The sequence below is a fragment of the Carcharhinus amblyrhynchos genome, unplaced genomic scaffold (assembly GCF_965287045.1).
Source record: "Carcharhinus amblyrhynchos unplaced genomic scaffold, sCarAmb.v2.hapA scaffold_45, whole genome shotgun sequence".
NCBI classification, from domain to species: domain Eukaryota; kingdom Metazoa; phylum Chordata; class Chondrichthyes; order Carcharhiniformes; family Carcharhinidae; genus Carcharhinus; species Carcharhinus amblyrhynchos.
The window spans coordinates 1,043,721-1,185,177 of record NW_027649786.1 but is presented as its reverse complement, the minus strand read 5'-3'; the positions used below and the strand labels follow the sequence as shown (position 1 = coordinate 1,185,177).

At 44.5% G+C, this 141,457-nt stretch overlaps 2 protein-coding genes across 2 annotated transcripts; both read left to right on the top strand.

Annotated features, from left to right (window-relative positions):
• The first annotated feature begins 20,323 nt into the window (after positions 1-20,323).
• LOC145337210 (zinc-binding protein A33-like) lies at positions 20,324-41,111 on the top strand. Its single transcript, XM_080182003.1, has 6 exons — positions 20,324-20,736; positions 23,156-23,251; positions 33,200-33,433; positions 37,872-37,894; positions 37,988-38,103; positions 40,534-41,111. The coding sequence occupies exons 1-6, from the start codon at positions 20,362-20,364 to the stop codon at positions 41,109-41,111; spliced, it is 1,422 nt and encodes a 473-aa protein (XP_080038129.1). The 5' UTR covers positions 20,324-20,361.
• Positions 41,112-59,744: 18,633 nt separating this feature from the next.
• LOC145337234 (butyrophilin subfamily 1 member A1-like) lies at positions 59,745-128,007 on the top strand. Its single transcript, XM_080182026.1, has 9 exons — positions 59,745-59,832; positions 68,527-68,708; positions 74,190-74,275; positions 80,425-80,772; positions 84,976-85,257; positions 93,729-93,851; positions 95,265-95,297; positions 108,620-108,646; positions 127,419-128,007. The coding sequence occupies exons 3-9, from the start codon at positions 74,218-74,220 to the stop codon at positions 127,994-127,996; spliced, it is 1,449 nt and encodes a 482-aa protein (XP_080038152.1). The 5' UTR covers positions 59,745-59,832; positions 68,527-68,708; positions 74,190-74,217; the 3' UTR covers positions 127,997-128,007.
• Positions 128,008-141,457: the final 13,450 nt, after the last annotated feature.

Genomic DNA, 141,457 nt, shown 5'->3' with positions numbered 1-141,457 from the left:
GAGTGTGGAGAGAAATGCTCGATACCTTCGACCCTGGTAAAGCTCATATATGTTCATTTGTCTGCTTTATAACTCATATCTTTATGTTGTGAATCAGATATCAACCAGACTAGGTTTTAGTACCAAACTGTTGTTTAACATCCTCGTTAAATACAACCTTCAATGGAATTAAAGTGTTATTCATTCACCAGATTCAACTTCTAAAAGGCCTTCAACAAGTCACCTGAATATTTCAGCTTCTCCAACAGAAGTAACTCAGGGATCCTGGGCTGAAGCACTGCCTCCAAAAACCTGCAATACTTTCCTGAATTCAGTAAGAGACAGTTCATCCATTTTACCTCCCTCATCCCAACCATGGCCTTTCCTTCCTCACAGAATCTTGCCTTTTCCACAATATAGCTTTCTCCCGATGTACTTCCACCTTGTGTATCCAACTCACGATCATGAATAAGATTGGGCAGAAAGCCTGGGAATGAAGCCTTGTCTATCCATGCTGAGAGGAGAGAAGTTACAGGGTGATATGGAGTTAGCTGTGTTCACTGTGGGCATGGAGAACAAGCACTGGCTTGTAACCCACTCCCTGAAAGTGTCACCAAGGTTTATTTCCTCAGTTATCCTGAGAAAATATTCCACTCTCCCTAAACGAATGTCTTTTCTCCATTATCCAGGAAAGGAATCAGGGTTTGACAGTGTGGCCACTAAATAGTGGGAGCAACTGCAGAGTAGAGACAAGGCAGAAGAGAAAGGTATTGTTATTGGAAATAAAAACCATGAAGCAATATATAGATCAAATCCAATAGTAAATCAACCGATGAGAATAAAGATTATAAAAAAGAATGAAAGCATAAAACTAAAAGTTCTGTATCTGAATGCATGTAGCATTCCAAACAGGACAAAAGAACTGAGAGCGCACATAGAAATAAAGATGTTCTGTCAAAGGGTTATTTCGACTCAAAATGTTGGCTCTACTCTGTCTCCACAGATGCTGTCAGAGCTGCTGAGAATTTCCAGCATTTTTCTGTTTTTGTTCCAGATTCCAGCATCCACAGTATTTTGCGATTATTTTATTAGAGAAGTAAAGATGATTTGATAGCCATTATGGAGACATGGTTGCAGAAGAACATGAATTGAAACCTAAATATTGAAGGGGATGGAATATTCATGAAGGGCAGGAAGAGAAGAAAAGATAAAGGGGTGGCTGTGTGAGTTAATAATGATATTAGCACAATAGAGAAAGATGACCAACATTCAGGAAACCAGAATGTGATTTGTGCAGAGTTGAAAAATGGTAAAGGCAAGAAGTCACTATGGAGTCATGTACAGATTGTGTAACAGTAACCACTTCGTAGGATCGAGCATAAAAAAAATTAGAACTTGTCAGAAAGGCATGGCAACAATTCTGGGAGATTTTAATTTATATATAGATGGGAAAGGTCAGATGGGCAAAGGTAGTCTAGTGAATGTTTTCAGGATAGTTAGAATATATTCTGGAAACAACCAGAGAGCAGGCTATACTCGATCCGGCACTGTGCAGGGAGATGGAAGTAATTAACAATCTCACAGTGAAGGTATCTCTAGATAACAGTGGACGCAATTTTACATTCAGTTTGAAGGAGAGAGCAGTGGGCCTGAGACTATGTTTTTGAAACTGAAATAAGGGAAATTATGCGACATGAAAACTGAGCTGGCTCAAGTGAACTGGCAAATTAGCTTAAGCGACAGATCAATAAAGATGCAGTAGCAAACATTTATCGGGATATTTCAGAATACACATAATGGATACACTTCAACTAGTAAAAAAACTACAAAGGACAGGCCCAACGTACATGGTTAACTAGAAAGGTTAAAGGTGGAATGAGACTTAAGGAAAAAACAAATAATTGTGCAAAGACAGGGGAAACATCAGAAGATTGGACAGAATATAAGGGGCAGCAAAGGAAGATTAAAAGATTAATAAGGAAGGAAAAATTAGAGTACAAGAGAAAACTAGTCAGAAATAGCCAAAAATACAGCAAGAAATTTTATCAATATTTAAAAATGGAAGTAGTTAACAAGTGAGTGTTAATCCTATATAAAATGGAGAATTAATAATTGAAAACAAGGAGATGGCAAGTGAATGGAACAGATATTTTGCATTGGTCTTCATTATAGAAGATAGAAGTAACATTCCAGAATCCTGTAAACCTGGAAATGGAATGGAGAAAGGAAGTCAGGAAAACTGCAGTCATCAAAGAAGTGGTACTGAGTAAATCTTTGATCGATGTGCTGACCAGAGCTTGGGTTTTAATAGACTTCATCCTAGAATCTTAAAAGAAGTGGCTACTGAGATAGTTGTTGTATTGGTTTTAATTTTGCAAATATAACTCTGTTAATCAAACACGGGAGGAAGACAGAAAGGGGAAACTACAGACCAGCTAGCTTCGCAACTGTCATTGGGAAAATGATAGAAGGTATTGTTAAAAAAAGTTATAGCAGGACATTTGGATCAGTTCAACATAATCAGCCAGAGTCAACATGGCTGTGTGAAAGTGAAATGTTGTTTAACCGACTTACCAGAGTTTTTTGAGGAAGGAGCTGTGGATGTGGACTTAATATTGTGCAACACCAAAAATTATTACAAAAAATAGAAGCTCATGTTATAGGGGTAACGTTGGCCAGATAGAAGATTGTTTGTCTAACAGACATCATAGAGTTGGCATAAATAGGTCTTTTTTAGGTTTGCAACAAGTAATGTCACAGGGATCAATGCTGTGACCTCCATTGTTTACAGTTTGTATAAATTGTATGAAGAGGTAGATGGGATAGTTGCCAAATTTGCTGATGACACAAAGATAGGTAGGAAAGTAAGTTGTGAAGAGGACATAAAGAGGCTACAAAAAGATATTGATAGGTTCAATGAGTGGGCAAAGATCCAGCAAATGGTGTATAATGTTGGAAAATGTGAATTTGTTCATCTTAGCAGGAAGAATAAAATAAAATCATTTAAATGGTAAGAAACAGATGCGTTCCTAGGTGCAGAGGGATCTTGGTATATTTGTGCATGAATCACAATAGGCTAATACACAGGGACAGCAAGTAATTAGGAAAGCAAATAGAATGTTATTGTTTTCTGTGAGGGGAATTGAATCCAAAAGTAGAGAGGTTAGGCTTCAGTTGTATAGAACAATAATGAGACTATATCTGTAGTACTGTCTACAGTACTCGTCACCTTATTTAAGTATGTAAATGCATTGGAAGTAGTTCAGAGAGGTTTTATGAGACCAATTCCTGGAATGGGGAGGTTGCCTTATGGAGAAATGTTGGACAGACCAGGTTTGTATCTGCTGGAGTTTGGAAGAATAAGATATCATTTGATTGGCCATATAAGATCCTGAGGGGTTTTGACAGGGTGAATATGGAGAACATGTTTCTTCTTGTGGGAGAAACTAGAACTATGGGGGAGGGGCAGGGAGCAGAGATGGGAGGGAGGGGGGGTCACTATTTTAAAATAAGGATTGCCTATTTAAAATGGAGATAAGGCAAAATGTATTCACTCAGAGGGTTGTCTTTGGAACTCTCTTCCTGAAAAGGCGATGGAAGCAAAGTCTTGGATACTTTTAAGGCAGAGGTTGATAGATTCTTGGTGAGCAAGGGGGCATGTTGATATTGTGGGTAGGTGGGATGTGGATTGAGAACTATTAGAATTTGTTAAATGGTGGAGCGGCTTGAGGAACCTCATTTATTCGTTAGTGTCACAAGTCGGCTTACTTTAACACTGCAATGAAATTACTGTGAAAATCCCCTAATCACCACACTCCAGCGTCTGTTTGGGGACACAGAGAGAATTTAGCATGACCAATGCACCTAACCAGCACGTCTTTCGGACTGTGCGGGGAAACCAGAGCACCTGGAGGAAACCCACACACAGGGAGAATGTGCAAACTCCACGCAGACAGTGACTCAAGCCGGGAATTGAACCTGGGTCCCAGGCGGTGAGGCAGTAGTGCTAACCACTGTGCCAACCTGCCGCCCAAATGGCCTCTTGTTCATGTAACTGTATTTCGTATGTATGTATCAACATCTCCAGGATTAATATTGTAAACTGTAAAAATAAAACAGCATGTGGACCCAGTCCCTGCTCAACTCTCACCACATTGGACAGTCAGAGTGATCCCAGAAATGTAACCCTCAGGTTGGAGTAGATTTCAATAATACTGGAATTCCTGGCAATTCCCATGAGTTGGCCAGAAAGAGCAGCAAACCCAAGGACTGGGAAAATTTAAAATTCAGCAGAGGAGGACAAAGGGTTTAATTCGGAAAGGGAAATTAGAATACAAGAGTAAGCTTACAGCAAACATAAAAACTGACAGCAAAAGCGTCAATAGATATGTGAAGAGAATAAGACTGGTGAAAACAAATGTAAGTCCCTTACAGTTAGAATCAGGTTAATTCATAATGGGCAACGAGGCGATGGCAAACCAGCTGAACAAATACTTTGAGAATATTTTCACTAAACAGGACACAAATAACCTTCCAGAAATATGAGAAAACTGAGGGTCTAGCATTAAGGAAAAACTGAAGGAAATCCTTATTAGTCAGGAAATTGCATTGGGGAAATTGCTGGGATTAAAACCCAATAAGTGCCGAGGGCCTGATGCTGTGCATCCCAGAATACTAAAGGAATGGTCCAAGAAATAATGGATGCATTGGTGATCATTTTCCAGCATTCTATAGACACTGGAAGGGCTCCAACTGATTGGAGGATAGCTAATGTAACCCCACTTTTTAAAAAAGAAGGGAGAGAGAAAATGGGACTGGTAGTGTGGAAAATGCTGGAGTCAATTATTAAGGATGTAATAATAACTGAGCATTTGGAAAGCAGTGATAGCATCAGTGCAAGTCAGCATGGAGATATCAAAGGGAAATTGCGCTTGACAAATCTACTGGAATTTTTGAGGATGTGACTAGTAGAGTGGACAAAGGTGAACCAGTGGATGTTGTATGTCTGGACTTTCAAAAGGCTTTTGGCAAGGTCCCACACAAGAGATTATTAAGCAAAATTAAATCTTATGGCATTGGGGGGTCATGTATTGACATGAATAGAGAATTGGCTGGCAGACTGGAAGCAGAGAGTGGAAATAAATGGGTCCTTTTCAGAGTGGCAGGCAGTGACTAGTGGGATACCACAGGGTTCAGTGCTGGGACCCCAGCTGTTCACAATATACATTAATGATTTAGACAAAGGAATTGAATGCAGTATCTCCAAATTTGCAAATGAGCCTCAGCTGGCTGATAGTGTTTGCTGTGAAGAGGATGCTAAGAAGCTGCAGGGTGACTTGGACAGGCTGACTGAGTGAGCAAATACTTGGCAAATGTAATATATTATCGATAAATGTGATGTTATCCATTTTGGTGGTAAAAACAGGAAGGAAGATTGTTATCTGAATGGTGGCAGTTTAGGAAAAGGGTGAGTGTATCGTGACCTGGGTGTTATGGTGGAACAGTCGCTGAATGTTGGCATGCAGGTACAGCAGGCGGTGAGGAAAGCTAATGGCATGCTGGCCTTCATAACAAGAGGATTTGAGTATAGGAGTAAGGATGTCTTGCTGCAGTTATACAGGGCCTTGGTGAGGTCACACCTTAAGTATTGTGTGCAGTTTTGTTCTCCGAGTCTGAGGAAGGACATTCTTGCGAAGGAGTCAGCGAAGGTTCACCAGACTGATTCCCAGAATGGCAGGATTAACATCTGAAGAAAGATTGAATTGACTGGGCTTGTTCTCACTGGAATTTAAAAGAATGAGAGGGAAACTCATAAACATATACAATCCTGATGGGACTGACCAGGCTAGAAGCGGGAAGAATGTTGGGAAAGTCCAGTACTAGTGGGTCACAGTTTAAGAATAAGGGGGTAAGCCATTCAGGACTGACATGTGGAAGAACTTCTTCACTCAGAGAGTTGTGAACCTGTGGAATTCTCTACCACAGAAAGCTGTTGGGGTCAGTTCATGAGATATGTTTGACAGGGAACTGGACATGGCCCTTGCGGCTAAAGGGATCAAGGAGTACGGAGAGTACTGTGTGCAGTTTTGGTCGCCGCACTTGCGGAAGGACATATTGGCCTTGGAGGGAGTGCAGAGGACATTCACTAGACTGATACCGGAGATGAGGGGGTTGGCCTATGAGGAGAGATTGAATAGACTGGGTCTGTACTCATTGGAGTTTAGAAGGATGGGGGGGATCTTATAGAGATATATAAGATAATGAAGGGGATGGATAGGGTAGAGGTAGAGAGATTCTTCCTGCTTAGAAAGGATAGCAGGACTAGAGGACACAGCCTCAAGATAAGGTTGCGGGGGGGGGATGGGCAGTGGTGCGGTTTAGATCAGAGTTGAGGAGGAACTTCTTCACTCAAAGGGTGGTGAATCTCTGGAATTCTCTGCCTGTTGAAGTGGTGGAGGCTGCCTCGCTAAATATATTTAAGTCACGGGTAGATAGGTTTTTGATAGACAGGGGAATTAAGGGTTACGGGGAGAAAGCAGGAAAGTGGAACTGATCCACTTCAGATCAGCCATGATCTTATTGAATGGTGGGACAGGCTTGAAGGGCTAGATGGCCGACTCCTGCTCCTATTTCTTATGTTCTTAGGTTAAAGCGGGAATGGGATACTGAAAGTGCATGTTCAGCCATGATCATATTGAATGGTGGTGCAGGCTCCAGGGGCTGAATGACCTCCTCCTGCGCCTATTCTCTATGTTTCTATAATTGGGCTCTTAAAGAAAGATTCTGAATAAAACAGCAAGGAATTAAGTGACTGACTGTGTTATTTTAACTGTTCCTCAGCTCCAGCCTCTCTGACTCTCGATCTGAATACAGCAAATCCCTGCTGATCCTGTCAAAGGACCAGACCAGTGTGAGACTCGGAGACAAGCTGCAGCCACTCCCTGACACCCCGCAGAGGGTTGATTTCTGGCCCTTTGTCTTGGGGTCAGAAGGATTCACAACAGGGAGACATTACTGAGAGGTGGAGGTGGGGAATGAGAATTGGTGGGGGGTGGGAATAGCCCGAGAGTCTGCAGACAGGAAAGGGGAATTTGCACTGAGACCCGAGACTGGTTACTGGGCTGTGTGGCTGAGTCCCAGCAAAGTCTATGTTGCCTTCACCACTTCTAATACCATCCTCGCCCTGAGTGCGAATCCCCGGAGGATCGGAGTTTACCTGGACTATGAGGGTGGACATTTTACAATGGGGACAACATGTCCCCTCCCCACACTTTCACTGAGAGAATCTTTCCCTTCTTCTATCTGGGATCGAATGAAGAACTACTGACAATCTGCGGGATTAAAATTTTCTAACAGATCAATCCCATAATTTCACAGCATCATCCTGCCTCCTGCCAGCTGTAACTGCTGGGTGTCAGTCTCCGTAGTGGGCCAGACAATGACAGGAATGAGATAGAGAAACTGGTGAACGGATGCGGCAACAATAATCTCTTCCTTAATGTCAACAAAACGAAGGAGGCTACCATCGACTTGAAGAAGCGTGAGGAGAACATGCCCGTGTCTACATCGTAAAAAGTCTGACAACACCAGGTTTTAGTCCAACCTATTTATTTGATAATATTCTCACTAGCTTTCGAGGGGACAGCCTCTTCGTCAGGTGAATGGAGAGTCAACAGGGATGAAAGGATCAAGAGCTTCAAGTTTTTAGGTGGCCAGATCACCAACAAGCTGTCCTGGTCCCCCCATGCTGACACTATAGTTAAGAAAGCCCACCAACACCTCTACTTTCTTTGAAGACTAAAGAAATTTGGCATGTCAGCTATGACTCTCACGAACTTTTACAGATGCACCACAGATAACATTCCTTCTTATTGTATCACAGCTCGGTATGGGCTCCTGCTCTGCCCAAGACGCAAGAAACTACAAAAGGTCGTGAATGTAGCCCAATCCATCACGCAAGCCAGCCTCTCATCCACTGACTTTGTCTACACTTCCCCCTGGCTTGGAAAAGCAGCCAGTATAATGAAGGACCCCGTGCACATTCTTTCTTCCACCTTCTTCCATCGGGAAAAAGATACAAAAGTCTAAGGCCATGTACCAAACGACTCAAGAACAGTTTCTTCCCTGCTGCCATCAGACTTTTGAATGAACCTACCTTGTATTAAATTGATCTTTCTCTACATCCTAGCTATGGCTGTAACACTGCATTCTGCACTCTCTCGTTTCCTACTCTATGAATGGTATGCTTAGATCTTATTGAATGGTGGGGCAGGCTCGAGGGGCTAGATGGCCTACTCCTGCTCCTATTTCTTATGTTCTTACGTTCTTATGTATAGCGCGCAAGAAACAATGCCTTTCACTGTATGCGAATACATGTGACAATAATAAACCAGATTAAATCAGGTGATGCAGATGGCCCTATTGTTACCTGAGGTCAGACTGAGTACAACCCAATTACAATGTCTTGCTGGTGATATTTCTTTGATTAATCGGTACAATGGAATAAGTTCATGGCAGCTACTCCAGAGACTCCTGTAAAATTATATAACATCAATAACATTGTGAATCAATAGGCCACAGAGGGAGACTTAAAACACAATCACTGTTCTCTCAGCACTGAAGTGTCACCTCGGATTCTGTGCTTAAGCCTGTGTGAACGGCCCCAAGGATGCTGAACATCAGTTATATCGACAAACTGGAGAAATTACAACTGATTTCTCAGAGAATAGAAAGTTGGGAGGGGATTTGAGAAAAGTATTCAAAATCCTGAGGTGTCTGGATGGAGCCAATAGGAAGAAACTGTTCCCACGCTTGAAAGGACCAAGAACATGAGGACATAGATTTAAAATAATTGGCTAGAGAAGAAGTCACAATGAGAAAATGCTTTTTCATGCAGCAGGAGATTTCAGGTCAGGAATGTACTGCCTGAGAATGTGGTGGACGCAGATTCAATCAAAAGGGAATGAGGCTGTTATCTGGAAAGGATGAATGTGCAGGGCTATGGAAAGACGGCAGGAGAATGGCACTAAGTAAACTGCTCATTTGAAGAGTCAGCGTGGGCCAAATGGCCTTCTTCTGCACTGTAACAATTCTGTAATTCTGATGGGGACAGAGGTAAGGGAGCTGAGTGAAGACTGACCTGAGGCTCACTCCCATGACTGGTGTTGAAATAGCCAAGGATAAAACCAAAGAGAGTAAACATGATGCTCCCAATTGAAGAGGGAACTCAGCACAGCACACAGCTCCACCACAGTGTCTTAACTCAATCTTTGTAGAATTACACGGCTGTTCCTGGGACATGCTCTGTAAATACAAAGCTGAAAAAAGAAATCTTTTTACGAAGAGTTTCCATCTCACTGAGGAGGCTGCAGTCCAATCCATGTCCAACAATCTGCTCTGAAAACTCTGTTCAGTTTCTGAAAGCTGTGACATAATCAACCACAGCAGCGGAGACCATTCACCACATTCTAAAACAATCTGAATTAAACAACCCACGACATTCTCAAAGAGATATTTAATGTCCTGTCTCCCAATGTTAATGGATTCTTTTAAAAAATTGAAGGAGGCCTCGGGAGGTGAACAGAGAGGAATACAGAGGGTAGTGGTGGAGAGGCTAGGGGTAGGTGAGGAAGCAGGTCCTCCAGCTACTGGGCCTGAAGCAGGGGGAGGGGACACTGATGTTAAAAGGGGGCTTTTGTTGGAGGTGTCATCCACCTTCCCACCAAGATCTGAATCTGATTTGCTTTTGGGCTTCCCCTACGCCTGGAAACTTTGATCGGCAGCCTGGAAACTGAAGCTGGGTGGGGAGCACCCCGTAGCGGTCAATAACTGGCCTAAGACCTCAATTAGGACAAGACCAAGTGCACTGGCTGAGACCGTGCCCACTTTAGTGTAAAACTGCAGATAGGTTGGGGCAGACAGGAGTCCAGCTTGTCAGCCCATCAAGGAATTTTACAGTCTCCCTCACTGTCAAGGTTGAGAATGGGCGGGGGGACTGTAAAATTCTGTCATAACCTCCATCTTCAATGGTTGAGATAATTACAGCCAAATAAATGCAGAGCAGCAATCAGTAAGCTGCTGGATTGTTAAATAGCCTGGTGTCTCGATCAGACAACTATAGATACTGTAGCAAAGGCTGGATTTGAGAAGGCTGGAGGAGTGATCTGGCCCACCTCCCTCCCACAGGTATAAAGGGGAACTTTCCTGTAGGATTCTCTTTAGCTGGGTTGCCAGCTGACAGTGCACACTGTAGTTCAGTCAAATATGGTAATCGGAACTGTACATCTAGAGAAACTGGGATCATTCTCCTCAGATGTTCAATCGAAGGGTTCGATGAAGGGGTTTGATAAACAAAACTAAAGTTAAATTCTTTCAATTAGCTAAAAATGTCAGCAACTGGAGGGTGGAAGCAATGCAGGGCCACTTAGAGGCAGAATCGAGAGTACGTGAGGGAATTAAACAACCATATTTGATTCAGAAGTTAGAGACTGACAGGCAATGCAGGATTGGGAGAGAGATCATCAAGTTGAAAAATGAAGAATATCTCTCAAGGGTGATGGTAAAGGTGGGGCGTGAGGGCAGCGGTCTCCAACCGTGGTGGCATGGACTGGACAAACTAATTCTAACAGGTGATACATACAGATTTGTAGATACAAAGAGAGGAAGTCAGTGGAAGCATTATACTCTGTTAAAAATGTATGAGGACCCGAACAGACCTGATGACCACCCGTCTGGTGGGGACCAGCATTAATGTTTTCACAGGTTCCAGTTTACTCTGATGACTATCGTGGAATGGTGTACGTTCAGCTACTCACCGGAGGAACAGGAGAGTGGATAAAGAAACTCAATATCTGGATATTGCATCAAGCCACCCCCACCAATCATCGAACACAAGTAATCGAGCCATCATGGGGAGGAACTGACAGAGCATGAGGTTTTTGTACCCTGAGGAAAACCAGGCATGTCAATTCGAATTGCTGACCCAGGGGGTGGATGGGTTAAAAAAGGATGAGGCAGGAGTATAGTGTTCACCCTCTTAGGATGGAGTTTTGAAAAAGGTTTAAGGGGAGCATATTCATCAAACCCTGTGAGTTGGGATGATCAGTTGAGATAGACTCAGAGGGTAATTTAGTTATCAAAAGGATATAATATGATTCAAATACTGGATTTGTGGAGATATTTATTCAATGTCACAGAACCTGGCCAGTATTGTCAAGAATTATGTAAACAAGTAATAGATAAGACGTGATTGTATAGATATTAGGTATTACCAGCTTAATACTTGTGGATATCAAAAACCTACCCAATGTCCAAACATGGTCGAGCCTCCCCCTGATGGGTTAGTTAGGACTGGGAAAGCTAAAATTTTATTACATGATGTGACAATGGTGTCTCTAGGGGTAACCAACAATACTTACAGAATTGCTCCTGAATCACAGATATGAGATGTACTGGGCGATATTGGGGGATTGTTTGGGAGTGAAAACTTGGTATTTAATTCAGTACAACTGTCTGAACTGAATGGCTATTCCTCCTGGGTTGCCACTGAAAGGAATGACAGTTGGAGGCTATGGAACCAAGAATGCACTCACTGCCACAGACCTACAGGGTGATGGACTCATAAAAACATTGAATCAGGTAACTGAAGGGTTAACTAAGACCACTGGGGCCTCAGTCAAAGGGTGGATGAAGAGTGAGAATCTTGCCAGAGATCTGATAGATGAGGTTAGGGAAGGATGTCCCGAGGCTTGGTACATTGGGGAGACCATGCAGACATTACAACAACGGATGAATGAACACCGCTCGACAATCACCAGGCAAGACTGTTCTCTTCCTGTTGGGGAACACTTCAGCGGTCATGGGCATTCGGCCTCCGATCTTCGGGTAAGCATTCTCCAAGGTGGCCTCCACGACACACAACAGCGCAGAGTCGCTGAGCAGAAACTGATAGCCAAGTTCCACACACATGAGAACGGCCTCAACTGGGATCTTGGGTTCATGTCACACTATCTGTAACCCCCACAACTTGCCTTGACTTGCAAAATCTCACTCATGTTGCTGTCTGGAAACAATGCACATCTCTTTAACCTGTGCTTAAAGCTGTCTCCACTCACATTGTCTGTACCTTTAAGAATTGATTAGCTGTAAAGACTCACAGTCCAATCATTGTGCATGTAAATTGAGTTTGTGTCTTTGTGTCCTGTTTATGATCAGAACTCCCAGCCACCTGATGATGGGATAGGCTGTCCCGAAAGCTTGTGGCTTTTGCTACAAATAAACCTGTTTGGACTTTAAGCTGGTGTTGTGGGATTTCTTTCTGGGATACCTGGTACTGGCAGCAATCCCAAAAACACAAAATGCTGAAACACTCGGCTGATCAGACAGTTCAGCAGCACCTTTCTTCACAACTGAAAGAGAATTAGATCAGAAAGAAAGGCGGGAAAATAAACATGAGCCTGGCCTTCCCTATTCCATGTTCCTGTCACACACCGAGTCCCTATCGGGAAATTCCACACTGCCAGTCTGGACAATGTTCAAAAAAAGCCCAGGTTGGGAGAGTGAAATTCCCCAGTTTGGGATCTTGCTGTGTGTCAGGAGGTGAATTCAAACATCTGGGCCTGTTTTCCGAGTACAGAGAAGATAAGAAAGTCCTCCTGGATTAATAACTGGGGGATTGGTGGATAGTTAGAATGTGAGAATGAAAGTGAAATCAGACAGAGCAACACCACCTCCCCCTGGCTCAGAATGGTATTGCAGCAATCAAATTCGATTTTTAAAATCCATGCAGCAGCTCCACCTAATGGCTTGCGGTGAAACTGCAACAACATGTTTCCTTGGTCAATTCACCCGCAAATCAAATTAATACCAAAAGTGCTGGAAAAATGCTCAGCCGGTCCCGTCTGTGGAGGGAGAAAAACAGAGTTAACATCTCGAGTGGAATATGAATCTTTTTCAGACGATTTCCACCATTAGCAGAATTTTGGTTTCATTATAACAGATGAAATTGTTTGATTGTATAAATACAGTTTACCTGATGCAACAACATTACTTGTCAACAAAATAGCAAATCTAAAACCACAAACTGTCTATGGATTTATTTTTAACCCAGTAATTTCTCAGAATCTTTATGTTATTCAGGACCTCAAATTGATTTCAATATTCAATTCGTTCACACAACTTCATTTCCTGCCTGAAAGGCGATGTCAGGATTTTAGTCAGTCCTATCTGATTATATTTCTCCAAGGTTTTCTTTGTATTGATGTTTATTAGGGTAAATCAATAAAAACACTTTTAACATAAACATCCTATTTTACATGGAGCAACACTGCCTCCTGCTGCCTGAGATCGGGACTCCACAGATTTATTTTTCCTGCATTACTGACTTTGGCCACCTGGTGGTGCTGGAACACCGTTGTTTCTTTACGGGAAGCTGATTCTGTAACTGGTTTACTAACTGACAATAACTAGTGAAGGGTGCATTACAGTTTGTGTCAGTGAATGGCTCCATTAGTCTGTGTAGATATTAGGGATGGGCAACAAATGCTAGCTTTGCCATTGACACCCCCTGTTCTGAGCTGTCACCATGTTCTGAGGTTGGGTTCTTGGGTTTGGACTTTGGGTCTGGAATTTGGTTCTAAGGCAGACTGTCGACAGATTTTAGTATCTGCTTCAACACTTATTTATTAGAACTACTTCTAAGCAGATGGGAGGAAACAGGAGCACCCGGAGGAAACCTACGCTGACACAGAGAGAATATTCAAACTCCACACAGTCACCCAAGGCCAGAATTGAACCTGGGTCACTGACGCTGTGAGGCAGCAGTGCCACTGTGTTGACATCCATTTAACTAATTTGCTGGAGTTGTTTGAAGAGGTGCCAGAAAGGGTCGATGAGGACTTGGCAGAACCCTTAAGAGTATTGATAGGCAGAGGGATCTGGGTGTACAGATACACAGGTCACTGAAAGTGGCAATGCAGATGGAGAAGGTAGTCAAGAAGGCATACGGCATGCTTGCCTTCATCGGCCGGGGTATTAAGTTTCAAAATTGGCAAGCCACGTTGCAGCTTTATAGGACTATAGTTAGGCTACACTTGGAATATCGTGTTCAATTCTGGTCGCCACAGTATCAGAAGGATGTGGAGGCTTTCGAGAGAATACAGAAAAGATTTACCTGAATGTTGCCTGGTATGGAGGGCATTAGCTATGAGGAGAGGTTGAAGAAACTTAGTTTGTTTTCACTGGAACGACAGAGGTTGGGGGGTGACCGGATAGAAGTCTACAAGATTATGAGAGGCAGGGACAGAGTGGATAGTCAGAAACATTTTCCCAGGGTGAAGAATCAATTACTAGGGGGCACAGGCTTAAGGTGCAAGGGGCAAGTTTTAAAGGAGACATACGAGGCAGATTTTTTACACAGAGGGTAATGGGTGTCTGGAACTCAATGCTGGGGGAGGTAATGGAAACGGATACAGTTGTGACTTTTAAGGAGCGTGTTGACAACTACATGAATAGGATGGGAATAGGGGGATACGGTCCCTGGAAGGGTAGGGGTTTTTGTTCAGTCGGGCAGGATGGTCGGTGCAGACTTGGAGGGGGCGAAGGGCCTGTCCCTGTGCTGTAATTTTCTTTGTTCTTTGAAGCAAGGCTGCTGGGAGAGTCCAATCAACTCACTCACTCTATGTGGTGAGTCGGTGGGTCACAAGGGTTGATGACATGGAGTGCGGTGACTTGGTGGCTCTGGGGATGATTTTGAGACCATTGCCAGTGAGACAGTGGATTCCCTCATTCCCTCATCATCAAGGAATTCCCAAAGTTTCCTGGGAGCTGCCAATATCACTGATAACTGTTAATCGTTGTTCTACCCACACACCATCAAGACATTGAATGAAGGTAAGTATGTTGAGCAGGTTGGGATGTGTCGGCTGATGTAGTTTCTCACTGAACTGCAATGGGAATGGAAGTCAGGTTCCAGTCCCACCCCACTATCACATTAGGCAGAGGCTGCATTCGCTTCTACAACCACACTCAATATTAACAGGAGCAGAGAGATTGACAGCAGATTCAGACTTCAGACCTTTGGGAAGAGAAGTATGCAGTGTGTGTCCGTAAGGCAATGTATTATTTACCCTCTTGATGTCCAATCACTTTTTGACCATGTAATTGTTTCTGTATTTTCTGTACAGTGATTAATGTAGACCAGTTGGGGTGTAGTCCTACATAAGAACATAAGAAATATGAGCAGGAGTAGGCCATCTAGCCCTTCGAGCCTGCCCCGCCATTCAATAAGATCATGGCTGATCTGTCGTGGCTCAGTTCCACATTCCCGCCCTCTCCCCATAACCCTTAATCCCCTCTCTTATCAAAAACCCATCAACCCGCGTCTTAAAAATATTTAGCGAGGTAGCCTCCACCACTTCAACGGGCAGAGAATTCCAGAGATTCACCACCCTTTGAGTGAGTCCTGTGTGTGGAGTTTATCTCATGGTGGTAACATGGAACATTGAGGTAACATGGAAATATATCGCTGTTCCTTCACTGTCGCTGGGTCTGAATCCTGGAACTCCTGTGGTGTTTTTACAATCGTAACTTTTACAGGAAGCCAGTCGGATCCGGCTCATTGTGAAACTCACTTTCTCAACTTCAGTCAGAGGGAAGCAAACTCCAGGACGTGTAATTTGGGTCCACAGTGTCGAGCTATCTCTACACCCAAAGGAAGAAAGTCAGTCCAGAATGTTACCTTCCACCCAATAGCCTAAAATCCAACTGCATTCTTAGCTCGATTGTAATTTCCCGGATATTGTAAGGATCCGGAGGAGAACTCCTCGGAAATTATTTTCTCCCAAAGGGAATAGGAGGTGGGATCGAGGAGTGTTTGATACAAAAGATTAAATGAGACAGTTTAAATTTTAAGTAAACAGATAAATTTAATATTATGAAAAAGCCTGTAACAGAGTGATTATACAGAGAATGTAAATTGCAACACTTAAATAATATTCCGAATAGATAGTTAATTCTAATATCGATCAGAGAATCCCAAATGTAAACTCTTACTTAATACAAATATTAGATTCTAAAAGAGGAATTGAACATCCATGAAATATCAGAGTAATTTTTCCCTGATCCCCGAGAGTGTGAGACTTGTTAGGATGGATCTCAAAGGGAGCTGATCGCTATCACACTCTCCCCTAACAAATCTGATCATTCAAATTTTGTGGAGATATTTACAATGAGTTTTTGGTGTTGTATAATTAAAAGGTGATGTGGAAGATGATCATTCTCTAAATAATAGACCACCCAACTCATTACCCCATATCAGGTGAGAAAACCCTCCTATTATAATTAAGTTGACCATCCAATTTCTGTTTTTCTGAATTTATTTTTGAAAAACTCGGGCTGTGTTATGGTCATGTTGGTCAAACTGTTTGGTCAACATATCGCGTCCAATGAGATGATAAGACTTGGGGCCTTGTGTTCCTTTACCTGATTGTGGTTTTATTTCTCCCAGCTAACATTGTATTTTAGTGAGAGTTGACATTGTGACGACCCTAAGGACAGTGACTTGTAGATGCGTGTAATCTTTATTAGCAATGTCACATTGATGTGAAGGGAGTTCACCATGTATCTGCTCAGTCAGCTTTCACTCTTAGAAAATGCAGCTTGCTGTAGGTTTTACTGAAAAGTAATTTTTAAATGAATTTCTTATATCTGTTCCATATATTAGAGCCCCTATTCCTTTCCACCAGTGGAGAGAATGGAAGAAACCAGACCAATTCTAAATGGGTTTTTTATACTCCATCCCCTTGCATTAAAGACCAATAAAACCATGTTGACTCTGCCTGTATGTGTGACTTATGAAATGTTTTGCTGCAATAAAAGTAGAAAGTAGAGGCTAACTCAACTCGGCTTTACTAGAATTCTGACTAGAGAGAGGCAAACTGACAAATGGACAAGTGGAGCACAGCTCTGAGCTCAGTTAGAAAGAAGTTGTGTGTGTCGTTGGACAGTTGGAGCAGAATGAACCAGTGAATAAGGATTGGGAGACTAGAGACGGGAGAAAGATTCAATAAATTCATCAGACCACTTCAGGTCAGTACAGTTCGAAATTTGATAAAATAATCAAAGACTGGATAAAACTTGTGGTTGGGTTGGAATCACATAAAAATACAGAAAAGTGATTGTAAAAAAAAAATTAACACTCAAATTCTGCCAGAGATCCTGTGGCCAATGAATGTTATTCCTATATTTAAACCAGAAATAGATCAGGGTAAAAAAATCCATCCAGCAGGGAGCCGAGCATCAGTGTCAGGAAAGACACTGGGATCCTGACTCAGTAATGATTTTCTCCATTGCTCTTTCCTCTCAGTCTCTTATAGACTCGACTGTAAAATATATCTGACTGTCAGGAAATTGAGCAACAAAATTAAAGTGAAAGGGAGCGATGGGCTCAAAATCGTATCAAGCCAGTTAAATCTCACCCACACGGGCTCAGTAAAATCGATTGCTTTTACTTGGCAGAGAAATGGTACATTGTCGATTATCCCTCTGGTTTCAATAGCAAATTAGATGGGAATGTTTCTCAGACACAGCAGAATACTGGTTGTTGCTGGAACCACAGCTGCAGTTTCCTTAGTTCAATATTTTCATTTCTCCTTCTGACAACAAACAGCAACAAATCGATCAAAGGAGGAAGTGACGGTGAACCAAACAGAACAGTCTCTGGCTGCATAATTCAGGACAATGTCTCAGATGATTCTCAGATGATTCTTTCCTCTCTATTAACTGCATTTCCAATTCAAATTTCATCCTCAAATTCTGATTTTCAGCTTCCTAACTCCTCATCATTGATTCAAATTATTAACAACTGTCGTCCCAGCCTTCATCCATGTGGAACATCACTTCGCACCTTCCAACAGTCTAAGTAAAGATTTTTAATGTTTTGACAGCATGTCTCTTTATTCAGCAATGCTCATGTTTGTATTTATTAGAATCCTGGCCTGGTTAAATCAAATAAAAATTGACACTTTGAGATCATAACACAGTAAAATGTGACAGATTGAATTTATTAATTTCAGTTTAAGATTGTGCACCCAGATTTGGAAATGACTTTGAAGTACATTTAAAGATCCAGAGTCTTAGACCAGTCTTAACATTTCAAACCATTTTGTCCGAGTTTATTCTAAAATCAGCCCAGGCTCAGTGACAGTAGAAAGACAGAACAGTGATAAAAGATTGGGAATGGAATGGAAATGTAGGCGAGATAAATAATATCAGTGAAACATCCCCTTTGAACCAATCAGTGATTCCGGGTGAGACTCTGTCCAACCAAAGCTTCTTGTGTGGAGGATTCACTGTCGCTCTCCTCCAAAGAGGATAGAACTGGAGCCAATCTTTACACACTTTCATCTGCATTTATTCACAGAATTACACATTAAAAGCATGTGCCTCCGAAACCAACAGTGACAGTTTCAGTCTGTATCTATTTATTCCTCTTTTGAGAAATCTAAACAATGAAGTGTCCCATTTGAACGGGGCAGGAATAACCCACTGGAGCAAAGAGCCAAAACTTAACATTTGAACTTTAAGAAAGTTTAAAATTTTGAAACTTTAAAATTCAAATTACGGTTACTTTACGAGGCTGATGTTGCACTGAATCACCACTCCTCCACATTGCCCCCACCACCCTCACAACCCCTCCACACCACATCCCCCTCCATCTCCCCCCCATTCCCCCCCTCCCCTCCACACCCCCATCTCCACCCCCGCTCTGTGGTCATGGAAGGCCACAAAGGGGTTAAAAACCATGCACTAACAGGGTATGAAAATGCCCTTTGAATCTTTCATTTTCCCGTGGTTTATGGGCCGGGGTGACGGAGCCTGGGTGACCTGATTGGTGCCATTTTGGAGCAGCCTGTTCCGTTCCCTGAGATTCTGTCCCAGTCGCTGCTTCCCTGCCTGACTCTCCAGCTTGTTTTCCTTTCACCCATTTACTCCCTATTGCCCATCTTCCACTTAGCCCTCGCTCAGAGTGGAGGGGTTTGGAAAGGAAGCCATGATTGGGAGGGTCAGGATAGGGAAGCAGTGAGTGCAAGGATTGTGAGAGGGCGAGAGTCAGCAAATGAGAGAGTCAGTGAGTGAGAGAGAGTGAGTGAGGGAGTAAGGGAGAGTCAGCGAGTGAGAGAGAGCGAGTGAGGGAGAGAGAGCGAGTGAGGGAGTCAGCGAGTGAGGAAGAGTCAGTGAGTGAGAGAGAGTGAGAGGGAGTAATGGAGAGTCAGCGAGTGAGAGGGAGTCAGAGAGTGAGGGAGAGTGAGTGAGGGAGTAAGGGAGAGTCAGTGAGAGAGAGAGTCAGCGAGTGAGGGAGATTCAGAGAGTGAGGGAGATTCAGGGAGTGAGGGAGAGTCAGTGAGAGAGAGAGTCAGCGAGTGAGGGAGAGTCAGTGAGTGAGAGAGAGTCAGCGAGTGAGGGAGAGTCAGTGAGTGAGAGAGAGCAAGTGAGGGAGAGTCAGTGAGTGAGAGAGTCAGTGAGTGAGGGAGAGTGAGAGGGAGTAAGGGAGAGTCAGCGAGTGAGGGAGAGTCAGTGAGCGAGGGAGAGTCAGAGTGAGAGAGAGTCAGTGAGTGAGGGAGAGTCAGTGAGTGAGAGGGAGTCAGCGAGTGAGGAAGAGTCAGTGAGTGAGGGAGATTCAGAGAGTGAGGGAGAGTCAGCGAGTGAGAGGGAGTCAGCGAGTGAGGGAGAGTCAGTGAGTGAGAGAGAGCGAGTGAGGGAGTAAGAGAGAGTCAGTGAGAGAGAGAGTCAGCGAGTGAGGGAGATTCAGAGAGTGAGAGGGAGCGAGTGAGGGAGTAAGAGAGAGTCAGTGAGAGAGGGAGTCAGTGAGTGAGGGGGGTCAGCGGGTGAGGGGGGTCAGCGGGTGAGGGAGGTCAGTGAGTGAGGGGGGTCAGCGGGTGAGGGAGGTCAGTGAGTGAGAGTCAGTGAGTGAGGGAGAGTCAGTGAGTGAGGGAGATTCAGAGAGTGAGGGAGAGTCAGTGAGTGAGGGGGGTCAGCGAGTGAGGGGGGTCAGTGAGAGAGAGAGTCAGCCTGTGTCATCAAGTAGAAATAGAGTTTGAATTTTTTGGCTCGATGTTGTAGGCTGACTTTTACATGAGATCGACAATTATGGTAATAAAAATCTACATTTTTACAAGAGCCGGCCTGTCAGGGTGGCAGATTCCCGAACAAAATTTGTGACTAACTTGGGTTTATCTGATTTCTGTTACGTATTTTCCTCACCCTTTTCTGGGTGTGGTTTATAATAATATTACTGCTGAAATCAGGAAATGAAACTGAAAGTATTTCACTGAACATTGATCACCATTTTACTCAGAGCAGAGACAAGGTGATCAGTCTGTCGAGATGGAAGATGAACTTTCCTGTGCTGTTTGCCACGATCTGTATAAAGATCCTGTTTTAATGGACTGTGATCACAGCTTCTGTCGATCCTGTATAACCCAGTACTGGGAGAAAGCTGTCACTGCCTCCTGCCCCATCTGTAGAAAGGAAACTTCCTCCAGGGATCTGAGACCCAACCTTACTCTCTCCAACATGGTGGAACTGTTTGTAAAAAGTGACAAAGGTGATAAAATTCAGCAGGAATGCAGCCATCACCAGGAGAAGCTGAAATTATTTTGTAAAACTGACAATCAGCCCATCTGTGTCATTTGTCAGACTTCAAAAAATCATCAAAACCACGAGATGCTGCCAGTGGGAGAAGCTGCTGAAGAGTTTAAGGTGAGGAGATCCTGTGTAAAATAAAACACAGAAACAGATAACAGAATCCTCAACAGGGAACAGTCATAGATTTGGGTTTGAGTATCTCTCAATATTTATTATTAAATTCCTCAGGATGCAAGTTTACAAAAGAATTCAAAGTTACAGGCAAGAAATGAGAGAGAACCATGATGGTTGTTTTCAGCGAGCTGCCAGTTGCAATCTTATGGCACTTAGTGCAAAAAAAGAGCCAGAATGCAGTTCTTGCCAGTACCGGGGAGGAGATGGAGCCTGAGCTCGCAGATAAAGCCAGCTGTAGAGATCTTGGCGTGCCGTTATACAAGGTCCCCGATCTCCCAGTGCACTGGGAAATCTCCTGCCTCCCAAATTGGGGTGGCACGGCGGCACACAGTGGTTACACTGCTGCCTCGCACTGCCGGGAACCAGGGTCAGTTCTTGAGGGACTGTGTGGAGTTTGCGCATTCTCTCCATGTCTGTGTGGGTTTTCTCTGATGCTTCGGTTTCCTCCCACATTCCAAAGGTGTGCAGGTTAGGTTGGTTGGCCATGCTAAATTGCCACTTAGTGTCCCCAAGATCTATATGTTAGGGGGATTAGCGGGGTTAATACGTGAGGTTACGGGGATAGAGGCTGGGGAAGATGCTCTGTCAGAGTGTCAGTGCAGGCTGATGGGTCAAATGGCTTCCCTCTGCATCATAGGGATTTTATGATTCTATGAGATAAGGGGATCTTACGACAGATGGTCAAAACTTTGGTCACAGAGGTAGTTTCTCTGGAATGTCTCCGAAGAAGAAAGACAGAGTTTTAAGGAGGAAATTGCAGAGTTTGAGGCCTAGTCAAGTGAGGGCAGTACTGTCAATAATAGAGCAGATTCAGAGATATTCAAAAGGCAAGAAATATACAAGCTGCTAGAGAAAAATAATGATCACATGAAAATATCAGGTACATCCAGTAAATTGGAATATTTTTGACTGGTTATATGTTTTAAAAAACTATTGGACTGCTTAAAGTCAGGGGCGGTTTGGATAGGTTAATGCAGCTAGTGCTCGAACTTTTGATGAGATGAGCAACAGGTCAAACAGATGCTTTCCGAGGGCAAGCTGGTAACAATGTGAAATCGAACATAAAGGGTCTGAAGATGTATTAGCATTTCAAAGGAGGAGACTTTGCATTTACATTCTAAAATGGAAACTCACGAAATGAAGGTAATTAAGTTTCACTTCTGAAGAATGGTGGCACAGTGGTTAGCACTGATGCTTCACAGCACCAGGGACACTGGTTCGATTCCCGGCTTGGGTCATTGTCTGTGTGGAGTTTACATGTTCTCCCTGAGTGGGCTTCCTCCGGGGGATCTGGTTTCCTCCCACAGTCTGAAAGACTGGTTAGGAGCATTGGCCTGAACAGGCGCCAAAGTGTGGCGACTAGGGGAATTTTACAGTAACTTCATTGCAGTGTTAATGTAAACCAACTTGTGACTAACAAATAAACTTTACTTTAAGAGGCTAGTTCAGATCCGGGAAGATCAAAAATAAAAAAAAACTATATCAGAAGCATCCAACTTATCCAACTGTAGCTGTTTTGAGAACTCAGCCAACAGCAAGCTGCATCGACGAAGAAAGCCTGCCTTGTAAAACCAGTTGATTTGCTCTATTTCAGAAGCAACCCAAAATAGATCAAACTGCCTGGTATGGTAACTATTGCTGAATGTGTCACACTTTTTGAGATATGACCAACTCACGAAGTTAACATTTTATTACAAAAAACAGAACTTCTGTGGTAATCACTTATTGACTTTATGATGTCGACATCAGAGTTGTTTATTAGTAAGAGGCAGAAACAGAAAGGCAATGGGCTGACCAGTTGAATGAACACATTAACAGTCGAGATAATTTCTGAATACTACATAAGAACATAAGAAATAGGAGCAGGAGTAGGCCATCTAGCCCTTTGAGCCTGCCCCGCCACTCAATAAGGTCATGGCTGATCTGAAGTGGATCAGTTCCACTTACCTGCCTGCTCCCCATAATCCTTAATTCCCTTATCGATCAGAAATCTATCTACCTGTGACTTAATACTATTTTAAATCAGTTTCAGTTTAAATCAGAATACTATTTTAAATCAGTTTAAAACATAAAAATCAAAGCATGGTTGAACTTCATACCTTGAGCAACATATTATTCTTTGATACTCCTAATTTCAATGTTTAGAAAGTCAGGTGGTGCCTAAATCTGGGGACTGATCCCAAACACCAGTTTTACACAGACAGCAAACTGAAAGTTTACATCAAACTGCTGCACGTGAAGAAACTGAAGCCTCATAAAAACCTGAGCGCTCAGAGAATTTTAATTTTAACCAAATGTTATTTAATTTTTGGGTGTGTATTTCTGAAAACTGTACAAATTAACTGATGTTTTTGTTTAGGAAGAACTGCGAAACTCACTGAAGCCAGTCCAGGACAAGAAGGAGGAATGCTGCACTGTAAAAAGTGATTACGAGAAAACATTAACCCACATTCAGGTATTTCTGATTTTATTTTACTTTCCATTCTATACACTTACAGAATTACAAGATGCAGGATTCTGGGTTCATATTATAGATATAAAGAGAGAGTGGAGATGGTGTATAAAATATTCACAAGGTTGATCCTGGAACTATGTGGGTGGCACGGTGACACAGAGGTTAGCACTGCTGTCTCAGAGCACTAGGGACCTGGATTCGATTCGTGGTTTGGGTCACTGACTGTGCAGAGTCTGCACGTTCTCCCCGTGTCATAGAGTCATAGATTCATAGAGATTTACAGCGTGGAAACAGGCCCTTCGGCCCAACTTGTCCATGCCGCCCTTTTTTTTTAAAACCCCTCAGCTAATCCCAATTGTCCGCATTTGGCCTGTATCCCTCTGTATCCATCGTACCCTTGTAATTATCTAAATGTTTTTTAAAAGATAAAATTGTATCTGCCTCTACTACTACCTCAGGCAGCTTCTTCCAGACACTCACCACCCTCTTTGTGAAAAAATTGCCCCTCTAAACACTTTTGTACCTCTTCCCTCTCACCCTAAACCTATGCCCTCTAGTTTTAGACTCCCCTACCTTTGGGAAAAGATATTGACTATCTAGCTGATCTGCGCCCCTCATTATTTTATAGACCTCTATAAGATCACCCCTCAGCCTCCTACGCTCCAGAGAAAAATGTCCCAGTCTATCCAGCCTCTCCTTATAACTCAAACCATCAAGTCCCGGTAGCATCCTAGTAAATCTTTTCTGCACACTTTCTAGTTTAATAATATCCTTTCTGCATGGGTTTCCTCTGGGTGCTCCCATTTCCTCCACAGTTCGAAAGATGTGCTGACTAGATGTACCCTCAGTGTACCCGAAAAGGTGCCGGAGTGTGGCAACTCGGGGATTTTCAGAGTAACTGCATTGCAATGTTAATGTAAGCTGACTTGTGACACTAACAAATAAACTTTAAAATTTAAAAGAGTTTAAATTGGAAAGATTGAACTGGCTGTGGCTCTTTTCTCTGAAAAAGATTATGGGGAATGGGGGGGGAGATGGGGACCTGATAAGGGTCTTTCAAATGAAGAAAGGATTGATAGTCTGGAAATGGGCCAGAATTTTATGCTTGGATGTGTATCTGACCTGGTTCGAGAATAAAATTTCATGAAACGACATTGAGTACGATTTCCCGACATCACCACGCACGTGTAAAAATCGTATGCGGCCCACAGAGCAGCAACACTTTCTCTCATTGTGAGCTCATTGTTGTGTGAGTACAGAGTTGTTCCTGAGTTTCTCAGTAATTCTTTAGCTTTTATTAGCGTGCCCTTTCAGCATTTCGGGACTGCATCATCACAAGAAAATTTCCATAAGGATTGGAGCAAGTGATCCCTCTGTATCTGCTCTAATGGGGAGAATGTATTCAGCTGGTGTGATCTCCTCTGAAGAGGAACAGAGGAACAGGAGGGAGAGGAGGCAAGGCGAGTGCAGGCAGGATCCCAGCCAGAGACCATTGAGAGGCACAGGCTGAGTTGGTGGTGGGGCTCAGCAGGGAGACCAAGGCGGGTGGGGATGCCTCAGACACCATTACTCATTGGTTCGAGTATACAAGCAGAGCACCAACCTGTAATAATGTCTGAGGTCCATGACATTGGAGGTTACGCCTCTCCAGGGATAGGGACTTATGCATCCTCGAGAGTGGTGGTGCAGAGGTCCAGTGGATTGCTCAAGATGCGCTTCTGATACTTTGACTGATCCAAAGGATTGCAAACACTATACAGTTACAAGCCCATGCAGCATCTGGCGACTGTTCAAAACACCTCAGCCCATTACAGTAAAGAAAATGCTTACATTAGCTTAGATTAACAGGAAAAGAATGTATACATTTGCCAACCCTAACACACACTTCAAAATGACAAATAATGTCACCCATGACATGTCCCTATTGTGCTGAAGGTGCCTTAGATTGACGCCTCTGGGTGCTGTGTCTTAGTGCAGCCCTCACCATGACTTTCCCCTTCTCCCCTCTCTGGCAGTGACATTGGAGGCAGCCTGCTGACTTTGCTCTCCAGGTGGCCGTTGGTGGTAGTCCTCTGACTGGTGGAGCCTGAGTTGTCTCCGGCTGGGAGGGAGAATCCAGCCCCATGGCTGGCCATTCCGCAGGAACTGTGGCTTCATCACGGCAAAGAGTGGAGAAGCTGCTGCCCTCGTTCGGAATGCCCTGTGAGAACGAAGAACAAAATCAGCCCGGGAAACGGGCCCTTCGGCCTAACGAGCCCGCGCCGCCATCTCAACACCACCAGTCACCCTCTCCACCTACGACCCCTGTCTATTGTTTTATGGCCATCCAGATTGAGGGAAACTGATTTAGGGACAATTTATTCCTGCCAATCAGCCTAATAGCACATCTTTGGGGTGCGGGAGGAAACCGGAACACCCAGAGAAAACCCACGCAAGCACGGGGAGAATGCGCAAACTCCCACAGACACCGGCCCAAATCCATGTGTCTGCACAGCAATCAGCGATAGTCACTGAGCTGTCGTCTTGCCCAGTATCTTGTCCAGTTTAGGCACACACTAACGACATGAAGCACGAGGCCAATCTCGAACAACCAAGAGCAGCCCCAGTACGACCCATCGCGTGTATGCCCCTCGTTGGACACGAGGTGGACCAACTTAAAACCTGTGAATGAAAAGAGAAAAAACATTATCATACCATACCCATTTACATTACCAGGGACGCCCCAATGCTAATGACCCTTATTTAAAACAATCTCCTATATCCACCCATCTCCAACCCAGTCATGTGCCTGTCCAAGTTACTCTTAAATGACTCTAGCGTGTTTGCCTCCACCACCTTACTTGGCAGAGCATTCCATACCCCACTACCCTCTGTGTGAAAAACCTCCCTCTAATATCTGTGTTGTACCTTTCCCCCCTCACCTTAAGTCCATGGCCCCTTGTCCTACGTGTCTCTATCATAGGAAATAGCTTACCTCTGTTTACTCTATCTATACCCTTCATAATCTTATATACCTCTATTAGATCCGCCCTCAGTCGGCGTCTTTCAAGGGAAAAGAACCCCAATTTCTTCAATCTTTCCTCATACCCGAGTCCTTCCATACCAGGCAACATCCTGGTAAACCTCCTCTGCACTCTCTCCAGAGTCTCCACGTCCTTCCGGTAGTAAGGCGACCAGAACTGGACGCAGTACTCCAAATGCGGCCTAACCAACGTTCTGTACAACTGCAACATTAGACTCTAGCTCTTATATTCTATACCCCTTCCTATAAAGGCTAACATACCATAGGCTTTCTTCACCACACTCTCCACTTGCACTGCCACCTTCAAAGACTTGTGCACTTGCACCCCCAGGTCTCGCTGCGATTCTATACTCCTTACAGGTTTACCCTTTACCATATAACTCCCCCCTACATTATTCTGGCCAAAATGCATCACCTCACATTTATCCGGATTAAACTCCATTTGCCATGTATCTGCCCAATCAACCAGCCTATCAATATCCCGCTGTATTGCCAGACACTGCTCCTCACTGCCCGCCAATCCAGCCATCTTGGTGTCATCAGCAAATCTGCTGATCACACCACCTACTCCCTCTTCCAAATCATTTATATACACTACAAAGAGAAGAGGTCCCAGTACTGAACCCTGTGGCACACCACTAGTGACAGACCTCCAGGTAGAAAAAGACCCCTCCACTACTACTCTCTGACTCCTCTTTGCAAGCCAGTTCTCTACCCATCTAGATACCTGACCACATATCCCATGAGCTTTAATCTTCTGTACCAACCTACCATGAGGGACTTTGTCAAATGCCTTACTGAAATCCATATAGACGACATCAACGGCTCGTCCTTTGTCGACCGTTTTTGTCACCTCCTCAAAGAATTCTACCAGATTTGTAAGGCAAGCCTTCCCCTTGACAAAGCCATGCTGCGTATCCTTAATCAGATCGCAAAGCTCTAAGTGCACATACATCCTATCCCTAAGAGTCCTCTCCATCAACTTACCTACCACTGACGTTAAGCTCACCGGCCTATAGTTACCCGGGCTATCCCTCCTACCCTTTTTAAACAACGGTACCACGTTCACTATCCTCCAGTCCTCTGGGACCTCACCTGTGTCCAAAGAAGAGACAAAGATTCGCATCAGAGGCCCAGCAATCTCATCCCGCGCCTCTCTAAGCAGCCTAGGGTAAATGCAATCGGGCCCCGGAGATTTATCGGTTTTAATGCCATCTAAAAGCCCTAACACTTCTTCCCTCGTAATCGATAGATCTTTCAATTGGTCTACTGCTCCCTCAATGACCGTACTAGACATCAAGCCCCTCTCCTTCGTGAATTCCGACGCAAAGTATTCATTCAGGATCTCCCCCATTCCCTCTGCCTCTAAGCACAATTCCCCACGTCTGTCCCTGAGAGGACCGATTTTACCCCTAGCCACCCTTTTGTTCTTAAGATAGGAGTAAAACGCCTTTGGATTCTCCTTAACCCTACCTGCCAAAGCCATCTCATGCCCCCTCTTTGCTCTCCTAACTCCCCGTTTGGGATCCCTCCTACTCTCTCTGTATTCCTCCAACGCTCTCTCTGTTCCCAGCTGCTTAGACCTGACATATGCCTCTCGTTTCTTCCTAACCAGGTCTTCTATATCTCTAGTAATCCACGGTTCCCTAATCCTACCTTTCCCATCCTTTCTCCTAACCGGCACATGCCTTTCCTGCACCCTTTGCAGTTTTCCCTTGAAAGACTCCCACATGCCTAACGTGGTCTTGCCTTCCAACAGCCGATCCCAGTCTGTATCCCTAAGCTCCTGCCTAATCCGGCCGTATCTAGCCTTCCCCCAATTTAGCACCCTCCCCTTAGGACAGCTCTCGTCTTTTTCCATTCGTACCCTAAAGTAGACGGAGTTGTGGTCACTATTAGCCACATGTTCACCTACCGCAACCTCAACCACCTGACCCGGCTCATTTCCCAGAACTAAATCCAGTATCGCCCCCTCTCTAGTCGGGCTATCTACATACTGTTGCAAGGATCCTTCCAATACACATCTTACGAATTCCTCCCCATCAGACCCCCCAGCTCTAGGCACCTTCCAATCCATCCCAGGGAGATTAAAATCTCCCACTACAACAACCCTGTTCTTCCTACACTTATCTAAAATGTCCCTACATATACCCTCTTCCACTGCCTGTGGGCTATCGGGTGGCCTATAGTACACTCCTAGCATAGTAATGGCCCCCTTCCTATTCCTCAACTCCACCCACAGAGACTCAATTTCCAGCCCCTCCATGTTATCCTCCCTCTGCACCGCTGTGATCTGCTCCCTAACTAAGAGTGCCACTCCCCCTCCTCTTTTCAACCCACCTCTATCACACCTAAAACACTTATACCCTGGAATATTTAGCTACCAGTCCTCCTCCTCCTTTAACCACATCTCTGTCACTGCCACCACATCTAAATTCCTCGCGAACATCAAGGCCCTAAGTTCATCCGACTTTCCCGTCACACTCCTCGCATTAAAACAGATGCACCTAAGACCCTCAGGCCCTCTCGGATCCTCCTTCTCCTGGGGGATTTTCCTATCATCTAGACTTACCCTGACCTCCAACTCACTCCCAGTGCCTGAGCTGTCTCTCTCCTCCCCACCACCCCCTCCATACTAGTTTAAACCCTGCCTAAACACTCCAGCCAACCTCCCAGCTAAAATATGTGTCCCCTTCCCATTTAAGTGTTCCCTATCCCTCTTATACAAGTGCCCTTCCTTTGCAAAGACTTCCCAATGGTCAACAAAACTAAAACCCTCTGTCCTGCACCAATCCCTCAGCCACGCATTCAGCTGCAGGATCTCATTATTCTTATCCCTGCTATTGCTGGGCACTGGCAACAGCCCAGAGATCGCCACCCTGGAGGCCCTACACTTCAGCCTGGCTCCCAACTCCCTGAACTGCATACGTATTTCCCCCCTACTCTTCCTTCCTATGTCCTTCTCTCCTACATGTATAATTACATCCGCCTGGGTCCCTTGGCACTTCAACATTCCCTCTACCCTCTCCAACACATCCTGTACCCCTGCTCCAGGGAGGCAGACCACCATCCTGGAGTCCCGCTTTTGCCCACAGAACCGCCTATCAATTCCTCTAACCCTCCCGTCCCCCACCACTATCTCACATCCAGCCCCCTTCCTTCCCTCTGAGGCATTTTCCTCTTCCCCTCGTGCCCTTTCCACCTCAGTTGGTGCCTTACCCCTGCTATCTTGAGAGACTACCCCTGGGGTAGTCTTTGGAACATTACTCCTCTTCTTTTTCCCCTTCCTAACTGTAACCCACCCATCCCCCCTCTTTGGCTCTGGGATCCCCTCTTGAATCTGGTTCCTGTTCATTAGTGCCTCATTTTCCCTCACTAAAAATAAATCCTCCAGCCTCAACTCCAGTTGCCTAACCCGGGCCCTCAAACGCTGCAACTCCAGACATTTGGTGCAGATGTGGACTCTCTGGAGATGCTGTGTCTCCAGGAACTCCCACATATTGCACCTTACCCAGCTGACACGTCTCCCCATGGACCCTGCCATTTATTTGACTACCCTTAGACCTATGGACACACTTTGAAAAATTTGACCAGTAACTCACCTTGCCTAACCCTGAGGAACCATAGAAACAACAGGAAGCTCATCCAGCAGCGTGAATTGCATTTGGACCTCTCTGCTCATCAGTGATGGACAGCACTTAGCAGAGACACTTGGTTCCTCATCCATCACTCACACTGGCAGTGATCTCCTGAGGTCACAGTCAGTGCGCTGGTTTGCAGGTTCAAACACTTCCCCTGGAATTCCTGAGGGTGTCCGTTAAGCTGTCTCTCCAGTCGTCACTCTGTCAATTGAGGAGGCTGTGCACTCAGTGCTCAGGGTTAACACAGTGCTCAGGTTCCACACGGATTCCTCAATGATGGAGACCATGTCATTCAGATCCTCGTGGATCTCTGCCCTTTCTGCCCACGCATCCCGCTGGATATGCAGCTTCAGAGGCTCATCATCTGTCCCGGACTCAGCATGGTCCTGGTCTTCAGCAGTGCTCCCAATGTTGGCATCCTGGGATCACTTTGCCTCTTCCACCTCCTCATGTGGGTGTGCTGGACCCTCACCACTGTGCACCACCTGTAAAGGCGATGACCTAACACCCACCAACATGTGAGTATCTGAACCGATGCTTGGCTCTGAGGTACAGCGTGACACAGGCGCCGGAGCAATGTTCCCTTGGCACTTAGGGGGAGGTGTTTGGGGTGGACTGCGGCTGGTGCAGTTGGCTCATCTGTGGAAAGAAGCCACATCAGTCAATTCCATCATCAACGTCACTACACATGCAAGGCGGCCTGTTGAGACACTGCAGTGATGTTGCACTGTCTGTATTGGAGCTTCAGAGGCCACTCTGGCTGGGGCAGCTCACTTTTTAATGAGGGTCCCATGACATGTTCCTATGGCACACACATCTGGGACCTGCACTCTTACCTTCATCCCAGATCTCACCAGGACTGGAGGAATGAGCTGGCTGGTGGAAATTCAACTCGAGAGCATTTCTCTCACTCTGAGTGAGGACCAGCAGATTGGGGATTCACCCACTGGCTCAGCGGCACTCTGCAGCTTTGTGACTTGTCTTCACCTGACAGGGGAGAGTTCCATCTTTCTTAAGGTTCATTCACAGTGTCCCCTCCCTCACATTGGCAATTGGCAGATCATTAAACACTGGCACACCTTCGCCTGCAAAGCACCACAGCCTATTGTGCTGACAGTCCAGCCTTAGCAGGGCAGGTTTCAGTGCAGTTGATACACATACTCAGACCTCTGAGCACTGAGGAGAATGAACACCTAACTACACCTCTACACAGGTCCATGCCGTCTCTGCACTAACCCTTATCAACCACAGAAGGCTATTGAACCTTTTGCAGCACAGCAGCTAGGTACAGCACCACAACCTGGTGCCCACTGACCTGGGTGGTAGCCTCCGACCAGGCCTTCTTTGTCAGGTGGGGCACTTTCTTTCCCTGAGCATCCAAATGTGCCACTTGGCACTGACATCCTGCAGTAGTACATCCAGGCACGCATTGGTGAAACAGGGGGCAGGTAGCCCACCCAACTTGCCCACACGCTTTCCCTGCCCTCCTGGTGCTGATGGAGTGACTGTACACAGCTATTTATAACTGTTAAATAAACCTCACTCAGCTTCCCCCACAACTCCAGCCAGTCTTCAGGGAATTGTCTCCTCAGAATTAAACCTCCTGCCCGCTCCTCATTGGACCCAGTGCCCGACACATTCACACCTGCGCACAGTGTTAGCCCAACTAGCAGACGCGTTACACTCTGGCCAGGCCTGAATTGGTCACCCAGTGTAATCTCACGTTAACAACAGGAACAGTTTCACATCTGCTCCCATGCACACTGACTTCGGGTGCACCCCAAGAGTAACATCAGGCCATACAGAAGGTGTTTTTATTTGAGAAAGAATCGAAAACCTAGACTTTAAATCAAAAAATAGTCCCTACTAAAGCAAACAGAGAAATCAGCAACTCGATCCCCCAGTTAAAGCTCCCTCTCTTGAATAAGTGATCATCTGGTAATCATTTGTCTAAAAATCTAATCGATTAACTAGATGTCACTACGTTAAGGAATAATATTCTTTATATAAAATAAATCAGATAAACAGCCCAACTGGCTTGGTCATAGAAGACAGAGGGTAGCAGTGGAAGGGAGTGTTTCTGAATGGAAGGCTGTGACAAGTGGAGTTCCTCTGGGATCAGTGTTGGGACCTTTGCTGTTTGTAATATATATATAAATGATTTGGAGGAAAATATAACTGGTTTGACTAATAAGTTTGTGGGCGACACAAAGGTTGGTGGAATTGTGGACAGCGATGGAGACTGTCAGAGGATACAGCAAAATATAGATTGGTTGGACACTTGGACGGAGAGATGGCAGATGGAGTTTAATCCGGACAGGTGTGAGATAATGCATTTGGAAGGTCCAATACAGACGGGAAATATACAGTAAATGGCAGAATCCTTAAGAGTACTGATCGGCACAGGGATCTGGGTGTGCAGGTACACAGGTCACTGAAAGTGACAATGCAGGTAGAGAAGGTAGTCAAGAAGGCATACGGCATGCTTACCTTCATCAGTCGGAGCACTGAGTTTAAAAATTGGCAAGTCATGTTGCAGCTTTACAGCATCTTAGTTAACCTGCCCTGCAAAGGCTGGACTGTCAGCACAATAGGCTGCAGTGCCCTTGGAATATAGTGTTCAGATCTGGTCAGCACACTACCAGAAGGATGTGAAGGTTTTGGAGAGGGTACAGAAAAAATTTACCAGGATGGTATGTAGAGCATTAGCTACAAGAATTAGCTATGGAGAAACTTGGTTTGCTCTCACTGGAGCGACGGAGGTTGAGGGGAGACCTGATAGAAGTCTACAACATTATGACAGGCATGGACAGAATGGTTAGTCAGCAGCTTTTTCCGAGGGTCGAAGAATCAATTACTGGCGGGCATAGGTTGAAGGTGCGAGGGACAAGGTTTAAAGGAGTGTACGAGGCAAGTTTTTTATATAGAGGGTGGTGGGTGCCTGAAACTCGTTGCCTGGGGGGGTAGTGGAAGCAGATATGACGGTGAATTTGAAGGGGCATCTTGATAAATACATGAATCGGCTGGGAATGGAGGGATATGGTCCCTGCAAGAGGAGGGGGTTTTAGTTCACTTGGGCAGCATGGTCGGTGCAGGCTTGGAGGGCCAAAGGACCTGTTCCTGTGCTGTAATTTTCTTTGTTCTTTGTCAAATTATCAGGATTGGAAATTAACAGGATTGGGAAGTTTTTCTCTCTAATATTCTGATATGGACAGAACGGCTCAGGCTGAACAACCTTTTAAACATCCTCATTTGATTTTTCAATCTCACTGATATTTTCTAAAGGACCAAAGTGTAAAGACAGAGAAACAGATTAAAGCTGAATTTGAAAAACTTCACCAGTTTCTCCGTGAGGAAGAGACGATTGTGTTGGAAGATCTGAAACTGGAGAAAGAGAAAAAGAGTCAGGAGATGAAGGAGAGGATTGAGAAGATAACAGAGGAAATCTCATCACTTTCAGTCACTGTTCAGAATATTGAACAAGAGCTGAGTGAACAGGACAATATCAAGTTTTTAACGGTAACTGTTTCTTTATTTTTCTCTGCTTCACTGTCTTGACGAATGAGCAGGTTGTGTCATCAAAATCTAGAACATAAAACTGACTGACCAAAATTACCCCAATCACCTGTGACATTTGGATTTCTCTGTCTCACACTAAGATCACTTAATCTTTAATATGGAAATGACGAAATCTGGAGCTTGTTTTGTGTAATATTATAGAGGGATAGTTTCATCAAATTAAACAATGAAGAAAATCAGCTTCATACAAAGTGAGAAACCCTCAGAATGGTCAGACCATTCTCCCCTGAGTGTACATTTCCAGTACAGCAGTTGGTCTGAGACTGGGAACAACAATCCAGGATCCTGCCAGGCTTTGCTTTATGATTGCAAAAATATACTTTATTCATAAAATATCTGAAAGAACACGCCAAACATTTCAAAATGACCATCACACAAAGTGCAGTTATTCAGGCTTCTTTATCTACATTCTGTTAAACATTGAGCTGCTTCAACACAAAGAAACATTATGGACATTTCAAAATGGCCCTCACAGATGGTGCTAAGGTATTGAAAGATTATCTACAGAGATCAAGTTGCTCCCTGAGTTGCATGAATACAATTGTGAAAAGGATAATATTTACTGTACACATTCAGTGACTCATTCGGTCCAAGGGGGTTCTGCTCCCTTCACTTTACTTTGGTTGAAAGGTCTTAGACAGTGACTTTCCCCAGTGGGATTCTGCAGCAGCTGCCCCAAGCTTCAGTGCGTCCCTCAGCACGTCGTCCTGAGCTTTGGAATGTGCCAGTCTGCAGTTTCTTGCGCTGGAAGGCCAACAAGTTTCGGGCAGGCCAAAGAGTGTCTTTCACCGCGTTGATGATTCTCCAGCAGCAGCTGATGATTATATTGGAGTGTATCCCTGGGAACAGCCCGTAGAGCACAGAGTCCTGCATCACGGAGCTGCTCGTGATGAATCTTGACAAAACCACCTCATCTCTCTCCACACCTTCTTTGCAAAGGCTGATTTCACAAGGGGGTGGACAACAGTCTCTTCAAGGGCAATGTGCAGATGGGGTGAGACTCACGCCTGTAGGAAGGATCTGACGGGAGGGCCTTTCTCACTACCAGCCAAGTTAGGTTTTGGTACTTGTTAGAAATTTCTGGTGATGAGGTGTTCTGCCACATGACCTTAACAGTCTGCTCACGGAACCATCCCAACAGGATCCACCATCTCCTTTTCCTTCAGGGCCTCTAGGCATGCTGACCACTGCCAGATGAGCTTACCGTCAAAGATGTTTCTCCACATAAACGTTTCCATGAAGGAAGGTGGTATGGCACGGTCTAAGTACTTGGAACGTTCTGCGGCAATGTGGCCAGACCCACTCTTTACAATACTGAGGACAGATAGAACCTCAGTACGTAGAGACACCTAATGTTTGCGTACCGAGGATCTACGCACAGCTTCATGCAGCCAGACACAAAGGTGGCCATCAGGATTAGGACAATGTTTGGCATGCTTTTCTCCCCTTTATCTAGAGGTTTCTATATCACTACAAACATGGTCCATTTTTGACCCCCAAATGCAGCAGAAAATGGCTTGCGTGATTGCCACACACAGGAGTGGGGAACGAGTCTGACCTGTGCCATGTACAGCAATACGGAGAGTCCCTCACACCTGATGACCAGCTTCTTGCCTGCAATGGAGAGGGAGCATCATTCTCATATACCCAGGTTTTGGTTCATTATAGCTACTCGCTCTCTCCAGATTCTAATGCATGCCCTGATCCCTCCAAACCATATTTCCAGCATCCTCAGGCTGCCTGATTTGACAGTAAAGGAGACTAATTGTTGATCCACCCAGTTGCCAAAGAACATGGCCTCACTCTTCCCACGATTTACCATGGCTTCCAAGGCCTGTTTGAACTGGTTGCAGATGTTGATGTTTGTGTAGCAACAGCGGATCCGAGCAAAAGACAGCAACATCATCCAAGCACAGAACCTCTGCTGCCTGGGATTGTCACTCCTCTTATGTTTGAATTCTTCCTGGTGGACTCAGCAAATGATTCTAAACAACACACAAACAGGAGAGAGGGGCAGCCCTACCTGACTCCAGATTTAATTGGAAAGCTTTCTGATTCTCACCCATTAACTGAAACTGCACTACTGGTGTTTGTGTCGAGCAGTTGGATTCAGATTCTCTCCCAAACCCCATTTTGGAGAGCACATCCATCATGTAGGTGTGCAATATTCTGTCAAAGACCTTCTCCTGGTCCAGTCTTATGACCTTTTACCTTCACCTGAACAGACAGCAGAGAGCTCGGTTTAACATCTCAGCTGAAAGCCGCTCCCTGTGACAATGGAGTTTCCACTCAGCTGGTTGCTCATTGAGCTCAGTGTGACTCACATCAAGTGTAGCTGACATTAGAATTCATTCTGTATGCTTTAGCTTTCCAGCTTACACTAAGTGCTCTGACACATAATTGTCATTTGTGCCCTGGGAAAAAGCTTCCAAAAATTCACCTTATCTATGCCCCTCATAATTTTATAAACTTCTTTCATGTCGTCCCTCAGCCTCCGTCTTTCCAAGGAGAACAATCCCACTCTATTCAATCTCTCCTCATAGCTAATACCCTCCATACCAGGAAACATCCTGGTAAACCTTTTCTCTCTCCAAAGCCTCCACATCTTCCTGGTTGTGTGGTAACCAGAATTGGACACATATTACAAATCTGGGTGAACCAATGTTTTATATAACTAACATAATTTGCCAACTTTGATACTCGGTGCCCCGGCCAATGAAGGTAAGCATGCCATATGCTTTCTTCACCACCTTTTGCATCTTTGCTGACACTTTTAGGGATCTGTGGACCTGCACACCCAAACCTCTCTGTGTGTCTCTGCTCCTGATTGTTCTGGAATTTATTTTACAGCTCCCACCTGAATTGGATCTACCAAGATGCATCACTTCGCATTTGTCCGGATTAAATTCCATCTGCCATTTCTCCACCCAATTGTCCATCCTATCTGTATCCTCTGACAATCTTCATCACTATCCACAACTCCAGCAAACTTAGTATCATCCACAAACTTGCTAATCAGACCAGCTATGTTTTCTTCCAAGTCATTAATATAGATTACAAACAACAGAGGTCCCAGCACTGATCCCTGTGGAACATACCAGTTACAGACCTCCATTCAGAAAAATATCCTTCCACCGCTATCCTCTGTCTTCTATGGCCAAGCCAATTCTGAGTCCATCTAGCTAGTTCACCCCTGATCCCCTGTGGTTAAATCTTTTGCACCAACCTGCCATGAGGGACCTTGTCAAATACTTTACTAACGTCCATGTAGACAACATCCACACCCCTTCCCTCATCAATCATTTTTGTCACCTCGTCAAAAGACTCAATTAAATTAGTGAGAGATGACCTCCCTCATGCAAAACCTTGTGTCGGTCGCGAATAAGACCATTCAGTTCCAAATATGTATAGATCCTAAGAGTCTTCTCCAACAATTTCACTATCACTGACATCAAGCTCACTAACCCATAATTACACAGATTATCCTTGCTACTCTTCTTAAATAACAGGACAACATTGGCTATCCTCCAATCCTCTGGGATCTCACCTGTGGCCAACGAGGAAGCAAAGATTTATGGTAAAGGACCGGTAATTTCATCTCTTGTCTCCCTCAGTTATCTGAGATAGATGCCATCTGGCCCTGGGGATTTGTCTACCTTAATGCTTTTTAATACAGCTAACATTTCCTCCCTCGTAATGATGACTTGTTCTAAAGGGTTTACATATCCCTCTGAGACACCACCGATCCATGTATCCCTCTCCTTTTGAACACCAATGCAAAGTACAAAATAGGATAACTGCAGACAATGATTCAAATGCAAGTTTGATGAGCCCCAAGGCTGAACATAAAACTAACTTTGGAGCTTTACCCGTCTTTCTCGGATAGTCAGTGATTTCTATTGGATAGCACTGGGAAAGATTCACAAAAACATTTGTGTCCAGGACACATACAAATTATAAAATGAAAACATTAAAGTGAATCTCTTTAAACAATCAATTAATTCCAGTTATTGGATATTGATCAGGACTTTACAATTGGATTGTAACTCTGCAGGGGAAAGGTTCACATCCTGCCCACCATGGGAATTGTAGTGGGTGGGGAGCGAATCATACACAAGTCCGTTGACCTCAGGTGGGATTTTCTGGATGAGGGGTGAGTGCAGCTGGAAAATCCCGCCCTGTGAGTTGTGTTGAGCAGGAAGATCGACTCATTTGTAATATTGTGGAGTAACTCACAGTCCAGTGAGGACAGGAAGAGGCAGTCCCATAACTTTCTATATGTAAAATGTACTTTTCTGTGGAATCCAGTCTCTTACTTCACTTTTTGTGAAAAAATGTTCTCCAAACATAAACAGTAATAATTGTTCTTGTTCCACAGAAATTTCCGGATATACAGAAAAGGTAAAATTTACACCCTTGATGTGATTTGTATTTCTAACATATTTCTCCCCCAGTCTGGAATGATCCAACACTAACCTTTATCTCCTGTTTCAGAGTGAAGCGAACTCTCCCAGAACCACAGAAGGTTTACCCTTTAATAAATGTGGGGAAGTACATTGGCTCACTGCAGTACATAGTGTGGAAAAAGATGCTGACAGTGATTAATACAGGTGGGTGTGAACTTCCTGACACCAGCTATTAAACAGCTCTCTATCATTAGTAGAAAGGACTGGTCTTTTTAAAATAAATATACAATTGTATTTGTAACGGATTAGATTTTACTTCAGTCAATTTTCTGTTAAAATACAGAATTGACAGATCAGAGAGTCACAGTGACCAGCTCCACCTGCTGAACACACAGTATTGGGAAAGGATATTGTTCATTCAACCTCCCTTTGTGGATCATTACTCCAGCATTCTGTTTTCCTTCTTCCACAAAACTAGAGCCATCAACATAAATATCTCATCCCTCAGGGTTGATTCCTGCCCTGAATCCTCCCCCAGTTACCCAAATACCCTGTACGGTACAAGTATGGGCTTCTCCCGGATAGTTGAGATGAGCTGTGAGTTTAGGGTCATTCATTCTGTTTACCTTAATGTTTTTCCCACTTAGTAATAAAGTCCAGCTGGTTATTCTGACACTAGATCCCGTCCTTTCTGTGATTTTTGTGTCTAACAATAGTTGGATTGGATTGTGGTGGGTCAGTAATGTAAGAGACTGGGTGTGGGTGAAAACAGTAAAATGTTTCACTGTCCAACAGCTCACTAACAGATGTCCCTCACAGGTGGAAAATCCCTTTTCCAGGTCTGCTGGGACTCTGCTCACATCGGTTCCCGGTCACAAGTGACTGTTTGTTTCCTGCAGAAGGACTTCACTGAAACTGATGTCAGTGGCTGCAGCTTCCAGATAAAAGTCCTTGTCGGGGTCCACAGCTCCCAGAGCTGGGCCAGTCTGCAAGTCCATTTTCAGTTTAATGAAAGCCTTTTCACATTTGTCATCTCAGTCCCAATACTCCCTGTTCCACTAGAGAGGCTACTGCCTTTTCCAGCTCTTTCTCCACGATCTCAAGGAAAGTCTGTTGGTTTAGCGGCTGGGACACGGGGGTGGGATGATTTTCCCCAAAAACGAAGCTCCCAACAGGCGCGAATACGGGAGATTTTCCCATCTGTTTTTTGGACGAGTTTAGTTGAATGAATTTCCGGCACTGAGTGTATCACAGAGTCAAGGGATTTCCGTTGGTGGGGCGAGTGCACATGCACTGATTTCTCAGTCTGCCGGGAGATTGGTTGACAAGCGCATCCCCCCCTCACCTCCCCCGGTCGCCTGATGGTCAGACCCGGTATCTGTTGGCCTCCCGATGACCGGACCCGGCCTCTGATCGCCGATCCGGCCCCCCGATGGCCGCCATCTCACTAAAACCCATGTCCACTTTGTCTGGAGGGGGTCCCACCCTAAAACCTAAAGGTTTGGATATCGCTCCAGCCCCTGTATCAGCTGTAAATCTTCCCAATATAATGGATCCTCCTGTAGATCATAGGAGAGGGTGAATCTACTCCCGTGTTGGACACTCCTGTCTCTACTACCTTTCTCTCCCTCCACTATAATATCTACACATTGTCTATCACACTCATCATACCCGAGTGGACAAGGATACTCAGGCTGGGTACAGTCCCTTCCTGCTGAATTTCCCGGGACACCCTCTCCCTGGGCCACATGGACCTGACCCTGGGGAGTGTTTTCGTGCTGACACCATTTCATTCATCTGTGGGATTTCTGGAAACTCGGGGTGTTTGTCTCGGGTGTGTCTTGACTCCGAGTCCCCTGACTCTGGCCCTTCATTGGTTTCCTCCACTCTCGGACAAACTGTCCACTTCCCCCACAATTGAAACAGGTCGGGATGATCTGCTTTTCCCCGGGTTTAAAGCGCTTCCCCTCTCGCTGCCCCCTCGGTGGGGCCCCGTCATCAGTGACTGGAGTTTCCCTCCGCTGTACAAGGGGAGCCACAGGTTTTGGTGGATCAGGGGCTTCTAACAGGGGCTGCCGGACTGTCCGGTTTCTAACTCACTATCCCTCAAACTGAGGAACACTCACTTCTCCAACCAGCCCCGGGGACACGGCACAGACTAAACCACCATTGACTTGACTCTCTCGCTCTTTAATCCGTCTCTTGTATTCAGCACGGTCCAAGTGTGGCTGCTTGTTTCTGTAACAACCTGATGTTACCTTCACTCCGTCTCTCTCTCTTACCCCAACCTTACCCCGCCCCCAACGTGACCCCACCCCGCCTCCAGAATTGACCCGCCCCATTCGGGCCCTGCCCCGTCCTGGCTCCGCCCCCAGCCTGACCCCGCCCCCCAGCCTGTCTCCATTTCTCTCTCTCTCTGGAACGGGGTTTCCTCAGCCTCACTGCAGGGTGTGGTGTCCGGGTAAAACCTTCCCCCCGGGCAGTGTCTTCCCCTTTCCCCTGTGCGCTGTTTAAACTCTTCCCCGGGGGATGAATTTCTAATTCTGGATCATTGCTGATTTTCCCAATCACTAACCGGCTGTGAAAGTTACAGTGAGTCTGACTAACATTTTATCCGTGTCCATCTGTTCCCAGCTCCAGTCACCTTCGACCCTAATACAGCCCATCCTAAACTTCTCCTGTCTGAGGACCTGAGCACCGTGAGATACACCGGGGAACGGCAGCAACTCCCCGACAATCCGGAGAGATTTGATTACTGTGTCTGTGTCCTGGGATCAGAGGGATTCACATCAGGAAAACATTCCTGGGAGGTGGAGGTGGGAAACAAGACAAAGTGGGATGTGGGTGTGGCCAAGGAATCCATCAGTAGGAAGGGGCAAATCTACCTGAATCCAGATAACGGATTCTGGGCAATGAAACTGAGAGAGGGGAATAAATACTGGGCTTGTGAGAAACCATGGAAACGTTTAGATCTGAGTGTGAATCCGAGAAAGATTCGAGTCTGTCTGGATTATGAGGGAGGGAAGGTGTCCTTTTATAACTCGGATAACAAGTCCCATATCTACACTTTCACTGGTACATTCACTGAGAAACTCTATCCTTATTTCAGTCCAGGTCTCACTGATGGGGGTAAAAACACAGAACCCCTGAAAATCTGTCCCCGGACAGTAACAATCCAGGAGGATGAGGGTTTTAACCCTTCATCCAAATAAAGACAGTTTCTTGTAGGTGGGGGTGGGGGTGGGGTTTGTCCCTCTGTGGAAGAGGGGTTGGGGTCCTTCGCAGATCCTGCCCCCCTCCCATTATCACACACTGTCAGCGGGGGCCGTCCATTCCTCGGGAGGGTGAGACGGATCCCTCCGGTCCGGCCTGTACCTCCCGGGGATGTGTGAGGACCCCTGCCTGAGGGAGGGCCGGAGGATCCACTCGATATAATCCAGTCACTCGTCACCAAGTCGGACACACTGGAGGCTGGGACGGGCGAGGTCGATGAGGCTGAGCCCACCCGGACACGGGCTGATACCCCCAGGACCTGCTCGGCCTGATCGAGGAATCGATTAAAAAGACCCCACACACTGGGTCACTGGGTGGGGGAGGGGAAGGTGCCACACACTGGGTCACTGGGTGGGGGAGGGGAAGGTGCCACACACTGGGTCACTGGGTGGAGGAGGGGAAGGCCCCACACGCTGGGTCACTTGTTGGGGGGGATGGGGGGTTGAGTCGGGGGGGATGGGGGGTTGAGTGGGGGGGGATGGGGGTTGAGTGGGGGGGGATGGAGGGTTGAGTGGGGGGGGATGGGGGATTGAGTTAGGGGGGATGGGGGATTGAGTGGGGGGGGTGGGGATGGGGGGTTGAGTGGGGGGGATGGGGGGTTGAGTGGGGGGGGTGGGGGGTTGAGTTGGGGGGGATGGGGGGTTGAGTGGGGGGGGGTGGGGATGGGGGGGTTGAGTGGGGCGGGGGGAAGGCCCCCATTCTCCATCTTTGATTTTAAACCCTGGGGTCACTGTTTCTGGGGATGGAGCTTTTCCCTGAGTCACCGTGTGACCCATTGCCTGAGGCAGAGCGGGATCCTGAACTACCGTCACCCGCTGACCCAGAACCTCGAGAGCAGCCTGGGGAGGGGCCCTCTGCCCTCGATCCTGGGGAAGGGGAGGGGAATGGTGACAGAGGCAGAACCAGCTGGGGTGGGTTGGTCCCTGACAGTGAGAAGACGGAAGAGGACTGGGACTCAATGGAGGGCACCGGGGAAGATTTAGAGTCCGTCATCAGTGGGGATTCCCCCTCATCTCGCTCAGGGAATTCCGGGAATTCCCAGCTGACAGCTCGTGAAAATGTCCAGCTGACCCTCGACCGATGGTTGGAGCTGATGTTTCACAGAAACTTCACATCTTCTGTTGGGAATTTGTGACTATAACTGCTTGTGTATTTCTAAATTCTGAACTCTGACTGGCCTTAATGGTCTAAAGAGGGGCCGATCACTATAGTCTTCAATAAATCATTTTGAACCATTCTGTGTCCTTGTCTGGCTATTTGAGGGCAGTGGTGATTATAACTACATTAACGAGCAAAGCATCCTCAAAGCCCCAGAACAAGGATCCGGCCCCGTGGAAGGTGTACGGAGATAAGAAGGGCGGTCTGAGGGAGCAGCAGATTATCGAGTTCTGTGATGTGTTTGTGAGATCACAGATCCGGTTCCTTCAGGACCTGGACCGTGTCTCCCCATCTTCTACTCACTGGAAAAAAGGCAGCGACTCCGTAAGCAGCTCCTGGGGCTGCTGCTCGATGACGGATCCCAGCCTTGAATCGGAGAATATCAGTGTCGGGGCCCCAGCCTATTCCCGAGCTCTCCTCTCTGGATCTGTCCCGTGATGATGCTAAGAACATAAGAAATAGGAGCAGGAGTAGGCCATCTAGCCCTTCAAGCCTGCCCCGCCATTCAATAAGATCATGGCTGATCTGAAATGGATCAGTTCCACTTTCCTGCTTTCTCCCCATAACCCTTAATTCCCCTGTCTATCAGAAACCTATCTACCCGTGACTTAAATATATTTAGCGAGGCAGCCTCCACCACTTCAACGGGCAGAGAATTCCAGAGATTCACCACCCTTTGAGTGAAGAAGTTCCTCCTCAACTCCGTTCTAAACTGCACCCCCCTTATCTTGAGGCTGTGCCCTCTAGTCCTGCTAGACACGCTGACAGAGGTTTGTGGGAGGATCTGTTGAAGGTCAGTGCAGAGGGTACCCCTTAGCCTGACTGAGCCGACCAGTGTCCCTGACCGGCTCTCGAGGGGCAAGTCCCCGGGGCTGGACAAGCTGATCATAGAGCAGGTTCTGGGATGTCCTGGGGGGTGGGCAGGGAGACTGTGCATGGATCCTGAGGGAAAATCTAGTGACCAGAGAAATGTTGCTCTCCATTATTGTCCTGCTGCCCAAGAGGGGCGATCTCCTCCTGTTTATGATGTGGCGCCCAGTCTCCATCCTCAGCACGGACTACAGGATCTTTGTCAGGACCATGTCTGCTCACCTTGGCACTGTGCTGGCCCACAGGATCCACCCTGACCAATCCCACCTGGATCAGGAGAAAGAGTTTGACGGTGGATCACCAGTATTGTGGACATCAGATTCAGGGCACATTTTGTTGGCGAATCCAGCTCCAGTCCATGGTTCCGGAGTGTCTGATTGAGGGTAAATCCCCGCTCTGCCATTCCACTCTGCCCGTGGAGTTCTATCCTTCACCACTGTCTTTCTGAAATATCACACAAGACTGAATCCTCCACACAAGACTGGCCTAAGACTCTGAATCATTAATTTTAATGTAATTCAAAGTTATTTCCAAATCTGGGTGCACAATCTTAAATTGAAATTAATAAACTCAATCAGTCACATTTTATTGTGTTATGAACTCAAAAAGTCAATTTTTATTTGATATTACCAGGCCAGGACTCTAAGAAATACATCCATGAACATTGCTGAATAAAGAGACATGCTATCAAAGCTTTTCATCTTGCACTCATCAGGACAAATGCAAGAATATCAAATTTCAAAAGGGAACAACAATTTGTGCTGCAAAAGAGAAAGGTTGCTGATTGGTTGGCAAAGAAACTGATTGGTTGAGGCATTGCCATGGAGAATACACCAGGGAAGTTACAGTTTTTGCTAAAATTCAAAAAAGACAAGTATTTGTGACATTCTTGTGTTGTCCTGATGAGTGCAAAATGAAAATGTTCAGCAGGATGGGTACAAACTTACCAAAAATGTTCTAAGTGCCTTAGTGGTGAGAAAATGGGAGTTATTTGCTCCGGTTTTTTCGGCACGCCCTGCACTGCAATCTTTCCTCATTTAGTGGAATGGAAGAGCCTCCGTGTGATTCTCGCTGGCATGGACTGTCCGTGTACGTGATTCACCCAAAGTGGCTGCAGCTGAGTGCCGTTAACAAGGTGAGCTGCATATAAGCATTAACGATGGGACTGATAGTCACGACAGGAAGATGGCAAAGATTTTAAAGTTTTGAATGATCAGATATGACTGAATCCATTCTGCTCCAAGCAGGATGGATTTTCTGTGGCAGCTAACTCTAAATGGAACAAGCTTTGCAGCAGCTTCAAGATATTTGAGAATTTAATTTTAGAGTTCCAATATTGTACCAATCATCAGCCCGATTTCAAATCTGGAAAAAAGTTGGGGAGGGCATCTGGTAAGGAGTTTCAGAAGACAGAATGGGTGGGGGAGTGCAAGGTTTGCATTCACTTCTATTAAACAATGTCTAGCAACATCCCCAGCTCTAGGATTACCAGACCTGACTCACCATTCCACATATATTGTCACAACAATGGGAATTACTACACTGCTGTAGTAACCCAGCAGCATGGAGACCAAAAGCGACCCGTAGCATACTATTCAAATAAACAATCAGCAGGTGCCACAGGGGTTAACCAGATGTATTCAAGCCCCTGGATTATTCAGCACGGGCAGTCAGAGTAGGCAAACCAATTTGCTCAATGTTGAGGGAAGTAACTTTGCACACAAAACACACTCTGGTACAAATTCTGAATATGGGAAGGTTGAAAACCGTGTCGGATGTGAGGCAGACTCAAGAGGAAAGCCTGCTCCTGCCAGCAAATAGGTGGATTACTATAGTCAGGGATGAGGAAAGTAACCCAGTGGGATAGATGAACATTGAAGGACCATCTGTGTGGTGTGCAGATGAGATGTGAGGAAGTGAACAGGCTCATAGGGGAGCTGATGTGACCCTGTTTGTTGACAGGTTACAGTAGAGTGAATGGAAAGCCAAGGACAGGATGAGCAATAGTTGAACAGGTCGGACAGAATTAAAGGTGGGATTTATTTGATGGATAATGAGACTAACTGGTGATTAAAAAAAGATTTAAAGTTATTTTAAGAAAACATACACACTTTATGTGGTATCTATGGATGTCGGAACAAAGATTTTTTTGAAGATGACACAAGACAGGTATTAATGGACGTTTGAAAGGCAACAACACTGTTTGAATTTGTGAGAATTCTGACATATACACTGTTAACAAGCTAACTTAAAAATGATGCTATTTAAGACAAAGAATGAGGAATCAAAATGGTAACTGCCTGGAATCAAATCGAAATGTTTGATTTCTGTTTTTAAAATGTTGTGAAGCAAACTGGATAGGATTAAGGTAGAAGATAGAGATCAGAAATTAAACAGCAAATGGGAATTGGGATATTGAGTGCAATTCAATTCAATGGAATATTTTGATCTGGCACTGATGTGTATTCTAGCGAAAGGAAAGTATAAATTGGCTCGTAAATTGGTAGCCTTCTCTTGGCGATATTTGTGTCCTTGTCTATGTTTTTTAAGAGAACAGAATTTGATACTCTGACCAATACCTGAGGTATCCGGACCATATTTGCAGAGATGAGGAAAGACTTCGACAAGATCACCTGAGAGTCAGGGAGGTGTTGGTATGATATTGAGATACTGCATAAGTGTGCAGATGAGTTACGTACTAAGTAACTAATATGCAGGAAACCAGTCCAAAATAAACCCATTCAAGGGTTTGGAAGTTCTTGTATCTATACACTTAAGAGCAGGTCTCAGACATGCACACTACTTGACAAACAACATGACATGAAATGGTTAATGGGGCCAAAGTGATCAAGGCACTGACACACATTGCATAGAGAAACCAATTTCAAAACAATTGGGGCAGAATTAAATTAATCAGTACCTGTCAAAAATGAACAAGGAACAAAATTATTCTGAAAGGATAAATAATTCAGACAGGAACAATTAAGGGCCTAGCAGCAAATAAACCAGGCAAGGAATATCCATCAGATAGATACAGATAAATGGAGGGCTGGAGAATATTTGAAGTAAAAAGTCTGACAACACCAGGTTTTAGTCCAACTGATTTATTTGATAGTAAACGTACAAGCTTTCGAGGTTTCCCTCTTCGTCAAGTGAATGGAGAGTTCTGGCCTCAGACAGAGCATATAAAGCACAGACAGTTTAGAGATTACTGATTAGAATGCGAATCTTTACACCTAACCTGCTGTTCAAGTCCTGTTCAAGCTTAGGACTTGAACAGCAGGTTAGGTGTAAAGATTCGCATTCTAATCAGTAATCTCTAAACTGTCTGTGCTTTATATGCTCTGTCTGAGGCCAGAACTCTCCATTCACCTGACGAAAAGGGAAACCTCGAAAGCTTGTGCGTTTACTATCAAATAAATCGGTTCGACTAAAACCTGGTGTTGTCAGACTTTTTACTGTGTTTACCCCAGTCCAACGCCGGCACATCTACATCATGAATATTTGAAGTCCATGCATGTTGTTATTTTGAATGATCTTGAGTGAGGTGATCTGCAGGTGGGGAGTGTCAGGGAGAAAGGAGCATCAAGAGACCACAATCCAGTTAATATTAATGGAATTGAACACAAATCATGTGAAGATGAAGCTGGAGTTTACAAAAAGGGTGGATTGTCTTGTTGCACAGATTGCCCCACTGGAGGGTGAGAGAAGAGAAAAAAGTGATTGAGAATAATAATGAGACAAGAGTGGAAAGAATGGGGGGCGTCCCCAGATAGTGAAGGAGTGTGGAGGAAAGAAGGGGAAAGTGGTTGCCCCTAGAAGCATCAGAAGACTCTGAATGGGGATTTACCACCGGACAGGACAATATATTAGATTTAATGGATATAATATATTAGATTTATAATATATTCGATTAATGGATTGGATATAATAGATTTTATTTCAATTGTTTTGAAATTGGTTTCTGTATGGAGTATGTGGTATTGGAAGGGAATAGGAGGGGAAACTGCACAATTTTGCCAGCAATGCACTTTGTGTCCCCCGTACAACCTTGCAAAGACAATAAAAATTAAACTCGATCACCAGCCTTGTCCCAGAGGACCTTGGGATCAGATACAAATTGAGTTTACGGGTTCCGCTACCCTCATCAAAAGGGAAGTGATCTTGCCTAGTAATTATAGATCAATTTACCAGGTGGGTGGAAGAATTCCCCATGAGAGATTCCTCCGCTTTAACAAATCATAGAGGGTGGAAGCAATGCAGGGCCACTTAGAGGCAGGATCCGAGAGTACGTGAGAGAATTAAACAACCATATGTGATTCAGAAGTTAGAGACTGACAGGCAATGCAGGATTTGGAGAGAGATCATCAAGTTGAAAAATGAAGAATATCTCTCAAGGGTGATGGTAAAGGTGGGGCGTGAGGGCAGTGGTCTCCAACCGTGGTGGCATGGACTGGACAAACTAATTATAACAGGTGATACGTACAGATTTGTAGATACAAAGAGAGGAAGTCAGTGGAAGCATTATACTCTGTTAAAAATGTATGAGGACCTGAACAAACCTGATGACCACCCGTCTGGTGGGGACCAGCATTAATGTTTTCACAGGTTCCAGTTTACTCTGATGACTATCGTGGAATGGTGTACGTTCAGCTACTCACCGGAGGAACAGGAGAGTGGATAAAGAAACTCAATATCTGGATATTGCATCAAGCCACCCCCACCAATCATCGAACACAAGTAATCGAGCCATCATGGGGAGGAACTGACAGAGCATGAGGTTTTTGTACCCTGAGGAAAACCAGGCATGTCAATTCGAATTGCTGACCCAGGGGGTGGATGGGTTAAAAAAGGATGAGGCAGGAGTATAGTGTTCACCCTCTTAGGATGGAGTTTTGAAAAAGGCTTAAGGGGAGTGTAGCCAAACAGGCCACCTAAATTGGCGTTTTGTAAAGCACTCTGGGATAACTGGGCAAGAAACTAAACCGACAGGCTGCAGTTTAAAGACAGACAAACAGGCTGCAACCCTGATGAGCGAATACACAGGATATGGGCCATCTCCAGGATGAAAGAGACTGTCTGATCACACTGGGTTGTGTGCCAGACGTAAAGGCACCGTGAATCCTTATTTAGGAGGAAGGTATGTGACCTATGTGCCTACAACACATACAGGCATGGCCGCCAGGGACACACCCAGAGATAGGTGTGGTAGCACCTGATTGGACTCTTATCAATCAGGGTGATCAAGTCCTGATCGATTGATTGGCAATGGCCAAAAAAGGGCGTGAAACCAAACAGAGTATAAAGGATGCTGCACAACCAGGAATCTCTCTCTCTCTGATCCCGCGAACGAGCTACAACAATGGTGAACATCGCCAGCAAGAGGAGAGCCACCACACCCGAGAAGGAAGAAAGAGAGACTACAGCCAGAATGCCAGACCAGAGCAAAGGACCAAACTACACAGACAACTACCAAGACCAACACACAGATAAAGGCCAGTATCTGTTTGGGTATTTGTCAGTCACACAAAGTTAAGTCAAGGTCTTGTATTGTACTTGAATTCTAGCATTTCTGTAAGATAACTTATTGTTGGTCGGGTGGGTGATTATTGATTGTGTGGGTTTAATTAAATATTGTTTGTACTAATAAGACGTCTACTCAAAGTTATTTGTCCATCGTATAAGGGTTAAAACAGGCTGATTTTTACAACATTTGGTGTCCCTGGGTGGGCATCGACAAGAAGTAACTTTGTTGCTCCGATATCGAACCCCACAGACTTTAAATTGAATGGTTATTTAAAACTCAGAGCCAACAGGTGTGAATTCCTTATTGGACAAATAACTGCTTTCGGGAAATTGTTTATTGTGCATGTGTTGTTACTAACAAGGAGGATAGGGTAAACTCTGTAGGTTTGTATTAGAACCCAGAGGGATTAGGACCGGAACATAGCATAAAGCCGTACCCGCAGTCCGATCGCCTCCCTACCCCTTGTCATTAAATATAGAATGGCAGAGAAGTGTCCCATATGGGAAAAAAAAATCAGGGAATATATTAAGAAGAAAGGGTGGCCCCTATGGGCAGAATCTTGTGCCAATACTGAGACGGGACCGGGATCCCTAGGGCAGAAGTATTGGGATGATCTAAGGAAAGTTCAGGGAAAACAGGCAAACAAATATGAGAAACAGATTGCTATTGTGAGCTGCTTCGGACAGCTGCTAGGTACAGAAAAGGAGTTAAACACAGTTCGTAAGGAACTGGAGGAATCAAAACAGGCACAGGTGAAAAAGGAGGAGGAGATTAAGAAACTAAAGGAACAGCAGCAGGAGAGGATAGAACAGATAAAAGCCGAAAAGGACAGAGAGATATGTAAGGCACTGGAGGAATCAAAACAGGCACAGGTGGAAAAGGAGGAGGAGATCAAGAGACTAAAGGAACAGCAGCAGGAGAGGATAGAACAGATAAAAGCTGAAAAGGACAGACAGATAGATGAATTAAGGCAAACTAACCAGGCAAATTTATTACATCTGGGCAATTTCCAAACCCAGTATGAGAGAGCCTACCAAGATGCCCAGCGTGCTGTCTTGGCCAGAGATGAAGCTGAGCAGGCAGTAGCACGATTGGAAGCTAAGTGCACTGATCTGCAGGTTGCTATAAAAGCTCTACATCAAGCCAGTAAAGAACAGAGACAGACAACTGCTGACCACTCAAAATGCCAACGAGAAATCTCAAGGCTGGAATCCCTATTATCAGTTCAAAATGGATTTATGTGTGCCTTCGGGACAGAAGAGGAAAAGGGGATAGACAGTGCAGACTGGGGAGAGTTAAAGGAGAATGCTAGAATTTATGTTATGCAAACCGAGGGTTGGGGTCCACCACTGCCTTTCCCAGGGGAGGTCATACCCACGGCACCCCCAGATTTACCTCCAGTACCGATGTACCCTGTGACGACTGAACGTCGGACAGGAGGGGGTCAGGACCCGGCTGTTACATACACGACTCCATTTACAGTGGCACAATTGGCTGAGATCGCAAATAAAATCACAACTTTTGAGCCATTGGCTGACCCATACAGTTTCTTTGAGGATGTTAGGCAGCAAAAGATAATGCATGGGCTGGATGAGAGAGAGGAGGTGAAGCTGATAGTCATGTGCTTAAGCAAGTCTGTACGGTCTGCCCTGCCAGCCCTTCAAAATGTTGGGGAAGGAACATTAAACGAAATGAAGGAAGCGATATTGACTGCGATAGGATTTAATAAAGGGGATCCTGTAGATGGGTTAAATAAATGCAGACAGAGGAAAGGGGAACATCCGACTGCCTTTGCCAGTCGTTTGTGGATCCACTTCACAGGAGTATATGGGGAATTAGATCGGACTAGATTAAATGAAGCTGATTCATCCAAATGGGCTAGGACATTAGTGTCGCATGCTACAGAGGAAGGTAAGAAAGCCTGTGCTAATTTTGACCCTGCAGAAACCACACACAATGAAGCGTGGGTTCTCCGACGCTTAGCTCGAATCTGGGAACAGGAAGTTCAGGGGGCCCCAACGTCACGGTCAGAAAGGGAGGCAAAAATGTTTCCGATGAGGGCTAGTCAGGGTCCAGTATGGAGAAACAAAGGTAGAGGGAATCACCAATACCAGAGAGGTACACGTCTACCTTACACAGCAGCCCCAGGGAGAGATAGAGGGACATGTTTTAATTGTGGACAGTCGGGACACTTTGCCCGAGATTGTAGGGCACCAAATTTTAGAAGACCAGCAAACCCTGCACACCCATACAACCCTGCTGATCGCCGACACAGGGGACCACGAGGCCACACAGAATATAGGCCCAATCCCCGACACCGAGAACGATATAGAGCTGAGCCCAGAGGCCCACGCCCACAAGTACAGTGTTACACCTGTGGGCAACCCAACATTTTGCCCGGGACTGTAGGGCACCACCCAACTACCCCACACGACCATCTCAGAGGTTCCGACGATGGAACCCAACCCATGTCCCTCGCAGGACTGGCCCGACAAGCAGCTACAACCCCCACCCAGTAATCCCAGGACCAACAGATACACCCACGGTCCCCGCTCCAATTTACAGAGCTTCAGGAATAAAACCATGGCCCGGGCACCCCGACGAAAAGGATGGGGAACCCGCAAACCTTACCCCCTACGGCACCCCTGGTACCAGGACTCCCAGAACCGTTTGACCCGGCGCTCACTACCAGGGATGGTACCTGGCAGCCAAAGCCTGCCCATGTAGGTTCCCTTCACTCAGGAAGAACCAGGACATCACAGTCCAGATTGTAAATAGCTTCATCCGTCCACTCCACGCATCACCCAATTGACATTTTATTTTCACGTTCTGCAAATTCCTCACCCCACTCAACCCCATTAAACACTGATTGCCAACCAACCCTTCGTATGGCACTATTGGGCCTTTATTATTCATTTACTTATTTCTTTGTTTTTTTTTGGAAAAAGTTGGGGGGGAGTCATATGACATTCTTGTAATGAAATTGGAAAGAGAATCAGATATTAATAAGAATTAACAGGTGCTACCTTGATCTCCCCTAGAATGAACAACATACTTCTCTGCTATCTGGGATTCCTCGTCTCAGACTGAACCACAGACACCACCTCAACCAAAGACCAGAAGAGCAGCCTACGATACCCTGGATATATGTGGTTCATCCCACCAGAAGCAGGCAAATGTGAGGATGGCATCCTATGGGTACACCCCAATAAGAGTATCACCGATGGATGTAATATCCAAGGAGTGGTGTACAGGAAAGATAATAGGAGCTCTGATTACTGCTTCCTAAGGACGACCCTCACTAGTGACTGATGGGTATACACTAACCATGGGTGCATGTAGCTAGCCTGTCTAGCCTATGGTCCAGAAAAGGGCTGGAATTAGGAAATAAGGTTATTCAGAACGAGTATAACTACAATGAAATTAAGAATGGGTTAAGACCAACTGTTGGCACACCCATCTCCACTTGTCCTGAAACTACTCCAGGGCCCCAAAATGGGTTGATACTAAAACACACAGGGAAAATCTTGTATGATTTAAATGAGCATGCACTGCGTGGCTTCAGAACAAACACTAGCCTAAATTGCTCAGTAGAAGTTCGTAACTTGGACATAGACATAACTCGGGTAGCTTACAAAGGAGCAAGGAGATACTGTCTTACCACCTCCCTGAAACAATATCAGTATGGCACAACCCATTGTAACATTACTAACACTACATTCTGCATCAAACCAGACATACCAGCCAGAGTGGGCCTCATTCAACTAATAGACATTCATAAAAGGGAGAGGATAGATGTGAACGCCACTGACGAGCTCCAACAGACTCTAGGGGAGAACCATGAGAAATATGATACAAGCTTAAACCTCCTGCCGGAGGAATTGAACCTGATTCGGGCAAAATTGGCTACAGCCCACAGAACCTTCACCAAAGTAATACAGCAGACCCGAGAGGTAAAAAAAAGAGGATTAAGGAAATCAAAGTCACCACTTGGTGGGATGTCCTTTGGAACTGGGGCTCAAACATCCAAATCCATCCATTTGTTCGCTTAATGTCACACCTGGCTGTAGTACTAATTTTGTTCACCCTAGTATATCTGATCATCCTCACAGTCCAATTCAGCCGATGGAAAAAGAGGATGACCCGGAGGCAGAATGTAGGGTTCGCCCTTGAATCATGGCTCCTCTAATTCAGTAGTACAATGTTTATGGGAGGGCTGCGATTTTACCATTTATATTAATGAGCCATTAGAAATTCCTCTACCAAAATGTGTCTCATATGCAAATACTTTATTCTAATGTTTGTTTAAATGTTGGTTTATAATTAATTTATTATAGTAATGGTGTTTGGAATATCTGATTGTTTGTATTTGTGGGTAACTAGCTATTATAATAATGGGGTTTAGAATATGTGGTTGTTTGTATTTGTATCGTAGACTGTTGTCTGTAGCTTCTGGAATATGTTGTAGGAATGCATTATTACTGTACATGTCAATACCTGGGCCTTGCTTGACTGTTGAGTGACTGGGGAATTCCTGACAGATATTGGTCCTGAATTTGTGATCCATCACGCTTTGCGTTCAGGATCAAAGGGGGGAATGTAGCCAAACAAGCCACCTAAATTGGCGTTTTGTAAAGCACTCTGGGATAACTGGGCAAGAAACTAAACCGACAGGCTGCAGTTTAAAGACAGACAAACAGGCTGCAACCCTGATGAGCGAATACACAGGATATGGGCCATCTCCAGGATGAAAGAGACTGTCTGATCACACTGGGCTGTGTGCCAGACGTAAAGGCACCGTGAATCCTTATTTAGGAGGAAGGTATGTGACCTATGTGCCTACAACACATACAGGCATGGCCGCCAGGGACACACCCAGAGATCGGTGTGGTAGCACCTGATTGGACTCTTATCGATCAGGGTGATCAAGTCCTGATCGATTGATTGGCAATGGCCAAAAAAAGGGCGTGAAACCAAACAGAGTATAAAGGATGCTGCACAACCAGGAATCTCTCTCTCTCTGATCCCGCGAACGAGCTACAACAATGGTGAACATCGCCAGCAAGAGGAGAGCCACCACACCCGAGAAGGAAGAAAGAGAGACTACAGCCAGAATGCCAGACCAGAACAAAGGACCAAACTACACAGACAACTACCAAGACCAGCACACAGATAAAGGCCAGTATCTGTTTGGGTATTTGTCAGTCACACAAAGTTAAGTCAAGGTCTTGTATTGTACTTGAATTCTAGCATTTCTGTAAGATAACTTATTGTTGGTCGGGTGGGTGATTATTGATTGTGTGGGTTTAATTAAATATTGTTTGTACTAATAAGACGTCTACTCAAAGTTATTTGTCCATCGTATAAGGGTTAAAACAGGCGGATTTTTACAACAGGAGCATATTCATCAAACCCTGTGAGTTGGGATGATCAGTTGAGATAGACTCAGAGGGTAATTTAGTTATCAAAAGGATATAATATGATTCAAATACTGGATTTGTGGAGATATTTATTCAATGTCACAGAACCTGGCCAACATTGTCAAGAATTATGTTAACAAGTAATAGATAAGACTTGATTGTAGAGATATTAGGTATTACCAGCTTAATACTTGTGGATATCAAAAACCTACCCAATGTCCAAACACGGTCGAGCCTCCCCCTGATGGGTTAGTTAGGACTGGGAAAGCTAAAACTTTATTACATGATGTGACAATGGTGTCTCGAGGGGTAACCAACAATACTTACAGCATTGCTCCTGAATCACAGACACAGGATATACTGGGCGATATTGGGGGATTGTTTGGGAGTGAAAACTCGGTATTTAATTCAGTACAATTGTCTGAACTGAATGGCTATTCCTCCTGGGTTGCCACGGAAAGGGATGACAATGTGGAGGCTATGGAACCGAGAATGCACTCACTGCCACAGACCTACAGGGTGATGGACTCAGAAAAACATTGAATCAGGTAACTGAAGGGATAACTAAGACCACTGGAGCCTCAGTCAAAGGGTGGATGAAGGGTGAGATTCTTGCCAGAGATCTGATAGATGAGGTTAGGTCTGAAACTAAAGATTCGAGATTTGGAACCAGTCCTCAACCTTGATTTGAACTCTGCGATTTGGTCTGGTTATTTGAAGGGTACAAATTAAAAGGCCTTCAACAATTAATAATCTTTCCACCTTGTTGTATTTAATTGTGGTAACAATATGGGTTATTAAATGGAAGACGGAGGTAACCAAACAGTTAAATGCAGAGTTATGGTGGTGTAAACAGGAATGCTTTATGAAATATATTAAGTGATGTATGTGATATAACACTGATATTGTGTAATTTGAATGAATTTATTTGATTGTCTTGCAATTTGATTTTCACTTCCATGTTGATTTGGTCATGGGTAAGTGATCCATTTTGCCTGTGGCTTCAGGGATCAAGAGGAACGACTGTAGCCGAATGAATTTCAGAGATTCAACTTCAATCAAGCAAAGCAGGTTTTTGGTCAATGTTGTAAGCACGCTAGGATTTCCTGTGGCCAAGCTGGCCTGAGACTTATTCCAAAGAAAGAGCTGAAGGCGGGGAGCCAGTGTCTCCTTATCTGGGCACTGGAATGTGGGCTACATACAGTAAGGCATAAACATGATGGGGTCTGGTGGGTCCTGACCCTCTGTGCTGGGTCTATCTGATTGGCCTCATCGAACAGTTTTTGATCAATTCATTGGCTGGCGGCCAAAGACCCATTGAGGCATAGGAATGCTAACAAAGAGCTTGTGTTCAGGCAAAATCTGGACCAACATTCACAGAAAACAACAAAAGAAGAAGACTGATAGTTATGTGGCAAAATCCTGGCCAGGTTTCGTATGCAAGTGGAAATCAGCCTCAATTTCAGTAACGGATACAGAGTATTTATGCATTGCAGGTATTGACTAGTTTCTAAGTAGCAAAAAAAAAGAAACAAAAACAGAAAAATGCTGGAAAATGTCAGTGGGTCTGACAGATCTGTGGAGAGAGTTAGAGCGAACATTTTGAGTCTGGATGAACCTGTGTTAGAGACCAGAATAATGAAAGTTGTGTTTAAACATTCAAAGTCGACTTAGTGTTTTCATTCGCTATTAGAGGTTAAAACACACAAGTTTGAAGAACAAAATAAATTAAATATCTTGTGTCTCTCCTTCCTTCATTTACTCCCTGCTTCAGTCAGTCAAACCACCCAGTCCCATCCTCCATCTCTTCCTCTGTTTCCCAGTCTGTAGCTGGGATTTCTTCCCCGTTTCCATTTCTCACTCTGGTCCCACACTTGACTCCAGCGCCTGTTTTGTGAGCGGTGATCACAGTGACCATTCAGCCCAGAGTGTTGAACTTTCCCTTGCAGTTCATTGTAGTGCCGATTTCAGCCAGAAGATGGTAATGTCGAGCTGTTCAAAGATCAGTAAAGTTTAACAGTGCAATGTCGCCTCCTGCTGCTGGATACCTGGTACTGGCAGCAATCCCAAAAACACAAAATGCTGAAACACTCGGCTGATCAGACAGTTCAGCAGCACCTTTCTTCACAACTGAAAGAGAATTAGATCAGAAAGAAAGGAGGGAAAATAAACATGAGCCTGGACTTCCCAATTCCATGTTCCTGTCACACACCGAGTCCCTATCGGGAAATTCCACACTGCCAGTCTGGACAATGTTCAAAAAAACCCAGGTTGGGAGAGTGAAATTCCCCAGTTTGGGATCTTGCTGTGTGTCACGGGGTGAATTCAAAAATCTGGGCCTGTTTTCCGAGTAAGAGAAGATAAGAAAGTTCTCCTGGATTAATAACTGGGGGATTGGTGGATAGTTAGAATGTGAGAATGAAAGTGAAATCAGACAGAGCAACACCACCTCCCCCTGGCTCAGAATGGTATTGCAGCAATCAAATTCGATTTTTAAAATCCATGCAGCAGCTCCACCTAATGGCTTGCGGTGAAACTGCAACAACATGTTTCCTTGTTCAATTCACCCGCAGATCAAATTAATACCAAAAATGCTGGAAAAATGCTCAGTCGGTCCCGTCTGTGGAGAGAGAAAAACAGAGTTAACATCTCGAGTGGAATATGAATCTTTTTCAGACGATTTCCACCATCAGCAGAATTTTGCTTTCATTATAACAGATGAAATTTTTTGATTGCATAAATACAGTTTACCTGATGCAACAACATTACTTGTCAACAAAATAGCAAATCTAAAACCACAAACTGTCTGTGGATTTATTTTTAACCCAGTAATTTCTCAGAATCTTTATGTTACTCAGGACCTCAAATTGATTTCAATAATCAATTCGTTCACACAATTTCATTTCCTGCCTGAAAGGCGATATCAGGATTTTAGTCCGTACTATCTGATTATATTTCTCCAAGGTTTTCTTTGTATTGATGTTTATGAGGCTAAATGAATAAAAATACTTTTAATAAAAAACCTATTTTACATGGAACAACATCGCCTCCTGCTGCCTGAGATCGGGACTCCACAGATTTATTTTTCCTGCATTACTGACTTTGGCCACCCGGTGGTGCTGGAACACCGTTGTTTCTTTCCGGGAAGCTGATTCTGTAACTGGTTTACTAACTGACAATAACTAGTGAAGGGTGCATTACAGTTTGTGTCAGTGAATGGCTCCATTAGGTCTGTGCAGATATTAGGGATGGGCAACAAATGCTGCCTTTGCCATTGACACCCCCCCTGTTCTGAGCTGTCACCATGTTCTGAAATTGGTTTCTTGGGTTTGGACTCTGGGTCTGGAACTTGGTTCTTAGGCAGACTGTCAACAGATTTTAGTATCTGCTTCAACACTTATTTATTAGAACTTCTTCTAAGCAGATTGGAGGAAACAGGAGCACACGGGAGGAAACGTACGCTGACACAGAGAAAATAAACTATGAAGCTGGGCTAGCGCTTAATATAAAAAAGGATAGCAAGAGTTTTTATAAATATATAAAAAGGAAGAGGCTGGCTAGGGTGAACGTTGGTCCTTGAGAGGATGAGAAAGGGGACCTAGTGGTAGGGGATGGGGATATGGCTAAGGTATTGAATAATTTTTTGTTTCTGTCTTCACGGAGGAGGACGTGAATAATTTGCTGGGTGTTAGCGATGGAAAGGTGGTCGGACTGGAGGGTCTTAATGACATTCCTGTTACTAGAGAGGCGGTGCTCGACAGACTGGAGGGGGCTGATTGTGGACAAGTCCCCAGGACCGGATGGAATGCATCCGAGGGTTCTGAAAGAAATGGCGGAGGTGATAGTGGATGCCTTGGTGGTTATTTTCCAGACGTCGCTGGATTCCGGGGAAGTGCCGGAAGATTGGAAAACGGCTAATGTTACGCCATTGTTTAAGAAGGGTACCAGGCAAAAGGCGGGGAATTATAGGCCGGTTAGTTTAACGTCTGTGGTAGGTAAAATGTTAGAATCCGTCATTAAGGAGGAAATTGCGAGGCACCTTGAAGGGAATTGCTTGATAGAGCAGACGCAGCACGGTTTCATTAAAGGGAAGTCGTGTCTGACAAATTTACTGGAGTTCTATGAGGATGTGTCTAGGGCAGTGGATAGAGGAGAGCCGGTGGATGTGGTCTTTCTTGATTTTCAGAAGGCGTTTGACAAAGTACCTCATAAGAGGTTATTGCAGAAGGTCCGGGGACATGGAGTAGGGGGTAGGGTGTTAGCGTGGATAGAGGATTGGTTGTCAAATAGGAGGCAGAGAGTGGGGGTCAACGGGTGCTATTCGGATTGGCGGATGGTGACTAGTGGAGTGCCCCAGGGGTCGGTGCTGGGACCTCAGCTTTTTACCATTTATATAGATGATCTGGAGGAGGGAACCGAGTGTATGGTGTCGAAATTTGCTGATGACACCAAGATTGGGGGAACGGCAAATTGTGCGGAGGGTGTGGAGAGTCTGCAGAAGGATCTAGATAGGCTGGGTGAATGGGCCAGGAAATGGCAAATGGAATTTAATGTTGGCAAGTGTGAGGTGGTCCACTTTGGTAGGAAGAATGGTAGGAAGGACTATTACTTACGTGGCGAAAAACTGCAGCAGGCGACGGTGCAGAGGGACCTCGGGGTCCTTGTGCATGAGTCACAAAAACCCAGCTTGCAGGTGCAGCAGGTGGTCAGGAAGGCGAATGGGATGCTGGCCTTCATAGCGAGGGGGATTGAATATAAAAGTAGGGAGGTCTTGCTGCAGCTGCATAGGGCATTGGTGAGGCCGCAGCTGGAGTACTGTGTGCAGTTTTGGGCGCTGCACCTGCGCAAAGATATTTTGGCCCTGGAGGGAGTGCAGAGGAGGTTTACTAGGCTGATACCGGAGTTGAGGGGGTTGAGCTATGAGGAGAGGCTGAATAAACTAGGCTTGTACTCGTTAGAGTTTAGAAGAATGAGGGGAGATCTCATTGAGACGTATAAGATGATGAATGGGATGGATAGGATAGAGGTGGAGAGACTCTTCCCGCTCAAAAAAGACAGTAGGACTAGGGGGCACAGCCTCAAGATAAAGGGGGGGCGGTTTAGAATGGAGTTGAGGAAGAACTTCTTCACTCAAAGGGTGGTGAATCTCTGGAATTCTCTGCCCGTTGAAGTGGTGGAGGCTGCCTTACTAAATATTTTTAAGAAGTGGGTTGATGGGTTTTTGATAAGAGAGGGGATTAAGGGTTATGGGGAGAGGGCGGGAAAGTGGAACTGAGCCACGACAGATCAGCCATGATCTTATTGAATGGTGGGGCAGGCTCGAAGGGCTGGATGGCCTACTCCTGCTCCTATTTCTTATGTTCTTATGTAAACAAAGTGAAAATATAAATAATACTGTGAATTAATTTACTAAGTTTGTTTTCTTTTGTATGTTAGGTTTTATTAATTGTATTTCTTGAAAATTACGTCTTTAGGTTTTTTTTTAAGTTGATAATGATGATGTTCGATTGATGTGAAGTGTGTCCTTAAAGAGTTAATGAGAACAGAACACGAGACCAGCCAAACACCTTATTTAGCGAGTGACTCACTTCGAAAGTGAAAGCTTTCTGGGATTAACTGATGCGAATTCTTTTACGCCTTACAGATCTGGTTAAAAAAATCGATTAGATAGTCAGAAAGTAAGAGGTAAGTAGCAAATATTCTTTATTTTCAGGGAAGGATGTACCTGTATCAGGGGAAAGGAGACAGAGGGTGTTTTATTACAGAAAATCATAAGAGTCAAACACAGTCCGGAAAAAGGCCGAAGCAGGAAGTCCCTTCGTGACAACTCGTAAATGAAACTTTTAAAATGAAATAATTTAGCCCTGTAGATAATTGCTCGATCTCCTGTTTAAGAAAAAAGCCATTTTATACAGTAGTCCATGTTGAGGAATTGCTACACTTGTTTCAGACAGTGATCCTGAACACTGAAGGGTGATCCGAGCAGCTCCTCTCTGACACTGCACGACAGCTCCGTCAATATTAACAAAAACCCAGTATTACAGATCGGTGTAAATCGGAAACATATACTGTATTAAAAAAACCCAGGAACAGGCAGCAGTTCAAACAACATCCGCATTAAAAAGAATTTGTTGTATACCTTGAACTGAAGGAGGGAATTAGACAGTTTAAAGTGCCCGAACATGGTAACTCTCTGGGAACTTTTACAAACTGTTATCCAACTTATTTAAAGTCTTTGAACTTGAACAGGAAATAAACAACAAGTAAAAATGAAGGTGGAGGCACAGACTAAAATCTATACCTCGGGGACCGTGCCTGGTATAGACGTTTTATGAAATGTGGTCTTGTTCCCGTTCCACATTACCCTCCTCGCACTGATTTAAAAACTCTCATCTCATTTGGATTTTTAAGAACATAAGAAATAGGAGCAGGAGTAGGCCATCTAGCCCCTCGAGCCTGCCCCACCATTCAATAAGATCATGGCTGATCTGAAAATGGTTCAATTCCACTTACCCGCCTGCTCCCCATAACCCTTAATTCCCTTATTGATCAGAAATCTATCTACCTGTGATTTAAACATATTCAAGTATGTAGCCTCCACCACTTCAATGGGCAGAGAATTCCAGAGATTCACTACCCTGAGAGAAGTTCCTCCTCAACTCTGTTCTAAACTGATTCCCCCTTATTTTGAGGCTGTGTCCTCCAGTTCTTGTTTCCTTTCTAAGTGGAAAGAATCTCTCTGTCTGTACTTTATCTAGCCCCTTCATTATCTTATGTCTCTATAAGATCACCCCTCGGCCTTCTAAACTCCAACGAGTACAGGCCCAATCTCTCCTCATAATCTAACCCCCTCGTCTCCGGTAAGAACCTGGTGAACCTTCTTTGTACTCCCTCCAAGGCCAATATATCCTTTCGCAAATAAGGGGACCAAAATTGCACACAGTACTCTAGTTGCAGCCTCACCGGTACCTTGTCCAATTGCAGCAAGACCTCCCTGCTTTTATATTCTATCCCCCTCGCTATAAAGGCCAACATTCCATTCGCCTTCTTGATCACCTGCTGCACCTGCAGACTGAGTTTTTGCGATTCATGCACAAGGACCCCCAGGTCCCTCTGCACAGTAGCAAATTGTAATTTTTCATCATTTAAATAATAGTCCATTTTACTATTATTCCTTCCAAAGTGGATAACCTCACACTTTCATAGTTCCAATCACTGAGGTTGGCCCAGAAAATTCCAGATATGCAGGGTAATTTTCAACCACAAAAATCTATCAGCTCAGACACCAGACGGACTATCTGTGAGCACAGTGAGTTGTCTAAGCTCTTATTTTCCCAAGACTCTTGGCAGTTCAGTGTTCTTCATATTAGCATTAACCATAGCTGTGATTTCCCCTCTGGCTGTAAGTGCTATATATGAGGTGGGTGTGCTGGTAGTTACTGGATCCCTGCCAGGACAGTATTACCAGGTGATCTATATCCTTTTTCCACCAAACTCCTAAAGTACTGGAATTTAATCTACTTTGCTGATTGTTAATGTTTTCCCTTCCGTCAATATTCTCATTATTCACACATTTTGTTGTAGATTTCTATTTTTATTTCTTTGATCTTGTTCCACATTCTGTTCCATGTGGCTGATCACTTTTGCAATTTCATCGTGCTGTTTTGCAGGCAATACAGAGGTCATTCTGTGACTTTTCCTGTGTCCCTGTTTTCTTTCCTTGTTCCTTTTTAAATATTGTTCATCTGTAACATCTTCCTGTCCTGACAAAGGTCCTGACAAAGGTTCTGACACGGAAACCAATGCTTGAATTTTTAAAATGCAGAGTACATCCAGACTCTAGGTTGCAACATTTGTTTCAAAAGGATTAAGCATCAGAGTTGACCTGGTAGCAGACTTTTGCATTCTGTCAGCCTAGCCATTTTAAAAGGACAATCAACTATTGAGAGGCTATCAGATTTGAATTTGATAGTGTTGCCAGGATCAAACCAATCCTGGTGTAAGAAAATTGAGATTATCGCAGGTATAAAGGCCAGAGTGACGGCCATCTTAAAGCGAATATCTCCAGCGGCCAGGGCAGCCAGCATTCATCTCCATCCCCAGTTTAAATATCCCTTAAGAGAAGTATCCAGCTATCTAACAGAAGGATACCAAGTCAGACAGCAGACAACTACCAAGGAACTCCAAAAGCTTCTGAATTCCATCTAGCCTCAATGTAAAATTTCTATGTGACTAAAATTCCATTATTACTGTTTTTCATTTCTGGTAATACATTTATTGCTTGATGGCACGGTGATTAGCACTGCTGCCTCACAGTGCCATGGTATTCCAGTCTTGGGTGACTGTGTAGAGTTTGCATGTTCATCATTGCGTGGGTTTCTGTCTGGGTGCTGTGATTTCCTCCCACAGTTCAAAGATGTGCAGATTGGGTGGATTGGCCATGCTAAATTACCCCTTAGTGTCCCAAGATGTGAAGATTATTGGGGTAAATGCACATAGATGGGAAGAGGGGGGTGGTGGACCTGGATAAGAAGCCCTGTCAGTGTCAGTGCAGATTCAGAGGGCTGAATGGCCTCCTTCTGCCCAGTAGGAACATCAGAACATAAGAAATAGGAGCAGGAGTAGGCCATCTAGCCCTTCGAGCCTGCCCCGCCATTCAATAAGATCATGGCTGATCTGTCGTGGCTCAGTTCCACATTCCCGCCCTCTCCCCATAACCCTTAATCCCCTCTCTTATCAAAAACCCATCAACCCGCGTCTTAAAAATATTTAGCGAGGCAGCCTCCACCACTTCAACGGGCAGAGAATTCCAGAGATTCACCACCCTTTGAGTGAAGAAGTTCCTCCTCAACTCCGTTCTAAACCACCCCCCTCTTTATCTTGAGGCTGTGCCCCCTAGTCCTACTATCCTTTCTGAGCGGGAAGAGTCTCTCCACCTCTATCCTATCCATCCCATTCATCATCTTATATGTCTCAATGAGATCTCCCCTCATTCTTCTAAACTCTAACGAGTACAAGCCTAGTTTATTCAGCCTCTCCTCATAGCTCAACCCCCTCAACTCCGGTATCAGCCTAGTAAACCTCCTCTGCACTCCCTCCAAGGCCAAAATATCCTTGTGTAAGTGCGGCTACCAAAACTGCACACAGTACTCCAGCTGCGGCCTCACCAGTGCCCTATACAGCTGCAGCAAGACCTCCCTACTTTTATATTCAATCCCCCTCGCTATGAAGGCCAGCATCCCATTAGCCTTCCTGACCACCTGCTGCACCTGCAGGCTGGGTTTTTGCGGCTCATGCACAAGGACCCCGAGGTCCCTCCACACCATCGCCTGCTGCAGTTTTTTGCCATGTAAGTAATAGTCCTTCCTACCATTATTCCTACCAAAGTGGACCACCTCGCACTTGCCAACATTAAATTCCATTTGCCATTTCCTGGCCCATTCGCCCAGCCTATCTAGATCTTTCTGCAGACTATCCACACAGGGAAATTTACCAGTAGAACAAATTTAAAAGCTTTGTATCTAAATGCATGGAGCATTCAGAATAAAATTAATGAGTTAACGGCACAAATAGAAACAGAAGGGTATGATTTGATGGTGATTACTGAGACATGGTTACAACGAGACCAGATCTGGGAATTGAATATCCAAGAGTGTGCAGCATTTCAAGAAGATAGACTGGAAGAAAAAGGAGGTGATGCAGCTTTGCTAATGAAGGAAGGAATCACTGCCGTAATGAGAAATGACATAAACACAGAAGATCAAGATGTGGAATCAGTCTGGGTAGAAATAAGAAATAGCAAAGGGAAGAAGTACTTGGTAGGAGTAATCTATAGGTCCCCAAGGAGTAGTTCTGCAGAAGGACACAGTATAAACCAGGAAATATTGTGGGCTTGCAAGAAAGGAATGCCAATAATCATGGGTGATTTTAATATGCACATAGATTGGAAGAATCAAATTGGCAAGGGTAGCCTGGAGGCAGAGTTCATTGAATGTATTAGAGGTTATTTCTTGGAACAGTATATTGTGGGACCAACCAAGGAGCAAACTACTCTGGATTTGGAATTGTGTCATGATGAGGGATTAATTGATGACCTCAGAGTTAAGGATCCTCTAGAGAGTAGTGACCATAGTATGATAAAATTCAAAATTCAGTTTGGGGGTGAGAAAGTGGAGTCCCACATGAGTTCTGGAATTAAACAGAGGAAATTAAATAGACATGAGGGCAGATTTGGCCCAAGCATAATGGGCAGGAAGGTTAAAAGGTCGGACAATGAAAAAGCAGTGGCAGTTGTTGAAGGAGATATTCAAGTCCTCACAACTAAAATACATCCCAGTGAGGAAGAAAGATGGTAAGGGGGTAAAAACGATCCATGGCTAAACAAGGAGGCCAAGAATAACATGAAGACAAAAACTAAGGTACACATATTGCAAAGGCCAGTGGCAGGCTGGAAGATTGTGAAACTTTCAAACATAAACAAAGGGATACTAAGAAGTAATAAAAAGAGCTAAGCTAACTTATGACAGAAAACTAGTGCAATATATCAAGAAGGATAGCAAAAGCTTCTGTAAGTATATAAAAGGGAAGAGAGTTGCTAGGGTGAATGTTGGTCCCTTGGAAGATGAAACAGGAAAATTAATAGTGGGGAACACTGAAATGGCAATGATGCTAAATCAATACTTTGCCTCAGTTTTTACAGTGGAGGACACTAGTATCATTTCTATAGGAATGGGCAAGTCAGAGGTAATGGAAAGGGTAGAACTTAGAACAATCAACATCGATAGGGAAAAGGTACTCAGGAAATTATTGGGATGGGGGTCCGATATGTCCCTGGGCCTGAGGCCTACATCCTAGGATATTGAAAGAAGTGGTGGTGGAGATAGTGGATCCATTGGTTATAATATTCCAAAATTCCCTGGACAAATGAAAGGTTCCAATGGATTGGAAAAACGCTAATGTAAAGCCCTTATTGGGAAATTACACACCAGTTAATTTAACAACTGTTGTTGGGAAAGTGTTAGAATCAATTATCAAGGAAGAAATATCAGGACACTTGGAAAGTCAAAACACTATCTATCAGAGTCAGCATGGTTTTATGAAAGGCAAATCATGTTTGACTAATTTGCTAAAGTTCTTTGAGGATGTAATAGGCAAAGTGGATAATGGGGATCCTGTAGATATCCGGATTTCTGGAAGGTGCTTGATAAGGTGCCGGACAAAAGTTAATTCACAAGATTAGATCACATGGGATTAGGGGTAATTTATTAGCTTGGATATGTGACTGCCTGAGTGACAGAAGACAGAAAGTCAGGAAAAATGTTTTTTTTCTGGCAGGCATGAAGTAACGAGTGGAATGTCACAGGGCTCGGTCCTTGGGCCCCAACTATTTACAATGTAGATTAATGACTTGGATAGAAGGCTCAATAGCCAAATTTGCAGATATCACAAAAGTAGGCAGGACAGTAAGTTGCAATAAGGAAATAAAAACCTTACAAATTGATATAGATAGGTTAGGAGAGTGGATCAAATTGTGGCAAATTGAGTTTAATGTGGATAAGTGTGAGGTCATGCATTTTGGTCGCAAAAATGGCAAGGCGACGTATTATCTAAATGGTGAGAGACTTCGGGGTGCCCCAGTGCAGAGGGATCTAGGTGTCCTCGTTCATGAGTCACAGAAAAGTAGCATGCAGGTACAGCAGATAATAAAGAAAGTGAATGGAATGTTGTTATTTGTACAAAAGGAATAGAATATAAAGGTAAGGAAGTATACAAGGCATTGGTGAGGCCACACCCGGAGTAATTTGCACAGTTTTGGTCCCCATATTTGAGGAAAGATGTAGTGGCATTGGAGGCAGTTCAGAGGAGGCTCAGTAGATTGATTCCAGAGGTGAGGGGCTTGTTGTATGAAGAGAAATTGAACAGTTTAGGCCTATACTCTCTGGAATTTAGAAGAATGAGGGGAGATCAAAGTGAGGTATTCAAGATGTTAAAAGGTATGGATAAAGTACACGAGGAGCAGATGCTTCCTCTTGTGGGACATTCTAGGCTGAGAGGTCACAGTCTTAGGATAAGGGGTAGCACATTCAAAACAGAGTTGAGGAGAAACTACTTCTCCCAAAGGGTTATGAATCTGTGGAATTTGCTATCCCAAAGTGCACTAGATGCTGGGACAGTGAGTAAATTTAAGGAGGAGTTGGACAGATTTTTAATTGGTAATGGATTGAAGGGTTATGGGGAGAAGGCAGGAAAATGGGGATGAGGAACCTATCAGCTATGGTCCAATGGCAGAGTTGACACAATGGGCGGAATGGCCTAATTTTGCTCCTATACCTTATGAACTTACGACTGCATGCATATTAGTCTCTGCATGTGCTGAAATACAATGGGGTCACATTTGCTGGGCCAACATGGCGATGTAACAGGGTCCAGAGATGACATCAATTTCAGGGAAAACACCAAATGAACACAGAACTCTTTCCCTTTCCTGGGAAAAATCCTCGAAGGTGTCAGATGGGGAAGGCCCTAGGAAAAGCTGCAGCTGAGGAACAGTGAGATATAAGCGATTGAGGCTGGAGGGAAGAGTACAGTCACGGGAGATTGAGATTGGGCTGGTAGCAGGGAGTTCACAGCGGAGGGGTGGCATGGTGGCACAGTGGTTAACACTGCTGCCTCACAGCACCAGGGACCCAGGTTCAATTGCGGCCTCAGGTCACCTTGTAGAGTTTGCACATTTGTCTGTGTGGGTTTCTTCCGGGTGCTCCAGTTTCTTCCCACACTCCAAAGATGTGCAGGTTAGGTTGATTGGCCATGTTAAATTGACCCTCACGTCAGGGGGAATAGTGGGGTAAACTTATGGGGTTACGGGAATAGTGCCTGGGTGGGATTGTGGTTGGTGCAGATTCGATGGGCCGAATGGCCTCCTTCTGCTCTGTGGGGATTCTCTGGGAGAGCTTCACAGGTCTGCTTTATATTCATCAGGATTAATCTCTGATAGTTTTCTGGGCTGCTTTGTGAAATATGTTTCTAGAAATCTCCAAACATAAAATCTGTATTTGTTTGGCATTGTACATTGAAGCTGAAACAATGGACTGTGATCGGGTCACATACAATTACACTATTATTGATCAACATTCCTTTAACAGTTAATATTATATTAAATGCCCAATTTATTATTTACTGTTCCTAATTTTATACAAGTGGACGTTTCACACTGGCAGGAGTTAAAATCGATGAAAGAAATTCACTGTTTCTGGACCATACCCCGCCCCATGCTCCTGAACCTCAGACTAACACACCGGATCTGTGCATGCACACACTGGCTACAAATGCAGCCCTCCTGCACAGTCTACACCCTCAATCTCCTCTTCCATCAAATCATACCCTGACATGTCAGCTTTCTGTCCTATAGAAGTAGAGATCCCCAATGGAGAGCTCGCTCTCTCCCTGTCCTCATCTTTGACCACCCAGTGGGGAGAGTGACAGGAGGAAGTAGGAAACCCATCCCTACTTGTCCTTGTTCAGAGGGCAATTGTAAGTCAACCACATTACTGTGGTCTGGAGTCACATGTAGGTCAGAACAAGTAAGGACAGCAGATTTTCTTCCCTCAAGGACTTGATTGAACCAGATAGGTTTTTCCAACAATTGACAATGGTTTCATAATCGTCAGTAGATTTTTAATTCCAGGTTTTTTAAATTGAGCCAGACAGGCACTTAAACTAAATGCGGCCTGTTGGCAGTGATCATCTCCCAGGACAGCAGGAGAATTTAAATCAAATTCATAAACCTGGAACTAAAGCTACACTCAGTAATGGTGACCATGTCAACTCGCAGAAATTGTTCTCAAAACCAATCTGCTTCACTAATGTCCTCGCTAAATATTTTTAAGACGCGGGTTGATGGGTTTTTGATAAGAGAGGGGATTAAGGGTTATGGGGAGAGGGCGGGAATGTGGAACTGAGCCACGACAGATCAGCCATGATCTTATTGAATGGCGGGGCAGGCTCGAAGGGCTAGTTGGCCTACTCCTGCTCCTATTTCTTATGTTCTTATGTTTAGGGAAGGAAATCTGCCTTACCCAGTCTGGTCAACATGTGACTCCAGAGCCACAGCAATGTGGTTGACTGAAGTAACAAACCACTCAGTTGTCTCACTGCCACCTTCTGAGGGCAATTAGGGATGGGAAATGAATGCTAGTGCTGCCCACATTCCACAAAAAAAATTTTAAAAAGTTAAAACTCTAAATAATATTATTTATAATATTTAATATTTATAAGTAAATAATATTATGATTTAATTTATTAAGTTTCTTTTCTATTGTTTGAGTTGGGTTTTATTAATTGTCCCCATCCAAAATGATTTTCTCTGTTTGTCTCCTTAAGAGTTAACTGAAACTGTCCATGAGACCAGCTCAGCACCTTATCAGCAATAGGTAATTCAATTGGTAACTCATTAAAAAGTGAAAGTGAATGTTCAAGGACTAAGTGCTGTGAATTCTCTTACTCCTGACGGAACTGGTGAAAGGATGTGGAAAATCTTCAATTATTCAGTCAGAAACTAAGAGGTGAGTGCTGAATAATCTTTATTTCTCGGGGAAAGTTTGTCAGCAGGATTTGGATGTTCTTATCAGGAGGAAAGATTGAATTAAATTCAAGGATTTGAACTGAGATCTGCTGGATAATCTCTAGTGAAACGCCTTAACAGGGTGTTAAACTGGGTCTATGTGTGTAAGGGAACAGGAGGCAGAGGGAATTTTATATATCAAACCATGATACCAGAGAGAGACAAAGGAAGAATTTTGCCTTTTTGACCTGTAAATTAACCTGGATATTTGAAGTCAAGTAAGTCAACTGAAATGAGGGCGGCATGTTAGCACTACTGCCTCTCACAGTACCAGGGATTCTAGCCTTGCGTGACTTTTTTATTTATTCGTGTGACATGGATATTGCTGGTTGGCTAGGTCGGCAGCTGGAGAACTTTCTGGAAGGTGTGCGGGAGTTCCCAAAGGCGGTTTTGAACTGAACACCTGAAGCTTGAGAGCTTCGATGAAAACGAACTCCCAGCCACCTGACGAAGGGACAGGCTGTCCCGAAAGCTTGTGGCTTTTGCTACAAATAAACCTGTTTGGACTTTAAACTGGTGTTATGGGATTTCTTTCTGTTTTACCCCAGTCCAACACTGGCATCTCCACATCATGTTGCTGGTTGGCCAGCATTTATTACCCATCCCTACTTGTCCTTGTTCAGAGGGCAATTGTAAGTCAACCACATTACTGTGGTCTGGAGTCACATGTAGGTCAGAACAAGTAAGGACAGCAGATTTTCTTCCCTCAAGGACTTGATTGAACCAGATAGGTTTTTCCAACAATTGACAATGGTTTCATAATCGTCAGTAGATTTTTAATTCCAGGTTTTTTAAATTGAATTTAAATTCTACCATCTGCCGTGGCGGTATTTGAACCCAGTCCCCAGAACATTAACTGAGTTTCTGGATTAATACCATGAGACCATTGCCTCCTGTCCTGTCTGTGTGGAGTTTGCACATTCTCCCAGTGTCTGAGTGAGTTTCCTCTGGGTGTTCCAGTTTTCTCCCACAATCCAAAGATGGGCAGGTCAGGTTGATTGGCCATGCTAAATTGCCCCTTAGTGTCAGGGGGATTATCAGGGTAAATACATGAGGTTACGGGGAAAGAGCCTGGGTGAGATTGTTGTTGGTTCAGGCTCAATGGGCTAAATGGCTTCCTTCTGCACTGTAGGGATTATATGATTCAATTCAGCTATGCAGATAATTGCTCAATCTCCTGTTTGAGAAAGAAACCCCTTTTATTCAATAGTTTCACACTGAAGAATTTCCACACTCAATGGACTTTAAGTAGAATTTTCAGAGAGTGATCCAGAACACTGACTTTCTGCCTGAAGGGTAATCCGAACAGATCCTCCCTGACACTGCACAATAGATCAGCCAATATTCATCAAAATACACAGCAACTACAGGTGGTAAAAACAAAAATGGAATACTTTCCAGTAGTAACATCAATTACGATTGGAACACACTGCCTACTCCAATGAGCAGTCCTTGCAGTCAACAGAGTTTGAATTGAAAAGGTCAGACTCTGGTTTTAGCAGTAGTTTTAAAATTCGGCCTAATAAACTCCCCTTAAAAAAGCAGATTCCCACCATTTTTAATCACTTCCGAAGGTGTATGATTGCCTTTCTTGACTGCATTTATTGCAGTGAACTGCGTACTTACTGAGCTCAATTGATATCCAAATAACATGGGCGGGTTCCTGACCTTTTGACCTGCCCTGTGTACCGTATTATCAAAAACTGCTGTGATGATTTTGTAAACGGTGCCCAATGTCATCAGGCCCCATAATACACTCTGCGAAGCAGGAAAATGCTCCTGATCACAGAGTATATCATTCCAGCCCTTGTTTGGTGCCTGATGAAGGTGATCTGTGAGGTATGGCCTTGTTCCACATTCCACATGGGAAAGCAGTGATTCAAATCCTTAATTTGTGATGTGGATTTATTTGGTTCCAGTCAGCGGAAGATTGTTAAATGTAATAGGTGTGCAGGATACTTTACAAGAAGTAGTTTTGAAACTACGGCTACCTGTGAGTTGTGAATGCAATTAATTAAATGTTCTCTTTTTACAAGGCTTGATACGAATGTAACAGCACGGCATACCTCAGCAACATCAAAACACCAGGCTTTGTTAGGAACAAAAGATATTTCTTGATAAAGAGAAATCAGGTCCAGGGAATATCAGTCAAGGCTGCCTTGCGGAAGGGCCCCAGTTCATACGTGCCTACACATGGCTGATTGATGCTTCTCCTGAGAGAGAGAACTCCACCCTCTGGTGTGACAGGTCTCTCAAACCCACTGACCCTATTATACTGTGCTGTTTTAAAGAGACAGACCCCACAATCCAACAAATCCCTTTCATTTTTTGATACAAATATTGAAAACAATTTACTCAAACTCACATTGTGAATACACTTTATACACACCAGTTAGACATTTTTATTAAAAGTTTATTTATTAGTGTCACAAGTAGATTTACATTGACACTGCAATGAAGTTACTGTGAAAATCCGCTAGTCCCCAAGTTCCCCTAGTTATTATTTAAACTTGAATGTAGGAAGATTAACCAGCACACCAGGGGACTACTCCAGCGCCACACTCTTGTGCCTGTTCAGGTACACTGAGGGAGATGATCTGGAGGAGGGAACCAAGTGTAGGGTGTCGAAATTTGCTGATGACACCAAGATTGGCGGAACAGCAAATTGTGCGGAGGGTGTGGAGAGTCTGCAGAAGGATCTAGATAGACTGGGCGAATGGGCCAGGAAATGGCAAATGGAATTTAATGTTGGCAAGCGTGAGGTGGTCCACTTTGGTAGGGATAATGGTAGGAAGGATTATTACTTACGTGGCGAAAAACTGCAGCAGGCGACGGTGCAGAGGGACCTCGGGGTCCTTGTGCATGCGTCGCAAAAACCCAGCTTGCAGGTGCAGCAGGTGGTCAGGAAGGCGAATGGGATGCTGGCCTTCATAGCGAGGGGGATTGAATATAAAAGTAGGGAGGTCTTGCTGCAGCTGTATAGGGCATTGGTGAGGCCTCAGCTGGAGTACTGTGTGCAGTTTTGGGCGCCGTACTTACGCAAGGATATTTCGGCCTTGGAGGGAGTGCGGAGGAGGTTTACCAGGCTGATGCTGGAGTTGAGGGGGTTGAGCTATGAGGAGAGGCTGAATAAATTAGGCTTGTACTCGTTAGAGTTTAGAAGAATGAAGGGAGATCTCATTGAGACGTATAAGATGATGAATGGGATGGATAGGATAGAGGTGGAGAGACTCTTCCCGCTCAGAAAGGATAGTAGGACTAGGGGGTACAGCCTCAAGATAAAGGGGGGTGCGGTTTAGAACGGAGTTGAGGAGGAACTTCTTCACTCAAAGGGTGGTGAATCTCTGGAATTCTCTGCCCGTTGAAGTGGTGGAGGCTGCCTCGCTAAATATTTTTAAGACACGGGTTGATGGGTTTTTGATAAGAGAGGGGATTAAGGGTTATGGGGAGAGGGCGGGAATGTGGAACTGAGCCACGACAGATCAGCCATGATCTTATTGAATGGCGGGGCAGGCTCAAAGGGCTAGATGGCCTACTCCTGCTCCTATTTCTTATGTTCTTATGAATTTAGCACAGCCAGTGCACCAAACCAGCACATCTGTTTTTGTTCAGTTGGCTTCCATATTTGCAGGTTTATTTTGCAACAATGCATCAGTGTAGGTACGCAGTGTGTCCGCCGTATCCATGCAGGTACGCGGTGTCTCCACCGTATCCATGCAGGTACGCAGTGTCTCCACCATATCCATGCGGGTACGCAGTGTCTTCAATTTCTTCCAAATTATCCTGGGATTGATCCCATCTGGCCCTGGGGACTTGTCTACTTTAATGCCTTTTAACACACCAAACAGCTCCTCCTTCATTATATTGACCTGCCTGAGAGTATTCGCACATCCTACCTTAACCTCAAATCCCTCATGTCCCTCTCTTTGGTGAATACCGATATAAAATACTCATTAAGGATCTCACCCACTTCCTTTGGGTCCACGCATAACCTCCCTCCTTTATCCTTGAATGGGCCTGTTCTTTCCCTAACTATAATCTTGCGCCTATTATCCATTATCCTCCATTATCCTTGAATGGGCCTATTCTTTCCCTAACTATAATCTTGCGCCTAATATAGGTATAAAATATTTTGGGATTCTCCTTAACCCTGCTGGCCAAGGACATTTCATTGCTCCTTTTGGCCTTCCTAACTTCCCATTTGAGCTCCTTCCTACTTTCTCTATATTTTTCAGGGCTTTGCTTGTTTTAAAGTTAATTTATTAGTTTCACAAGTAGGCTTACACTGCAATAAAGTTGCTGTGAAAATCCCCTAGTTTCCACACTCCGGCACCTGTTCAGGTACACTGAGGGAGAATTTAGCATGACCAATACACCTAACCAGCACATCTTTCAGACAGTGGGAGGAACCAAGAGAAAACCCACGCAGACATGGGATTACGTGCAGGCTCTGTACAGACAGTGACTCAAGCCAGGAATCGAACCCAAGTCCCTGGCATTGTGAGGTAGCAGTGCTAACCACTGTGCCACCGTGCCGCCCCAGGTGATTTAGTTGCTGAGACCTCACGTATGCTCCCGGTTTTTTTGACGAAGCTGACAATTTCTGCTGTCATTGAGGGTCCTGAATCTTATTATTCCTGTCCTTTGCTCTCACAGGAACATGCCTGTCCTACACTCTAATCAACTGGTCTTAAAAGACTTCCCTATGTCAAATGTGGATTTACCCTCAAACAGCTGCTCCCAATCCACATGCTCCAATTCTTGCTAATTCAGTGATGGTTGGCCTTCCCCCAGTTGAGGACCACTCTTGTCTTTATCCATAAGTATCTGAAAACTTATGCCGGACCTGCCACACCAATGCTGAACACCCCCCTTCCCTCCCCTCCTACCTCTCCCCCAACCCCCCTCTTGGCCCTGCCCTCTGTGAGACCCTGGCCACTTGGCACAGCCCAGTGTTGGAGGCCTCAATAGCCTCCAGTTCCACCAGTGGGGCCATTACATCTGGTTCTCGTTGCTGGGGACCAGGTGTGGACCTCCACAACAAAGATCGGAAACTATCTGTGCCCGGAAAATTGCATCAGAGCTCGCTAAACAGATTTTAATCAGTCACTGAAAATTAAAATCAGCCTTGCGCCATTCATCAACTGTCTCACCTGTCTCAGGATTATCTTCTGATGAAAACCTATCTTCGTGTGTTATGAAAGACTCCAGAGAAAGGCACTAAACAATACATAGAGGTAAAAAAAATGCAACCCACAAATGTTCATTAGATTTCTTCAGGATTCAGGCCCAAGAGTCTTTTATATTTCACCAAAACCTTACCATCGCTGGTGCACAGCCTGTTTGACAGGTGTATACGAACACTGTACATATATGATTGACAAGACAATTAATGAGACTGTTTTCTCTCCGTCTCTCACAGGTGATGGTTCATCTGATAAGGTCTCAAGATGAGAGAGGTTCAGCGCATTGTGTTGCTGCTGTTTATGATTCTGGTCTCAGTACATGGTATGAATCATTATAGCTTCTTGAGTTACATTAGAAGTAGTTCACCAATGTTGTTTATCATTGATGGAAGATTCACTCTTCTATAGTATTGGCAATATTTATATAGTGTAGAGGATAATATCAGGAACACTGATCATGTAGTGATTAAGTAAATCCCAATTCCCAATAGGAATTAATGGGTGCTTTTCAAATGGTCAGGCAGTAACTATTGTTGTGTCACAGGGATTGGTGCTGGGACCCCAGCTATTCACAATATATATTAATGATTTGGATGAAGGAACAAAATGTAACATCTCAAAGTTTGCAGAGGATACCAAGTTGGATGGGAGGGTGAACTGTGACGAGGATGCAGGGATTCTTCAGAATGACCTAGACAGGTTGGGTGAGTGGGCTCATCTATGGCAAGTGCAGTATAATTTGGATAAATTTGAGGTTATTCACTTTGGAAGCAAAAACAAGAATGGCTGTAAATTGGGAGAAGGGAGTGTGCAGTGTGACCTGGGTGTCCTTGTGCACCAGTCACTGAAGGTGAACATGCAGGGGCAGCAGGTGGTAAAGAAGGCAAATAGTGTGTTAGTCTTCATTGCGAGAGGTTTTGAGTACAGGAGCAGGGATGTGTTGTTACAATTATACAGGGGCCTTAGTGAGGCCACACCTAGAGTATTGTGTGCAGTTTTGGTCTCATTTTCTGAGGAAGGATGTTTTTGCTCTCGAGGGAGAGCAGCGAAGGTTTACCAGGCTGACTCTGGGCATGGTGGGACTGATGGATGAGGAGAGATTAACTGGGTTCGGATTGTTTTTGCTGGAGTTCAGATGAATAAGGGGAATCTCATAGAGACTTATAAAATTCTAACAAAACTAGACAGGGTAGATGCAGGGAGGACATTCCCAATGGTGGGGAGTCCAAAACCAGGGGTCACTGTCTGAGGATTCAGGGTAGACCATTTAGGACGGAGGTGAGGGGAATTTCTTCACCAAAGAGTGGTAAGCCTGTGGAATTCATTACCACAGGAAGTAGTTAATGCCAAAACATTGAATGCATTCAAGAGGCAGATGGATATAGCACCTGGGACGATTGGGATCAAAGGTTATGGGGAAGAAAGCAGAATTAGGCTATTGAGTTGGATGATCAGCCATGGTGAGAATGAACGGCGGAGCAGGCTCGAAGTGCCAAATGGCTTCCTCCTGCTCCTACCTTCTATGTTTAATTCCATTTTTATTTCCAAGTTGATTTTTATTAATAATGTGAATTTTCTATTGGTTTTTTGTTAATTCAGTTTTTCAGCTTTGGTCATTATTCTGTGAAAGCTACCAATAACTTCCCTTTATGTGTATTCATATACTAAGAATGTTATTCACAGATTTAATTGTGTGTTCTGACACACTCCTGCTATATAACTCTAGTGTAACCCACAGGAAACTGGAGAAGACCAGGTGACAAACAGTTCTCACTGGTCCCAGGATTTCTCGGCTGGCCTTGTTAAGAATCACAAAGTTATGGCACAGGAGGCTATTTGGCCCATTGTGTCTGCACTAACTATCTGAGTGAGCAATGCACCTAGCACCATTTCACCAGTTACTCCCCTTAACTCTGCACATTCATCTTTTCAAATAACAAGGAGCAGAATCTTTATCCATCAGTGGCAGTGGGAATTCCCTGAAATGGAATATCCATGTCCCACTTTCAGAGGAAGAGAAGTCAGTCCACCAAGTGAGATGAAGCAGCCACTGTTCAAATGTTTACAAGTATGTCCCAGTGGAGATCCCAATTGTCTCTCGGGGGGCAACTTTAGACTGTGTGCAAAGTAGATTTATGAAGGTGTTCACAGAAAGCGGAAAAACCATTGAGATAAAAACTGAAAATGCTGGAAATAATCAGCAGGTCAGGCAGCATCTGTCTGGTGAAAACCCCAGAGTTAATGGCCAGACCTTGATGTGGCTGCGGCTGGTGAACACATGCCCGAGACATGAAGTCTGTTATATCACATGAAAAGACTTTGAGAGCGATTCCCTTGCAGCTGGTGTGGTCGGTTCATCTGTAGAAGGAAGGCAGGGCATCAATGAATTCAATCATCATCACTATACATGCTTGGTGGCCTGCTGAGACACTGGAGAGATGATGCCATCTGTATTGGAGCTTCAAAGGGTACTCTGGCTGGGAAAGCCCACTTTCAGTTAAGAGGGCCCATGATCTCTCCCGTATCTGTAGCACACATATCTGGGACCTACACTCTTACCCCCATCCCAGATGCCTGTCTCACCAAGATTGGAGGAGCAACTGGCAGTGGAAATCCAGCTCCAGAGCATTATTCACACTCCTGGTCAGGACCAAAACAGTTCATTTACAGGATGTGGGCTGTCTCGTTCAACATTTAGTGCCCATTCTTAGTTTCCCATTCAGAAAATGGTGGGTAGCTGAAAAGTTTCCCATTTAGAAGGTGATGGGTAACTGATAAGTCTCCTGTTCAGAAGGTGCTGGTGAATTGATTAGTTTCCCATTCAGAAGATGGTGGTGAGCTGCCTTCTTGAACCTCTGCAGTCCCTGAGGTATAGGTAAACCACAGTGCTGTCAGGGAGCCTATTGAAGGCTAGTGCACCCGACTTGCCCACCAACTTTCCATGGCCACCTGATGCTGATGACATTGCTGGACAGCAGTAAAGTCATTGGTCTTAATCCACAAAGTACCCTCAGCCTCTCCCACAAATCCTGACTGCCTTTAGGGAGCTAAAGCTCATCATTGGACCCTGTGCCCTACACATACCTGCCCTTGCTCACACAGACATCCAACCAGCAGACCAGTTACAAACTGGGTGGCCATTAATTGGCTACCCAGCATAATATCATGTTAACAATGTGATCTCAGGTGGAACATCGACATGCACCCGTGCTGATTTCAGGCTTGTCAGGAGGGCAAAGGTCAAACTAATGTTTTAGGTCTGTGACCTTTCATTAGCATAAGGAAGTTAGAAAGATAATAGTTTTGACAAATTAAAAGGAAGCAAGAAGAACAAAAGGGCAGCTCTGTGACAGGGTGGTGGGCAGCAGAGATGACATAAGAAAGGTTTTCACAGTGCAAAGGCAAAATGAGTGTTAATTGATTAGGCAAAGAAACCAAAGATATGTCTGGATGGGGTTTGAATAGCTTGAAGAGCAGCTGTCCGAATGCACAGTGAAAGGTTTAATAAAGCAGTAAAATGAACCAGTAAAAAAACACATACATAAAACAAGATGGAGCCAGAGGTGATAATCTAAAATTGTAAAGGAATTTTCAGTGGGATGAGAAAGATCCATTTGTCACTGTCCACATGGACATTAATGACATAGGGAGGACTAAGAAGAAAGTTCTGCTGAGGCAATAGGAGCAGCTCAGGGACTAAATGAAAAAGCAGAATCACAAATACAATAATCTCTGATTTACTAGCTAACCATGAGCAAAATGAGTGCGAGAAATTTGAGGAAGCGTATTGAAATAGATAGAAACCTGGCTGGCAGAGAGGAAACAAAGGAATTTATGGGTGCTTTTCAAATTGGCAGGCAATAACTAATGGGGTGCCACAGGGATCAGTGCTGGGACCCCAGCTATTCACAATGATTTGGATGAGGCAACAAAATGTAACATCTCAAAGTTTGTAGATGATACCAAGTTGGGTGGGAGGATGAACTGTGACGAGGATGCAGAGATCCTTCAGAATGATCTGGACAGATTGGGTGAGTGGGATAATCAATGGCAGATGCAGTATAATTTGGAGAAGTGTGCGGTTATTCACTTTGGAAGCAAAATCAAGAAGGCAGATTACTACCTGAACGGCTGTAAATTGGGAGAGGGGAGTGTGCAGAGGGACCTGGGTGTCCTTGTGCACCAGTCACTGAAGGCGAACATGCAGGTGCAGCAGACGGTAAAGAAGGCAAATGGCATGTTGGCTTTATTGCGAGAGGTTCTGAGTACAGGAGCAGGGATGTATTGTTCCAACTATACAGGGCCTTGGTGAGGCCGCACCGAGAGTATTGTGTGCAGTTTTGGTCTCCTTTTCTGAGGAAGGGTGTTCATGCTCTTGAGGGAGTGCAGTGAAGGTTTACAAGGCTGATTCCAGGGATGGTGGGACTGACGTACGAGGAGAGATTGACTAAATTAGGATTATTTTCGCTGGAGTTCAGACGAATGAGGGGAGACCTCATAGAGAATTACAAAATTCTAACAGGGTAGATGCAGAAAGGATGTTCCTGATGATGGGGGAGTCCAGAACCAGGGGCCACAGTCTGAGGATTCAGTGTAAACCATTTAAGATGGAGGTGAGGAGACATTTCTTCACCCAAAGAATGGTGAGCCTGTGGAATTCATTACCACAGGAAGTACTTGATGCCAAAACATTGAATGCTTTCAAGAGGCAGCTGGATATAGAACTTGGGGCAAATGCGATCAAAGGTTTTGGTCCCCTTATTTGCGAAAGGATATTTTGGCCTTGGAGGGAGTACTGAGAAGGTTCACCAGGCTGATACCGGACACGAGGGGGTTAGCTTATGAGGAGGGATTAAATAGACTGGGCCTGTACTCGATGGAGTTTAGAAGGCTGAGGGGGAATCTTATACAGACTTACAAGATAATGAAGGGGCGAGATAGGGTAGAGGTAGAGAGATTCTTTCCACTTAGAAAGGAAACCAGGACTAGAGGGCACAGCCTCAAAATAAGGGGAGGGCAGTTTAGAACAGAGTTGAGGAGGAACTTCTTCACTCAAAGGGTGGTGAATCTCTGGAATTCTCTGCCCATTGAAGTGGTGGAGGCTACCTCGTTGAATATATTGAAGTCACAGGTTGATAGATTTCTGGTAGACAAGGGAATTAAGGGTTATGGGGAGAAGATGGGAAAGTGGAACTGATCCACTTCAGATCAGCCATGATCTTGTTGAACGGTGGAGCAGGCTGGAAGGGCTAGATGGCCTACTCCTGCTCCTATTTCTTATGTCCTTAAGTTATGGGGAAAAAACACGATTAGGCTATTGAGTTGGATGATCAGCCATGATCTTAATGAATGGCAGAGCAGGCCCGAAGGGCCAAATGGCCTTCTCTTGCTCCTATCTTCTATGTTTCTATTAAATTGGTAAATGGTAAATTAGATCAGAAAGTTGGATGCATGATAAAAGGATTGATGTGGGAGAAATAGGTTTTGATTCATGGGGCATGGCCCCGGTCAAGGTGAATGAGGGAGGTAACCCAGTGTGGCCTTCACCTGAACCATGCTGAGACTGGTGCCCTGGTGAATCATACAGCTAGGGCTGTGGAGAGGGGCTTTATACTAAATAGTATCAGAAGCATAAAGGGACTTGGGAGTCCTTGTTCAAGATTCTCTTATGGTAAACGTGCAAGGCCGTTTGGCAGTTAGGGAGGCAAATGCAATGTTCGCATTCATGTTGAGAATAGCATTCATGGCCAGGATACAAGAGCAGGGATGTACGTTTGAGACTGTATAAGGCTCTGGTCAGAGCCCATTTGGAGTATTGTGAGCAGTTTTGGGCCCTGTATCTAAGGAAGGATGTGTAGGCCTTGGAAAGGGTCCAGAGGAGGTTGACAAGAAAGATCCCTGGAATGAAAAACTTGCTGTACGAGGAGCGGTTGAGGACTCTGGGTCTGTACTCGTTGGAGTTTAGAAGGATGAGGTGGGGGATCTTATTGAAACTTACAGGATGCTGCGAGGCCTGGATAGCTTGGACGTGGAAAGGATGTATCCAACTGTAGGAAAAACTAGAACTGAAGAGCATTAGCAAATTCCCCTCCAGGATATTGGTACCCCTCTGGTTCAGGTGTAGACCATCCCATTTGTATTCTAAGACCAACTCCTTCCAAAGTCTGAACCTGCTAAATTCTGAGCTTGCTTTTTCCAGGCGACGGTTGGCTTTGTCATCCAGCTAGTGTTGATGGAGGTGTCAACTCTACTTTCCTAATAGTTTCCTATCTAGCAGACATGACATGGACAGGGTGACCAGTATTGTATTTGAAGAGACTATCTCTTATTTTGATTTGATGACCCAGGACACTTTTTGACACATATTTCTAGGTCAGTTTGTGGGCCTGGGAGTCTGAATGATTGATAAATGTATTTCTCCTTCTGAGATTCATGAATATCTATTTTATTTTCAATGTTATTGTTCACTAGGTGAGTTCATCATACTAGGACCTCATTATCCAGTTGTAACTGCTGCAGGTGAAGATGCTGTATTGGAATGTCAGCTTGTACCAGATCTATCTGTCAGAAACATGGTGGTGAGATGGATGAAATTGGGTCTTGCTGAACCAGTACATGTGTACAGAAACGGAGGAGATGATTTTACTGTTCAGCACAATGATTACAGAGGAAGGACTGAGCTGTTTGAAGATGAACTGACCAAAGGAAACATTTCTCTTCGAATAAAAAACACAACAGCATTTGATCGAGGAGAATATACTTGTTCGGTTGATGACAAATCCGGTTCTGAAAGATTTACAGTTGACCTGGAAGTTGTAGGTTAGTAAATCTCTACTTGCATGTTAAGATTTGGAAAAGTTATATCTTTGTCTTTTTTAAATCCCCCTGTTTAAATTGTAACTAATTTAAAGTAGATTTATTCAGCAGTTGGTGTAATATATGATATACTTGATAATTCTACATGCCCATGCTCCCTGTGGTGAAGCTACAATTAACAGGGATGTGAGCGATGGGGCAATAACATTCTCAGGATGATGAAATTTGTCCTGCAGTAAAAGCTGATTATGTCAGTAAATTTCATGAAGAATATATTATCAACACTGGCTTGTTAAAGAAAATATTCAGAATAACAGAAACTAAAGGATGATTAAATTGAGGATAAAAGCTAAGTTTACCCAGCATTTTTTATATTTTTATTTAAATTGTTTGTTTACTATGGCTTAATTAAGAACACACTGGTAATAACATCCATTTTCTATTTCTGACTGAATTCTGAACTTTAAATCAATGAAGAATAATACTGGATCTGTCTATTTCACCCTCACACATATTCCATGATGGAATAGTCACAATCCTCTGGGGTGGACATTTCCAAGGTTCACAACTCTTTGAGTGAAGAAATTTCTCTTCATCTCAATTTAAATGATCGGCCCCTTATCCTGAGACTGTGCCCCCGTGTTTTAGTTACCCTGACCAGTGTGCAAACAATCTCTCAGCATCCACACTGACCAGCCTCTTCAGAATTCTGTATGTTTAAAGGAAATGTCCTCTCATATTTCTAAACTCCAGAGAATAGAGGCACAATTTACGCAGTCTGTCATCCCTGGGAGGGATCAATCCAGTGAAACATCCTTGTATTGTCTCCAATGCAAGTAAATTGTTACGTGCATATAGGGACCAAAATTACACACGGTATTACAGGTGTAGTCTCAGCAAAGCTCTGTAGAATTAGAGCAGGAGGGTTTTATTCTTGTATGACAATCACCTTACAATAAAGGCCAATATACCTTTTGGCTTCCTAATTACTTGCTCTACCTGCACTCGAGCTTCCTGTGTTCCTTCTATAAATGTGACATTCCAAACTCTGGCCTATCTGACTTCAATACCCAGTCTGCAATATCTGCAGCCAGTTTTTTCACTTGAATTCACATTGTGTTGATTAGTATGAGTTGATACAAACCTGGTCCAAAAGTTTATAAGGGGGCATGTGGATGTGTGCGGGGGTTGGCATGTGGATGTGTGCGGGGGTTGGCATGTGGATGTGTGCGGGGGTTGGCATGTGGATGTGTGGGGGGTTGGCATGAGGATGTGCAGGGGGTTGGCGTGTGGATGTGTGGGGGGTTGGCATGAGGATGTGTGGGGGGTTGGCATGAGGATGTGCGGGGGGTTGGCATGTGGATTTGGGGTGGTTGGCATGTGGATGTGTGGGGGGGTTGGCATGGAGAGTATGAGGAGTTATCGGAGGTGATGGAGGACAGGAATTTGCATGAATGGGCCTACGGGGACTGGGTGGAGAAGGGAGGGGTGTTGGGGTTTCGTTGCCCCCTTAAATGATCTTTGAACTTCAGGATTTATAAAAGAACAGTGTTGCACAGAGTGTTGGGTTTAACCAAGATTTTGATGTTTATTGAAACCAACTGAAGTCCCTAACATAGACACTTCTGTGATTAATATAAAACTCACAGTACAAAACCCGAAAATTTAAAACAACCCAACACAATAAACAACACAAAAAGAAAACACACACTGCCAAAACACTCTGTCCCAAAGCTCCAGTTTCACCCACTGTGATTCCCAACCTTGACCCTCCATCCGACTGCAGCTCCAATATTCTGGGCTCTTCTTTTATAATAATATAACTTCCCAAAACGTATCTCCTGATCTTCCAGTGTCCAGTTAGCTGATTCCAGGTAAGGTCCAGTTAGATTTCTTCAGCTCCTGCTGGGTGAAACAATCCAGGGTTTTCAATGGAAGGTATATCCAAATGAATATTATCAGTTCTTATTGTGTGAGCAACTCTCCTGCTGTCTGAGGTGACCCAGTAACAGCACCTGGCTCCAAGGTTAATGAGGGTTTGAATGATCCAATCCCAGTATTACTGTCTGTGTACACACCAGATTTGCATAATTCCTTGAGCGTATATGGTATTGATCTGTCCTCTGGGCCGTTGTATTGGGGAATCTGACTTCTGGATTACATTAGTCAATGGAAGGTAATGGCATTTTCTTGGTACCATTGATTCTGACCTATCAGGACACAATGTGTGAATTTTTTGGATCAGCCACTGATTTTACCAGATATTTGAATTAACCCCTTGCTGTCCAGCCCTGAACGAGCTGCAGTCAGTTCCAATCCTCAGATCAAAGCATTTCTGTAGATTTGAAATGTATATCCCATAAACTTCACAGCTGGAGGGGATTCCCGTTTGCAGGAAGTGTGAGGGGTGAGAGATAGAGGCTCAATGTTTGACATTACAACTGGAACAAAACCACAGAGTCTTTTAAACGGATCTCCTCAGTGCTCAGCAGCCCCTGTGACTGCCTGCGATTAGCTTCCAGAGGTGGCAGCCTGACCTCACCCCCAATCCCCGAATCCCCTCCGGAGTGGAATTTACACCATTTGGGGCACCGTTTTCCAAAGGTGGTTGTACAGAGTCAGAAGTATTCCATGATTGGGTCCACAAGCGGAATTCCAATCCCTCAGATTTTGTGCTGAAAACCTGGAGCTTGAACCCTCAGCTCTGTAAGAAATTTAGACACCTGGACCCAGATATCTGTGCCCCAATGGAGCTGCTCATTTTCAACTGGGAATTCAGCTGCAGCTGAAATGAGCCTGCACGGCTTCTCCAGGATAAGCCCAGGGTAAACTCAGTGAGTGCAGGAGAGGCAAAGGGGATGGGCGGGCAGTTTGATTTTCAATTTGTGAAGGACTGAGTTAGACCAGGTATTAACCAGTGTAACATTTCCTGGGTAAGGATCCAGATAAGTCCCACATTTCTGATCCAAGTCTCTGACACTCAGCTCAGTGGTGGAGACATCATGTAGCACGAATGAGCTCACTGGAGATTAAACTTCTGGACAATTACCATGTGTGCACAAGCCAGAAATTCCAGAGTCCCAACACGTAACACGGACTCCAGTTTTTGCTGCTTTGGACATTGGAAGATGTGGCTGTATTTTTAATCAGCAACAATCTTCAGCTCAGATTTTCCTGTCTTTAATATCTTTTCCTCTGGTGAATTGAGATTATGGCCAGGGATTTTAATCTGTGGTTGGATCCTGGTAAAATCTGGCAGGATGTGCACTGTGCTATCTGACTGAACCATTGCTAACCCTGGTGAAATTTCCCAAGTGAAGATTATCCAGGATTCCTGCCAGTGTCTGGGAGTTCACCATGGGGGTGTAGTCATGAGAAATGACAGCTAACGCTGTTAGAGATAGAGGCCCCGGAATCTTCCGAGAGGGGCAGTCACTGACAGCTGAACAACATTTACCTGGCACCAATAAATTTACAAAATGGTCCAACACTGTACAGCCAGTCAGTCATGTCTATATTCCAGTATCGTCCAATATCCTTAACAATGTGTTTTAACTCCATTATTGCCAATGCTGGTGAAAAATCAGTCTTTGGTATCTGTCAATGCCACTTTGATTCAAACATTCCCAATTAATACCCCAAGAAGAAAAATTTGCAGGGTGGGCAAGATCTTGATCCTAATTTATAAATAACCTCATTCCTACAGCTTAGAATATAAAGGAGAATATGAGAGAGAGAAGATGACAACAGAACTTTGAAAATCCATTGACATTACCAGAATTATTGCTCTGGGTCTAACATTATCACCTCCCATGTATATTTGTGTATTTGGTCAGTAATAAATGGATTTTTTTTTGGTTTTAGCAATTTCCTCCCTCCCTCCCTCCCTCCCCTCCAAGTTGATTACATCTGCCATGGGTATTGGTGTCCTCTGCTACCTCACATAAATTGAAATTAATAAGTCTGAAGAACCTACATTTAATTTACATTAATCACCAGTGTCGACAAGAACATATTTAGATCATACTTGCACCAAAGTCATGTTATTACCAGACTGTATTTAGATATTAATACTATTAAATGGATACTTCTCACTGACCACAGGAAGTGTTCTTGGGGGATACATTAATGGCGCTGTTTCAATGAATGTTCTTGCTGTTGCTCCGAACAATTGTCTTGTTTGAACCTGTTCATTGTTTATTGCAGGATTTGGGTGTGAGCCCTGGATTCAGATGAAGGGATATGTTGATAATGGAATTGAGCTCGTGTGTAAATCCAGTGGATGGTTTCCTCAGCCGGTGATACAGTGGACCAGTGAGGATGGACATAATGTAATACAATCTGAAACAAGTTACCAGCAGGATTCCAGAGGTCTAGTGGATGTCCAGAGAAACATTGTAATAACAAGAGAATCATCAAACAGGCTCAAGTGTCATCTACGCAACGTAAAATTGAAAACAGAACAAGAAATTTCAATCAGAATATCAGGTTTGTAAATTAAAACACTTGATCAATAAAGGAAAAGGTGATTTTTAAACTCCACAAATCGAATGTAAGGTTTAGGGTTTGAGAAATTCTAACACTCGGGCCCTCAGCTTTTCTTCACCAACAAGGTACGAATAACCAGTATTTGTGAATCAAGGAGAATTTATGAAGGAAAATTTTACATATACTTGTAAGGAAACTGAGAAGACAGCATAGCCATTTCTCATCACTCAAGATCCTAGGAGTTCTTGGTACAGCCAACGCAGGCGATGTCCCTCTGTCTCTCCTTTTCCTTTGAAGTGATATTGAATTGTGTCCAGAACAACCAAAGCCCAGAAGCCAAGACTTCTCAACTTTTCTTCCTCAGTCTCTCATTATTCAGGGTTTCCTTTATTTGGAAATAGTCCAAATTCACTTCTTCAATTGGCTGTGGAGTGCAATTCATCTTGAGTCACCCGCATCTGTAACTAAAGCCATATAGACGAAAGACAAATATTCATCCCTTTTCCCCTGGGCCCCTCCGAGTTTACATTCCATTACAAATACATTTTCTTCAGATACAGAGAAGCCATTAATAAAGCCACATACTCTTGTCAACAATGTTTTAACCGTAATATTTGAAAAGTGTCCCTCTAATACAGAGCAATACATGGGTTTGAAGTTTCATCCTAAGTTCAAACTACTTTAGCAATTCCTTCAAACTGATTTTTAATAAACACCTGAACGTACTATGGGCAATGAAGACAGTGTACAGCTGCTCTGTGCAGGATGCAAAGGAACTGAAAGCTGTAAATCAATAAAATGATCTGTTTCTCACAAACAACTGCCTTCCTGTAAAGAATTCAAACTGGCAGAAATTCAAACTGAACCATTTAGAAGATTTAAGGAATAAATTACACAGATGTTACAGACCCTAAAAATAATAGAATAATCAAATTCTTACACAAACAACAATCTTAACTGTCCTCAAGATGCCATACTCTGATAGTCCAAGACTGGAACAAAGAAAATTACAACACAGGAACAGGCCCTTCGGCCCTCCAAGCCTGCACCGACCATGCTGCCCGACTGAACTAACACCCCCTACCCTTCCACATAGGGGACCACATCCCTCTATTCCCATCTTCTTCATACATTTTTCTAGGTGCCCCTTAACAGTCACTATCGTATCTGCTTCCACTACCTCCCCTGGCAGTGAGTTCCAGGCACCCATCTCCCTCTGTGTAAAAGAAAACTTGCCTTGTACATCTCCTTTAAACATTGCCCCTCGCACCTTAATCATTTGCCCCCAAGTAATTGACTCTTCCACCCTGGGAAAAAGCTTCTGACTATCCACTCTGTCCATGCCTCTCATAATCTTGTAGACTTCTATCAGGTCGCCCCTCAATCTCTGTCATTCCATTGAGAACAAATCAAGTTTCTGCGACCTCTCCTCATAGCTAATGCCCTCCATGCCAGGCAACATCCTCGTAAATCTTTTCTGTACCTCTCCAAAGCCTCCACATGCTTCTGATAGTGTGACAACCAGAGTTGAACACTATATTCCAAGTGTGGCCTAACTGAGGTTCTATAAAGCTGCAACATGACTTGCCAAATTTTAAACTCAATGCCCCCGCCAATGAAGGCAAGCATGCCGTAATGCTTTCTTGACTACTTTCTCCACCTGCATTGCCACTTTCAGTGACCTATGTGTCTGTACACCCAGATCCCTCTGTCTATCAATACTCTTAAGGGTTCTGCCATTTACTATCTCCCATCTGTATTAGATCTTCCAAAATGCTTTATCTCACATTTTGCCTGGATTAAACTCCATCTGCCAGGGAAGATCTGGCAATGGGATTTTGGTCAACTGGACAATTGGGGTGAGGAACAGCAGATGGAGTTTAATTCAGATAAACGTGAAGTGTTGGATTTTGGTAAGACAAACTAGGGAGGACTTAAACAGTTAATGGTAGGGTCTTGGGGAGTGTTGCCGAACAGAGAGATCTGGGGTGCAGGTACATAGTTCCTTGAAAGTGGCATCACAGGTAGACAGGGTGGTGAAGAAGACACTTGGCACACATGCCTTCGTTGGTCATAGCATTAAGTACAGGAGTCGGGATGCTATGTTAGAACTGTACAAGACATTGGTAAGGCCACATCTGGAGTATTGCAAAAAAATTCTAGTTGCCCTGCTATTAATTTATTATTGTCACAGGTATTAGTATGTAGTGAAAAGTATTGTTTCTTGCTCGCTATACAGATAAAGCACACCATTTATTGAAAAGGAAAAGGTGCAGAATGTAGTGTTATAGTCATAGCTAGGGTGTGGAGAAAGATCAGCTTAATATATGGTAGGTCCATTCAAAAGTCTGATGGCAGCAAGGAAGAAGCTGTTCTTGAGTCAGTTGGTACGTGACCTCAGATTTTAGTATCTTTTTCCTGACAGAAGAAGGTGGAAGAGTGTATGTCCGGCGTGTGTGGGGTCCTTGATTATACTGGCTGCTTTGCTGAGGCAGCGGGAAGTGTAGACAGAGTCAATGGATGGGAGGCTGTTTTGCGTGATGGACTGGGTTTCATTCACAATCCTCTGTAGTTTCTTACAGTCTTGGACAGTGCAGGGTCATACCAGGCTGTGATACAACCGGAAAGAATGCTATCAGTGATGCTTCTGTAGAAGTTGGTGAGAGTTGATGTGCCAAATTTCCTTAGCCTCCTGAGAAAGTAAAGGTATTGGTGGGCTTTCTTAACTATAGTGTTGGCATGGGGGGACCAGGACAGGTTGCTGGTGATCTGGACACCTAGAAACTTGAAGCTCTTGACCATTTTCACTTCATCCCCACTAACGTAGACAGTGGCGTGTTCTCCACTACGCTTCCTGAAGTTGGTGATTACCTCTTGTTTCACTGACATTGAGGGAGAGATCAGTTCACCAGATTATCTATCTCTTTCTTATAATCTATCTCATCTTTGTTTGAGATCTGATGCACCACATGGTGTCGTCAGCAAACTTGAAAATGGAGTTGGAGGGGAATTTGGCCACACAGTCAGAGGTGTATAAGGAGTAGTTCAGGAGAGGGGGCTCTGATATCCCAATGCCTGCGATGATGGGGAAGGTGGGCTTTAACTTTGGTTTGAGATAAGGATGCTCCAATCCCTATGGAGCTGGCCTTGCCGGCATCTTTAGGTCCCACCCCTCAAAATAATGGCACAAAACATAACCACTGCTACTTTTTGCAGAAGTGTGGGACAATCTGGAGAGAAAACTTGCCTGTTCCTCTGGGGAGAAAGACACCGGTTTTCATTCAGTACCTGACACTTTAGCTGGAATTTTCCGGCTGTTTATTCCCTGTCGCCGCTGCCGGCAAAAATGGAGAATTTGGTGCTCGGCCAAATCTCCATTCACTGCAGCGGGATTGGAGAATCCCAGCTGTGAGCGAGTTCAGAGAATCCAGCCCTTTGCCATTTTTTGGGAAAATTCCACCCAAGCTCTTTCTCGCGTCACTTCTGCATTTTGTGTTCAATGCATTAACATCGTGTCCGAGTCCTTGTACAATCAACCCATGGAAAAAATGTCTACTCATTGTCTACATTATCCATTCCTGTCTAATCTTGTATATTCTTATCAAATCTTCCCTCAATCTCCCAAATTAAACAATCGCAGCTTCTCCAACCTAGCCTTGCAGTTAAAATCATCTGGTAAATCTCCTCTACACACTCTCGAGGACGCTCACAACCTTCTCAAACTGTTGGGAACCAGAACAGGATGCAGTGCTGTAGTTGGGGCCTAACCAGAGCTTTAGAAATGTTCAGCATAACTTTTTTATTCAGTACTTCAATATATGAAGCTCAAGATCCCAAATCCTTTTCTCACAGCTCTCTTATTTGTCCTGCTACTTTCAAAGATCCAAACACATCAACTCCCATATCCCTCTGTCCCTGTGCAATCTTTAGAGTTGTCTCTCTTTATCCTTCTGCCAAAATACATCACTTCATACTTTTCTGAATTCCAACTGCTAGTCATTTGCCAGTCTGTTAGCCTGTTTATGTCCCAGTCCAATGGATTGATATTAGCCTCACTGTCAGACGCATCTCTGAATTTGATAAAATACACAAATTTTGAAAATTTACTCTGCATTCCAATTCCAATTTCTAAATCTTATACATCGAAAAAACCAATGGTTATATTACTGCGCAAAACCACTGCCTATCCTCCAATCTGAAAAGGAACCATGGGCCTGATTTTACCATTGCATTGCACCCATTTTCAGATGTGAAAACATGGTAAAGTCGGGTGTAAGACGAATAGTGTAATCCGTGCCTGCCTCCATGCCGGTTCCCCCTTTATCACGGCCTGACAATTCACATACATTTAAATTGATTAATGGGCTGCACTTCCCCCTTTACCAACGTGTTCACCCATCGGTGTGAAACAGACCTGCTTCATATAAATCCGATTCGGGTGCTCCAGTTAGTGAGGGGGTCAGTGCCGAGCGTGCAGCGGCTCTCTGTGATCAGCTGGGAGGGAGGAGCAGCTGCCACACTGCCTGAGATCAGTGGAAGGGAAGGGGGGGGGTCCGCTGCCACTCTGCCTGAGATCAGTGGAAGGGAAGGGGGGGGGTCCGCTGCCACTCTGCCTGAGATCAGTGGGAGAGAAGGGGGGGGGGTCCGCTGACACTCTGCCTGAGATCAGTGGAAGGGAAGGGGGGGGTCCGCTGCCACTCTGCCTGAGATCAGTGGAAGGGAAGGGGGGGGTCCGCTGCCACTCTGCCTGAGATCAGTGGAAGGGAAGGGGGGGGTCCGCTGCCACTCTGCCTGAGATCAGTGGAAGGGAAGGGGGGGGTCCGCTGCCACTCTGCCTGAGATCAGTGGAAGGGGGGGGGGTCCGCTGCCACTCTGCCTGAGATCAGTGGAAGGGAAGGGGGGGTCCGCTGCCACTCTACCTGAGATCAGTGGAAGGGAAGGGGGGGGTCCGCTGCCACTCTGCCTGAGATCAGTGGAAGGGAAGGGGGGTCCGCTGCCACTCTGCCTGAGATCAGTGGAAGGGAAGGGGGGGGTCCGCTGCCACTCTGCCTGAGATTGGTGGGGGTGGGGGAGGGGTAAAGAGGAGGAGAGACCTGAGATTGGTCTGGGGGAGGGTGGGTGAAGAAGGGGTTCAGTAATGTTGTGGGATGGGCAGTGTCTGTGGCGGTGAGGGGGAGGTATTATCCAGCCCGGGAGGGATGTGGCAGGGGAGCACTGGAGGAAATGATATTCTATCGTTTTTGTTTTCTGCGCAGTTGGAGGTGCCGATCGGAACTGTAGGGTTTCAGGTGGGTTCAGCCCCACCCACAGGCTTCTGCAGTGAGATATTTTTGTAGGCAGAGTGTGTATAGGGGCGCCTCAGAATGGGTCTAAAAGTCAATTTGAAACACTGCCTGTTTCAAGTCCGCCCAACACTTAGAGTCAAAATGGTAAAATAAGGCCCCCATATCCCACCACTCACTGGTTTCTGTCCTGAAGCCATTTATAAAAATCCAAGTTGAGACTTGCCCTCCAATTCTGTGAAGATCAGTTTTGTTAACCAGCCTTTTACTTTGTGAAACATTTTATTATAATCCTCACAGGTGACATCTCTTGCCTTCCCTTCATTAAGGTTGTTTGTTAATGCATTAAGAAATTTAATTAGATTGATCAAGCATGACCTGTCCTTTACAAAACTGTGCTGACTTTCTTTCATTCACTCAAACCTTTCCGTGTCTGATCATTTTTTCCTGATTAATCACCAAAACCTTGCTGCCGTTTCCCTGGCAGGATCTTCCAGTCCTGCTGATGGCGCACACCCCCACTGTGGGTCTCCCGGTGACAGGGATGCATTAATCGGGAAAACCCTTTGACGACAGTGGGGCCAGAAGATCCCACCCCAGCAGTGACCGGTGCACTGCCTCCCACTGCCATGGAACACACCCCGGGGGAGGAGGAAAATCCTGCCCATTGTTTCTAAAACCTGATCCACCATAAATATTAAAGTGATCAGTCTGTAATTCCAAACACTGTCTGTCATCCTTCCCTGAACCAGGCTGTTATATTTGTCACTCTCTATTCCTCTGGCACTTTCCCTGTATCTTGGAGAGTTTATGAAAAATATTTTAACTACCTCCACCCCGACTTCCTCCAGCAGCCGCAGTTTCAAGCGATCCGAATCAGGTAACTCATCCGTTTGACCATAGTCAGCCTTTCCAGGACACTCCTCCTATCAATTTTCACCCCATCCATTACCTCTTTCTCAGTAAACACTGATACTCATCAAGTATTTTCACTTTGCCCTGTATCTCTGTGCGTGTCTCACCCTCTTTGACCCAAATAGGCCCCACATTTTCCTCTTCCTCCCTGTTTGCTATTTATATGCCTGTCAAAGATTTTTGGTTCCCTTTTGGGTTAACTGACATTCTATTCTCATATTCTGTCTTTGCCAGTCTTATTTTCCTCATCAATTCCTCTCTCAGCTTTATATTTGGCCTGGCCCTCACCTGAAGAGTTCACCTGAACCTCTTTGATTTTGGTCCAGCAGCTTCTCAAACTCTCTCCTCATCTTTGGCCCCTTTAAAGATTCCCCATTATTCTGTTTGAGATTTTCCTGACTGTCTTTGATTCTATTTTACTCGGGCGAGCTCCCTTCTCATCCTGTTCAAATTAACCCTCTTCCTAGAAGTTTCACTTTAGTTTGTTCCTTGATCTTCTCCATCACAAATCTAAACCTTTTGTTACAATGGTCACTTTCACACAAATGTAAAGACATTTGGTCCACTTGTGCCACCTCACTCCCCAGCGCCAGATCCAGCAATCCCACCTTTCCGGTTGGACTGAGAAATACCAATTTAAGGAAGTTTTCCTGAACACACTTCAGAAATTCCTCCACCTCCTTTCTCCTTTATGTTTGTATAACTCCAATAGATATTTTGGGTAATAATGTCTCCCAAATCACTGCTCCCTGGTTTTAACATCCTTCTTAATTATTTTTTACTTTAGCTTCGCATTTATCAATGCCTGATTACAGCTTTGTGAAACATCTTTTAAAGTTTTAACAAAGGGTCATCTGGATTCGGAATGTTAGCTCTTTTCTCTCCTTCCAGATGCTGCCAGAGCTGCTGAGATTTTCCAGCATTTTCTCTCTTGGTTTCAGATTCCAGCATCTGCAGTAATTTGCTTTGACCTTTTAAAGTTGTAGTAGTGGTACAAATATATTTTACAAACTTAGGCACCAAACACTCAGACTGCCATGTTTCTGTTCAGTGATGCACCAGCCTTTGAACAAGAACAACAAAGAACAGTACAGCTCAGGAACAGGCCCTTCAGCCCATCAATCCTGCACCAATCATGTTGTCCTATCCAGGCCAACCGCCTGTATCCCTCTATACCCCACCTGTTCATGTGTCTATCCAGATAAGCCTTAAATGTCACTAATGTGTCTGTCTCAACCACCTCACTTGGCAGTGCATTCCAGGCCCCCACCACCCTCTGTGTAAAAACCTCCCCCGCACATCTCCACTGAACCTTTCCCCCCCTCCCTTGAACTTGTGTCCCCTTGTAATTGTCATTTCTGCCCCGGGTAAAAAGCTTCCAACTGTTCATCTTATCTATGCCCCTCATAATTTTATGAACTTCTATCATGTCGCCCCTCAGCCTCCATCTTTCCAGGGTGAACAATCCCAGTTTACTCAACCTGTCCTCACAGTTAATACCTTCCATGCCAGGCAACATCCTGGTAAACCTTTCCTCCAAAGCCTCCACATCTTTCTGGTAGTGTGGTGGCCAGAATTGGACACAGTATTCCAAATGTGGCCTAACCAACGTTTTATATAACTGTAACATAATTTGCCAATGTTCATACTCGATGCTCCGGCTGATGAAGGCAAGCACACCAGATGCTTTCTTCACCACCTTCTCCTTTGACATCACTAAAACTCAGCAAGAAGTCTCACAACACCAGGTTAAAGTCCAACAAGTTTATTTGATAGTAAACTCACTCACTTTTGGGGTTTGCCCCTTTGTCAGATGAGTCACGTGACTCAGGTTACTCACCTGATGAAGGGGCAAACTCCGAAAGCTAGTGGGTTTACTATCAAATAAACTTGTTGGACTTTAACCTGGTGTTGTGAGACTTCTTACTGAGTTTATCCCAGTCCAATGCTGACATCTCCACAACATCACTAAAACTAGCAGGGGAGGGCCCAGTTTAACAAAGAGTTCCAGCCCCTAGACAATGAGAACATCAGTGATAGTGATTGAAATGGGCAGAGGCTCCATTCACATCAAATCATTTAGTAACTTTAATCTGCTAGCTAATTTCTGGCAGTTCCAGTGGACTCCTCCTGAAGTTGCATCAGATGCTGTCCAAATAACCATGAGCTTTCCATTTCATGAACTTTTGCGACTGCTGAAAACTTTAAAAGAACAGTTTTTCTGGTATATGTTGTGGATAATATCATTATGTAATTCTGGTGTTTACTTCACAGGTGATATCTTCCCTCTTGATCCTCTTTGGCTGGTGTTATTGCTCGTCAACATTTGCCGTCTAACTGTAGCCATTTCTGCTATGATTTATTGGAGTTTGAAACACATAAAGCCACGCATAAAAGGTACTTTCTCAGTGTAACAATGTTTAAATACAGTCCTAGAAATCCCCTGGGGATTCTCTAATGTCCAGCTGTAGATTCAGTGGAAAGGGCAGAAAAACCGTGTTTCAGTGGGAGCTCAGCTGGTCTTCCATCGAAATAAGAACAGCTCCGTGGAATGACAGGATTATACCCGTACCCCATAAAATTTAGGATAGGTCAGGAGAGGATTGTGAAAAGATCATCTGGGTAATTTTAGTCTTACCCCTCCCAACCTGCCAGAGGGATCCCGTTAAATTCTTTCCTGGGTTTGTTTCAGTGTTAAATGTTTGGGCTCAGTGGTGGAGTGAACATTAATGTGGAAAATGGAGGAATAGTTCAATTCACTTTGTCGAGTGATTATAAATACTAATACTTGTATTTTAATAACTTTTGAATACTGTTAGGTTGCCTATTTGATATTCTACCAGCATGGAAACATTGAGAATAGGAACAGGAGTTTGAGACACTTTGAACCTGTTCTGAGATTTAATATGACCACGGCTGATCCTGTATCTCAATGCCATACTCCAACGCTCTCCCCATAGCCCTTGATGTTTCATCTTTCCCTAATCAACCTTTGCAAGTTAATTTCTACTTGTCGTTAATTTTGTTCAAAACTAGCCCACAATTGCACAACTCATTGTAAAATAAGATCTAGTCATGTTTTCTATTGATGTGTATTTTTCCTTGTCTTTATCTACATTAAAATCACTTAGACTATTGACAAGATAATTGTTTTACACTGTATTCAGAACATGTCATCAAGTAAAGTGTCTTCTGGTTTTAGAATAGAATAAAGACTAGGGAAATAGTTGTGAACACTTTAAATTGTCATGTATTAGTACTGCTGTTACCTATTAATCTTTTCTATTCCTGAAACTCCCAAAAGTATTAATTAGCTCTTCATCTATTTTGCTGTTTATTTCCCTGTTAACTACAAGATGTACCACCTCAGCTCTGGTATTAGATTCTTTGGGTCTGGGATTTGCCCACAGTCTTTACCTATAGGGGGATAGGGTCAATGCACACATCATGCCTTTGATTTTCTGATACTCCATAATATCCATCTATCTATCCTGTAAAGAACTTGTCTGGACTTTATATAATTTCACCAAAACTGAAGTTTATTCAGACCTGTTACCTTCACTTGAATTTGGTTCTTTCCTCCCTGCCCCTTTCTCTGTCTCTGTTTAAAACCTGTTAAATCTGTATTATTTCCAGCTCTGATGAAAGGACATCAACGTGTTTCTTTCTCCAGACTCCACCTGACTTGCTGAGTATTTGCAGCAGTTTCTGTTTTTATTTCTGGTTTCCAGCGTCTGCAGTACTTTGCTTTTGATTAGTGAAGTTTGTTTCTATCATTCAAAATAATGGTTTTCTTATTTTTTTTTACAGAGCTCGAACTTTGGAACTTTATTGTCGAACTTGGTAAGAGTTCAATGTTGAAATATTCACATTTTGCAAAGTATATTTGTTTTGGGTGAATTGCAAGTTTAATTAAATATATTGATAATTATCTGTTCGGATTAGCTAATTATACATAATGATGATATGACTGTTTTAACTCAAAGCTGAACAAACTATTCATCTTACAAATCTTAACGAACATTTCAATAATGATTGACATTTGTTTGAAATATATTGGATAGCAATTTCCAGGATCTTGTGCATCAGAAAGACCAAACAGACAATAAGAAAAATGCGTATGATTCTGATCTAACCATATAAAAGCACAGTGCTCACTAATCTCATCTCATATCTGTGTTTCCCACAGACTGAATTATTTTGACCATTCTGAATTACATTGATAATATAATTTGTGAAAACCTGTGGGTACATAATATTGTACACGCGCTAGACACAAGATAGAGTTTGGCCCAACATTGTTTCACACAGGCCCATGTTAGCCCAGCAGAGGATGGAGAATTACATCATTAATCTGATTTGATTTGATTTATTATTGTCACATGTATTAGTATGCAGTGAAAAGTATTGTTTCTTGTGCACCACACAGACAAAGCATACCGTACATAAAGGAAAGGAGAGCAGCAGAATGTAGTGCTCCAGTCATAGCTAGGGTGTAGAGAAAGATCAATTTAATACAAGGTAGGTCCAGTCAAAAGTCTGATGGCAGCAGGAAAGAAGCTGTTCTTGAGTCAGTTGGTACGTGACACAGACTTTTGTATCTTTTTCTCAACGAAAGAAGGTGGAAGGGAATATCTCTGGGGTGTGTGGGGTCCTTGATTATGCTGACTGCTTTGCCAAGGCAACGGGAAGTGTAGACAGAGTCAATGGATGAGAGGCTGGTTTGCGTGATAGATTGGGCTTTGTGGAACTGATCCACTTCAGATCAGCCATGATCTCATTGAATGGCGGGGCAGGCTCGAAGGGCTAGATGGTCTACTCCTGCTCCTATTTCTTATGTTCACGACCCTTCATAGTTTTTTTGCAGTCTTGTGCAGAGCAGGAGCCGTACCAAGCTGTGAAACAACCAGAAAGAATGCTTTTTATGGTGCATCTGTAAAAGTTGGTGAGAGTCGTAGCTGACATGCCAAATTTCTTTGCGTCTTGAGAAGGAGAGGCGTTGGTGGGCTTTCTTAACTATAACATTGGTGTGGACAGACCAGGACAGGTTGTTGATGACCTTTCCCTTTATTCTCCTCTGTTTTGTTGACACTGAGGGAGAAATTATTGTCGTTGCACCAGTTCATCAAATTCTCTAAGACTTTCTTGTACTGTGTCTCATCATTGTTTGAGATCCAACCCATAACAGTGGTTTCATCAGCAAACTTGAAAATTGAGTTGATGGGGAATTTGGCCATACAGGCAAAGATGTATAAGGAGTATAGTAAGGGGCTGAGGACATAGCCTTGTGGGGGACCGGTGTTGAGGATGATTGTGGAGGAGCTGTTATTGCCTACCCTTACTGATTGTGATCTGTAGGTTAGGAAGTCTAGGATCCAGTCGCAGGGGGAGGAGCCGAGCACCAGGCCATGGAGTTTGGAGATGAGCCCCGTAGGAATAATGGTGTTAAAGACTGAGCTGTAGTCTACAAAAAGGAACCTGACATGGGTGCTTTTTGTTATCTAGTTGTTCCAGGATTGAGTGTAGCACCAGGGAGATGGCATCTGCTCAGCATAGAACCATAGAACCCTACAGTGCAGAAAGAGGCCCTTCGGCCCATCGAGTCTGCACCGAACACAATCCCACCCGGGCCCTACCCCCATATCCCTACATATTATACCCACTAATCCCTCTAACCTACACATCCCTCGACACTAAGGGGCAATTTCTTAGCATGGCCAATCAACCTAACCCGCACGTCTTTGGACCTGTTGCAGCGATAGGCTGTCTGGGAGGCCGGGATTGATTTGTGCCATGACTTATCCAGCTGAAAATCTCTGCCAGATCCCAGGTTTAAAGGAGAATGTATTGGGCCACCCATTGTAACAAATAGACAGATTGCTGTCATGCAATTTAATTATTGAATAACTTTTGATTCAATCTTCTTTCCAGCTGCACTGCCTTTTTTCTAATGTTTAGTGAGTTTATAAAGTAGAGAAAGTACTTCTATTTATGCAGGGTCTTGTATGTCCTCAACACATCCCGAAACACTCCATGTGTGTGTAATTGTGACAATGGCTGAATTCTCCGGCCGTTTACGTTGGTGGGATCATACGGTCCTGCAGACAGTGCACTCCTGCCATGGGTTTCCCGGCAGTGTGGGATGGATTCAGTGGGAAATACCATCGACAGCAGCAGAACCAGAAGATCCCACTGCCGGCAAATGGCACAGCAGCTCCTGCTCTGACAGGGAGGCCAGAGAATCCCGTCCAATTTTTTGATGTCATGGTCCCACAAAAAGCAATGAGGTAATGTCTGGTTAATCTGTTTTTACTGGTGCTGATTGAGAGATAAATAAGTATGTTCCACAACACTGGCAGAACTCCCCTGCCGTTCTTTGAATAGTATCATGGAATTTGTTATAGAAACTAGAAGCAAGAGTAGGCCATTCAGCCCTTCGAGCCTGCTCTGCCATTTGTTATGATCGTGGCTGATCATCAAATCCAATATCCTGATCTCCCCCGCCCAACTTTCCCCCCCATATCCCTCGATCCCTTTAACTCCAAGAGCTTTATCTAATTTCTTCTTGAAATCAGGCAATGTTTTGGTCTGAACTACATTGTGGAAATGAATTCCACATTTGCCACAGTTGAATTTGGAAATGCCAGCTTTTCGTGGTTGGCGTAAAATCTCATCTAAAAGCTGGTATTTCCAAAAATGTAATGCTCCATCAACACTGCAGTGAAATTTCAACTTGGATTATGCTCTAGATTATGTACTAGAGTTTTACAGCACAGAAAGAGGCCATTCGGCCCATTGGGTCTCTGCCAGCCATCAAATACCAATCTATTCTAATCCCATTATCCAACACTTGGCCCGTAGCCTTGTAAGCTAAGATGTTTCAAGAGCTCATCTAAATGTTAAGGGGTCCCGCTTCTTCCACTGTTTCAGGTTCCAGATTCCCAATACCCTCTGGGTGAAAAGCTTTCCCTCCAATCTCCTCTAAATCTCCAGCTCCTTACCTTATCTATGCCCCCTTGTTACTAACCCCTTTACTGAGGGGAAAAGCACTGCCCTATCTATTTTGTATCTACCCAATCGACATCCCTCATCATTTTGTACACCTCGATAAGGTCCCCCCCTTTGCTCTAAGGAAAACAACCACAGCCTATCCAGCCCCTCTTCATAGCTGAAATGCTTCAGCCCAGGCAACATCCTGGTGAATCTTCTCTGCACCCTCTCCAGTGAAATCAAATCCTTCCTCTAGTATGGTGGCCAGAACTGTACACCGTACTCTAGCTATGGCCTAACCAGTGTTTTATACAGCTCTGTCATATTGCTGTTATATTCTGTGCCTCAGATAATAAAGGGAAGTATCCCATATGCCTTCTTAACCACATTATCTACCTGTCCTCTTGACTTTTAGTGATCTTTGGACTTAATGCAGAGCATTTTGATTTTAGAGTGCAACCAAACAGACAAATTACTCCTGTTGTAAACTAAATATATCCATTTTACAGAGAACTCCATTGTGCTGTGGAACCCTGTTGGAATTGTTAGTAAATTTAGAAAGGTTTTCTGTGGAAAACAGAAGAAAAAGAGTTCTATGTCAGATGTTTTGACTGACAGTACTAAAAGGTGATAAGGAGCCACAATGTGAGTTTTGAACCAGCTCAATGCAGATTTATTTTAAGAGCCATTGCCAGGATGAAGTCTAACACAGAGATAAGAACCTGTGAATGACTCTGGTGATATCATGTGACCCATGACACAGATGAATTGCTTTACAATACATAACATCCCTCACCCTTTACTTCACTAGTCCGACAACAAACTTTTAAACATTAATGATTATCCCCGATGAACATCAGTTACATTGCCAAGTGCTATTGTCTACATACGTACAATTAATCTGAGAGTCTTTTTGGTGGACATTGACTCCATTTTCGGTGAGATACAACATTCTGGAGTCTGATCTTTGACATCTTCACTGGTCTGTTCCTCTCAATTATCAGGTACTTCATCTTATGAAGTTGCTTTGTGTCAGCTTCCAGAGATTTTGGCTGTTCTCCTGGAGTAGAATCTGAACTTGGTTCTGTAGTAATCTTTGGTTCAGAAATTTCGCAACCTTGGGTTTCTGACGTACTGATACCGTCTCCGCTAATTCACTTATTGAATCGAGGATTAGATTTGTGTGTCTCCGTCATATTCTCTCATCATCAAGTTGCATTGAATAAGAAATCAGCCCTGTCTTCACTGGGATGACTGCAGGTGCCACTTCTCACTTGCCAAGTAGTTTCTTCTCCTTGTTTAAAATTATAAACATTTTGTTTTGATGTTTGTTCACAGTGAATAACTTGTGCTTGTTGTTGCTCTATTCCTGTAGAATCAGTAGATCAAATCCAGTTCTCAGTTTCCTTCTCAGGAATTTCTGGTGAATTTTGTGTGGTGAGATGAGCTGTGTTCCAATGGGACATGAGAAGCTTGTTTCCTCTCATGGATAATGGACCTTCTTCTTTGAAACATGACATGAAGGAATCCAGTGAGTGTACTAGTCTTTCTGCCAATCTGTGAGTGGATGGATGATATGTGTTGCATACCATTACCTTCAGGTAATCCACAAATTCCTGGGATGTGAAATGTGTCTCATTATCACTGACTAGTTGTTCAGTCTCCAAATCTTGCTAACAATGCACTCAACCTCTATATGGTTCTTTCCATCATGATGGATTTCATTTTCCTGCATTTGGGCTGCTTTGAATGCAGATCCACCAGGACAAGTAAAATGTAGCCTTCAGTGGATCCCACGGAGTGATATATATACTCTACCAAGATTGTTTTAGCCTGTCCCATGGGAGAAACGGTTGTAAGAGGTGGAGTATTCCATGTTCTAGTGCATGACTGACATTGCCCCACTTTTTCTTCTATTTGTGAGTAAAGCCCAACCACTAAAAATAAACTTGTGCTAGCTGTTTCATCTGCACTGTTCCTGGATTCAGCTTCGTAAGCACGGAGGGATATCTTCCTGATAGCAATACTCCATTTTGGACAGTTAATTCAAGTTCTTTCATTATATAAGGACTGAATTCAGGATTCTTCTTTTGTTTGTTCAGTGATGTTCCTCTTAATATCATGTCTATGACCCTACTAATTACCAGGTTATTCCTTGTGTGCCTTTGCTACTGGGACATTCTCTACCTGGGAGAAATAAAATTTGCTGATGTAGCAGTCTCTTGGTTTTGGTTTTGTCTTGTCGTGGAAATACATTAGCTTGCTGTTCTGATCTCTAATACTTGATTTTGTAATTATGCGCTGATAGTATCAATGCCCAACATTATAGACAACTTGTGGGTAATAATGGAATGGAGCAAAAATAGTTGTCAATATCCTGGGGTCAGTTAATGAAGTAACTTATTGGCCAGACAGGTACTGGTGAAATTGTTTAATGCCAAAAATGAGGGGTTCTTTCTCAAGTTGTGCAAAATTTTGTTCTGTGCTTAATAACATTCCTGATACAAATGCTATTGACAATGCCTCCTCAGTGGCCATAATGTGAGATGCAGTAGTTCCCACCCCGTAGGGTGGTGCATCACATAGAAACATAGAAGGTAGGAGTAGGAGAGGCCATTTGGCCCTTCGAGCCTGCTCCGCCATTCATTACGATCATGGCGAATCGTCCAACTCTTTAGCCTAATCCTGCTTTTTCCCGATAACCTTTTGACCCCATTCACCCCAAGTGCCACCTCTTGAATACATTCAGTGTTTTGGCATCAACTACTTCCTGTGATAATAAATTCCACAGGCTCATCACTCTTTGGTGCAGAAATGTCTCCTCACTGACATCCTAAATGGTCTACCTGAATCCTCAGACTGTGACCCCCCCTGGTTCTGGACTCCCCCACCATTGGGAACATCCTTCCTGCATCTACACTGTCTAGTCCTGTTAGAATTTTATAATTCTCTGAGATACCCGTTCATTCCTCTGAACTCCAGCGGAAACAATCCTAATCTAGTCAATCTCTCCTCATACATCAGTTCTGCCATCGCCAGAATCAGCCTGTAAACCTTCGCTGCTCTCCCTCGAGAGCAAGAACCTCCTTCCTCAGAAAAGGAGACCAAAACTGCACACAATAGTCTAGGTATGACTTCACCAAGGCCCCGTATAACTGCAACAACACATCCCTGCTCCTGTACTCGAAACTTCTCGCAATGAAGGCCAACATACAATTTCCCTTCTTTACTGCCTGCTGTATTTGCATGCTTATCTTCAGTGACTGGTGCACAAGGACACCCAGGACCCAGCCATTCAGGTAGTAATCTGTTTTTGCTTCCAGAGCAAATAACCTCACACTTATTCAAATTATACTGCACCTGCCACTGATTTATCCACTCACCCAACCTGTCCGGATCATTCTGAAGGGTCTCTGCATCCTCGTCACAGTTCACTCTCCCACCCAACTTGGTATCATTTGCAAACTTTGAGATGTCACATTTTGTTCCCTCATCCAAATCATTAATATGTATTGTGAATAGCTGGGGTCCCAGCACCGATCCCTGTGACACCCCATTCGTTACCACCTGCCAATTTGAAAAGCACACATTAATTCCTACTCTTTGTTTCCTCTCTGCCAACCAGTTTTCAATCCATCTCAATATACTTCCCCCAGTCCCATGTGCTTTAATCTTGCACGATAATCTCTTATGCAGGACTTTGTCAAACTCTTTCTGAAAGTCCAAATATACTATATCAACTGGCTCCCCCTTGTCAACTCTACAGGTTACATCTTCAAAGAATTGCAACAGATTTGTCAAGCATGACATTCCTCTTTATAAATCCACTCTCTGTCTGATCCTGCCACTGCTTTCTAAATGCTCCGCTACAGAGTCCTTGATATGGATTTGAGAATTTTCCCTACTACCAATGTTAAGCTTACTGGCCTATAATTCCCTGTTTTCTCTCTACTTCCCTTTTTGAATATTGGAGTAACATTAGCTACCCTCCAATCTGCAGGGACTGTTCCAGAGTCTATACATTCCTGGAAGATAATCACCAATGCATCCACTATTTCTAGAGCCACTTCCTTAAGTACTCTGGGATGTAGATTATCAGGCCCTGGGGATTTATCTGCCTTCAATCCCATCAATTTTCCCAGCACTATTTCTCTACTAATATTGATCTCCTCCCTCAGTTCTTCCCTCTCACTAAATTTTGCATTCTCCGATGTGTCTGGATCTGATTTGTGTCCTCTTTTGTGAAGACAGAAACAAAGTATGGATTCAGTTACTCAGCCATTTCTTTGTCCCCTATTATACATTCCCCTGTTTCTGCCTGTAGGGGACCTACATTTGTCTTTACCAACCTCTTTCTCTTCATGAGCTCGTTAAATATTCAACTCTGGGTTACAGTGGACCAATATTGTTGTTTGCATGAGCATCCTTTAACTCCTTTGTATACACTTTCACATTTCTTTATCAATTGCATTGCTGGTTAGCACACAATAAATTATGAAGTGGCTTTGGTGCTATTGCAAGGTTTGGGATGAAATTCCTGCGATAATTGATTAGTCCTTAAAATGATCACAACTGTGACATGTTCTGTGGTCTTGGCACATCGAGCATCACTGTCATTTTCTAAGCTTCTTTGTGAAGGCCATCTGTGTCTATTACGTGACCAAAATAACTGATAGATGATTTGAAATATTCACATTTTTCTTAACCCTTAATCCCCTCTCTTATCAAAAACCCATCAACCCGCTTCTTAAAAATATTTAGCGAGGCAGCCTCCACCACTTCAACGGGCAGAGAATTCCAGAGATTCACCACCCTTTGAGTGAAGAAGTTCCTCCTCAACTCCGTTCTAAACCGCCTCCCCTTTATCTTGAGGCTGTGCCCCCTAGTCCTACTGTCTTTTTTGAGCGGGAAGAGTCTCTCCACCTCTATCCTATCCATCCCATTCATCATCTTATACGTCTCAATGAGATCTCCCCTCATTCTTCTAAACTCTAGCGAGTACAAGCCTAGTTTATTCAGCCTCTCCTCATAGCTTAACCCCCTCAACTCCGGTATCAGCCTAGTAAACCTCCTCTGCACTCCCTCCAGGGCCAAAATATCCTTGCGCAGGTGCGGCGCCCAAAACTGCACACAGTACTAATTTAAGTTCTTGAATCTTTTCTAATCTTGTATCATCTTGGAAATTTTTGTCCTGATCAAATATTTTGTAGACCTATGTTTTTGCATCTTGATATGTTCTTGCATTTGCATACCTTTTGAGGTTTGAGAAGTCTGTTATGTCCAAAATATCTCCATTGTGTGCCACAGTTTTTACATCTATTTTCTCTACTCCAACATTCATGTGACAAGTGTCCGGCCCGAGCACACCTATGGCATCCCTGCATTTTAAGACATTTCTTCTTGTCCATTTCCATCTTGTGCATTTTGGCTCCAATTTGGGAAGTTTCTTTCATGGACAATGTAATCTCAACAGCAAGCTTTACTGTTAAAGAACCTTTGATGAGCAATCACTTTGAATTGTTTCATTTCAAAGTCCACAAACAAGTCTGTCTCACAAGAGTGTCTTTGAGGGTCGAGCCAACCTTGCAATTCTTCATTGACTTTCTCAGGGCTACAATGCATTGCAGTATTTTTTGCCCTCTTCTTGGCTGCATCAATGAAATTGGAATCTCTCAGCAATTATTAGTGGTTTAGATGAAAAATTACTTTGTCAGTTCCTTGTAAGTTTTTTCTGTAGGCTTCTCAAAATGGACAAGGCTCTGTAGCAATGTAAAGGGTTTACATGCTACTACACATAGGAAAATGACTACTTTAAGTTCATCCAATAGCTTGATAAATTTGAAATCTCTCTTTGCAAGCAATCCATGTTTCCGCATTTTCTTCGAAAGCCTCTATGTACCCTTTGGCCTTTGCCCACCATTGCAGTTACTGGTTATTAAATTGTACTTTCTTTGACTTCCTCACACTTTTGTTGGACTTGTAGTTTTTTAGAAAATTTCAACTGCTTCTTTTAGGCAATAAATCTCCACTTCACTAAGCAAAGAAGGTTTTGCTTATAATTATTCCTTTTTTTGGAGTAGTAACTCCCCTTTAAGAGTACAGAGACTCTCTCTCTTTGAGTGCCTCTGTTGCTGCAGCCCATCATGTGCGAGGACCCCACAGCCTGGAAATCTGTCCAATTTCAAAGTGGTAAGTAAATGTTCTCTTTCATCTGCTCACAATTTTTTTTTCAACAATGTTGAAAATGACTCTGGTGATGTCACAGCACACCAAGTGACCAACCACACAAAGATGCATTTCTTTACAACGCATAACAAGAACCAATACCAAAAATTCTCAAAGGAATCATCAACTAGCCCTGTGTTAAAGACCAGATCAGAAACTCCAAGGCATTTTATGAAATTAGCCTAGGCCTATCTTTTACATTTGATTTTAGTATTAGGGTGAGCATAGGATGCTTCACACCAGGTATGATTCAAGTGATCCACTAGTAAGCTTTTATCAAACTTTATTTAAGAACACAGTTGGAACATAACAAAGGGAATTAGCATAACTTTTACAAATTAAAATACCAAAACATGACAAAGTATAATTCTTTACTGCTAGCTATCTATTTTGTTCCAATTTAACAATTTCCCACATAGATATAAATCCCTTCTTTAGAATGAGTTAGCACTGAAACCAAAGCTATGTATATAGGTACTAGATTTCCAACCTTTTGCCACTTGTGGAGAGTGATCCATACAAACTTCTGTCTTATAATTCTCATGTCGCAACTTTCAGAGAAAGTTCCACCACAGACAGTAGAATCTCAGAGAAAGAGACTAATTTCTTAGCAGATTCCAGTCTCCAGACCTCAGAGAGCAAGAGATACAGAGAAAATGATCTCTCTCTAAAGATTCCAAAATGCAGACTGCCTTGAGTTCTCTGAAAGCCCAGCTGTACCCAGTCATATGATCTTTCCTGTCAATCAAGCTCGACTCAGAAATATCTCAGCAGAAAACACAAAATAACAGAACCCTGCATTAGTCTAGATTAGAACAAAGATTGTAGCAATTAAGATCAATTATGCTGCTGCAATATCAATATAGTGCTGCTGGATCCGGATAAAATGGCTCTGAATGATTGGAACAAACCCTGCACAAGAAATATGACTAAAATATATTTCCTTTAGCATCAGACCTCTCCCTTTAAGAAAAAAATGAATCATCAATATGCAAAAATGGCTGCAAAACCTTTGTTTTATTCATGCTCATGCACATGTACTGTCTGAGAATCCATCCTTTTCAGATGTTTAACTGAGGCTCCATCCACCCTCTCGGGTGAGTGCTAAATAGATCAAGCACTATTTTGGAAAGGAATGGAGCGTTTCTGCTCAATGTCTTGGTCAATAGTTAATTCTGAAGCAACATCACTAAACTGTATCATCTTTGATTTATTACTGTCACATATATTAGTATACAGTGAAAAGTATTATTCCTTGTGCACTATACAGACAAAGCATATGGCTCAGAGAGAAGGAGAGAGTGCAGAATGTGGTGGTACAGTCATAGCTAGGGTATAGAGAAAGATCAACTTAATATAAGGTAGGTCCATTCAAAAGTCTGACAATCTTAATTATTGATTGTTATTTGTGGAACATTTCTGTGCATAAATTATCAGTAAAACATTCAGGAACATCTTGAGGATGTCAAAAGTACTGAATAAAGGTAGTTTAGCTCAGTTGGCTGGATGGCTGGTTCATGACACAGAACAAGGCCAACAGTGTGGGTTCACTGTCCGTACTGGCTGAGGTTATTCATGAAGGTCTGCCTTCTCAACCTTACCCCTCACCTGAGGTACGGCTATCCTCAGGCTAAACTCACCACCAGTCAGCACTCCCATTTGAGGCTCTGGTCATCTGAGACATGGTGACTTTACCTTGCCTTGTATAATTGCTCAGAAATTATTATAAGGTTCGATTTTGATTGAAAACAGTATTCAAAGCATTATAAAACTGAGGAATGGGACAATGTTTAATCAGACAATGATAATCAGACAAGTAAAATATTTTACTAAATTCCCTTTTATTTTGTAGATCAGTGGAAGCTTCTTGTTGAATCAGAATGAAAGTATTTTACATAAACTGTTATGTATTAATTAACAAATCTCCGAGGGCTTATCATTGTTATTCAGAACTGTAATAGGATCAAGGTGTTTTGTCAAATAAGACCAGGGACATTGACTAATTGGCATTGAGGTATCACTGGGTTGGAGGGCACTAAGGAGAGTGTCTGGGACAGCATGGGATCCAGTCTCCAGATGCAGAATTTTGAAAAGTTCCAAGGAAGGTTCTGAGAATAATGACAAGACCCGTGATGAAGGGTCAAGGAGTGGGGTCCAAGGATTTGGGATGGAAGTCTGTGTCTTGCTGTATTCTTCACCTGGGGACTAGGGATCTGTGATCACTGAGACAGTCCCAGGTTCTGGAAGTTTGGGGGTGGGTAACGAGAAGCTACAGAAAAGATGCTCTGACATTCGCCAGACTGGGAGGAGATTTGACAATGTTCAGAGTAGTCGTTGTTATGGAGATTGCTGGGATCTGTTAACACAGTGGGAAGATGGGGAAGTTTCAGACTAGTTTGGAGGTGAGAATTACGCCACCTGTTTTCATCGATACCTTGTGTCCACAACCTTGTTACATCCTCAGAGCTCCCTCAACACCCCCCATTCCCCGCCCCCCCCCCACCTCCGCAATCCGATTTGACATTATTAGTTGTTCTTGCCTTTACATATCTGCCTTAAAACATTCAGTAATAAATGATCAGCTTCAAGCACCTCAAGACCAGGATACAATATCATGGTGTTGAATTACACCCTTTGAGTATTTCTCCCTCTGGGAGGGTGGGATTGATGGATTAGTGCAGTGTTGGTTAGACTCATTTCCTGAGGATATTTACTGTCAAACACATTTACTTCCAGATTCTCTGGATGGTAATAGTGCATTGACTCTGTCAGCTAAGCTCAGATATTTCTTAACACAGGCAGCTATCCTGATTTATCAGGGAGTCTCCTCTGGTACAGAAACTACAATAGGATATCCAACAAAACATTGAAACAAGAGCAGACCTGTGCCTTGTTTCATCCGTTTAAGGAGCTATTATGTAACTATTTCCTGCTAACCCCAATGACAGGTCTAATTCGGACTCCAAAACTATTCAGGCTGATCCTGAGAATCCTTTAAGATTGGTTCAACTGAACTCTGACAAGACGCTGTGACTGAACACAGACACATCCGAGCAATCCCGAATACTATCAGATACTGACTCTGCATTGGGTTAACCCGAATGTTCCCAACACTCAGAAACCTCCTCACTCCAACAAGTGAACAGTTTTCCTCAAGGCCTCGGTGTTATATTTTCACAGCCTATTTCACCTGTCATTCTGAACAGTATATTTCAGATTCTCACATTCAGAGCTCAGGCACGGGAACACTGCCGAGCTGAATGGGCTGATGGTGAAATTTGGACACAAGCTGCCCACAATTTGTCAATGAAGTTTCATTTATGGAAGAATCTGTGACCGGCACTCCCATCAGGCAAAACTCTTGTGTTTGGTCCCTGATGGGGCCATCTGGGCAAACCTAACTTCCACTTTAAAATGAGTAAAGCCACAGGAGGTCCATGAGGAGGACCTACAGAATTCTGAAGGGATTTGATAGGGTGGATACTGAGAGATAGATTCCGCAACCAGCGGAAACAAAAATGAAGGGGCACAGTCTCAGGATAAGGGGCCGATCATTTAGGACTGAGATGAGAAGAAATTTCTTCACTCAAAGAGTTCTGAATCTTTGTAATTCTCAATCCCAGAGGTTGTAGTGCTTCATTTGAGAACTTTTTAGGCTGGGATAGATAGATTTATAGTTTCTCAGGGAATTAAGGAGTATGGAGAGGAGGGGATAATGGATTTCAAAACCTAAGATTATCCGTGATCATACTGAATGGCAGAGCAGTTTCAACAGGCCACCTGGTCTAGTCCTGCTCCTATTTCTTGTGTTCCTGTATCAACTGCATTTAAAATGTCTGTAAAACACTTGCTATGACGTTATTTACAGATTAAGTCATGGAGAAAGACTGAGAGAAAGAACATTTCGGACAGAGTGAATTAATTCCTGTCTAATTTGTTTGTGTTTTCAGAGTGGAAGCGAATTTGTGAATGTGAAGGTAAGACCTTTATTATTGTAAAACACAATAAGAAAGAATAAATCAATACAAAACCTGAAACTGTTTCAAAACACTGACAGCTTAAAAAATAAACCAGACCAGGCCCAACAATCTTCAGCTTCTTCATCAATTACCTTCCCTACATCATAAGATCAGAAGTAGGGATGTTTGCCAATGATTTCACAATGTTCAGCACCATTCGTGACTCCCCAGATACTGAAGCAGTCCATGTTCAAATGTGACAAGATCTGGGCTTGGGCTGGTAAATGGCAAGTAAGTGCCACACAAATGCCAGGCAATGATCACCACCAATAAAAGACACTCTAACCACTGCCCCTTGACATTCAATGGTGTAACCATCACTGAGTCCCCCACTGTCAACATCCTTGGGGTTACCATTGACAGAAACTGAACTGGACTCACCACATAAACACAATGGCTACAACAGCAGGTCAGAGGCTCGAAATACTGCGGTGAGTAACTCACCTCCTGACTCCCCAGTGCGTATCCACCATCTACAAGGCACAACTCAGGAGTGTGATGGAACACTCCCCACTTGCCAGGATGGCCAGCTCCAACAACACTCAAATAGCTTGACATCATCCAGGACAAAGCAGCCTGCTTGATTGGCACCACACTTACTAACATTCAATCCCTCTACCACCAACGCTCAGTAACATCAGTGTGTACTATCTACAAGATGCATTGCAGCAATTCACCAAAGATCTTTAGACAGCACCTTCCAAACCCACGACCACTTCCACCTAGAAGGACAAGGGCAGTAGATAAATGGGAACACCACCACATGCAAGTTCCCCTCTAAGCCACTTACCATCCTGACTTGGAAATATGTCGTGGGTCAAAATCCTGGAATTCCCTCCCTAACGGCAACCCACAGAACATGGACTGCAGCAATTCAAGAAGGCAGCTCACCACCACCTTCTCAAGGCAACTAGAGATGGACAATGAAACCAAAAGAGAAAATGCTGGAAAATCTCAGCAGGTCTGGCAGCATCCATACTCCTCACAGATGCTGCCAGACCTGCTGAGATTTTCCAGCATTTTCTCTTTTGGTTTTCAGATTCCAGCATCCACAGTAATTTGCTTTTATATACAGATGGTCAATAAATGCTGGCCAGCCAGCGATGCCCATGAATCAATTTAAAAAAAGCTGGAAAATTGTCTTCAGTAAAGATCCAACATAAAGGCCACAGTTTCATTGTGACCAAACAAGTGAAATTCATTTTGCATTAAATTTCAGAACTTTTAATTGTTGTTTTGAGATCTGATTCCACATTTTAGTTTGTTTGAATTCTCTCCCATATGAAATTGAAAAAGAATTAGTTACAATGGGAGAGCAGTGGGACAGACATTAACTTGTTCTGAATGATGCAGCTTCCATGTCCAATGTTGTAATTTAAAGGAAACAGGGTGGATGCTGAAAGGATGTTTCCCCTTGTGGGAGAGACTGGAACTCGGTGACACAGTTTAAAAATAGGGGGTTTCCCATTTCAACCGGAATGAGGAGTTATTTTTTCTCCTCCAGAGAGCAGGAGAGACAAGATCGTTGAATACTTTTAAGGCAATGTTAGATTCTTCACTAGAACCAAAGAACCATAGAAAATTTACAGCTCAGAAACAGACCTTTTTGGCCCTTCTTGTCTGTGCCGAACCATTTTTTTGCCGAGTCCCACTGACCTGCACTTGGACTATATCCCTCCACACCCCTCTCATCCATGTACCTGTCCAAGTTTTTCTTGAATGTTAAAAGTAACCCCGCATTTACTTTATCCGGCAGCTCATTCCACACTCCCACCACTCTCTGCGTGAAGAAGCCCCCACTAATATTCCCTTTAAACTTTTCTCCTTTCACCCTTAATCTATGCCCTCTGGTTTTTAGCTCCCCCAGCCTCAGTGGAAAAAGCCTGTTTGCATTCAGTCTGTCTACACCCATCAAAATCTTATACACCTCTATCAAATCTCCCCTCATTCTTCTATGCTCGAGGGAATAAAGTCCTAACCCATTTAATCTCTCTCTGTAACTCAGCAAAGCAAAACTAACAAAGATTATCGGGGATGGGTGGGCAGGAATGTGGAGCTGAGACCATAATCAGATCAGCAATGATCTGACTGAATAGCAGAGCATATTCGAGGGGCTGAATGGTCTCCTGTTCCTAATCCATATGTTTGTTTGTTCAGAACACCATTCCATTACATTTACCAACATTTTGAAGCATATTGTGATCCTTTGCTTTTCTCTGTATTTTTCTGTTTTTTATTTTATAGAACATAAGAAATAGGAGCAGGAGTAGGCCATCTAGCCCTTGAGCCTGCTCCGCCATTCAATAAGATCATGGCTGATCTGAAGTGGATCAGTTCCACTTTCCCCCATAACCCTTAATTCCCCTGTCTATCAGAAACCTATCTACCCGTGACTTAAATATATTCAGCGAGGTAGCCTGCACCACTTCAACGGGCAGAGAATTCCAGAGATTCACCACCCTTTGAGTGAAGAAGTTCTTCCTCAACTCTGATCTAAACTGCACCCACCACCCCCTGCTTATTTTGAGGCTGTGCCCTCTAGTTCTGCTATCCTTTCGAAGTGGGAAAAATCTCTTTACCTCTACCCGATCTATCCCCTTCATTATCTTACATGTCTCTTTAAGATCCCCCCTCAGCCTTCTAAACTCCAACGAGTACAGACCCAGTCGATTCAATCTCTCCTCATAAGCTAACCCTCTCATCTCCGGTATCAGCCCAATGAACCTTCTCTGCACTCCCTCCAAGGCCAATATATCCTTCTGCAAATGCAGCGACCAAAACTGCACGCAGTACTCCGGTTGCAGCCTCACCAGTACCCTGTACAGTTGCAGCAAGACCTCTCTGCTTTTATATTCTATCCCCCTCGCTATAAAGGCCAACATCCCATTTGCCTTCTTGATCACCTGCTGCACCTGCAGACTGGGTTTTTGCCATTCGTGCACAAGGACCCCCAGGTCCCTCTGCACCGTAGCATGCTGCAGCTTTTCGCCTTTTAAATAGTAATCCCTCCTACTATTATTTCTACCGAAGTGGATAACCTCACATTTGCTAACATTATACTCCATCTGCCAGGTCCTCGCCCACTCACAGCCTATCCAGATCTCTCTGCAGACTTTCCGCGCCTTCCACGCAATTTGCTTTTCCACTCACCTTCGTGTCATTAGCAAATTTCGTTACCCTACACTCAGCCCCCTCCTCCAGATCATCTATGTAAATGGTAAACAGTTAAGGCCCCAGCACCGATCCCTGCAGCACTCCACTAGTCACCAACTGCCAACCAGAATAGCACCCATTGATTCCAACTGTCTGCTTCCTATTAGACAGCCAATCCTCTATCCACGCTAACACCTTACCCCCAACTCCGTGCACCCTAACCTTTTGCAGCAACTTTTGTGAGGCACCTTATCAAACGCCTTTTGGAAATCTAAAAACACCACATCCACTGGTTCCCCTCTGTCTACCGCACTAGTCACAACCTCATAGAAATCCAATAAATCCGTTAAACATGACTTCCCCTTCACGAATCCGTGCTGCATCTGCTTGATCAAACCGTTCTTTTCTAGGTGCCTCGCTAATTCTTCTTTGATGACGGATTCCAGCATTTTTCCAACTACAGACATTAAACTAACTGGCCTATAATTCCCTGCCTTTTGTCTGCTACCTTTTTTTAAACAGCAGCGTAACATTAGCCATTTTCCAATCTTCTGGCACTTCCCCGGAGTCTAGTGAATTTTGATAAATAATTACTAAGGCGTCCGTATCACCTCTGCCATTTCTTTCAGAACCCTGGGATGCATTCCATCCGGTCCCAGGGACTTGTCTCCCTTCAGTCCCATTAGTCCATCAAGCACTACCTCTCTAGTGACAGTAATCGCATTAAGGACCTTATCTCCTACCATCCTTTAATATCCAGCAAGCTATTTGTGTCCTCCTCCGTGAAGACCGACACAAAAAAACATATTTAAAGTCTCAGCCATTTCCTCATCACCCACCGCTAAATCCCCCCCTCTCATCCTCCAAGGGTCCAACATTCACTCTGGCCAGTCTCCTCTTTATATATTTGTAAAAACTTTCACTATCTTTTTTATTATATTTAGAGCTAGTTTAGCTTCATATTCTATCTTTCCTTTCTTTATCGCTTTCTGAGTCATTCTTTGTTGTTTTTTAAATCTTTCCCAATCTTCTAATTGCCCACTATTTTTAGCCGCTCTGTACGCATTGACTTTTAATTTAGTACTCTCCTTTATTTCCTTCGATAACCACAGCCAGTTATCCCTTCTCCTCCAGTCCTTCTTTACCATCGGAATATATTTCTGCTGAGTACCGAAAAAGATCTCCTTAAAAATCCTCCACTGTTCCTCAGCCGTCCTACCACCCAATCTGTGTCCCCAATCTACATTCACCAATTCCGCTCTCATCTTATCATATTCCCCTCTGTTCAAACAGAGAGGACACAGGTTCGGGATCCTACTTTCTCATCCTCCATCTGCATCAGAAATTCAACCATACTATGATCACTCGTCCCAAGAGGATCCCTCACAAGAAGATCCCTAATTCTACCTGCCTCGTTACACAGTACCAGATCTAAGATAGCTCGTTCCCTCGTAGGTTCCGTAACAAACCGTTCAAGGAAACTATCCCAACAGCATTCCAAGAACTCTTCCTCAAGCCCACCGCGTCCGACTTGGGTCATCCAATCAATGTGCAGATTAAAATCCCCCACAATTATAGCCGCTCTGTTTCTGCACGCATCAATTATTTGTTTGTTTATAGCCCGCTCCACCTCAAAGTCGTTATTTGGGGGCCTATAGACCACACCCACCAGTGTCTTCCTCCCCTTACTATCCCTTATCTCCACCCACAACGATTCCACGTTTTGCTCTTTGGAGCCTATATCTTCTCTTACTACCGCCCTGATATTATCCTTTATTAATAGAGCTACCCCACCCCCTTTTTCCTCCCGTCTATCCTTCCTAAACACCTGATACCCCTGGATATTCAGCTCCCAGTCCCTGTCACCCTGCAACCACGTTTCCGTAATGGCCACTAGATCATATCCATTTGTGCTGATTTACGCCATCAGCTCATTCACTTTGTTTCGAATGCTTTGTGCACTCAGGTAAAGTGTCTTTATACCAGCCTTTATCTGGATCTTATTTATAGAAACGTTACTAACCTCTCTCTCATGCCCCCTACTCCTTTAATTAGCGGAACATCCTCAACATTTACCTGCTCCCGTACCCTCTACTTCAGATTTTGTAATTTCCCCCACCCCTACAACATCCCCCCCCCCCCCCCCACCGCACCTCCCCCAATTAGTTTAAAGCCCTATCTAGTTATACGATTCACCAGGACTCTGGTCCCAGCATGATTCGGATGAAGACCATCCCATCTGAACAGGTCCCATCTGCCCCAATAATGGTGCCAAAGCCCCCTAAATTCCAACCCATTCCTCCCAAACCAATCCTTCAGCCACACATTCATCTCCTTAATCCTATTTACCCTGCGCCAATTTGCACGTGGTTGAGGTAGTAATCCACAGATAACCACCTTGTCGGTTCTGCTTTTTAATTTGGTTCCCAGATTATCATACTCCCTCTGCAGATCCTTAGTTCCTATTTTGCCTATGTCGTTGGCACCCACATGAACCATGACGACCGGATTCTCACCCTCCCACTCCAGGTTCCTCTGCAGCCCAGATGAGACATCCTGGACCCGAGCACCAGGCAGACAACACACCCCTCGGTATTCTTTATCATTGTCACAAAGGACAGTGTCTATGCTCCTAACTACACTATCCCCAATTACCACTAATTCCTCTTTACTTCTTCCGCTTTGACCTCTGTCTGCACCACCTGTACCGTGGGCAGTTTGCTCGTCAACATTGCAGTCCTCGCTCTTGTCCACACTGGGAGCAAGAATCTCAAACCTGTTGTGCAGATTCAGGGGCTGAGGCTTTTGGGTTTTCCCCCTCCTTCCTCCCTTCAGCAACTCCCTCTTGTTCCTGACTCTGAGTTTATCAGTTTAGGGGGTGTGACTTTCTCTTGTAACACATTATCCAGGTTACACTCCCCCTCCCTGATGAGCCTCAGTGTCTGAAGCTCAGAGTTCAGCTCGTCTACTTTGAGCTGGAGCTCTTCAAGCAACCAGCACTTACTGCAGACATGGTCACTGGGAAGGACCTTGGGGTCCACCAGCTCCCACATCATACAGAAACAGCACATCACATTTCCCTCCATCTCAGTCACCGAGTGTATTCTAAACCCAAAGAATTTAAACTTATCTTGCCCTTTTCGCCCAAGCCCTGTGAGCCAAAGCCCTTACAGTTCACTCTGCTCCCTTCTCACTCCACTGACCTGTAACTACCCTGCCCTCTGAAGTAGGCGAGCAAACCGCTCTGTTAGATAAAACTGCTTAACAAAAAAGTTTCAAAGCAATGAAACTGGATGGATTACCCAGCATCGACTGGGCACCGGAAATGACAACGCTGTCAACACTGCAAAGTCCTCACAAACATCTGGGATTAGTGTGAAAATTGCGAGAGCTGTCTCATAGACTGGTCAAGCAACAGTCATACTCATGGGACCATACGTTACTGACAATGTCCCAGACACTGGGGAGGCAGTGGTGTAGTGGTATTGTCACAGGACTGGTAATCCAGAAACCCAGGGGGATCTGGGTTCAAACCATGGCAGAGAGTGATACTTAAATTCAAACAAAAAATCTGGAATTAAAAGTCTAATGATGACCATGAAATCATTGTCAATTCTTGGAAAAACCCATTTGGTTCACTCCTGTCCTTAAGGGAAAGAGATCTGCCGTCCTTACCCGCTCTGGCCTACATGTGACTCCAGAGCCATAGCAATGTAGTTGCCTCTTAACTGCCTCTCCAAAATGGCCAAGCAAGCCACTCAGTTCAAGGGCAGTTAAGGATGGGCCACAAATGCTGTCCCAGCCAGTGACGTCCTCTTCCCATAAATTAATTTAAAATACAATCCCCATCCCTGGATATGTCCTGTTCCACTGGCAGGACAGACCCAGCAAAGGTAACACATTCAGGAGGAATTTGCACTGACAATCCTCAACATTGACTCTGAGCCCCATGTCGTCTCATAGCATCAGGTCACACACAGGAAAGAAAATCTCTTGCACAAGGAAACTTGTGCTCCAAATGCACCACCCCAGGCCCCCCCTCTCAGCTGGTGAATCAGTACTCCCCCATGTTGAACACCACTTGGGGTAGCACTGAAAGTGGCAAGGGGCAAAATGTACTCTGGGTGGGCTCTTCAATGTCCATCACCAAGTGGCTCTGTGGTACCACCACAGTCCAGGCTAGCCTGGTCCTAAGGGGCAAAGCTGCTAGACTGGGACAGGTGGTGAGAGAACCAACAAAAGGGAAAAACTTATTAACCTCACCCTCATCAACCTGCCTGTCGCAGCTCCAGGCGTACCTGAAAGTGAGGTGTCATCCTGGTGAAACTACAACACAGGATGACTTGCATATTAAACATCATAAGCAGCAAGTCATAGACAGAGCTAAGCAATTACAGAATCAATGGGTCAGATCTAACCTCTGCAATCCTGCCACATCCAGTCGTGAATAGTGGTGATAATTAAACAACTTACTGGAGGAAGAGGCTGTACAAACATCTCCATCCTCAATGATGGGGAATCCAGCACATCAATGCAAAAGATAAGGCTGATGCATTAGCTACAATATTCTGAGTGATAATCCATCTCAGTCTCCTCCAGAGGTCGAAGAACATAAGAAATAGGAGCGGGAGTAGGCCATCTAGCCCTTCGAGCCTGCCCCGCCATTCAGTAAGATCATGGCTGATCTGAAGTGGCTCAGTTCCATTTTCCCGCTTTCTCCCCATAACCCTTAATCCCCTTGCCTACCAAAAACCTATCTACCCGTGACTTAAATATATTTAGCGAGGTAGCCTCCACCACTTCAACAGGCAGAGAATTCCAGAGATTCACCACCCTTTGAGTGAAGAAGTTCCTCCTCAACTCCGTTCTAAACTGCGCCCCCCCCCCCCCCCCCTTATCTTGAGGCTGTGTCCTCTAGTCCTGCTGTCCTTTCTGAGCGGGAAGAATCTCTCTACCTCTACCCTATCCATCCCCTTCATTATCTTATACGTCTCTATAAGATCCCCCCTCATCCTTCTAAACTCCAACGAGTACAAACCCAGTCGATTCAACCTCTCTTCATAGTTCAACCCCCTCAACTCCGGTATCAGCCTAGTGAACCTCCTCTGCACTCCTTCCAAGGCTAAAATATCCTTGCGCAAGTGCGGCGACCAAAACTGCACACAGTACTCCAGCTGCGGCCTCACCAGTGCCCTGTACAGTTGCAGCAAGACCTCCCTGCTTTTATATTCTATCCCCCTCCAGTTTGATTGGAATCCAATCTGCAAACACTCACTCACTCCACCACCGACAAACAAATTTCACCCGAGTTTACCATCGACAAGGTGCACTGCAGGAACTCAGCAAGGTTCCATAGGCAACACCTTGCAAACTTCCAAAAATAAGAGGTCTCTTTTTTAAAATCGAGATAAGGAAATTATTTTTCTGAGAGTCAGGAGTCTGTATTCTGTTTTCCAGAATGCATTGGAGGCTGGGTCATTGAATTTATTCTCAGCTGAATTTGATAGATTTCTGATTGACAAGGGAGTCATTATGGGGGTGGGGATGCAGACATGAAAGTAGAGTTGAGACCACAATCAGATCAGTGAGAATGTTGTTGAATGATGGAGGAGCCTCGAGGGGCTGAATGGCCTACTCCTGCTCCGAGGTCCTATACCAACTTATGTTACTTTATAGCCCTGTGTACCCATCCACAGAGTGTACAATATGTACTGAATTGATGAGACAGATAATAACAATGGCATGTGTGGAGTTGCTAACACAAAACACACATTCACAAATCTTCTTTTGAAAAAATATTATTGTTTTCATAACAGTATATAAAGGCTTCAGACAGGCCAGTAAAGAATCAAACACAACAGCTTCAGCACCTCTTAAGTTGTGCAAATGAACACAATCACTGAAAGAATAATTTATTATAACCACTTAAGGATGTCAATCAAGAAAAGTCAACCTTTATGTCCAGGTGTGAAAACAGAACCCCACTGAGATAATCCTTTTGTGAGTCTGGGCTCTCAGCCAATTGGGCTGTAGAAACCATAATATTTTTTGAAAAGACGATTAGTGAATAGGTGTTTTATTTCTGAGCAGTTCCACACATGTCATTGCTACTGTATGGCTCATTGATTCTGTACATAGTCTACACTGGGTTAATGGGCATTGAAGGGCCATTGAGTTCACATGGGTGGATGGGAGGAGTGAGTTGGCACTGAGAATGGAATGGAGTGAGGGGCGAATGGTAGGTGCATGGAAGGATCATGGGGGCACAGCTAAGACTCTTTTACTTTATCTGTCCCCGAATCCTGACTGTCACAGCTTCTCTGTGGGGCCGTGGACCATAAGTAATGGAGAGACTGGCCCAACTCAACAAAAATTAGGGAGGGCTATGAGATGCCTGACTCCACAATGGATCTGGCAAGATGCTACTCACAACCTTATCCTGTATCAGCAAAGAACTGGGGGGGGGGGTGGGGGGATGCTGTGAATGGGGCAGGAATCCCAGCATCAAATCAATGTTTTAGTTTCTTCAGTTCCCCTGTTGCTCTGTGTCTAGTAACTTTACCAATCTCTTAATTTATTCTGTGCATCTTTACCCAGTGATTGGGCTTTCTACAAAGTCCACAGTTTGATCCTCAGGTGGGACATTTCCTTCTGCCAGTGAACTCATGTGGACATTCACAGCTCTTATCTTTCTGTCTGGTTTGCAGCCTTTTGTAGATGTTTCACTGCTGCCTTTCCCGTAATTTAACTGAATACCAGCTGTTTGGATAGTCAGCGTCTTCATATCTCTGCTCCTGTTTCCATGTACTCTGGCAATGTCTACAGCCTCTGATATTCTGAGCTTGTTCTTTCTAATCAGATCTTTTTATACATCAGGCTGTGTAGAATCGCAAATGAGCTGATCTCCCAACTTTCATCGCTTTCTCTGAATTTACATTTTCTGGCCACGTTTCTCAGTCTCATTCAGAAATTATCAACAGGTTCACGTCAAGATTTGAACTTCACATTGGTGAATCCATTGGTTTGACTTTGGCTGAAGATGAGTGCTGAATTGTTTTTAAGGTGAAAAGTTCTTAGCTGTGTCCCCATGATCCTTCCATGCACCCATCATTCCCCCACCTCACTCCATTCCATCTCAGTGCCAACTCACTCCTCCCATCCACCCATGTGAACTCAATGGCCCTTCAATGCCCATTAACCCAGTGTGGACTACGTACAGAATCAATGAACCGTACAGTAGCAATGACAGACGGGGAACTCCTCACTCATCTTCCAGTTGCTGGGAAGATGAATCCTTTCTGTCCTGCCCATAAAGGATGTAGCTGACCCTTTCCTCTTCACTATAGTGTCTTTTAGAAACTTACTGAATGTCAATCTGCACAAAACAAAATTTCACAAATGTCTCCAACAACATCATCAGCCTCCCATTTCATCCTGATCTGAAGCTGTGAGCTCATTGCTGTGGCAGTAATCATTTCATTCTCCTGCACTTCAGTCAGTTTGTTCTCTCTGCTATGAATTCAAGTTGATTTTTCTCAATCTAATTCAACATTCATTTTGTTTATACTGATTGAGTTTTACTCACACACTCTGGCTGCCATCTTATGGTTCCCAGAATGTGAAAGAATTACACTTTGTCTCAGCTCCAATATTTGAGTTTAAAAGTGTATTTCTCCTGATCTCTGTGTGTGTCACTGTCACTTTGGTGCACTGACTGTCAGACAGTAGTGAGTGACGTGGTATTCTGGATAAGCATGTTTACCAAGGTGTTAAAATATAAGAACATAAGAAATAGAAGCAGGAGTAGGCCATCTAGCCCCTCGAGCCTGCTCCGCCATTCAGTAAGATCATGGCTGTTCTGATAGTGGGTTCAGTTCCACTTACCCCCTACTTCCCATAACCCTTAAATCCCTTATTGGATAAAAATCTATCTGTCTGTGACTTAAACACATTTAACGAGGTAGCCTCTACTGCTTCATTGGGCAGAGAATTCCAAAGATTCACTACCCTCTGAGAGAAAAAGTTCCTCCTCAACTCTGTTCTAAATTAACTCCCCTGTATTTTGAGGCTATGCCCCCTAGTTCTTGTTTCCATTGTAAGTGGAAATAACCTCATTGCTTCTACCCTGTCCAGCCCCTTCATTATCTTATATGTCTCTAGAAGATCTCCCTTCAACCTTCTAAACTCCAAAGGGTACAAGCCCAGTCTACTCAATCTCTCCACATAAGCTAACACCCTCATCTCCAGAATCAACCTGGTGAACCTTCTCTTTACCCCCTCCAAAGCTAATATATCCTTTCTTAAATAAGGGGACCAAAATTATACACAATACTCTAAGTGCAGCCTCACCAGTGCCCTCTTCAGTTGCAGCATGACCTCCCTGCTTTTATATTCTATCCCCCTCGAGATAAAGGCCAACATTCCATTCGCCTTCTTGATCACCTGCTGCACCTGCAACTGGGTTTTTGTGATTCATGCACAAGGACCCCCAGGTCCCTCTGCACAGTAGCATGTTGTAATTTTTCACCGTTTAAATAATAGTCCATTTTACTATTATTCCTTCCAAAGTAGATAACCTCACACTTAGCAACATTATACTCCGTCTGCCAGATCCTTGCCCACTCAGCCTATCCAAATCTCTCTGCAGACTTTGTGTTTTCCACTCGTCTTTGTATCATTTGCAAACTTTGTTACCCTACACTTGGTCCCCTCCTCCAGATCGTCTATGTATATGGTAAATAGTTGAGGCCCCAGCACCTGTCCCTGCGGAATGCCACTCGTCACTTATTGCCAACCAGAAAAGCACCTATTTATTCCAACTCTCTGCTTTCTGGTAGATAGCCGATCCTCAATCCACGCTAACACTTTACCCCCAACTCCGTGTACCTTTATCTTATGCAGCAACCTTTTGTGAGGCACCTTATTGAATGCCTTCTGGAAATCTAACTACACCACGTTCACCGGTTTCCCTCAGTCAACTGCACTCGTTATATTCTCAAAAAATTCCAGTAAATTAGTCAAACATGACTTTCCCTTCATGAATCCATGCTGCGTCTGCTTGATTGAACCATTTTTTTCCAGGTGTCCTGCTATTTCTGCCTTAATGATAGATTCCAGCATTTTCCCAACTACAGATGTTAAGCTAACCCGCCTGTAGTTACCTGCCTTTTGTCTACCTCCTTTTTTAAACAGTGGCATTACATTCGCTGTTTTCCAATCAGCTGGCACCTCCCCAGAGTCCAGTGAACTTTGATAAATTACAACAAATGCATTTGCTATTACTTCTGCCATTTCTTTTAATACCCTGGGATGCATTCCATCCAGACCAGGGGACTCGTCTCCCTTTAGTCCCATTAGCCTACCGAGCACTACCTCTTTAGTAATAGTGATTGTTTTAAGGTCCTCATCTCCCTACAGTCCCATGACCATCAATTATTAGTATGTTATGTGAAGACCGACACAAAAAACTTGTTTAAGGCCTCGGCCATTTCCTCGTTTCCCATTATTAAATCTCGTCTTCTAAGGGTCCAACATTTACTTTAGCCACTCTTTTCCGTTTTATATATTTGTAAAACCTTTTACTATCAGTTTTTATATTTTGTGCTACTTTCCTTTCATAATCTATCTTTCCTTTCTTTATTGATTAGTAGTTCTTTGTTGTTTTTTAAAGCTTTCCCAATCTTCTAGTTCCCCACTAATTTTGGCCACTCTGTATGCATTGGTTTTTAATTTGATACTTTCCTTTATTTTCTTAATTATCCATGGCTGGTTATCCCTTTTCATACATTCCTTCTTTTTCACTGGAATATATTTTTGCTGGCTACTGAGAAAAATCTCCTTAAAAATCCACCACTGTTCCTCAACTGTCCCACCAATTAGTCTGTGTTCCCAGTCTACATTAGCCAACTCCGCCCTCATCCTATTGTAATCCCCCTTGTTCAAGCAGAGGACACTGGTTTGGGACGCTACTTTCTCACCCTCCATCTGTATTAGAAATATTGTGATCACTCATTCCAAGAGGATCCCTCACAAGGAGATCATTAATTTTACCTGTCTCATTACACAGGACCAGATCCAAGATAGCTTGCTCCCTCGTAAGTTCTGTAACATACTGTTCGAGGAAACTATCGCGACAGCATTCTAAGAACTCTTCCTCAAGTCCACCGCATCTGACTTGAGTTGACCAACCAACATGGAGGTTAAAATCCCCCATGGTTGTTGCTGTTCCATTTTTACATGCATCTGTTATTTGTTTGTTTATAGCCCGCCCCACCTTGAAGTTATTATTTGGGGATTATACACTACGTCCACCAGTGACTTTTTCCCCTTACTATTCCTTATCTTCACCCACACTGATTCCACATTTTGCTCCTTAGAGCTTATATCGTCTCTCACTGCTGCCCTGATGTTATCCTTAATTAACAGAGCTACCCCACCTCCTTTTCCTTCCTGTCTGTCCTTCCGAATTGTCTGATACCCCTGGATTCCCAGTCCTGGTCACCCTGCAACCATGTTTCGTAATGGCCACTGATTTGTGCTGTCAACTCATTCACTTTGTTTCGAATGCTGCGTACATTCAGGTAAAGTGTCTTTATGTTAGTCTTTCTTACCTGGACCCGATTTGTTAGTGCATTCCTTTGTTTGCACGCTCTGTCCCTTCCTGTCACAGACTGGTTATTCTTCCCCAGACCATCTCCCTGCACTGTGTTGACACCTTCCTTCTCCTGCCTGTCACCTTTTTGACTCTGCCTGAGGTTAGATTCCTGCCACCTTCTATACTCTCTGTTCTACTACGTGCTCTGGAAACTTTACAAACCTCTCCTGAGCCCTCGGCTCCTTTAACTAGTTGAAAGTCCTCATCATTAACCTGCATTCCTACCCTCTCCTTTACCTTTGATTTTCTAATTCTCCAAACAACTGAACTCTCCCCCCAACTATTTAGTTTAAAGCCTTATCTACAGCCCTAGTTATACGATTCGCCAGGACTCTGGTCCCAGCACGATTCAGATGAAGACCATCCCATCGGAACAGGTCCCCTCTTCCCCAGTACTGGTGCCAATGTCCCATGAATTCAAACCCATTCCTCCCACACCAATCTTTGAGCCACGTATTTACCTCCTTAATCTTATTGACCTTGTGCCAATTCGCTCGTGGCTCAGGTAGCAATCCAGAGATTATTACCATTTTGGTTCTGCTTTTTAATTTTGCTCCTTGCTTTTCATATTCCCTCAGTAGAACCTCTGTTCCTGTTCTACCTGTGTCGTTGGTACCTATGTGGACCACAACTGGATTTTTACCCTCCCACTCCAAGTTCCTCTGCAGCCCAGATGAGATATCCTGAACCCAAGCACCAGGCAAGCAACACAACCTTCGGGATTCTCGATCCTGGTCACAGAGAACTGTGTCAATGCCCCGAACTATACTATCCCCAATTACAACTACATTTCTTTTTTCTCCCCCCACTTGAACGGCTCCCTGTACCACGATGCTGTGGTCAGTTTGCTCATCCTCCCTGCAGTCCCCGTTCCTGTCCACACAGACAGCAAGAATCTCAAACCTGTTGGACAGGTTCAGGGACTGAGTTTCCTGGAACTCTACCTCCTGGATCCCTCTACCTGCCTCATTCGCAGCCACACCCTCTTGTCCCTGACCACTGGCTGAATTCAAGTTATTTAGTCTAAGGGGTGTGACTGCTTCCTGAAACACAGCGTCCAGGTAACTCTCCCCCTCCCTGATGTGTCGCAGTGTCCGAAGCTCAGAATCCCGCTCATCAACCCTGAGCCGGAGTTCCTCACGCAACCAACACTTACTGCAGACATGCTCACTGGGAACCACAATGGGGTCCGCCAGCTCCCACATCATGCAGGAACAACACATCACCTGACCCTCCATCCTTATTTTATTTACTTAGTTTTTAAGTTTAACTAAGAACTAAACCTACCCTGCCTCACCTGTTTCTGCCTAAGCCCGTTGAACCAAAGCCCTTCAGCCCTCACTCTGCTATCTGCTCACTCCACTGTCCGCTAACGATGCTGCCCACTGGATAGTGCGGCCTGCTTTTTAAACCTCCCGCGTGCTTAAAAAAAGTTTTAAAATCTTTCCCAGGTCACCCCGTGGCCGGCCTACTTCCGCTTTTCACTTAAACCAGCGGAAAAAGAAACCCCGCGATAAAGTAAGGAAAAAAGTCAATCCCTTCCCCTTTTTACTCCAGCCACACATCGCTCCTCTCTGCCTTGCTCTGGTCGAACAATGAGAATCAAAATCATTTTGGAATAAAGTAACAATATAACAACATCCTGACAGTCTTTAACATGAAGAAGGGGACAGAATCTTTCCAATATCTCCTTCATCCTCTCTCTCCCTTCAGCCGGTTTTCAGTTTCTGATGTTTATCACTGAACCTCATTTGGAGAAAGTCAGAAATGTCTTTAATCTGATATCTGTCATAAACGGTCGCAGTTTTCTTTATATAAACACCATGAATGCAATGAAAGCAAAGTGTTCTGAGAAATTCAAAACTGAATTTTGACCGAATATCTTCAAAGCTTCACAACTGAAGCTTATCTTTTATAAAAACAAACTCTCTGGTACATTTCACAACAGCAAAACTAAATTCAAGCTCTGAAAAATAACAAATTTTAAATTGGCAGCATTAAAGGAAATGAAAGAAAGAGTTAATGACTTATAGCTGTGCAGAGCAGGGTGTATACTGCCAACACACAGAGAATTTTCTGGAGACAGACTTTCATTCTGCAGACAGAAACTTTCCATCCATTCTCACACACACACACACACACTGAAAACAAAATCTAATTGCCTTTCGTATGAGCTTCTCCCGGATAGTTGAGATGAGCTGTGAGTTTCGGGTCATCCATTCTGTTTACCTTAATGTTTTTCCCACATTGCAGTAAAGTCCAGCTGGTTATTCTGACACTAGATCCTGTTCCTTCTGTGGTTTTTGTGTCTAACAATAGTTGGATTGGATTGTGGTGGGTCAGTAATGTAAGAGACTGGGTGTGGGTGAAAACAGTAAAATGTTTCATTGTCCAACAGCTCACTAACAGATGTCCCTCACAGGTGGAAAATCCCTTTTCCAGGTCTGCTGGGACTCTGCTCACATCGGTTCCTGGTCACAAGTGACTGTTTGTTTCCTGCAGAAGGACTTCACTGAAACTGATGTCAGTGGCTGCAGCTTCCAGATAAAAGTCCTTGTCGGGATCCACAGCTCCCAGAGCTGGGCCAGTCTGCAAGTCCATTTTCAGTTTAATGAAAGCCTTTTCACATTTGTCATCTCAGTCCCAATACTCCCTGTTCCACGAGAGAGGCTACTGCCTTTTCCAGCTCTTTCTCCACGACCTTAAGGAAAGTCGGTTGGTTTAGCGGCTGGGACACGGGGTGGGATGATTTTCCGCAAAAACAAAGCTCCCAACAGGCGGGAATACGGGAGATTTTCCCATCTGTTTTTTGGGCGAGTTTAGTTGAATGAATTTGCGGCACTGAGTGTATCACAGAGTCAAGGGATTTCCGTTGGTGGGGCGAGTGCACATGCACTGATTTCTCAGTCTGCCGGGAGATTGGTTGACAAGCGCATCCCCCCCTCACCTCCCCCGGTTGCCTGATGGTCAGACCCGGTATCTGTTGGCCTCCCGATGACCGGACCCGGCCTCTGATCGCCGATCCGGCACCCCGATGGCCACCATCTCACTAAAACCCATGTCCACTTTGTCTGGAGGGGGTCCCACCCTAAAACCTTAGGGTTTGGATATCGCTCCAGCCCCTGTATCAGCTGTAAATCTTCCCAATATAATGGATCCTCCTGTTGATCATAGGAGAGGGTGAATCTACTCCCGTGTTAGACACTCCTGTCTCGACTACCTTTCTCTCCCTCCACTATAATATCTACACATTGTCTATCACACATCATACCTGAGTGGACAAGGATACTCAGGCTGGGTACAGTCCCTTCCTGCTGAATTTCCCGGGACACCCTCTCCCTGGGCCACATGGACCTGACCCTGGGGAGTGTTTTCGTGCTGACACCATTTCATTCATCTGTGGGATTTCTGGAAACTCGGGGTGTTTGTCTCGGGTGTCTCTTGACTCCGAGTCCCCTGACTCTGGCCCTTCATTGGTTTCCTCCACTCTCGGACAAACTGTCCACTTCCCCCACAATTGAAACAGGTCGGGATGATCTGCTTTTCCCCGGGTTTAAAGCGCTTCCCCTCTCGCTGCCCCCTCGGTGGGGCCCCGTCATCAGTGACTGGAGTTTCCCTCCGCTGTACAAGGGGAGCCACAGGTTTTGGTGGATCAGGGGCTTCTAACAGGGGCTGCCGGACTGTCCGGTTTCTAACTCACTATCCCTCAAACTGAGGAACACTCACTTCTCCAACCAGCCCCGGGGACACGGCACAGACTAAACCACCATTGACTTGACTCTCTCGCTCTTTAATCCGTCTCTTGTATTCAGCACGGTCCAAGTGTGGCTGCTTGTTTCTGTAACAACCTGATGTTGCCTTCACTCCATCTCTCTCTGTCTGTCTCTCTCTGTCTCTCTCTCTCTCTCTCTCTGTCTCTCTCTCTCTCTGTCTCCCACTCTGTCTCTCTCTGTCTGTCTCTGTCTCTCTCTCTCTCTGTCTCTCTCTCTGTCTCAATCTGTCTCTCTCTCTGTCTCTCTCTCTCTCTGTCTCCCACTCTGTCTCTCTCTCTCTGTCTCTCTCTGTCTCTCTGTCTCAATCTGTCTCTCTCTCTGTCTCTTTCTCTCTCTGTCTCCCACTCTGTCTCTCTCTCTCTGTCTCTCTCTGTCTCTCTCTCTGTCTCTCTGTCTCAATCTGTCTGTCTCTCTCTGTCTGTCTCTCTCTGTCTCTCTCTTTGTCTCTGTCTGTCTCTCTCTGTCTCTCTCTCTGTCTCTCTCTCTCTCTCTGTCTCTCTCTGTGTTTCATGTCCCTGTTCTCCCAGTCCAGCTTTCTCTCTCTTGCAGCCATTGGACAGGATGGCAGGTCCCTCCGGGTCGCATCAGGACACAGGAGGGGAGGCACCTTCAGGGGTCACATTCGTGTCACCAGCAGACGAGCCCCCCTCTCTCTGCCTGTCGCTCTGTCTCTCTCTCTGTTTCTCTTCCATCGTTTTCACAGATCCCTCATTCAGTTCTCCTGGGGTCTGGCCCCGCCCCCAACCTGACCCCGCCCCCAGCCTGGCCCCGCCCCCAGACTCCCTCCGGCTCCGGCCCCACCCCCAGCATTGACCCGCCCCTGACCATGCCACGCCCCCCCATTGAGGCCCTGCCCCCAGCCTGCACCCGCCCCCGAGTAGCCCCGCCCCTTACCGTGGCTCCGCCCCCAGCCGGTCTCCATTTCTCTCTCTCTGGAACGGGGTTTCCTCAGTCTCACTGCAGGGTGTGGTGTCCGGGTAAAACCTTCCCCCCGGGCAGTGTCTTCCCCTTTCCCCTGTGCGCTGTTTAAACTCTTCCCCGGGGGATGAATTTCTAATTCTGGATCATTGCTGATTTTCCCAATCACTAACCGGCTGTGAAAGTTACAGTGAGTCTGACTAACATTTTATCCGTGTCCATCTGTTCCCAGCTCCAGTCACCTTCGACCCTAATACAGCCAGTCCTTACCTTCTCCTGTCTGAGGACCTGAGCACCGTGAGATACACCGGGAAACGGCAGCAGCTCCCCGACAATCCGGAGAGATTTGATCTCTGGCCCTGTGTCCTGGGATCAGAGGGATTCACATCAGGAAAACATTCCTGGGAGGTGGAGGTGGGAAACAACACTGAGTGGGATGTGGGTGTGGCCAAGGAATCCATCAGTAGGAAGGGGCAAATCACCCTGAATCCAGATAACGGATTCTGGACAATGATACTCTGGGAGGGGAATGAATACTGGGCTTGTGAGAAACCATGGAAACGTTTAGATCTGAGTGTGAATCCGAGAAAGATTCGAGTCTGTCTGGATTATGAGGGAGGGAAGGTGTCCTTTTATAACTCGGATAACAAGTCCCATATCTACACTTTCACTGGTACATTCACTGAGAAACTCTATCCTTATTTCAGTCCAGGTCTCACTGATGGGGGTAAAAACACAGAACCCCTGAAAATCTGTCCCCGGACAGTAACAATCCAGGAGGATGAGGGTTTTAACCCTTCATCCAAATAAAGACAGTTTCTTGTCGGTGGGGGTGGGGTTTGTTCCTCTGTGGAAGAGGGGTTGGGGTCCTTCGCAGATCCTGCCCCCCTCCCATTATCACACACTGTCAGCGGGGGGGTCGTCCATTCCTTGGGAGGGTGAGACGGATCCCTCCGGTCCGGCCTGTAACTCCCGGGGATGTGTGAGGACCCCTGCCTGAGGGAGGGCCGGAGGATCCACTCGATATAATCCAGTCACTCGTCACCAAGTCGGACACACTGGAGGCTGGGACGGGCGAGGTCGATGAGGCTGAGCCCACCCGGACACGGGCTGATATCCCCCAGGACCTGCTCGGCCTGATCGAGGAATCGATTAAAAAGACCCCACACACTGGGTCACTGGGTGGGAGAGGGGAAGGCCCCACACACTGGGTCACTGGGTGGGGGAGGGGAAGGCCCCACACACTGGGTCACTGGGTGGGGGAGGGGAAGGCCCCACACACTGGGTCACTGGGTGGGGGAGGGGAAGGCCCCACACACTGGGTCACTGGGTGGGGGAGGGGAAGGTGCCACACACTGGGTCACTGGGTGGGGGAGGGGAAGGCCCCACACACTGGGTCACTGGGTGGGGGAGGGGAAGGCCCCAGACACTGGGTCACTGGGTGGGGGAGGGGAAGGCCCCACACACTGGGTCACTGGGTGGGGGGGTGGGGTAGGGGGAAAGCCCCCGTTCTCCATCTCTGATTTTAAACCTGGGGTTGCTTGTTCTGGGGTTAGAGCTTTTCCCTCAGTCACTGTGTGACCCGGTGCCTGAGGTGGAGCGGAGCCCAGAACCACTGTCACTCTCTGACCCAGAACCTCCAGAGCAGCCCAGGGAGGGGCTCTCTGCCCTCGATCCTGGGGGTGGGATGGTGACAGAGGCTGGTATGACTGGGGTGAGGGCTGGTGGTCACTGATAGTGAGAAGACTGAGGAGGACTGGGACTTAGTGGAGGGCACCGAGGAGGATTTAGAGTCCATCGTCAGTGGGGGACTCCCCCTCATCTCCCTCAGGGAATTCTGGGAATTCCTAGCTGACAGCTCGTGGCAAAGTCCAGCTGACCCTCAACCGATGGTTGGAGCTGACGTCTCGCAGAAGGTTCACATCTTCTGTCGGGAGTCTGTGAGGGGTTCAATGCGGGGACAGGAGACCAGGATCGAGGGGTGGGAGCAGGAGGTGCTCGACCTGGAGTTCACTCTGAGTTGAGGACTGAGGGGGAATAGTACCCATACTAATAATTATAGAAGTGAATAGTAGCCAGATTAATAACTGTGTCAAGTGAAAGGTTAAACCACAAAAAAGCCTGCACACAGTTTAACAGCAGAGACATGCATATCAGGATAGTAAGCTGCTATTGCCAGGCAAAGGCCGAGTGTCTGAGTTACAGACCTTTCATATAAACAGAAGGGGAGGAAGATGCCTTTGTCTGGGAGAGGCCATTGAAGCAGATATTTGGAATGGGAGGATTGATTTGTGTTCTCACATTCAGACACAGCTGGAGTGTCCAAAGATAGTTGGAACAATAACCTACAATCAAAACTCAACTCTGATTGGATATTACAATTAAGCAAGCGGAATGTGATTGTGATTTGTTTCAATATCTGTATCTTATGAATGATGTAACCTTAATCTATAACTGTGAGTGGATAGAGATAACTCCTGTACATTGATTGGTATATGTTAATTACTTGTAATCAAATTTGAAACTCTAACTGCTTGTGTATTTCTAAATTCTGAACTCTGTGTCGCCTTTATCGTCTCAATTGCTATAGTCGTCAATAAATCATTTTGAACCATTCTGTGACTTTGTCTGGCTATTTAAGGGGAATGGTGATTATAAGTACATTAACGAGCAAAGCATCCTAGAAGCCCCACAACAAGGATCCGGCCCCGTGGAAGGTGTATGGAGAGAAGAACGGCGCTCTGAGAGAGCAGCAGATTATCGAGTTCTGTGGTGTGTTTGTGAGATCACAGATCCGGTTCCTTCAGAACCTGGACCTTGTCTCCCCATCTTCGACTCACTGGAAAAAAGGCAGCGACTCCGTAAGCAGCTCCTGGGGCTGCTTCATGATGACGGATCCCTGGTCTTGAATCGGAGAGTATCAGCGTTGAGGCCCCAGCCTACTCCCGAGCTCTCTTCTCTCTGGATCTGTCCAGTGATGATGCTGACAGAGGTTTGTGGGAGGATCTGTTGAGGGTCAGTGCAGAGGGTACCCCTTAGCCTGACTGAGCCGACCAGTGTCCCTGACCAGCTCTCGAGGGGCAAGTCCCCGGGGCTGGACAAGCTGACCATAGAGCAGGTTCTGGGATGTCCTGGGGGGTGGGCGGGGAGATTACACACGGGTCCTGAGGGAAAATCTTGTGACCGGAGAAATGTTCCTCTCCATTATTGTCCTCCTGCCCAAGAGGGGCGATCTCCTCCTGTTTATGAAGTGGTGCCCAGTCTCCCTCCTCAGCACGGACTACAGGATCTTTGGCAGGACCATGTCTGCTCACCTTGGCACTGTGCTGGCCCACAGGATCCACCCTGACCAATCCCACCTGGATCAGGAGAAAGAGTTTGATGGTGTGACCAGCCTGACATTTTGGGTACCTGCCCTGCATATATTGGTTAGAAAGTTCAAACAAGTGATTGACACAAGGTAAACTAAACATAGAGGAAGAGCAGGAAAGATGGTGAAGATGGAAAAAGTCCAGGGGAGATGGAGAAGATGGTAGAAGATCAGGAGAGATGGTGAAGGTGGAGGAATACCAGGTGAGAGGGAGAAGATTGCAGAATACCAGGTAAGATGGAGAAGATGGGAAAAGGTCAGAAGAGATGGAGAAGATGGTAGAATATCAGGGGAGATGGAGAAGGTGGAGAAAAACCAGGGAAGACTGAGAAGATGCGAAAGACTGGGTGAGATGGAGAAGGTGGAGAAAGTCCAAGGGAGGTGGAGAAGGTGGAGAAAGAGCTGGAGAGATGGAGAAAATGGAGAAAGACTAGGGGAGATGGAGAAAGAGCAGGGGAGATGGAAAAGGACCAGGGGAGATGGAGAAGGTGGAGAAAGACTAGGGGAGATGGAGAAAAGGGAGAAAGACCAGGGGAGATGGAGAAAGACTCGGGGAGATGGAGAAAAGGGAGAAAGAGCAGGCGAGATGGAGAAGGTACAGAAAGACCAGTGAAAATGGAGAAGCTGGAGAAAGAGCAGGAGAGATGGAGAAAGACCAGGGGAGATGGAGAAAAGGGAGAAAGAGCAGGGGAAATGGAGAAAGAGCAGGGGAGATGGAGAAAAGAGAGAAAGAGCAGGGGGGATGGAGAAAGAGCAGGGGAGATGGAGAAAAGGGAGAAAGAGCAGGGGAGATGGAGAAAGACCAGGGGAGATGGAGAAAAGGGAGAAAGAGCAGGGGAGATGGAAAAAGACCAGGGGAGATGGAGAAAAGGGAGAAAGAGCAGGGGAGATGGAGAAGGACCAGGGGAGATGGAGAAGGTGGAGAAAGACTAGGGGAGATGGAGAAAAGGGAGAAAGAGCAGGGGAGATGGAAAAAGACCAAGGGAGATAGAACATAGAACATAGAACACTACAGCACAAACAGGCCCTTCGGCCCACGAGTTGCGCCGATCACATCAACACTGACCAATCTATAGACCTATCTATAACCCCCAATCTCATTAAACCCCATATACTCATCCAGAAGTCTTTTAAAAGACCCCAGCGAGTTCGCCTCCACCACCACTGACGGCAGCCGATTCCATTCACTCACCACCCTCTGAGTGAAAAACTTACCCCTAACATCACTTCTGTACTTTCCTCGCCGCACCTTAAATCTGTGTCCTCTCGTAGCGACCATTTCAACCCGGGGAAATAGCCTCTGAGAATCCACCCTATCTATTCCTCTCAACATTTTATAAACTTCTATCAGGTCGCCTCTCAACCTTCGTCTCTCCAGGGAAAAGAGTCCCAGCTCCCTCAACCTAACTTCATAAGGCATGCCTCCCAGTCCAGGCAACATCCTTGTAAATCTCCTCTGTACCCTCTCAATAGCTTCTACGTCTTTCCTATAGTGAGGCGACCAGAACTGCGCACAGTGCTCCAAATGAGGCCTGACGAGGGTCTTATAAAGTTGCAGCATTACCTCCCGATTCCTAAACTCAATCCCTCGATTAATGAAGGCCAGTACACCATACGCCTTCTTGACCACATCCTCCACCTGCGAGGCCAATTTAAGAGTCCTGTGGACCCGGACCCCAAGATCCTTCTGCTCTTCAACACTACTAAGACTCCTGCCCTTGAGAGTGTACTCGTTCATCCCGTTGGTTCTGCCAAAATGGACGACTACACATTTATCCACATTGAAGTCCATCTGCCACTTCTCCGCCCAGTCCTGCAGCCTATTTATGTCCTGCTGCAACTTTTGACATCCTTCCAGACCATCCACAACACCACCGACCTTCGTGTCATCAGTGAACTTACTTACCCATCCCTCCACTTCCTCATCTCGGTCATTTATGAAAATAACAAACAGCAGGGGTCCTAGAACAGATCCCTGGGGCACATAAGGATTCTGAGAAATTACTGGGTTAAAAATAAATCCATAGACAGTTTGTGGTTTTAGATTTACTATTTTGTTGATAAATAATGTTGTTGCAACACTTGAACAAGGAAACATGTTGTTGCAGTATCACCGGAAGCCATTAGGTGGAGCTGCTGCATGGATTTTAAAAATCTAATTTGATTGCTGCAATACCATTCTGAGCCAGGGGGAGGTGGTGTTGCTCTGTCTGATTTCACTTTCATTCTCACATTCTAACTATCCACCAATCCCCCAGTTATTAATCCAGGAGAACTTTCTTATCTTTTCTGTACTCGGAAAACAGGCCCAGATTTTTGAATTCACCTCCTGACACACAGCAAGATCCCAAACTGGGGAATTTCACTCTCCCAACCTGGGCTTTTTTGAACATTGTCCAGACTGGCAGTGTGGAATTTCCCGATAGGGGCTCGGTGTGTGACAGGAACATGGAATTGGGAAGTCCAGGCTCATGTTTATTTTCCCTCCTTTCTTTCTGATCTAATTCTCTTTCAGTTGTGAAGAAAGGTGCTGCTGAACTGTCTGATCAGCCGAGTGTTTCAGCATTTTGTGTTTTTGGGATTGCTGCCAGTACCAGGTATCCAGCAGCAGGAGGCGACATTGCACTGTTAAACTTTACTGATCTTTGAACAGCTCGACATCACCATCTTCTGGCTGAAATCGGCACTACAATGAACTGCAAGGGAAAGTTCAACACTCTGGGCTGAATGGTCACTGTGATCACCGCTCACAAAACAGGCGTTGGAGTCAAGTGTGGGAGCAGAGTGAGAAATGGAAACGGAGAAGAAATCCCAGCTACAGACTGGGAAACAGGGGAAGAGATGGAGGATGGGACTGGGTGGTTTGACTGACTGAAGCAGGGAGTAAATGAAGGAAGGAGAGACACAAGATGTTTAATTTACTTTGTTCTTCAAACTTGTGTGTTTTAACGTCAAATAGTGAATGAAGACACTAAGTCGACTTTGAATGTTTAAACACAACTTTCTTTATTCTGGGCTCTGACGAAGGGTCATCCAGACTCGAAATGTTCGCTCTAACTCTCTCCACAGATCTGTCAGACCCACTGAGATTTTTGTGCATTTTTGTTTTTGTTTTTTTATTTTTTGCTACTTAGAAACTAGACAATACCTGCAATGCATAAATACTCTCTATCCGTTACTGAAATTGAGGCTGATTTCCACTTGCATCCGAAACCTGGCCAGGATTTTGCCACGTAACTATCAGTCTTCTTCCAGATATTGTTGTCTTCTGTGAATGTTGGTCTGGATTTTGACTGAACACAAGCTCTTTGTTAGCGCAACAAGGGAGGAAAGATTATTAATTGTTGAAGGCTTTGACATTCAGCCTTTAAATTTGTACCCTTCAAGTAACCAGACCAAATTGCAGAGTTCAAATCAAGGTTGAGGACTGGTTCCAAATCTCAGATGTTTAGTTTCAGATCTAACCTCATCTATCAGATCTCTGGCAAGATTCTCACCCTTCATCCACCCTTTGACTGAGGCCCCAGTGGTCTTAGTTAACCCTTCAGTTACCTGATTCAATGTTTTTATGAGTCCATCACCCTGTAGGTCTGTGGCAGTGAGTGCATTCTCGGTTCCATAGCCTCCACACTGTCATCCCTTTCCGTGGCAACCCAGGAGGAATAGCCATTCAGTTCAGACAGTTGTACTGAATTAAATACCGAGTTTGCACTCCCAAACAATCCCCCAAAATCACCCAGTATATCTCATATCTGTGATTCAGGAGCAATTCTGTAAGTATTGTTGGTTACCCCTAGAGACACCATTGTCACATCATGTAATAAAGTTTTAGCTTTCCCAGTCCTAACTAACCCATCAGGGGGAGGCTCGACCATGTTTGGACATTGGGTAGGTTTTTGATATCCACAAGTATTAAGCTGGTAATATCTAATATCTCTACAATCAAGTCTTATCTATTACTTGTTTACGTAGTTCTTGACAATACTGGCCAGGTTCTGTGACATTGAATAAATATCTCCACAAATCCAGTATTTGAAGGCATACAGCATGCTTGCCTTCATCGGCCGGGGCATTGAGTTTAAAAATTGGCAAGTCATGTTGCTGCTTCATAGGATCTTACTTAGGCCGCACTTGGAATATAGTGTTCAATTCTGGTCACCCACATTACCAGAAGAATGTGGAGGCTTTGGAGAGGATACAGAAAAGATTTACCAGGATGTTGCCTGGTATGGAGGGCATGAGCTATGAGGAGAGGTTGGAGAAACTTGGTTTGTTCTCACTGGAGCGACGGAGGTTGAGGGGAGACCTGATAGAAGTCGACAAGATTATGAGAGGCACGGACAGAATGGATTGTCAGAAGCTTTTTCCCAGGGTGGAAGAGTCAAGAGGGCATAGGTTTAAGGTGCAAGAGGCAAGGTTTAAAGGAGATGTATGAGGCAGATTTTTTTACACAGAGAGTGGTGGGTGCCTGGAACTCATTGCTGGGGGAGGTAGTGGAAGTGGATACAGTAGTGACTTTTAAGGGGTGTCTTGACAAGTACATGAATAGGATGGGAATAGAGGGATATGGTCCCCGGGTTTTAGTTAAGTCAGGCAGCATGGTCGGTGCAGGCTTGGAGGGCCGAAGGGCCTGTTCCTGTGCTGTAATTTTCTTTGTTCTTTGAATTACAGGAGACCTTGAGGAACCTCCAGGTGATGGTTTTAACAGGTATCTGCTGCTCTCATGGGGATAGGCCAAGATAATTGGAGGTCAGTTAGCTCAGTTGGCTGGACAGCTGGTTCATTGTGCAGAGTAATGCCAACAGCATGGGTTCAATTTCCATACTGGTTGAGGTTATTTTTGAAGGCCTGCCTTCTCATCCTAGTCCCTCACCTAAGGTGTGGTGATTGTCAGGTTAAATCACCACCAGTGAGCTCTCCCCCTCAAAGGTGGGGGTGGGGGTCGGGGAGGGGGAGGGATTCATCTGGTACTTTTTACCTTCAAAACTGTAATGACGGTGAGTTTGGAATTGGTGAGTCCCTGCAGTGCATCTTGTAGACAGAACATATTGCTGTCTAGGCCACTATCCTGAAGAACTGCTGCAGTGATGCCCAGGAACTGAGATATTTGCTGTCCTGATGTTGTCAAACGTGCCTTGGTGAATTGCCAGTCTCTGATCTTATCGTGTCACCACAGTATTTATATGCTGGGCCAGTTCAGTTTCTGGTAAGTAGTAACCTCCAAGATATTGACAGTGGGAGTTTCAGTGATTGTACTGTGATTAAAGAGGGGATGGTTAGATTCTATAGTGTTGGAGATGATCATTGCCTGGAACTTGTGTGGCACGGAAGTTATTTGCTCCTATCAGCCCAGGCCTTGGGCTGAAACAGACTGTTTCAGTATCTATGAGGTTACAAATGAAACTGAACACTGCAGTAATCATCAGCACAGCGATAGTGGAGCAGCTGAAGATGGTTGGGCCGACGACACTAACATGAGGAACCCCTCATGAGCCTGAGGTCACAGCCTTGTGGGGCATCGGTGTTGAGGATGGTCATGGAGGAGGTGTTGTTGCCTCTCCTTACTGATTGCAGTCTGTGGGTTAGGAAGGTCAGAATCCAGTTGCAGAGAGAGGAACTGAGCCCCAGGCCACAGAGTTTGGAGATGTGTTTCATAAGAATAACGTGTTGAAAGATGAGCTGCAGTCAATAAATAGGAGTCTGACACAGATGTCTTTGTTACCGAGGTGTTCCAGGGTTGAGTGCAGGGCCAGGGAGATGGCATCGCTGTGGGTCTGTTGCAGCAGAAGGTGAACTCTAGTGGATCCAGGCATTCTGGGAGGCCAGAATTGAATCTGGGCATGAATAACCTTTCTCAGTGATGGATGTCAGAGCCACAGGGCGATAGTCATTAAGCTGTCTGGCTTTTCTTTGGTACAGGAATGATGGCCGTCTCCTTGAAGCAGATAGGTTGAAAATGTCTGCAAAAACTCCACCAGCTGGTCTGCGCAGGATCTGAGTGCTCATCTGGATACCTCGTCTTGGGTTCATGTCACACTATCTGTAACCCCCATGACTTGCCTGAGCTTGCAAAATCTCACTAACTGTCCTGGCTGGAGAGAATACACATCTCTCTAACTTGTGCTTGGTCCTCTCTCCATTCGCACTGTCTGTACCTTTAAGACTTGATTCCCTTTAAAGACTCACATTCCAACCATTATCTTGTAAATTGAGTTTGTGTCTATATATGCCCTGTTTGTGAACACAACTCCCACTCACCTGATGAAGGGGCAGTGCTCCAAAAGCTTGTGCTGCCAAATAAACCTGTTGGACTTTAACCTGGTGTTGTGAGACTTCTTACTGTGCCTACCGCAGCCCAACACCGGCATCTCCTCACCATACCCCATCTGGGGCAGTCACTTTCCATGGGTTGACCTTCGAGAAGGCTGCTCTGACATCGGATGTGGGTTCATCTGAGGCTTCTGAGGTGGAGGACATGCTCTCACTGACCTCTTACTCGAAATGGGCATTCAACGCGCCAAGCTCATCGGGAAGGGGTGCATTGGAGCCGGCGATTTTACATGCCTGTATCTTGTACCCTGTTATGTCTTGCAACCCTTGCCATAATCGGTGGGAGTATGTGTGGCTAGCCTGGGACTCCAGCTTGGTCCGTTACTCTCTTTTGGCACCTTTGATGGATTTTTCAGCAAGAGATGTCTCTCTTGGAGCTAAAGGGATCAAGAGATCTGGGGGGAGGGGGGAATCACAAAATTGAATTCGATGATCAGCCATGATCGAAATGAATGGTGGAGCAGGCGCGAAGGGCTGAATGGCCCACTCCTGCTTCTAGTCTCCATGCTTCTATCGTAAAGAATGACGGAGCAGGCTTGAAGGGCCGAATGGCCTCCTCCTATTTTATATCACCTTTTAAATTTATTATTGTCACATGTATTGGGACACAGTGAAAAGTATTGCTTCTTACATGCAATACAGACAAAACATCCCATTCAGAGTATATAGGGGAGAAGTAAAGAAAGAATAAAGAATATAATGTTACAGTCATAGCGAAGGTGTAGAGAAAGATCAGATTAATAGAAGGTAGATCCATTCAAACATCTGATGGCAGCAGAGAAGAAGCTGATCAGTCAAATGATGAAACCCAATGACTCAGATGCCAGGTACTTACAACCAATCTGTGCCTTGAGTCACCTCCTTAACTCATTGCGCACACATTCCAAAGACCGTGCTACTCCACTGGGAGGGAGAGTGGGAATAAAGTCACCAGTGGTTTGGAGCTCTGATCGACATCACTAAACTGACCCAAATCTGATCAGAAATTTTAATTCTCACTCAGTGCTCTACTGTCCAATCAATTAATGTTCCGCAGGCCTCCCCGTTCTATTTATAGAACTAGAGAATCATACAACAGAAGAAGAGGCCATTCAGCCCACTGTGTCTGTTCTAGCTCTTTGAAAGAGCTATCCAATAATTTCACTCCCCTGTCCCTTCTCGGGTATTGATCCAATTTTCTTTTGAAAGTTCCTATTGAATCTGCTGGATCTGAGATTGATGGACACAAACCTGATCAAACACAAGAGGCGTCAGAGATGGCAATGGAAGGTGAGCAGGGAACAGAGACAAAGGGAAGTCACGTCAAAGAAAGGAGCAGAACTTCCTGGAGGTGGACATTCGGCTCCACTGCTCACACTTTGAGCTGCCTGTTCTCTAAACACTTTGGAATGATTTCCCCAAATTGACACTAAGTGCCCATGCCAGCCAGAAAACCGGAATGTGAATTCCTGTGCCCCAAAATCTGGAAACATGACTACGTATTTGGAGAAACACAATATTCCTTCCTCCCGTCACTCCTGCCCCCCGACCTCTCAGCTTTCCCCCCAATACCTTCACCCTCCCCCAGCTTTAACGCCATCCTCAACACCTTCATCAGCCCCATCCCAGCTTTACCCACTCTTAGGCCCTCCTTTCCAACCCACACATTTGCTGCATCCTTACCAGTGCATGGAGAAGATCCTGAATTTCTGAAGCAAATCCCACCTCAGTGAAGCTGAACCGGTTACATGGAGACCTCCCACCTTCCAAGAGCTGCTCCCCGTTGGTGTCATATGCATGAGGATCCACCCACCACTTGATGCTCGATGTGTTCCTCTGGGGTCTGGTAGCTGAATGACTCCATTATCTTCTCATTGAACATCGATGATATGAGCAAGGCTCTGAAGGTAAATCAGTTTGACACATGGAATAGCCTTCTTATCGGTTTGACACATGGAATAGCCTTTTCCTGAGCGAGGTACTGCATGAATATACTGTCACAAAAGGAAAATTACCTTTCAAATAGCTAAATCGCAGAATCACAGAATTGTTATAGCACAGGAGACCATTCAGCCCATCATGTCTACAACAGCTTCTCAAATGAGCATTTTCCTTAACACCATTCACCAGCCTTGTGAATGCACATAGAATTATCCATTGCTAGGAGAAACTTTGTGAAAAAGAATTTTCCCACAGAAATGTGTACAAGATCCACAAAGACACACTGGAAGGGAATCCATTCCACTGTGAGGTGAGTAAGGCTTTGTTTCAGGTTCCTTCTCCCTTATTTGTTCTTTTCTGGGATATGAGCATCATTTGCAAGGCCAGCATTTATTCTCCACCCTTAATTGCCCTGAACTGAGTGGCTTGCTGGACCTTTTCAGAGGGCAGTTAAGACATCGCTGTGGGTCTGGAGTCACATGTAGGCCAAGCCTGGTAAGTGTGACAGATTTTCTTCCCTAAAGGACATTAATAAACCAAATGGGTTTTTATAGCAATTGATCATATTTCATGGTCATTATCATTGAAATTAGCTTTTCAATTCTTGATTTTATTGACTGAATTTAAACTGCACCATCTGCTGTGGTTTGATTTAAACCTTTGTCCAAAACAAGAACCTGGGCCTGTAGATTACCAATGATAATATGCTACTGTCTCTCTAAAGAGTCATCTGATGATAAACAACAACAAATGGACTTTCTGACATGAAAAAGACACATCCTAGTGAGAAGAAGAATATTTGTTCATTATCGTTATTAGACATCTGACTGGTTGTCTCCCTCCAGCGAGCTCAGCGTACAGGAAGTCCTTGTGTATATGACTGACTTCCATCATGTGGGTGTGTTCTAGCCAATTAAACCACCTCTGCTTCACGAGCAGTAACAAACTTCGAAGCTCTGCCTTTGAGAGGAAGACCACATTTACCATTTTGTCCAGTCAGGTTACACCGCAGACAGTGAAGATGGAAATCGTTGAGCTTCTTTTCCTGCTGGCTGTAAGTTGTCCCTGATTCCGTCACACAGCAAGGTGCTGAGAACATCGGCCTATAAACTATCAGCTCAGTCCTAAAAGTCAGCCGGGCGTTATTCCATGTGTGTTTCATGAGTGGTCCAGAACTGGTGCCCCCACCACCACCCCCCACCACCAACCCCCCCACCTCCCGTAACAAATTCTACTGCCTTGGTCAGTGTCAACCAATCTGTCCCTTGATGCAAAACTTGACTGCATCACCTCCCAGTAATCCCATTTCTCGAGGAGAGAAGGCAGTCTGTTCAAACCTTCCAATAGTTACAATCTATCAGCTCTGATAACATTCTTGTAATGTGTTTGCATTTCACAGGTTGTCCTCTATCCTACATTTAAATCATCTTTCTGTCTGGTGTCTGCTGCAATGGAAATGAGAAATTCTCAGCAGTTTTTAAGAATATGTATTTTAGTATTGCTGTTTGGATAGAGACAATCAGCCTCTGTCAACTCAGCCACGTGTTTTATTTATTTCAGGAGGAAGCTGACAGGAAAAGGAGGTCGGGCATGGTCTTTACTGGAACTCTGCGCAATTTGATAAAATAACTAGAAAAGTCCATTTCTAACCAACTCTTTGACATTTACAGGATTTGGGAGGATTATAATATGCCACCCCAGCTACTGAAAAATTCTTCAGCTCTTTGCAGTACAGAGTGTGGAGAGAAATGCTCGATACCTTCGACCCTGGTAAAGCTCATATATGTTCATTTGTCTGCTTTATAACTCATATCTTTATGTTGTGAATCAGATATCAACCAGACTAGGTTTTGGTACCAAACTGTTGTTTAACATCCTAGTTAAATACAACCTTCAATGGAATTAAAGTGTTATTCATTCACCAGATTCAACTTCTAAAAGGCCTTCAACAAGTCACCTGAATATTTCAGCTTCTCCAACAGAAGTAACTCAGGGATCCTGGGCTGAAGCACTGCCTCCAAAAACCTGCAATACTTTCCTGAATTCAGTAAGAGACAGTTCATCCATTTTATCTCCCTCATCCCAACCATGGTCTTTCCTTCCTCACAGAATCTTGCCTTTTCCACAATATAGCTTTCTCCCGATGTACTTTCACCTTGTGTATCCAACTCACGATCATGAATAAGATTGGGCAGAAAGCCTGGGAATGAAGCCTTGTTTATCCATGCTGAGAGGAGAGAAGTTACAGGGTGATATGGAGTTAGCTGTGTTCACTGTGGGCATGGAGAACAAGCACTGGCTTTTAACCCACTCCCTGAAAGTGTCACCAAGGTTTATTTCCTCAGTTATCCTGAGGAAATATTCCACTCTCCCTCAACGAATGTCTTTTCTCCATTATCCAGGAAAGGAATCAGGGTTTGACAGTGTGGCCACTAAATAGTGGGAGCTACTGCAGAGTAGAAACAAGGCAGAAGAGAAAGGTATTGTTATTGGAAATAAAAACCATGAAGCAATATATAGATCAAATCCAATAGTAAATCAACCGATGAGAATAAAGATTATAAAAAAGAATGAAAACATAAAACTAAAAGTTCTGTATCTGAATGCATGTAGCATTCCAAACAGGACAAAAGAACTGAGAGCACACATAG

What these genes read in the sequence shown, in the direction of transcription:
- LOC145337210 (XM_080182003.1), top strand. Translation starts at nt 20,362, where the DNA reads ATGGAAGATGAACTTTCCTGTGCTGTTTGCCACGATCTGTATAAAGAT. An exon ending in AAGCTGCTGAAGAGTTTAAG is followed by an intron (nt 20,737 to 23,155) that starts GTGAGGAGATCC and finishes GTTTTTGTTTAG; the next exon opens with GAAGAACTGCGAAACTCACT. An exon ending in TTTCCGGATATACAGAAAAG is followed by an intron (nt 37,895 to 37,987) that starts GTAAAATTTACA and finishes CTCCTGTTTCAG; the next exon opens with AGTGAAGCGAACTCTCCCAG.
- LOC145337234 (XM_080182026.1), top strand. Translation starts at nt 74,218, where the DNA reads ATGAGAGAGGTTCAGCGCATTGTGTTGCTGCTGTTTATGATTCTGGTC. An exon ending in AGTTGACCTGGAAGTTGTAG is followed by an intron (nt 80,773 to 84,975) that starts GTTAGTAAATCT and finishes TGTTTATTGCAG; the next exon opens with GATTTGGGTGTGAGCCCTGG. An exon ending in AATTTCAATCAGAATATCAG is followed by an intron (nt 85,258 to 93,728) that starts GTTTGTAAATTA and finishes TTTACTTCACAG; the next exon opens with GTGATATCTTCCCTCTTGAT.